We start from the raw sequence: 144,179 nt of genomic DNA on the forward strand, positions 1-144,179 counted from the left end.
TTGTTTGGCAGTCAGACTAGGTATGCTCCTGGGAAAGGTGGTGGTGGGGGTTTGCTGGCGTGTTCTTCTGCCTAGCTGAGGCCCTGTGTGCTGTGACTCAAATAGAGCAGGGTTATACTCCTGAATATTACAGATACTCTAATTATGTTTTTGCTGTCAATATGAACAGGGGGGAAATGTTGTTAACGATCAAGACGTAATGGTGCTAAATGATCTCCATCAGGAACTCTTGCTAAAAATAGAAACATTCAGTTTCTATTGAAACACTTAGAGAACAGCACTTAGAGAGAAACACTTAGAGAACAGCAGTTTAGGTATAACTGAGGATATCTTGAGAACTGAATATGTTTATTGAGAATACATGGACAACAGTGAAAAACTGGTATGATGCTCATCAACAATTTATGAAACTCTGAGTATAGATAATTATACAGAGATACAGATGCAAGACAGGATGTTATATCCTATATATGCCAATACAGGGCTTTCCCACATTTTATCTGTAATTCTCCAGTTAAAAGAAAAAAATACATCTATATACTAATAGCGATGTTAGCCAAATCTAAGGATACCTAAATCTGGTGACTGGAGCTATGAACAGGCAAGACAGATCTTTCTACTAACCTGAAAAACACCTCTAATTTGTAGAAAAATGTGAAATCTAAAAAACAACAACCACCATTCATTGGGGGGGGGGTGTTAAAAAACCAAAAAATAAATGATAAAAGGAGCACCTGTAGCTTTAAGCAATGGATTCCCTTAGTGGTTGTTGCTAGGCAACCACAGTATTCCAGTCTCCATTTTTCTGTGAGTAAAAATGTAGGAAAAGAGGGCAAGGTCCTTTACAGGCCCATTTCTGGCCTTTGAAGGAGGACTAGGGTTGCCAGCTCCAGGTTGGGAAATTCCTGGAGATTTTGTAGTATAGTCTGAGAAGGGCAGGGTTTGGGGAGGGGAGAGACTTGAGCCTCCAAAGCAGTCATTTTTCTCCAGGGTAACAGATCTCTGTCGTCTCTGTTGTAATTCTGGGAGATCTCCAGGTCCAGCACAGAGGCTAGAATCCCTAAGGATGAAAGCAACCTCTGGGTGACTTGATACCACTTGACTTGCATGACTCAACTAGGCCTGCTGCTTGCAACTGTTCAACAAGTGCCACCCTATGAAAGCCAGTGTGGTGTAGAAGTTAGAGCTTCAGAGTAGGGTCTGGGAGAACCAGGTTTGAATTCCCATCCTGCTGTGCAAGCTCACTGGGTGATTTTGGGCCAGTCACATACTTTCAGACTAACTTATCTCACAGGGTACCCGTTTCCTCCATAGAAACTAGGGTTGCCAGCCTTCAGGTAGAGGCTGGAGATCACCCAGAATTAAAACTGATCTCCAGATGACAGAGAGCAATTCCTCTGGGGGAAATTGCTGATTTGGAGGGTGGGCTCCATGGCATTATACTCTGCTGAGGTCACTTCCCTCCCCAAACTCTGCCCCCCAAGCCTCCACCCCCCCAATCTCCAGGAATATCCCAACCTGGAGCTGGCAACCCTAAGGGGGAACTGATCTCTGTAATTGGGAGATATGTTGAGATTCCAGGAGATTTCCATGACCCACCTGGAGGATGGCAATCCTAGAAGGAGAGAAGGAAGCAGGAAAAAGGGGTGAGGCTATGGGGCTTTCAGGAATGGGAAAGAGGAAATAGAGGGGGAGGGGGAAATGAGATGCCTCCCAGAAGTCCTTGCAGGTTCCCACTTGTTATTGTCAAAAAAAGAATGGGATGGATTTCTCCAAGAGATACACATATTTCAAGAAAAATACATAGAATGTATGAGACTGGGTCATTTTTATATGGCATCTAATGAAAGAGGGGGGAGTATAGAGCCAAATTCTAGACCAGCTGTAGTTTTTGGACACTTGTTAAAGGTAGTCCACTGAAGAACATATTTACAGTAGCCTAATGCAGATTAAGGAAAGATTAGGTAATTAACTCAAACCATCCTTTCTGCTCTGCCTCAGATTGAGAGAAAGAATTAGCAGGATTTCTCCCAACTAGGGCTGCCAACTCCTGGTTGGGAAACTTCTGGAAATTTGGGGATAGAGCCTGGGAAGGATGGAGTTTGGCGAGGAGGTGGAGTTCAACAGGGATGTAATGCCATAGACTCCACCCTCTGAAGTTTCCACTTTCTCCAGGGGAATTGATCTCTGTAATCTAGAGATCACTAGTAATTTTGGGACAATTCTGGGCCCCACATTGAGGTAGGAAAACGTATTCCCAGAGTTGGCTGTACAGTATCAGGCCTCATTTAAGAAACCAAATAAGCCAAAATGTGGAGAGCAGGGAGATGAGTTTTTTGTTTGTTTGTTGCAAAAACATTCTGTGATTAAGGTAAAACAGTAGATTGCTTTTGACAATTAGCTTTTCAATTTTTATTGATTCATCTATTTCTAATTCTAGAAGGCTTTTGAGAGAGTAGAGGGAAGTTGTTTAATAGTTTAGGATCCTTCAGGTTTGGTAACTACTTTTAAATTGACAGAATTAATCCATTCAGGTTCTCTCTCTCTCAAAAGTATCCATTGACGGCATATTATCAGACTTGCTTGAGATTAAGCATGGGGCAAGACAGGAATGCCCTCTGTCAACCATGCTTTTTGCCATCTCACTAGAACCTTTTGCAGTAATCGTTCAATAGGCTAAACAAGTTCAAGGGAAATTACTTGTTAACTATCATCACAAAATGAGCCTCTCCAACAGCGGTGCTCACTCCCAGGCTTATGGAAAGCTGCATTTGCAATTACCATCAACCAAAAGAGCCACACAGCTACTAATTGTCCTGTGTTTAAAAACGGGCACAATAATGTAAGATATGATTATTAATATTAAATATATAATTATATCCTTTTTCATTGCCAGATGACGTCTGAGCAAATAGCATTGTCCATCCCCATCATTATAGTCAGCCCTTACGTATATGTGCAGTCCGGGGAAGGGCTTCATTCTTCCTCTCTCCTCAGCATGACGAGTAGCAATGCAGATGACAGAGTGAGGCTGCCAAGGTTCCCAGAGGAGAGTGAGCTGCTCATGGAGAAATGGGGGGGGGGGAACTACCACCACCCCTCTGTAGCCAGCTTGCTGTTTTCTTGCATGGCTGCCACAGTGATAGTGAACATATGAAAATATGAAGCTGCCTTATACTGAATCAGACCATCGGTCCATCAAAGTCAGTATTGTCTACTCAGACCAGCAGTGGCTCTCCAGGGTCTCAGGCAGAGGTCTTTCACATCACCTACTTGCCTCATCCCTTTAACTGGAGATGCTGGGGATGGAACCTAGGACCTTCTGCACGCCAAGCAGATGCTCAACAAACTGAGCCACTGGTGGTATTCTTTCTTCTCCACAGCCAGATTTCTTTCCTCCTGGTAGCTGCCTGGCTACTGGGATGAGAGGGACGAGGCTGCCTCCCAGAAGTCGGTGAGAGGTTGTAGACTTCCATCCCTGATATGAGGCAGGTAGCTCAGGGAGACTTGCAGCTTACCTGTCCTCCGGTCCCTGCAATGGCAGCTGTTTCAGGGTGGGAGCCCCCTGCCAACCACAAGCCATACAGGGCAATGGCCTTGCTTACTTTCCTGGAACACGGTGCGGGTGTCGCTTAGGTGACAGGGCCCAGAACAGCAGCCACAGGCATCATGTCAAAGAGCCGTATGTGGCTCCTGAGACAATGAGTATAACTGCCCTACACAGAAAAATCATGACAATCCATGAGGATCTGCTCCTTCGATTCATCATTTTGTATCATGACACCACCACAAAGCAGTGAATCCATGTTTGTTTGTTTGTAGTTCAGTCCATGAACACTGATGTCATGTGTGATTTGACAGTGAATTTGGGGCAGAGGGTTCTAATTTTAAAAATATGATGATTCATGTTTTCTAATGTGTTTTTTATGCCATGAAGCACTATTTTTATTGTGCTGCCCTAGAGAAGGGTATAAACTGCAATATGATGGCAGTTTCATATTTTCATTGTAAAAATCAAATGAATTCAAGATAATACATTTAAAATAATCTATATCCCAGACTTACCTAGCACACACACACATTCTTTAAGTACTGGTAATATGACAACTACATTATTATAGAGAATCTTTGCGTTTAAATCCCATGAACTGATCCCAATGTGAAAGTTTTCTTCCTTGGTTGTTTAAACCGACCTGTCAGTATACGTCTTCTTATCCCACCTCCCCCCAGACCATCCTATCCCTACTGCCTAATGAATTTGAGTCGATATCATTTTAATACACATTAATCAGATCGATAAGATTACACATGCAAGTTTTTTTTTTCCTAAAGGAAATTTCTACAGTGAGTTTATTAACAGCCTATTTTAAAAGCCAGCACAGGTCAGGTTTTAAATCAATCATCTACTGGAGATAAAAAAAGACTCTTTTGAATAATGAATAATAGCGTATGTTACCACCTTGAACAGACAACGATCTTCAAATGTACTAATATTGGTACCGCCAGCACTTGAGCAAAGCTTTTTTCATGTGCAATTAAAAAAACGGGAGCATGTGATTCAGGCAAGGACTCGCAAGATCGGGCTCCTGATAGCCTCCTCTTAACACTAGAAAAGCTGCCCTCCCCAAAAAAGAGCCTACAATGACATCGCAAAGGTATCCCCCAGAGTCACTCCACCATTTATTTACCAGTCTATGTGACTCCCTCGCCGTGGACAGAATGGGGGCCTCGGCAGTGTGGGACCCCCCCCTTTTTGATCATCGGAACACCCCCCCCCCTTCCAGAAACAGGGGGAGGGGAGAGTAGGGGTTTAGTCCCTGACGTCATCCAGACTGCTTGACTCGAACCGGAGGAACCGAGATGAGGCCGGGCGTACGACAGACCCTGGGCGGGGGGCTGGCCGAGAGGGGACGGTCTTGATTCACCTGCGCCCAAATGCAAGGCAAGGCAAGGCAGGCGAGGACGGAGGGAGGCTTCGGGAGGAGGCGGTCCTTCCGAGGCAGCCAGGCACAGCTTGCTCGTGGCTCCTCGCCCCTCGGAGCACGACGGAAGGGCTCCTGTTTTGCAGCCGAGGCTGGATGCTGGACGGCCGGATTGGGAGTGTATTGGCGGCGCGAAGGAGCGGATCAGGACGACCACCTTGCGGTGGTCCCCAGAATGTCGTTTATTTATACCTGGTCATCTGGGCGTTCTGCCTGTTCCCCTCGGGCAACGTGCATGGGGGGCGCGGGGGAGGGTGTCATCTCTTCTTCTACTTGCATCCCAGTGAGGTTCATGGCTTACCTGGGATTTGAACGAGTGGGTTCCAAAATCAAACCTGGTTTTCCTGCTGCAAAATCTAGTTTCGTGCATGTGAACCTAACATTAACAACTCTAAGATAGAAGATATGTTTTAAAGGTTTCTTTGCTAATGCCCCTCTTTGATATTGCGTGCATAGCTGAATAATTATGGTTTTCAAAAACTGATCCTATCTGCACGTTATCGAATGTTTTGTTTTTTAATAGTAAAAATATTTAACCTGGTGTGGTAATTTTGATAGTGAAACATGTTACTTTTGATTTTTTTTGACCCAACTGGTATCAAGCTCAAATGAGTTCCATGCTCTTGAGGCCCAACATGTCATCTATTGATTATTAAGCTGTAAAATATCTCAAATCTATAGGCTAAATCACGGATTCAACTTCTTGTTGCCTCCTGTACCCTTATATATTGTTGCTCACTGCCTAACACATTTCTTTCTCATTCATGCCCTGTTTTTTGCATTGGTACTTAGAAGTTCAAAGTAGATTACAACTATAATGCAGAATACGTGTTGCCAACACTGAAGCAAAAACTATAGTGTCATTAACACACACACCATGTAACTATTTGCTCACACAAAACTTCACTTGTTCACACATGTGAATGCAGTTAGGTGATTCATTGGAGGACATGTTATATAATATCCTAATTATTTCTCTGGCAGTTAGCCATTATATATATATAGTATATACAGTGCAACCCTATGCTGTAAGTGTCTCACAGTTTTTATGGGATTTACTCCCAGGTAAGTGTGTTTAGGATTGTTACCTTTATGACCAAACTGGAAAAAAACATGTCAGGCTATATTCTCAAAGTCACTTAAAGTAGATGTGCTCTAGAACTTCCTCCCAGTTGTTACCCATGGGACATTTCGAGTCAAGACCTTTAAAAAAATTCATCCTGGCTTGGAACCTTTGTTAAATCTTGTGATAACTTTTGTTATACTGGTCAAAGACCGCAATAAATTTTATGATATGATTCATCCTGGCTCTCGGTTGAATTTAGGTGTGTGTTGAATATGGTGGCTTCAGTAACTTTTTCTTACCATTTGTTGTATTGGTATTGCTGCATTGCTGTGTTTATAATATTGTTTTAACTTGTTTTTTTTAAAAAAAAGGTTATTTAGAAGCCAGCCTGAACGATTTGGTATAGAAGTGGGGTACAGATTGTTTTCAATGTTAGTATTTCCTAATTACCTCTCATAGTAACAGCCAGGGTTATTAAGTAGAGAATCTTTTCCACTCTGTAAATGCATGAATATGGGCACTCTGTGACCTTAATCCCAGTGAAGCAATTAAAAGGCTGAAGAAGTGTTCTTAAATAGGAGATTGACCTTAGACATAGCAGATGACCCTCCAACCTCTTCTTGAGTAATGTCCGTCAAAACTAGCCAGAGACCTTCTTAATGGCTTCACTACTCATCCCAGATTAAATTGTCTGGGAACTCCATTTCCCCAGAATCTCCAGCAGCCACACCCAGTTCCTCCTGAAGCGGGTCAATGCTTTTTAGTGCCTATGCTCTTAGAATGGACCCCTTCCTGAGAAGAAGTATGTTATCTTATTCAGTTAGACACCTACTAAGCAGGACTCGCCCTGACCTGGATGGCCCAGCCTAGCCTGATCTCGTCAGATCTCAGAAGCTAAGCAGGGTCAGCCCTGGTTAGTATTTGGATGGGAGACCACCAAGGAATACCAGGGTTGCTGTGCAGAGGAAGGCACTGGCAAACCACCTCTGTTAGTCTCTTGCCATGAAAACCCCAAAAGGGGTCGCCATAAGTCGGCTGTGACTTGAAGGCACTTTACACACACACACAAGCAGGACTCAATGCTTCTTACCGAATTAAGTTTTCTCTTGAAGTGCTCCAATAAATTATGAAAAGGATGTGAATGTATATACAGTTTATTTTACATAATATATATGCATGTAAATGGTTACAAAGTTCTAAAATGTGATAAAGTTCAGAAATTATGAGTCTTAAACATGTTCATGTATGCAAGCAGTTTTTAAACAATCTCTATTCCTCTATATAAGAGTTCAAACCTTAAACCAGTAATAATATTTCATTCAGGAAATATAGAAGTTACAGAAATCTTGTAAAAAATGGTTAGTGCAATGAATAAGATCTGATTTAATTAAAAGCATCTTAATTCAAACTACCTAGAACATCACAGAACATAAGACATACTTCACCTAGTCATGTCATTTGCAAACCTCCCCAGCATGGCAGGGCCTAGAGAGATCTGAAAAGTTCCTAATTCATGTTAAGGATATTTGAACCTTTTTGGTCCTCTATGTGTTATTTTAGTATTTAAATGTCTTTGGTGTATGCAATGATTAGAGAAATCTCTGGTTCCATGAGTTCATGTAAGAGCTGAAGTCATGAGCCCTTAAAGCATATTTTTAGTCCATGCCAGGACTAAGTTCATGAAACCATAGAGAAATCTCTAAGTGTTTTTAGCCTATGAAAGGCCTCTGATCTACGTTAAGATCAGGGAGATTTATATATATGTGCATGCCATCTTTAGCTGCATCAGAACTAGAAAGCTATGTGAAGCTTAAAGCCATGCGAATGTCAGAGTTCTGTGTAAGAACTGAGTGCAGAGGTTTCCCTGTCAGCTAGAGAAACCTCTGACTCATGCTCAGAGAATGTTCAGAATTCTCTCTGTTAGCTAGAGAAACTCCTGACGCATGCTCAGAGAATAAGCTCCTATTGTCTTCAACTCTTTGAAGGGTTGAAGAGACCTGTATGAAGGAAGCTATAGGTTTTACAATCTCCATGTCTGTCAGGACTGGGAGGCCTATACAAGGCTAGATAGATCTTAGTGAGAACTCATCAATCCCTGTAGAACAAATGAGTTCTCAGTGTTTCCATATTAAATATGGCATGATCTAAACTCTTAGACTCCACACAAAGGTTGATGGATTCTAAGAGTCTCCATCTTATTCATAAGATGGAGAAATCTGCAGGCATTCAGTTCAGATATCCAGTCCTAGCAAGGGCTGGCTATCTTGAAAAGAACCCCCCTTTTAGGGAGTTCTCCAGTCTCACAGGAAGACTTGTAAATGTTGGAGAAATCTGTAAGTACCCAGTCCACACAAGGACTGAATACTTAGAGAGACCTCTTTAGGCAAAAAAGTCTTAACCCATATGGAAAGTCTGAGAGCCTCAATCCACACAAGAATCAAGGCTCAAAGTCTTTACCTCCCAGGTAAGGGATGGAGAGATCCATTCAAGTCAACGGGTATCAACTTGTTAGGAACTCTAACTCCTGGCTAGGAAGTTCCTCCTTATATTCCTTTCAAGATTAGTATTCTTCCCTACCCTTGACGGTGCTTGGTAGGATCTGATCTTGAGATTGTTCCAGTGCATCAGCACTTTTGGAACTTCGAGCAGCAGCGTTGTTGCTCTCACCTTGTAAGGATTACCAGTTAGGTCATTTGCTGACCTGGCCATGTACTAAACAGTCAGTTTATGGCTTTTTGATATTTCTTTAAATATAACTTTTCCCAGCATTCTCTTCTTGTTAAGAATATGGTTAATTTGACTCTCTTCTTACCTCTGAAATACCTTCTTAACTTTAAAAGGACTTAAAACTTCAAATAAAATCACATTGTGACATTTCATTACATCATTGCTCACAGTCAGCAAATGTTATCAGAGTACAGAGCAAAAGTCAGAAACACCTTGACTCTGCCTGCGTTTCAGTGGAGAACATTCTGGAAGCTTCCTCGCTGGCTTCAAGGTCACTGCGAATATCCTCAGAAACAAGTGCCTTTCTAAAAGGGCATTCAGTCAAGGACGGAACTGCTGCTCCTTGACTAAACATTTAAGCTGAGTCATTCAGGCTTCTGAAAAACCTGTTTTCTCCTTACATATGAAGTCTATATGGGCTTCAAATGGGAAAATTCTATATTCTTCCTTCATTTGTGCATTTGCCCATGACACTCCTAAAACTCTCCTAAGAAGCAGCAGCTTTGTCTCTTAGTAATGGAAGAAATCAAGGTAGTTTTCCTAAAATGCTGTTGCTGCTGACTGTTGGCTCATCCATCACCAGCCTCCCCTCTTTCATGTCCAAAACCACCTTCTCAGAACCTAAATAAAGTCCAAAATCTATTGATATGCATATCCATAATTTCTTATGCCCAGCCAGGAAAATATTTTTAAAAGTCCAATTTACAGCATTGCTAGGAAATGTTTGTCAACACTAGCTCAAAGAACAAGAAATCGAAAGTATTGTCAAAGCAGTTGATAAGAAAATGAAAAAGGCCCATATGCAATCAGTGGATATTATAAAATAAAAATTAAACATTGCAGTGATCTACAGGTGTTTATCAGTGTGGCAAGCTGTCCTGTATTCTGCAGTCCAGTTTTCCAAAGTATTTCAGGTGATCCTTCATACTTGCAGTCCAATCCTGAAGGGGGGGAAGTTATGAAGTGCCCAGAGACAGCGCCGCTGTGCTACCTCCTGTGCGGTTTGCAGTGGCGCAGGGGATAACAGAAAATATAATTCCCCCCATGCCCTGTGAAACTCTCCATAGAGTTGCACTGCCGTTTTGTATGTGTAACTCAGCGCCTGCATAAACGGCCATTTATGGCCTGAGAGGGTTTTAGAAGCTACCTGAAGGCAGCTCCATCCCCGGGAATGCCTGTTTCAGTGCCAGTGCAAGCCCTTGCGCTGGAGATATGCTGCCGGTAGGGCTGCATCATGATGCTGCAAAGCTCTGCAGCAACTGCATAAGTGTCCCTGCTCCAGCATCCATGCCAGTTTGGACGGAGTAAGTGGCACTTATGCTGCCATATGGGTCACACTGCCACCTCACCTGTTTCGCCCCCCTTCAGGATTGTATGGTTAGTCTACTTCCTTGCCCTAAAAAAATAGCATTTTTGGCACACAGTAACACTGATGGGTGCCAACTCAGAATATAGCTGACAAAAAAATAACGTGTGTTATTGTTTTATGAAGCAGGGAGTATTTGAGTGAATTAACTCAGGTGTTTTTGTAAAGATTAATGAATTTTAATTTTACTTATACAAAAATTGCAGGTAGCCATGTTGGTCTATTAAGAACAAACCTGAAAGCAGAAATATCATAAATACATGTATATTAGGTGTACTAAGGAGAATCAGCATGGTGTAGTGGTTAAGGTGTTGGACTAGGACCTGGTAAACCCAGGTTCAAGTCCCTACTTGTGCTGTGGAAGCTTTCTGGGTGACTGTGGTCCAGTCACACACTGACCCTGGCTAGTATTTGGATGGGAGTCCTCCAAGGAATACCAGAAGCGTGACCTGGAGGCAGGCGATGGCAAACCACCTCCAAGGGTCTCTTGCCTTGAAAACCCTATAGGGCAGTGATGGCGAACCTTTTAGAGACCAAGTGCCCAAACTGCAACCCAAAACCCACTTATTTATCGCCAAGTGCCAACACAGCAATTTAACCTGAATACTGAGGCTTTAGTTTAGAAAAAACAACTCATACATTAACATCTTTTGTCTTAAAAGAAAAACACAATAACAGAGCTTTATATGCTTTGCACACTCCTTTGCACACTTTTACCACATGCATTTGGAAAAGCAAACTTTTTTTGGGGGGAAGAGGGATAAAAAACAAATCTAAACAGACTTTGGGCCAAGGAAGCATCTTTAAAAGTCTCAGCAAACCCTTTTGCACACTTATACCACATGCCTTTGAAAAGCAAACCTTTTTTTTGGGGGGGGGGATAAAAACCAACACTAAACAGATATAAAAACCAACATTACACAGTTTTTGGGCCAAGGAGGCGTCCTTATGGGTCAGAGCAAACCCCTTTGCACACTCCTATCACATGTATTTCAAAAACCAAACTTGGGGTGCGTGTGGAAGAGATGAAAATCACCACTACTAAAAAAGGTGCGGGGAAGGCACCAGGCTCAGTGGGCTGGTTAACAGTGAGGTATTCTTCACGGAGTGAGAGTCATTAGGCAAGAATGCAAACAGGAGCAAGAATGCAAACAGGAGCAGCGTGCGCCCTAAGAGCAACCCAGGGATTTGAGATTGCCTTTTTGCCTCTCTCCTTTCTCTTGCTGCAGCCTGTTCAGCAGGCCCTTTAAGAGTGGGAAGGGCAGACAGACAGACCTCTCTCTGCTGCTGAAGCCACGACAAGCCGCCTGCGCTCTCCCCGCGTTTGCTGCCCAAGCAGGGGAGAAGAGAGCCAGAAGGGGTGGGGTGGGGTGGGAGGAGAGCTGCTTATTCAGCTGGCCCTTTAAGAGTGGGAAGGGCAGACAGACAGGAACCTCTCTCCTTTCTCCTACTGCAGCCGGGACAAGTCGCCTGCGCTCTTCCCACATTTGCAGAGCAGAACTCTGTGCTGGGGCGACGGCGCACGTGCCCACAGAGAGGGCTCTGAGTGTCCGATCTGGAACGCGTGCCATAGGTTCGCCATCATGGCTATAGGGTCTCCATAAGTCAGCTATGACTTGACGGCAAAAATAAAAGTGTACTAAAACATCCTCAAGCAGTGCGCAAGCTTTTGAGTTTCCAAGAATTCTTATTTAGGCTAACTGAACATCTGGCCTGGAAAAAGATCTTGAGAATTCAGAATCCTGCTCACTAATTGGTGATGTTTTAGGTGACTGTAATGCAAGGTATATCATGATTGCTGCAATTGAATTAACACTGTGATTGAAGGATAGAGAATTTAGAAAGCAACTAGCCAGATCCATTGGGAGAACTGGTGGTACGAACCACTGGGTGCCAAACAGATTGAATACATGTAGAAGACAGGAAAGGCACCGTCTGCAGAGGGACAGGCTGCAGGAGCAAGTAGAAGGAAAGTACTTCAAAGTCCCAGTGATAAGCTTGGGAAGGGGACACTGCTTGACCTTTGTGAGTGAATGAGAGGGAATGGGGTGAGTAGAAAGGAAGCAAATGATTTAGGAGTGTTAAGCAAAAAGAATTTTCTGAAATCATTCTGAATTTTTGCACGAAAGTGAAAAAATCCATCCCCCCAAGTTACATGAACACATATAAACACATGAAGCTGCCTTCTACTGAATCAGACCCTTGGTCCATCAAAGTCAGTATTGTCTACTCAGACCGGTAGTGGCTCTCCAGGGTCTCAGGCAGAGGTCTTTCACATCACCTCCTTGCCTAGTCCCTTTAACTAGTCCATTTTGTACATTTCATAAAAGTGTCTGAATGCAATCAACATATGCATTCAGAAAGATGTGTTAGACAGCTGCATTTGTTTATTTAAACCAGGGATGGGGAACGTCCGGCCTGGGGGCCGTATGTGGCCCCTGAGGACATTTTCAGTGGCCCTCGGGAGCTCCAGGGCCCAGCCGCGGAGGCGCAGCACAATGCGGCCCTCCCTGAGGGTGTTTCTGGGGCTGCGGCACCCTTTGGACCTCCTCTTCTCTACTGTTGGTCGGCGAGAGGAGGGGGAGGGACGCTTCCCCCAAGGCTGCCCCCTACAGTCATGGCATGCAGGAATGCCGCAGCACACTGTAAGCCCCTCTCGCCGCCTGTCAAGCGGCAAGAGGGGGGAGAGAGGCCAGTGGCTCCCGGTGGCGGAACATGCGCGCGGGAGCCAATCGGGCTTGGAGGGCCTTTTGTGGACTCGGGTTGGGAGGGCGTGGAGGCTGATGCCCGGTTGTGCGGGGCTGCATGTGCTGCCGTGTGTGTGTGTGTTAGGGGAGGTGGGGAGCCTGGGGCCCGGTTGCGTGGGGCCGGCGTGTGCAGGTGTGTGTGTGAGTGTGTGGGGAAGGCTTTTCTCTCTTCCTCTTTTTCTGTCACTCTTTCCCCTTTCTCCCCCTCTCTCCCTCGTCTCTTTCTTTGTCTGTCTCCTTCCGTCCTTTTCTCCCCCTACATTTCTCTGTTTTCCTTCCTTCCTTCCCTGAGGATCGGCTGCAGGCTGAGCCCCCCTGGCGCCTCGTTTGCTCGGGGCCCACTGCTGGCTGCCCTCCCGCCTGGGAGGGGAGAGGGAGGGGGAGTGGGGTGCCCTCCAGGCCTTCTCTGCGTGTCCTCCCCTGTGGTTGCCAACCTCCAGGTGATGGCTGGAGACCTGGCAACCCTAGCCTCTCCCCACCCCTGCCGGGAGATCTACACCTGGTTATGGCCCCCGAATGATGTTATAAATGAGCAAATGGCCCTTGGCAGGAAAAAGGTTCCCCAGCCCTGATTTAAAAGTTCCACCTTTCCTCGTGATTCAATATGGTTTTCAAATCACAAATTAAAAACATACAGAATAAAGCTCCAAATAACCCCATCTGCAAAGATATTTGCACTCTGTTCTCCATTAAAAGGCCTGGGAAATAGAATGGCCTTGCACTGTCTCCTAACCAAATTCTAGATGGCACCTCTCTCACTCTCTCACAAGGGGCCCATTCTGTAGCGATATGTTACAAATGCAGCTATGTGTTGAGTATACACTCGGTGACCTCTGCATGTGTGAAATTACTCTCATAGTAGATCTAGATTGTGTATCAGGTTTTGCGTTTGCGTTCCACTTGGTATTCCACATTTCAAAGACTTGTGCTTCACAGTGTTTATGGAGGAAGTGGGTTGTCATTGCTGGGACCAGGGACTGAGAAGGTTTGTGCAGGCTTCAGTATGAAGTGGTAGCAAAATGATATAGACGCTGGTCTAACCCCCAAGATAAACCCCCACTGATAAATATGTCACGGGAAGCACCTTGGTCGGGAAGCCTTTGGTGAACTCAGCCTATCAGGAATGTGTGTGTGTTAAGTGCCGTCAAGTCGCTTCCGACTCATGGCGACCCTATGAATGAAAGTCCTCCAAAATGTCCTATCTTTGACAGCCCTGCTCAGATCCTGCAAATTGAAGGCCGTGGCTTCCTTTATTGAGTCAATCCATCTCTTGTTGGGTCTTCCTCTTTTCCTGCTGCCCTCAACTTTTCCTATCATGACGGTCTTTTCCAGTGACTCTTGTCGTCTCATGACGTGACCAAATACGACAGCCTCAGTTTAGTCATTTTAGCTTCTAGGGTCAGTTCAGGCTTGATTTGATCTATAGCCCACTGATTTGTTTTTTTGGCAGTCCACGGAATCCGTAACACTCTCCTCCAACATCACATTTCAAAGGAATCTATTTTCTTCCTATCAGATTTCTTCACTGTCCAGCTTTCAGGAATAGCACTTTCAAAATATTAAGCCAACAGATTCACAAAATGCACCTCTTTGGCAATATAGGCAGTACCACTGGCTGGCTGTGTATCCTACAGCTAAACAGGTGGAAAAAAGGAGATTATGACTTTTTAAATGAATCAAGACTTAATTTATTCAATGCACATTATTTCCATGTAGAAGCAATCATAGCCTGGGCAAACAAAGACCAAACTTTAGTGGAACGTTGTACAAATAATATCCTGTTTCAAGGGGATGTATAAAGAACCTTATTATCTTTTAATATCCATTTGCAAGCAAAAGTGTCCCCCTGTCATTTCACCAAGGGGAGGAGAGCAAGATGGAGGAGAGAAGTAGAGCTGAGTTTATCAGACGGAAGCCCAATGAGGACATCAATTAAATCTCCACATTTGCTCAGATGTCCTGGCTCCATGGACAGGAAAAGACCCCAAATAACCTCATTTAAAGAAGTTTGGCCATTTCATTTTGCAATGTAGACAACCCCCCCTTTTTTTACACATCCTTTATTTCGCCCTTCTCATCACCAAAAATATATAGAGCTGATTTCCAGGGAATACGCCATATTAACAATACAGCAAATAAAGGACCAGACCTCACTCTTTTATTCACTTGATTATGGGCTACTCCTTTCATATATACCAATCCTCTTTAGTTGCTAGACAGAGCTTTGGATGCAAAGGTTTCTATTCCAGTAATGGAGGAGCCTTGCTCCAGCGGAAGAGGCACATTCTGGCCACTACCTTGAAAAAGCAGGTTCACTGTTTTTCTGATGCTACGACTGAAGTCCTGTAAAATACTTCCTTGCAAGTAAGTCTTATTGAGCTCAGTGGGAGTTACCACTGAGTAAACATGCATAGGATTAGCCTGCATGCCTGCAATCCTCTACACACTTACCTTGAAGTAAGTCCCATTGAGATCAGATGAACTTTTGTTTGAGTATTAGGGATATGAACACAAAAGATTTCTTTTCAGTGTTTATTTTTAACATCTTTATCCCACCAAGGGAGCTCATGGGGCACACATGGTATTGTGTTTGTTTCAGTAAACAAACACACACACACATAAATCTGGATCTCTACGGCCTTTTTAATTTCTCAGTAGAGGGGGTTGTTTCCAGAGGTTTCATTCCAGTAATGGTACAGTCCTGCACTGATGGGAGGAGTTTTCAGTGGTCAAAAGCTGCACCATTAGCAGAATGGAAACTTTGGATCCGCTACTTAATAGTACTGCTTAATAGAAGGAAAAGAGGAAGACCCAACAAGAGATGGATTGATTCAATAAAGGAAGCCACAGCCCTCAATTTGCAAGATCTGAACAAGGCTGTCAAAAATAGTACATTTTGGAGGACTTTCATTCATAGGGTCGCCATGAGTCGGAAGCGACTTGATGGCACTTAACACACACACACTTAATATTTAGTGCTCAGTGTACAGAAATGTGCAAGTTCACCCATATGATTGAAATGTGGATGTTAGGGATTATAGCTCTAAAAGTCCACGGATACGTGGTATATAGAAAAAATGATTCTGTGGAACAAAATGTGGCATTCCATTTCAAGAGCGCTCAACCAGTTCCACTGGGGGGTAGGCAGTTGCTGGGTCTCTCTCTCTTTGACATTTGGAACCACTTTAGGATTACCTGCAGATAATGGAAGTTATTTTTGAAATGTAAATGGACCAACAAATCCTCTATCAAAGTACCCTTTTTTTGCATGAGTTTTATTGAAGAACACAAACACTGTTCTGCGAATATGTAGAAAGTGCTTGCTGGGGTCTTAGAAATCCACAGGTCCCATTTATCCAGGAATGAGAGTTTGACAATCAGCAAAGCTCCCTGTACTTCTCTCAGGACACTTCAGTTTCCAGTCTTCTTACATAGAATAATAGAATAGAATCAAAGGATCATAGAGTTGGAAGGGGCCATGCAGGCCATCTAGCCCAACCCCCTCCTTAATGCAGGATCAGCCTAGACTAGAGCATCCCTGACAAGTGCTTGTCCAGCCTCTGCTTAAAGAGGGCCTGTGAGGGGGAGCTTACCACCTCCCTAGGCAGCTGATTCCAGCTGCTGTCCATTCATCCCTGGCAACAAAATGGTGGGAATGGGAATTATGTTGAATAAATGCATCATCTCAGAGAAGCTGATGCTTGATCCACAAGACAAATTCCCACATAACAGTGCAGCTTGCCGGAATGAAATCCAAAGGAATACATTGAGACATAAATCTTGAAAATACGTTATAACTTCTGCAAAGTTTTCCACGTACTTAGGTTAATCCTTGAGCCATTTGAAACCAGCTTTGGCCCTTGTGAGGAGCACACAGGAATGCTGCAGGTTTCCTTGACTCCCAGGCAAAAACCTTTTAAAAATTCTCCCTTTAAATTTAATAAACAGAAGCTTGCTGTCCCTTTCAGTCTCCTAAGGTGAAGTTTTCAAAGCAGTGCATGGGGATTTAGCTGTTTTACTAATATGCAAGTCAATGGGAGTTGCATGGCTGAAGTCTCAGTGTGATGCTTTGAAAATTTCCCTGTGAGTTTTTGACAGCATGGAACCAGAGTGCTGAGCCCCTGGCTTCCTCTGCTTACATGTCAATGATGCTAATACTGCCTCTGCCTACCAATGTGACAAGGCAAGGATGTGCTTCTATTGGTATCTTTTCTTTGAAGTGAAGGGAAATCCTAAAGCTTCCGTCCTGATAGTGAAAATCCTTGCTAACAGCTCTCCCCTCTCTGACCCCCACGTAGGACTCCGTAATCCAGCCTTGCAGCTGGAGGCACCACAAGTTCTGTGCTTGTACAGACCTCTTCAGCAAAGGTAGCACCGAACGCAAAATCAAAGCTGCCACTCAGCTCCAAAGCATCACAAGTACAGTCTCATTTACAGCATCTGTTTCTTTAGTGTATGCCCCAGATAGCTTTTTGTTCTGGGATAGCCCCATGCTGAAAGTGGTAAGCCAGCTGTGCATGTAAGGGGAGGGGCTGTGGCTCAGTGGTAGAGCATCTGGTTGGCATGCAGAAGGTCCCAGGTTCAGTCCCTGGCGTCTCCAGTTAAAGGGACTAGGCAGGTAGGTGATGTGAAAGACCTCTGCCTGAGACTCTGGAGAGCTGCTGCCAGCCTGAGTAGACAATACTGACTTTGATGGACCAAGGATCTGATTCAGTATAAGGCAGCTTCATGTGTTCATGCTGGGCCCACAATCATCTCTATCAGCCACGTGTTGGCTGTGGTTTGGGAGCTGCACTGTGCAAAATTTATCTGCTAGAGTAAGCTGCACAAAGAGGAGCCCTAAGTGTCACCTCTGTTATTGTCCTGCTGTGTTACCTACCTTCCGGTAGCCCCTTGTCCCAGATATTGTCCTGCTCTAGCAGCTAATTCCCCTGGCTCATTTGTCTGCGATGCTGCAGTGTTTTAAGTGAGTAATCACTGACTGTGCAAGCACTGCTGGGAGGGCAGCATCTCTCTTGAGAAACCTGTCCAGTGCTGCTGGAATTCCTGAGTTTTCCATGGTTCCTGGAAAGCTGCCAGAGCCATATGAGCTGCCAAGTCATGGATTTCCCTGCTGTAATCAGGGACTGGAGTGACTACAGCTCAGCTGCCTTTGGGCCTGACAGAGATAGAGTAAGGCAGTTAAGCACCACTGCACTGATCAGGACCCCTGTGTCTTCCTCTCCAGTCTTCCAGGCTGTTGCTAAATGTGTAATCTTGACATGTGACAGTCTGAGAAAGAGAGAGAGAGAGAGAGAGACCTATTTCATTGCCCCAGGTGAGAAAAGTGTGTTGCATTGACCTGTTTCATTTTCAAACTGGAAGCCAAGCACATGATAGTGGGAAGGTTCTGGGTAGAAATTTCAAGAAGTAGGACAAAGTTTCTTTAAAAGCAGGAGAACGTCTTGCATTTTAATTCAAGAGGCTATGAATTCTGTAGAAGAATAAAGCAAATTATTCCGAGGCTGGATTCAGACATCAGAGACAAACTGAAGTTTGCTTGTGATGAGTACAAACCTGGTTTATTGTTGAAATTCATGGTCCCTGCTGCTTCCTCCTTCCTTTGTGCAGCACTCCAGAACAGAAGGTGAAAGTTTTCTACCAGCTCCGCATATTCATGATGTCTGAATATGTGTGTTGTAATAAACTTGAAGTCAGTTTCTTTCCCAGTAACCAGGATTCTTAACCATAGTGCAATCCTTGTTAAGAGTCCCCCATTACTGGGAAAGAAACTTATTTCTGTTTATTGTGGTGCCTGGGTTGAAGAAAAGCCATGGCCTATTGGAGTTAGTGGAGGTCTTCCATTTTCAATCTCTGCCTGCAGCATGAGGGCAGATGGGAAGGAATACACAAGCCCAACAATTAACCAGGTCAGTTGAGGTGTGAACTAAATGTGACTACTGGGGCAATTTAAATTTTAAAAAGCATTATCTATTGCACAGCTAACAACAGTACAACCAAGTAACAATAAGACAGCATTAAGGCAGCAGTTGTCAACAGCAGAAATATAAGCTGATAGCACCCAGCTCTACTGATGACACTTAACCCCAAAGGTCTAGATTATTTCATTCAACAACCTGATATATGTATTAAAGTACATCGGTGACAAAATTACCTTTGCAGTAGTCCACAGGACATCTGACTCATCGTCTTTGATAGAAACTCTCTGTGACAAAAAGACTGAAACCATCCAAGGACCATCCCCTTAATACCAACTCCATATTTCTAATGGTGTAAAATAACGGAGTGATCAACTGTATCAAAGGCTGTCGATAAATTCTAGGATCAACATTAGATGAATTATTTTTATCAAGGTGTAAATGGAGGTTGCCCACCAAAGTAACCAAGATTGTTTCATTCCCAAAATGAATCCTGAAGCCAGGCTGAAAAAGGTCAAGGATAGATGTGTCATCCAGATATGCCTGAAATGCTTAAAAGTAAAGGTAGTCCCCTGTGAACTCCTAGTCCAATACTCTAACCACTATACCATGTTGGCTCTCAAAAGAAATCCTATTGGACCAAAGCTCTTCGATTTCAACAACGTAATCATGATTGCAGTCCCTTGAAGAAGAGTGGGGTGAAGTGGAAAATCCTTCTCATACATTATTACCAAATAATACACATTAATCTGCCTTAGACTGAATCAGACTATCAGTCCATCAAGGTCGGTATTGACTCCTCGGACTGGCAGCAAATCTCCAGGGACTCAGGGTTAGCAAGTACTGCCTGGTTCTTTTAACTGGAGATGCCTGGTTTTGAACCTGGCACCTTCTGCAGGCAAACCAGAGGCTCGTCCAACTAAACCACATCCCCTCCTCTCCTGCTCCTTCTTTCCACTGCCTGCTGTCTGCTTCAGATGAGACTACTTAAGTGTTGCCCAGTATTCCGTGAGTACTCAGCCCAGCCATAACAATACCCCTCCAGCCTGGACATATTTGCTACAAAGTTGTAAACTGACACCTTTACAAGAATGTCTCAGTAGAACCTCCAAACTAGCAAGTTCTTCCTTTGACGTAGAAAGTTCATAAACTGCTATGGGGAAGGGTGAATCCATACAGTGCTGGAACCAATATGGCTTCTGCAACTATCTATCAACACATGCAGGATTTATTCTAGATTTGGCTTTTTGCACAGCACTCCTAACTAACCCATATTTCAGGTGACTTGTGATGATGGCTAGTTAAAATCAAAATCTTTGCATCCCACCAGGTACTCACAATCCCATCACTTCACTGCACAGTCCTTATTCAGATGGTCAGCCTTTTTCCTTCCACTGCCACAGAATGAATGAGAAGGTTGTGAAAAGAGTCCTGTGAATATGAACGTGAGATTTGCCCCTAAACAATGATGTATTTAAAATAAACCATAAATGAAGCCTGATGTGTATCCTATTTAATCTTCCATCTCTCCCTCTCTCTCTGTCAAGAATTTTAGCCTGTTTTCTTCTTATTTTTTTTCCCTAGAGGCTGTTTAATACTGTGTATTGTTCATGTTTTATTTTATCTCTTTATTTATGTCCTCCTAATGCCAACCTCCTTTCATCTTTCTAAGACCTTTTCCTCTCTCCTGATTCTGACTCTTTAGCCTCTTATTGTATTTTTTAAGTACTCCTTTGCTTAGTTGGTATTGTACCAGATCATTGTAGGGCTTCATGGTTGTCACTCTGCCACACACATACCATTACTGTGTCTAAGGAAGGTTCCACAAAAAGAAGAAGCGACTTGCTCTGAAAGCCAAGTCTCAGCCCTTTGATCAACAGGAGACTCACCCTGGTTCCTTCCTGTCCAGGGATACCCAGATAAACAGCTCTGACTCCATCCAGCAGAGGGCGATTCTGCATCTACACAATGGCCAGCTCATTATAAGCATTGTTTTAGTAGATTATCTCTGTATGCCCAGCAAGTTCCTTACAAATTCCTCTTCTTTTTTTAACTTGTTCATCCAGAGATTTTCCCCACGCTTCTTTCTCGTAGCAGAACCCAGGTATAAGACTTAAATATGCATACATTATAATAAATTGACAAATGCAAATTTAGAAGCAATGAATGTGTAAAGTTATTCTGTTGCACTGTGCTTCACTGCATTTGCGTTCACATTGAGTTGTATGAGAGCGGATTCGCACACAGTACTTCGTGGCAGCATCAGAGCTGGCAGGTAGCCCGCTGGAGGCAACCTCTCCCACGTTCCTGTTGGCAGTAGCTTTGCGGCTGCTTTGAACACAGAATTGTCATGCCAGCTGCCCCTGTTTCCCTCCCCCCATCCATACACCACTCCTGAATAACTGGAATCACCTAGAAACTTGTCTCCCTTGCTTGTTATTTCTGACTCCAGATCCTTTATGAATATTAAATGTTTTATTATTGTTTTTATTAGATTTATATTCTGCCTTTGAGGTGGCTAACAACCAGTCTTTTAAAGTATCATTGTCATAAAAATATCAGTACCATAAAGTAAGAAGAAACCACTGTAACTATTACACACACTGGGAAGACCAATAACATCAGTCAACACTGACAAAAAGAATGTCCTCAAGACCCAAACTCCCTCATCAAAAAGAATCGCCCTGCAGCATTTCCAGAAAGAAATCTGGGAAGAGACTTTATGAACCTGCCCAGGAAGCCAGTTTGAAAGCACTGGGGACGCGCCTGAAAAGGGTGTAGATCTTACCCAGGAGATCTAATGGACCAAAGGAAACAGTGAAAAGATGCTACCTAGAGGACCCAAGCGTGCAAGTGAGTTCCTACAGGGCGTAAAATATGTTAAATACTTTGTTCCATGCAAAAACTCACAAACACTCATCCACTATAAAACCGCTTGCTGCCTTTTCAGTAACAATCAGTCCTCAAGGAAAGGCTGCAGTAAGATGAAGAAATGACACTTGACCAAAGTCTTGTGGATGGGAAAGAACTGAACTCTACGCAGTTGTAATGGATGGTATTGTTTTCCTGCATTCGGTGAAGTATCTGTAGGAAACTCTTTTCCCCTTTCATTGTCATCTCTTCGCTTTTACTCCTCTAAGCTAATTTTATGTTATGTAGTATCAATCCCTGAATTCCTTATATACCTCTTATTGGAGCAGCATGTATGTGTTCTAGCCCAAAGCTTCTTAAACTGTGGATTGCGACAGTTACCATACGGGGTCGCGTAACTGAATATGGGGGTTGCGAAAAATTTGGCAACAGTAAAAGGTTTCTGTATACCTGCTTTATATACCTATATACCTGGGGTCGTGTAAAGATTTCTCGGGTAAAAAGGGGTCACGAGTGGAAAAAGTTTAAGAAGCCCAGTTCTAGTACAAATAAGGCACTGCATAGTTTTTACTCTAGAGTTTTGTGTACTGCTCAGACTCAAAGTAGTGTAAATCAGCGTATAGTCTGCAATCCTCTGCATCATTAGGCATGTGCAAATACATGGAAATCAGTTGGTTTAGCCACACCAAGCTCTGCGTAGGACCAGGCTGCACATATCGGCTATGTGCTACCTCTGGTGCTGTTGCAGCAAGGTTATTGCTACAGCATGTCAGGCCTGACAAGCAAACCTGGATTCTTCCCCAACTCAGTCATCCCCATCAAGCAGACATTCTTCCATAGGCCAAATTAAGCTGTCAGTGACACCTATGCATGTTTCCCAATTAAGGCCCTTCGGTAAATTTGCACAGGGATTAGAATTTAATAAAGAGTTCTCTTGAGGCCAGAGATGGAATACCATCTGCACCTCTTCAGGACTTGGCTATCACAGCTGCATGAGTTCTGCATGACTAAAGAGGAAAGAGTACCAATGTTTGTTTTTGCCAAGATGGCTTGCACACAGTACGAAGAAAAGCCTGTTTTCCAGCCACTAAGTGACTCCTGTTAGACAACTTGTGGGGCTTAATGCTGAGTGGAAATCTGTCTCTATGTTTTGCAAGAGAGTTACCACAAAATGTCTTTTGTTGACAAGCTGAGATGCAGGGTACCTCTCTTTATAATGACATACCGCTTCTCAAGCCCTGCGTGGAAACTAAATTTCAAAGTTGCATGCAAAAAATTTGGATTTCAGAGTTTTTGATTGAAATTACAGTGAAGTGGCTCTCTTCGAAGAGTGCTTTGCAGATTTTCACGTGTCTCGGTGTAAGTTGGGATTCACATTTTGGTGTAAGGTCAGAGTGTCTGGGAGCTATTGGCCTGCCAGCTTAACCTGTGTCCTAGGTGAATGGGTAGAGTTTCTTTAAGGAAGCTCTAAAGCCATGGAAAGAGAGGTGTGTGCTTTTATGAAATGGAAACTGTTTTAGATGAAAACTCTAGGAACAAATGGTAAATAATGTGGTTCCACAAAGACCCATAAGGATATATATTAGGCTGGTGCCTCTAAATATATTTATGATGAATAGCAAGGCAAACAATGTAGTCTCACACTTGGTGAGGACATGACCTCCAATATATATAGCTCTTCTAGACCTAGAATACAATGTTAATCCTGGATCAGTCCCATAAAATGACTATTCAGGACAGTTCAAGAATATGAGTGTTGTCATCCAGGGACACATAAACACATGAAGTTGCCATATACTGAGTCAGGCCGCCGGTCTATCAAGATCAGTATTGTCTGCTCTGACTGACAATGGTTCTCCAGGGTCTCAGGTAGAGGCCTGACTAGAGATGTGAGGGCCTGGGAAAAACCCAGGAAATTTTAGGGGGATAACCTATTTCCCCACATTTTTTTAACAAGGTATTTGGGGAAACACTGGTGGCAGAGACATTTAGACCTTGAATTTACCACCTGCAGACTGAAATGGTGTAGTCCATTCCACCCCCTTTCCCATTTTAACCCCCTGCCTGTGTGAATCAGGCTTACATTCTTAGTGTACTATACTTGGCTGGGGAGTCATGCAGTGCTATTGCTGACCAATACTTGGTAGCAGATCATACAGTGATGCAATATTTGCCTAAGGGACTTCAAGCTGTCATTGCCTGGGGTAGAGGGAGAACTCAAGTGCTGATATAAAGTGAGAATGGGGTAGAGTAGGTCAGGGGCAGTGGAGGTAAGGAGAGGTGGGGGTGGCTCAGAATAGCTAAAGATGTATGCATTGAGAAGAGATCTGAAGGAAGGCAGAAAAGTAGAGGGGTGGAGGAATCCATTGCTCCACTAGAGTGTTAAAGGATGAACACAAGTATCAGGTTCAAAGGAGACCCACATCCGGCCTACCCTCTTTTTCTGGACCAAACTAGCATTGTTCTGTTAGAAAACTTGTGTTTGTGAAACCTCTCAGTGCAGAAAGGCTGGAAGCCAAAATCAAAGCACAGTCTTTTATTTGGAGTTTATCAGTGGCTATTGTCCTTATCAAACAAAGCCCTTTCATCAGGGCTTCTTTAACACACTTTATTTCTCTTTTATTTTGCTTTGAAATAAGCTGGGCAACAATTAATTTCAGAGAGAGAGAGAGAGAGAAAGAGAATTCAACAAGGATCTATTACTACTCTCGGCTTCTATTGCTGTAATGAAAATCTATTTCCTTTCCCTTTTGTGTCCCATATAATTTAATGCCCATTTTATTAATGGTCTGAAATAATTACGGAACCTTTTGTGATTCTCAAGTATGTTTCATTTAATTGTGCAATAAACGCCTAATCTCTTCCTCCATCTGAAGCTATTATGGCATTAAAATTAACAATTATGCAGCAGCGCGCCCGGGTCCATAGAAATCACTCCAGATAACTAGACATATATAAATCATTCATGAGAACAATTTCTGAAAAGAGACGAAGGGAGGGGGAAAAATTGTGTAGAGAATGACATTGGGAAGCCAAGGGCCTGCTCTGTAAGAAGATAGCAACACCTTACAAAAATCTTTTTTTCCACTTTCCTTTTTTTGTTATTATTATTTTACTAATTGTGTTATGTGCTTGTGCTCTCCTTCTCCCCCCCCCTTCTATTAGCCTGACAGATATTTTCAGAATTAATTAACCGTTAGCTGAGAGGATAAATTTTCATTATCAATTTTCTCCCCTTCTTCTTCTTCTTCCCTTTTATAGTTTGTCTTTCTCTTTCAGCCCGGCAATTACACTCTCCGCCTTTCACTGGCAGGTCCTGTTCTGTAGGAGGTAATCCAAATGGGGAATGTGCGTTTTCTTTTAGCCCCATTCACGTCCCTTCTTCTACCTTTTGTGGGATTTAATAACCATGGCTGATAGGCGTACCGTGGACAGAGAGGTTAAGTTTGTTGCCTCAGCACTTTGCTGACAGGAGGCAGCGCAGAAAATCCAGGAACATCCGGGCAGCCCTTTCAGGGTGAAAGTGCTTGCAAGTTACCAAAGCCAGACTCTACTCCACTGTATCCCTCTGGAGTAAGGCTTTACTTCTGAAACTCAACAAAATAAACTTTTCTGGGTTTTTGGACATTTGGATGAAGCAGAATCTATGAATGCCGCACCTTCTACATGACATCCTTGTCCAGCTTTTCACTTTTACTGCATCTGCTGTTCACAGTTTTATCATTTCTTCAGTGCAGCTGTATTTGGCAGGAACTGACTATTATCAAGTAGCTGGATCCGATACAGTTTGTTGGCTCTTTGCCTTTTGAACCTGCATTACCGAAGAGAAAATATTGAAGCCCCTCCTCCTTTCTTTAAAAGGATGTGCCCCATGCTGAAGCCCCTCCTTCTTCCCTTTAAAGGAATGTTTCCTGTGTTGAAAAACCCTCCTTTCTTTTAACAGGCTATGTCCAAACACTATCTTCACCACTTGTGTTCTAATGTAGTATAATCCTGGGAAGGCTGTCTCACAGAGAGGCTTCGGCAGTTTTGAATTTGGGATAAATTGTGACAAAAGGTAACTATTTCACATTTCCACTTCCCCCTGACTTCCTCACATCATAAATAAGCAGGCCAACCTCTACCTTACCAAACCCTTCTTTCCAAAATGTGAGTTCCCATACATGTCCATTGTGCATTGTGCTGAATGTTGGTCTCCCATCTCCTGCAGCAGAACTAGATCAGGACTGAAAGAAGCACAGAGGGCAAAGCTGCAATTCCCTATAGCTATGACCAAGATTGTTTAGTCCCTAACTTTCCAATTAAGCAAAATATCAATTCTTGTTGAATAATAGAGGTGATTTAAAAACCAAGAAAGTGGCTTCCTACTGCAGCCAAGCCATCATCTCCAAGTGCATCTCTTACATTTTGAAAATATACAAAGCTATAAATTTGTTTCAGCCTTCTTCCAGCTCCAGTTAAGGAAATGCTGGGGTCTAATGCCCTACTATGGAGAGTGTGGGGGTGACTCAAGGGGCAAGTGAGGGCTGAACTCTATGTCAAGAAAAATAGCATGGTACAGTCCTTCTGGGATTAAGCCACTTCAGACTGTAGTTAGGGAATCACCTGTGAATATTTCCCCAGGTCAAAAATCCTTTCCCATGGCCTGTAGGTATGTTCATTTTTTACCCTTTTCTTTAAAAATGGGGAAGCATTTAAACACATGATCCTCTCCACCTGCATTCTGAAATGGGATCATCCCAGGAGGGGATGTATCATGTGGATTTTCTGAATGTGTAAAGTGGTTCTAAGTTGCCTACAGTTTATTGTAAGGCTTCTGCCTATTGTTCATCTCAGCTCTCCCCTCCTCTGGCCTGCTGCTGCAGATTTAAAGAAATAGTGCATCTGTCACAACATAGAGAGCTTCTGTATAGTCATAAACACACAGGGTCTTGGCATTCTGCCACTGCACACAGTACACTGGAATGCTTGCGATGGTATCTGGCTGGGATGGCATTGATGTGGCAGTGTTTTTGGTGGGATACTGCAGCCACAAAGTACTGGCAGGAAGGCAGAGGGTGGCACTTGCTAGCCACACCATCGGTAGCATTGTTAGAAAGAAGGGCAACTGCACTGCAACACACAGAGGGATTTTACATCAGTTGTCTGTTGTCTTGTTATCAAATTCAGCAGTGGCTGAGAATACTGTTCATCTAGGGGAAATGACTAAGGGCCAAACTAGACATGACAGTGTCCATAGTATGGACCTACAGATACTGCTGCCATTTTAAAGGGATTTAAAAATACTGTGCAAGCCTGAACTGACCCTAGAAGCTAAAATGGCTAAACTGAGGCTATCGTATTTTGGTCTCATTATGAGAAGACAAGAGTCACTGGAAAAGACAGTCATGCTAGGAAAAGCTGAGAGCAGCAGGAAAAGAGGAAGACCCAACAAGAGATGGATTGACTTTATAAAGGAAGCCATGGCCCTCAATTTGCAAGATCTGAGCAAAGCTGTCAAAGATAGGACATTTTGGAGGACATTGATTCATAGGGTCATCATGAGTCGGAAGCGACTTGACGGCACTTCACACACACACAAAAATACTGTGCGGGCCCAATCCTAACTGGGTGTGCAGCATGGTGGGCTAAGGTACTCTTGTTATCCCCCCACTGCTGCCTTTTCGTGTGCCAGAACTGCCTTGAGGCAGGGGGGCGGCTGCCATTTTGGCCCTTGAAAAGGGGGTAACAAGATGCTTGCCATGCTGCAGGCCTGATCAGGATCAGCCCCTGACAGCCTTTTTAAATCCCTTTAAAATGGTGGGTAGCATTCATGGGTCAGAACTGTGGGCTCTGTAGTTTGGCCCAAATGGATGATTTCACGATCTTTGTAATGTCTGGCAGGTTTGTCAGTTAAATGAGAGACAGACGGTGGGGGGGTGGGGTGGGGGAGATAACTTTAGTGGAACTTTCAGATGAGATGTTTAAGGGTCAAGTGTGCTGTTTCAGTGCTCATAATGCTAATAACAGACCTCTTTTTGGCTGGAATGGAAGCAGAGAAATGTTTTAAATAAATAAATAAGCCGCACCAGGTTTCTACATATCCCACTAGTCTAAATGCTAAATAGGGGGTTTAGTAGAGCCCACAAAGGTGGAACACTTGAAATGAAAGATAGCCTAAATACAGTACATGAAACTCTGTTCAACTTTCTACACACACACACACACGTTTTCCTGATCGGCAACTGTGTTAGACTATTGCAGCAATGATGAACAGGAATCTTGTGGCATGTTAAAGACTATTGTGTTTCAATGCTAACACAATCTTTCATGGTCTAGAGAGCCACTTCATCAGATGGTGTTGTCCTTCTTGCTGCTCCCTGTGCTTCTTGTGGTGCTCATACAACCAGCAATGCAGGGTGTCGCTTTTGTGAACGGCAGCTGTTATACAAATATAAATTAAAAGATCAGTTTTAAATCCCTAGTTGTTATATCCCAATGGTAAGCATATTACTGAAATAACAAAATTCAGCCCTGTTTATTGTGAATGGCCCAGTATTCAAAAGCTGAAGGAAAGCCTCATATAGTTCTAATTAAGTTAAGGTATAGCTGTACCAGCCATGGCAAAATCATCTGGAATTCATGTAAGATTGCTGGATGTATTTTGATAACTCACCTGCAGTGTCTTTCTTGGCACTTTTCAGCGCCATCCTCTACAGAGTTACTTCAGTCTAAGCCCACTGAGGTGCCATCAGACTCATAACTAGCTTTTCTACTGCAGACCAACACAGCTAACCTCCTGATGCTATTTGCATAGTCTTGAGCTGTTGTTAGGAATCCTCATTTTGGGTTTCCCGTAAAACGAAAAAGGGTGTAATTCCGCTGAAGTCTTGGTGATGCTGCTGTTACGTTCCTATCTCCTGCCTTAGAGATAGGAACGTAACAGCAGCAGCATCACCAAGACTTCAGCGGAGTTCTTACATTTCATCATAATGAATCTCCTGGAAAAAAAGATCTATTCAACAAATGCAAAGTTCATTGGTACTTGGAAGATTCATATTTAAAGACCATTGATTTTAGTGGAACTTCAAGGACAGTTATAAAAGTCTGTTCTTGAAAGGATACTTATTTAGAACTTTAGATGTAACCTGGAAGGAAAACCAGAGTTAACTTTTAAAATTTTTATGTACGGGGCAGAGAAAGATGGTGAGTCTTTGCAACTTGTATGGTATCAGGAAGGCCCTTCAGGACTCCTGATACCTTTGCTTGTTAGCTTCACACATTAATTGCAATTTAAAATCCACTTTCAAAGTTTTACCTGATTTCTCACTCCAGCGGCAGCTAAGAGATACACAGTGCAATCCTAAGGAGAGTTACACCATTCTATGTCCGTTGAGGTAAAGCTGGCAAATCCCATTTGCTCTAGGTAAAATAAAGTGCCATCACTCTTAAACTGTGCTGAATGCCTCCAAGATTAAATTACAAGTGGTTGTAAAATATTATGTTAGCGGTAGCTTTGTACAGCATTTTCATTAATGGCTTTGGAACAGGCAGACATTTGTTGTTAGTTTCATTGCAGTAGCATCTGTCATTGGAAGGAATTTAGGTACAAGTAACACTAATATGACTGTGCTGAATATTCTCCAGTTTTATACTTTTGAGGCTGAAATTAGTGAGGGAGGAGAGGAGAGAGATGTACGCCTCTTTGGGTCCCCATTGGGGAGAAAGGTGTGGTATAAATGAAGTAAATAAATGCATTTCAAAGGTAGAAATCTCTTCTCCAGAGTATTTTGATTATATGAATATTCTGCTCTTTTCAACTGTATTGTGCTGTTGTTATATATCTCCCTTCCAGTTACAGAGAGCCAACGTCATGTGGTTAAGAGTGGGGACTCTAACCTGGAGAACCAAGTTCTATTCCCCATTCCTCCACATGAAGCCTGCTGGGTGACCTTGGGCTAGTCACAGTTCTCACAGCCCCACCTACCTCACAAGGTGTCTGGTTTTTTTTGGGGGGGTGGCAGGCAATTTTAAGCTGCTTAGAGACTCCTTAAAGGTACAGGAAAGAATGGTATAAAAACAAACTCTTCTTTTACTTTCTCCTGACTGGGTTGATCACATGGATGATCCCAGCCAATCAGAGATCATATTGTAATAGTATGACTTCACAATTATATATATACAAATTTGGCTGCATGATGATATCACTGCAGGAAAATTAATTCAATTGACAGGGAGAAAGAGAAAGCAAGAAAATATGTGTAAATAAACAAGTGAAAATTTTACAAAAGTGCCAAAAATGTACTTGAAAGGGAGGATGGGTATTTTTTGGCATTGCAGAAAACAAGCACCCTACCCTCCACATCGCCCGAGGACGATTCATTTCAGCTCAGCTGTATGAATAAAAAGCTTCATAGAAACTATATGAGATGTAGCAGTTGCTTTTTGCTTCTTTTTAGGAGAATGAGGCTAATAAATATCCTAAACAAGTAATACATATCATAAATTTTTGGGCAAAAAGAATTAAACATGGATAACTTGATACAAATCTGACCAGCTTCAATTAGACATCATCAGTAATACCATATCAGAAATAAAAATACCATCCAGGAGAAATATATAATTAGCAGAGACCAGGAGAGAATCAGCCTTCATCAAACATCACAATGAGCATAGTTCAAAAGCTATATATTCAAATTAAAATCCCAGATTCATTTAGTGACCTCCCTCTTTGCAGATCAATAGAAAGAGGGACACACATCTCCTTTGATACATTTCTGCTACGTAGAGTGTCCTTTAACTAAACAGGGTCAAAAACCATAAATGATTACTAGAGATGATTTGACAACTGCACAGCTACATTAATGTTAAAAAGGAATTAATCCATTTAATAGAGTTGGAAGGGAAAAACTAGATCATTATAAACTGAGACAGAAAAAATAAAGAGGAAAATTGCATTTACTGCTAAAGTTTAAGAAGTGAGCTTGAAGCATGGCTGATTGAGCAATGGACACCGAAGACTCTATCTGGAGTATGATCCTACAGTGCATAGGGAATCAAAGTTCAACTTTTAGTATGGAATACAGAGGCATGGAAGACATTTCAGAGGCAAAGGGGAATACTGTATGCAGAAAATGTTAATTAATCCCCCCTTTCCCTTCCCATCTTAGTTCTGTGAAGCCCTACAAAACTTTTAGGGGTGTGTTGCTATCGAACCCAAACCATGCACTTCTTGCAAATATAGGAAAAGCTCCCAATCTAAACAGAATGGTTTTGGATCTGAATTGGTGGAAACCTGGGGTACATGTTTTCTGAGGCTGAAAGTTTATGTGTTGTGCCTTCCAAACAAAATGGTAATTGTGTGTATCAGGAGGATGGTGTGTAGCTCATTTCTCCCTATATATGCAGTCAAATGTATCTCCTGAAAAGGGTTTATGTCTGGGGATAATAGCAAGATACACTGGGGCGGGGGGGGGGGTGGAGGATTGTTTGTGTTTTGGAAAAGGAACAATTACTTTCCCTGACCTGGATGGCCCAGGCTAGCTTGATTTCATCACATCTTGGAAGCTAAGCAGGGTCAGCCTGGTTAGTATTTGGATGGGAGACCACCAAGGAAGTCCAGGGTTGCTGTGCAGAGGAAGGCAATGGCAAATCACCTGTTAGTCTCTTGCCTTGAAAATCCCATAAGGAGTGTCTGTAAATTGGCCGTGACTTGACAGCACTTTACATACACATACAACTGCTTAGTGTGTTTATGTAAGATTTCACATTCTGAATTAGGAGTTTTCTTTCATATAGACAGGTTCCGATACTTCCTCACTACTGATCTCTTGATGTGAAGAAATATCAGTTCATTGGTTCTTGTAGGTTATCCGGGCTGTGTAACCGTGGTCTTGGAATTTTCTTTCCTGACGTTTCGCCAGCAACTGTGGCAGGCATCTTCAGAGTAGTAACACTGAAGGACAGTGTCTCTCAGTGTCAAGGGTGTAGGAAGAGTAATATATAGTCAGAAAGGGGTTGGGTTTGAGCTGAGTATTGTCCTGCAAAAGTATTGTCCTGTAAGTATCAAGATAATGTGCTAATGAGGGTATGGTATGTTAATATGGAACCATTGTATCCTGAAGTGATCTGTTAATGTGTGTAATCCAAAACTAATCTGTATGGCTATTGTTGAATGTTGTCTTTGTCTGGAGGTTTTTCAGGGCAGGAAGCCAAGCCTCCAGACAAAGACAACATTCAACAATAGCCATACAGATTAGTTTTGGATTACACACATTAACAGATCACTTCAGGATACAATGGTTCCATATTAACATACCATACCCTCATTAGCACATTATCTTGATACTTACAGGACAATACTTTTGCAGGACAATACTCAGCTCAAACCCAACCCCTTTCTGACTATATATTACTCTTCCTACACCCTTGACACTGAGAGACACTGTCCTTCAGTGTTACTACTCTGAAGATGCCTGCCACAGTTGCTGGCGAAACGTCAGGAAAGAAAATTCCAAGACCACGGTTACACAGCCCGGATAACCTACAAGAACCAATGAACTCTGACCGTGAAAGCCTTCGACAAAATATCAGTTCATTTCTATGACAATTATCTGACATGAATCTTTTAAATTTCTGAATGTTTTTACTGTTAGGGACCAAAAGGTCTGATTAACACATTATGGTCTACACAGGTTGTGTCTGGGTTCTCTGCTATGTTTTTTAGTCAGGCATGAGTTGCAGTTTCCCATCCCTTCTCATGCACAGGGTTCCTGTTTCAGCTTGAGGAGAAATAAAAGGGCCACACCAGTTGCAGGAGATTTAAAAAGGCCAAGGCCGATGGTGCAAAATAGGCGAAAATATATTTTATTACTCAGATAAAATTCCCTATGCATTTCGCCCAAGAGGCTTGCTCAGTAGGCTATTGAACTTTTCCTATTCTTTGAACAACCACTGCAAGACTAACAGATTCCCCGGAGGAATCCTCTTGGGCAAAATGCGTAGGGAATTCTATCTGAGTAGATTTTTTCCAATTTTGCACCATCGGCCTTGGCCTTTTTTAATCTCCTGATTTAGCTTGAGACCACAGCCGGTGGCAAGAATGGGCTTCAGCCTTCCCTGATGCACTGTTTTCCCAACCTGAAACAACTTTGGGAGGGTGGGTGCTGTCTTGTGTCTTCCTCACTGGAGAAACCCATGTGTACACCAGGTCAGAAAAACAACACAGAGGTGGGAACGCTGAGGCCCCTCATCCCCACAGGATGCAGTCCTGAACAGGGGAACTGCAGAGAACCTGCAACTCATATCTGAATGAAAGACAGAGTGGGGAACTGAGACACAGCCTCTGTAGACGGTCATCCTCCCATCTGCCTGAACTTTAAGAAGAGGCATCCCTCTTTTGCAGTGTCTTCCCAGTTAGGTCTGTGTGGGAAGCTGCATCCAGAACAGTGTTTTCCACTGAAACCAACAGAAGCCACTATTGGATTGGTTTCCTAATACATCTGTCTGTACTTCCAATATCAGAGTATCTGGCTCAAATGACTCTGAATCTGCCTTTTTAAAGCACACACCAATAAAATATTTCAGGTTCACCAGATGTTTTAAAAGGTAAAGGTAGTCCCCTGTGCAAGCACTGGGTCATTCCTGACCTATGAAGTGACGTCACATCTACGCAGACTATGTTCACGGGGTGGTTTATTTATTTGTTTGTTTGTTTGTTTGTTTTTCATTCTTATAACCCGCTCTACCCCAGCAAAGCCGGGCTCATTTGCCATTGCCTTCCCCAGTCATCTATACTTTACCCCCAGAGCAGATGTTTACTGTTAAAAATAACATTGTCTTATAAACTATTAATTGAAAAGAATGACATTAAACAAGAATATTTTGTCAGTGTAATGATAGTGCTCCTACTTATGAGTAATTTTGATTGTTAAGACTGTGACTATGCATTTAGTTAGAAGGCTGTCCCATGAGTGATGGGACATGTGTGGGGAGCGGTGTTGCATCTAAAAGTAACATTTATTTCATGTAGGTGCTGCTAACTGCTTCCTTAACTAATGCGCTTGAGAAAACTTCTAACCCAGCTATTGTAACCTGACATCTGCACGAGGGGAATCAGGACTAAATTAGATGTGATGGGGTATTATTTACATTTGATATGGGCAGTAGGAGGTCTGATATTAACAAGAAAAGGAATGCATGGGAGAAGGGTGCTATTTATTTCGTTAGACCTTACTTTTCTCCCTGGAGGAACTGCAAATAGCTTATAATACCATAAACAAGCCATTAGACAAGCAAAGAAGCCCAAGATGTAGTTGCTGGACTTACTGGCTGGCTTGTTTGAAGAGGGCTTGTAATCAGGCCATGCCCAAACTGTACAGGGTACCTGAAACAGGAGGGAAAAGACCTGTTTTCAGTAAGATATTGGTAAGATGTTCTTCCTACTCCTTCCCTCCCTGCTAAACTAAACCCTGCTCCCAGGCTGTGGCCCTTAGGCGCTTTGTTCCTTTCTTGTTTCTACTACCAGAAATAGAAAAAAGTTGTTGCTGCACATGGTTTAGCCTCTCTCTCCCACTTCACTATTAAAGCAGAACCTGCACACACCACACTTTATATATAAGTGGTGCATGAATAAACATGTGCATCACCGTCATGCCCAATTTGGCCTCTGCTCTATGGCCAGGCCATGGTTAAGATTTCATGTATCAAATTGCTTTTTACATTATTCACAAATACAGCCTAAACAGAAACTAATAGATAGCTAGAAACTAAGCTAGAAAACTAGGTGTTTTCACTACACCTTCGTTTACCATGTATTATACATGGGCTTCTTTAATGGCTTGTTTTGTTTTTATATTGATAATTTATTATAGGCTTACAATAGTATGGTATTGGTTTTACTTGTGAGCTGCCTTGAGCAGGATTCTGGAGAGGTGGCATATAAATTTCCTAAATAAATAAATAATATAGTACCAATTTGATGTTTATTATCTTCATTACATGTTGAAGTAAATGCCTTTTTAAAAAAGTGCTTTGTAAGGAACACCTTGAAGTGCTGCTCTTGGGGGATGGGGAACTCCCCCCCCCCAGAAATTGCCTGGTGGGGGAATCAGAAGTCTCCTGTATGAGGGGGTTAGTAAAAATCCCCCCCCCTCTTGCACCCATAGAAATCTAGGTGGGATCCAAATCATGGTCAATGGTATGGTTATCATTCCAATCACTGTCAGTTGTGACAGAAGGATTGATATGAGAGACACGTCTACCACTGAGACAAACAGGTGACATTTTCTCTGAACCATCACAACTTTCTCTGCACTTCCTGTTTGCTGCTTTTGATTCATGGGAGTAATGCTACTAGCTTTTAGTCTCTCTTTCCCCGGTGCCCATCCATTCACATACATACACATACATTGTGGTGTAAGGTAGGTAGCCAGCCTGACCATGATGACTAAGAGTTGCCAATAACCTGGAGAAAAAATGACCATTCCTTTACTAGAGATTTAATGGCCTGGTGAAGGTTTTCATGGCACTGAAGTAAGTAACACCACCAAGGAAATAACATCCCAGCAAGCCTCTGATAAAGGGACAGGATACCTTTTTGCCAGGCTGTTGGCGATCCTATGTAGATTTCACACAAAAATCACCAATCACTGGTATGTCCATGTTAAAAAGTTGTGCGAGTCACACAGCTTCCCTTTCAAAGCCCATTTCAGTCACATGCCTGCCCCCCCCCATCGGTGACTAGTATTTATTTACTTTATATTACATGTTTGAGCTTGTTGTGAAAAATGACCCAACCTCACCGCAAAGACTGTCCCATATGTAAAACTATTAAGATAAAGTCTTGCTTAAGTGGCCCTAATAAAAGGAATTTATCACCAGACATGGAGAGGAAGGCGTCTTTTATTCATAAAGTGAATAATACGAAGGATTGTCATTGCAAATTTTGAGAGCTAGAAATTATTATCATTCATTCTCTAAATTACCAGCTCCACAAAAATTACTAAATGGTGCGTTATCACTCGTTCTCAGTGTGCGAATATCTTTGTTATATGTTCGATTACAAATGGCTGCCCACATGATTATCATCAATAAATCAGAGGTAATCATACCACATGCTATGGGAAGGGCTGGCTGGGGAAGGCTCTGATTTGACTGGGATGTGAGAAACCTGCTGTAGCCAGGAGCATTGGCACTTCCCTGCTTCCTCCTCACTCCAGTCTACTCACAGTGCAATCCTAAACTGAGTTACACCCGTCTAAATTGAAGTCAGTGGGCTTAGAATGATATAACTCTGCTTAGGAGTGCACTGTCAGTGTGCTACAATGTACAACACTGGTCATGGATCCAAGGAGCCATTGATTAAATTCATATAGATCTGCAGTTACTTTTCCAGAATATTACTGGCATATAGATAGGACTCTTTCAGCGTATTCCTGACTGAGGATGAAAATCCTCAGGAGGCCTGGAAGGGGCTGCGCCGGCGTTGGTCCCCTCTACTTAAGCTGCCATAAGTGGCCCCAACGCTGGAGGGGAGGACCGGACGCTGGTCTCAGGGCACTGCCGACCTCCACGTCATCCCTGGCTGCCAGATAGGGTTGCCAGGTTCCTCTTCGCCACCGGCGGGAAATATTTGGGGCAGAGCCTGAGGAGGGCGGCGTTTGGGGAGGGGAGGGGTTTCAATGCCATAGAGTTCAATTGCCAAAGCGGCCATTTTTCTCCAGGTGATCTGATATCTATTGGCTAGACATCAGTTGAATTAGCAGGAGAACTACCTGGCAGTTGGCAACCCTACCGCCAGAGGCTCAGGAATGCACTTTTTGACTCTGTCATGGCTCAGGCCATGGCTCAGTAGTAGAGCATGTGCTCGACATGCAGAAGATTCCAGGTTTCATCCCTGCCATCTCTAGTTAAAGGGTTTCAGGTATCAGAGGGGAGGTACATCACAAGGAGAAGGAGACAGTTCTGTGTTCCTCTCCTACATGCCTCCTGCTAGCAACTAGTATCTCTGAACACTAGTTGCTAGCGGGCAAACAATGGGGTATGGCTGTTGTATTCTTACCTTATTATTACATCTGGCTAGCCACTTTTGGAAACAAGATACTGGACTAAATGGACCTATGCCTTGATCCAGCAGGCCTCTTTTTGCTGCCTCTATTATTTTGGAGGTTTTTATACCCATCCCCATGTCGTTTTGTGTATGTGTTAGATTTCAGATTTTTCTGTAAACCTAGGGGTTTTCTCAGGTTCATGCCTCCAGTCTCTGAATTTAAGTATCCCCTTAAATATGGCAACACTGCAGATTTAATATATTGATGATAAGAACTGGTCTGTAAATATGTTTGATTAAATACACACACAAAAATGTTTGATCATAGTCTACTGAGGCACCTGGAGAAGGCCGGAACTCCATTTTAAGACATTCTCCTCTGACCCACTTTCTTCCATTTACTAATCCTTCCCTGTTTATTTAATGCATGTTGTTGTAACCTTATTTTTATGTGCCATATTTAGTTAGGTTTAGGGGAAATAGGCTCAACAGCCTAATCTTTTTATCTTATTCATGTACCCCATAGTTTCCAAGAAAAAAAGAGTATGCATTTTATATCATATCACTTTATGCATTTTTTCTTCAGATTTTGTAAGGCATGAACCAGAAACACAAAAGTCAGGTTGATTTCAGTGAAAGAGTTAAAATTGGTCAAGGCCAAGCCTCTCGTCTGGACTTTTATGACCTGTTGTAATATAACATATAACATAATATCTCTGCACCAATCCAGTATTGTGCTGGGTTGCAAACTATCTCACTCGATTCTTTGAGTTCAATAAAATGGCACAGGCCTACTCCTTCCCACTTATGTTGGGGACTCACTCAGAATGGTCCTTCATGCAGCTGACAAAAATATTGGGAGCTCTGTTCCTGGAATTCCCAGTATACCATTGCCGCTTACCTGCTGCTGTTTAATCGTCCCTGGCTGCAACCCAGGAAGAAAGGCAGGGGAGCAGGGGAGGGAAACCACTTCAGTGTTATATGTGGCCAAAACCCAGAAGTTACATCACTGTGATGCAGTGTGATGCATCACTGTGATGCAGAACTGGCACTGCTGGTTTTCAGCCAGAAACGACATGGCACATTGTGCTATGCCTTTCGGCCTCTCTGCCATCCCAGGAAGCCTCCCACTGGTTGTCACGCAAGGGCTGGCAACCTTATCCCAGCCTCTTGTCTGGTTTGGCTCTGTACAGTCCCACGTGTTACTTGTTAATCGGCTGCAGCCAAATAGACCACTGGAAGCAAGCCTCATGGGAAAGCTAGGGACTTTGGACCAGAGGTCTATGCATATCTGGCAGAAGGTGTAGCTCTCCATGCTCCTCTGTGTTTGTCTGGTCAGACTTCTCTGCCCTTGGAATCCTGTCTATGTGAATTGCCTCCTCATTGGTTTACCTGCCCTGGAGAGCAAAAACTGTGTTGAGTAAACTTCCTGTAGTCTTGACTTTGTCCCACTTTGCCTGGGCACATAATTCTGCAAGAACTGTAGGATGTGTTGATGATTCCAGTTTGAAGTTGTTTGGGGCTTGGTTGCTGAGGCAAGGGGCCAACAAACATGTTATGTCAGAAACCTAATCAGATTTCGTAATGAAAGAGAGGAAGACTTGTTTTGCAGTTAGAAGCCCCCCCCCCCCACTTTGTCTGTTTCTGTTATATTTTTGTATTTTATTTTTGTATTATAAGTCACTTTGGGTCCCCACTGAGGACAAAAGTATGATATAAATGAATGAGTTCAGTGTATGAATGAATAAAAGAAATATTTTCTTTAAATTAAAAAAAAAAAAAACCGGTCATGTGGGATAATTAATAGGTTTGTGCTATTAACACCGGGGAAGGAAGTTTACTCTCCCTCGAGCTGTTTCCCTAATAGAAATTGCCCCCTAGAGCTTTTGGTCATAGCAAGGGATGATAAGAGTAGAGTGTAGCATGCAAAATGCTATTTGTGTATGTGAGATACTCAAAGGTAATTTAGGAAGGGTGCTTAATTCATGTTTGTTGTCTAAATTTTCAGTAAGCAGGTATAGGGACAAGGTGATTTTGAAAACTAGGCCCCCTTTAAATTGTTTCTGAGTGGGTTATACAAAAGTGTCAGTTATACACCTAAGAAAAGCACATTTTTATTTTTGCAAACACTTTCAGATGCATAAAACTGTTCTGCTGTTTTCGTTGCATGAATATTCCCTGACCTCCTTGGCATTTCTTTGGAAACTATAATAAAATGAATGGCTCTTTTAAAATCTCTTCCTCTCCCAAAGGAGGGCTATGTGCCTGTCTGCTGCCTAGGGAAGGGGGAAAAGCTTGCTGTTATGTGAAAGGGACACAGCGGGGGAGATTAAGATCTCTATCAGAGCTTGTGGCTGCAGCGATTAGAGTGCATTAGGGCTCCCTCAGTGTTGACAAACACTGCCCCAATTAGGAATTAGTTCGGCATGGCATCTGATAGCTCTGGCACTGTTGACCTGCTAAGTAGGCTGGCCTTTCCTTCCCTCCATTTGCCTTTCTGTGACAGAGGACAAAAGCTTTGGAAAAGCTACCCCCCACCAGCACCTAACCTCTTTCATAATGAGAATATGTTTATTTCCTACCAAGAAAAAAGAGAAACATGGGAGGGCCAAAAGGTGTACCTTTTCAGATCAAGTCGCTTGCTCCTATATGAGCCTTCTTGTTGATTATCGTTATGCTGCAGTCCGTGCTACCATCTTTAATCACTAGTACGGTGGGTGGCCACCAAAGACAGGGCCTTTTCTGTGATGGCACCTCTAGTCTTGAACTCCCTCCCCACTAGGCTTGTCAGGCCCAGCAGCCAGTGGGAGACTGGGAGGGGTGGGGACATGGAGATAGTCCAGTAAAACCCAGAATTGACATTGGTCAATTGGCTGAAACGCTATAGTTAAACCATATTCAGTGATTCCTAGAGAGATGTGATGGCATTTCGGTTTCACCAAAAGTGAATTCAGGCCGTCACCTGATGGCCATTTTTAATTGAATTTTTTCTCTAATTGCTACTCAGAGCAGTGGTGGAAAATGCCAGCTGGGGGGCTTGCTCTCTACTACCCACATCTGTTTGCCTGGTGCCAACCTTGTTGTGGTAGCTACTGACCACTTTTCTTTTTTCTCCAAGCCTGTAGTTGACTTTGGGTAGTGGTGATCTAATTCTAATTCTCCTCTTCCTTTTGAAGTTCTGTGTGCTTGGAATGTGCTAGAAAACATGACTTCTAGAAATGTTCTGTGTTATATTTATTTTTACTGTTCTGGGCTTTTAATTTTAAGGCGGCTGTTTTACCATTACTTTGCCCGTTCACTTGTCTTATTGTTTTTGGTGTTGAGTTTGAAAACCATCTAGGGAGCTAACATACTGAGAAGTGCAAGATATAAATATGCACCCATCTAGCAACGCCATCTCCTTTTCGCAGCTTTATTTAAGAATGTAAGAATCACACACACACACACACACAAAAAACACCCCTGCCCAAGGTGATGTACAACCAAGCCTAGAAAACAAATAGAACAAACCATCTAAAGTCATGGGTGGGAATCTCTGCTGCACCATATTTAACAGCTGTCACCTTCTCTAATTACTGATGGGCTTTCTCTAGAGTTCAGTTTAAAGACTTTTCATCAGTCCGGCTTAGTGGAAGATTCCAACGCTGGGCTATGGAGGCACGGTTATGCCCCTGCAGTACCAACGCAATCGAGTCAATTGCTCATATTTTACTGAATTGTGAATTCTATAGGGATGCCAGAAATCACCTAATCTCACCTCTGCTGTCCAGGTTCCCTGGATACACCAGCCACTCTAGTCATGTTAGTGTCTTCATGGTGGATTTTCTACTTGAAGATAACAATCCCACCATCTCACACACAGTGGCGAAGTTTTCTTATATTGCTACCAGAATATGTAGAGCATTGTTGCTATGTGAAACAGATCTCTAATTGTACTGTTGTATTATTGTGACTTTCTTTTTTTATTGTTATGCTGGTCAATGACTGTATTTAATAGAACAAACCTCATATCTAGATAATAAAGAACAGCGTATAAGAAGAAACCAGCTCAAGATCTGAAAGCCAGTGTATGGTGGAAAGTCTTTACTGGCCTTTGGCTATTAAAGCAGAAACTGGGTCAGGTGGAAGAGAGTTCCAAAGGACAGAAACTGCAATAGAAAAGCTTCAGCCTGGATCTCCGTTAACCTAATAAAAAAAAGTAGAGAACAGGAGTTGTTAGTGAGATTCATCAAACACAATTTCAGCAGAAAAAATTCAGCATGATATGGCTAATTATTAGTTAAATCCTTAGCTGCCACTTACCTCCTTTGCTATCAGGGGACTTTAGTATGCCAAGACTATGTGCAGTTTCCTTCCTTTTAAAGGGCAACCATAAGCTTCTTTCTGAAATTCTTATGAAATGGGTGATCTTTTAATTCTAAAGTGACTAGAATAAAATGTGCCTTCTTTAAATTTACTTTGGCTGCTTCCAAATGTTCCAGCTCTAACACAGAAACAGGACAGGAGATATTTTATTAAAAGAGATCCTTCCTGTTGCTGGGCTTTAGAGATACTGCTGCTGTTATAGCGTGTTGGAAGACTGTCTGTACGAGCACCTGTTGGCATGGGGAGTGCCCCTTTTAGAGTCTGGAGTGCCAAACATATGCAAAAAGTAACACATGGAAGCACTTTTACATGAACGCTGGTGTGAAAGCCATAATGCCTTCTTCTCTGGTACTCCCTTAAAGCACAGGGTTCTTGGCAAGCATTTGCGCTCAGCTTTCTGTACCCTCATGCATTTCCATTAGACTGTGGAGTGTTGGCCTTATGGGGGGGTTCACCCAGCTAGGTGCATCTTTTTGAGCCAGTGGAAATTGATACGGTTCATCTGCATACAAAAGGCTGAATGGCAAGGCAGTGGGGTGAAAGGGGTCATACACCCAGATGGATTTTTTAATTCCGAGAGGAAAATAACACCACGCTCTCAAGTGATAACTGAGCCTTTCTTCCTAAATCGGACCAAAATATGATTTTTTTTTCAATCGGGCAATGAGGGAGAAGCAAATTATACAGAACTGCATTCTGCAGAATAATAAGGTTTCATGCTGCATAAAGCTCCCATAAGCCAGTGTAATTACTGAAGAGCAGGAAATACAGTTTGGGTTTATATCTAATCACAATGCCATTTTGAGTACAATAAAAGAGGATCTTGGAGGCCAGGAGGCTTCTGGGGTGTGTGCTGGCCGTGGCTGCCAGCTTCTCTTCTCAGTAGGAACTTTCCTGCTTGCAGAGAGCTAGTAATGCTTTGCTACTGTGACTGTAAGTGGGCCTAGAAATCAACCCTAAATAACCAGTCTGTGTTTTCAAGTTCATCTCAAATAATCCTCATTCACCAGAACATTTTTCAGTTGTTTTTCTAAAGTTCCCTGACACTTTTGCTCTCTCACTTTTGCTCTGGAATAAATAACTCCATTTTTAAACAAATTAGAAATGTCTCAAAACAATCAGCTAACCAGAAGGTTGCCCAAAAAAGCTTTAGGACCTTGTTTTCCCTTCATTGGTAATGAACAGGAATTGGATGTGTGAACCAAGAAATTTGAGGTAGAAGATGAGTGAAGTTCAGGAGGCAAGGATGCCCCTCCCACAAGGTTTAATTGGCACCTCATGGACACAGAATAAATGCCTTTGTTAACCTCACTTGCAAGGATGTGTTCTGAAAAAGTTTCTTTGTTGGTATAGTCTTTAGGGAGAAGCAGATCCTCTGAAAGACCAACAGAATCACTATACTGAGTTGTCTTCTTGACATGTACTGAGATGGCCCTGTACACATGGGTCCATGAGATGAATATAGCTACATCTGCTGATATAGCTACACCTCTGTCTTTTAATTTGTCTGTTAGCTCAAGCACTTCATCTTTGTTTGACTCTGTTTTTCCAACACCTCTCCTGAACAGCTTCTGTGGCATGGGTAACCACATCACATTTTCACTGTAAAAAGTGCCGCGAACAATTAATTCGGTTTCTCGCTCTACAATCTCTCTGTCTTCCTTTAGCAATCCTTTCGCCACTTTTATTGTCCAAGGGCCCCATCAACTCCCTAGCTGGATTCTTGCTTCTCCTGTTGTTAAATAAATTATTATTGTTTGTTGTAGTGTTTTTAGCAATATAATTTTTATATTGTCTTTTTGTCCATCCTTGAGTATTTTTTTTTGGGGGGGGGGATTAAACCAGTGAATAGTCTTCCTTTTCTTACTAACTTGTATGGAGTGCCTGGTTGTCCCAGCTGCAGGATCAGAGTTGAGGCTCCTAGTGGGTCTTTTTATTTACAGACAGAAGTACCTGTAAGGTCCCTAAGAACTCAAGTCTTTGCCATTGTATCAAGAACACAACTGGCACACAAAGAAGAATTGTGGTAATAGGGAATTTTGATGAGTGGGCGCTTAACACAAACATGAACACCCAACCTTTTGTTGTTATTAGTCTTGGCTATTTGTATTTGTGCAAAGTGCCCACTCATCAAATCCCCCGCCCCCAGTTCCCTTTTTTTGCCCATAGTGTTCTATACTTGGGGGCAGAATGAAGTAACCCCATTTTTGCATGTCTTGACATAACAGCCAAGTTCCCTTGCTGGGGCTTATATGCGCCTGGCAGTGTGCTGTGATCAGTTCTTGCATTAGCTGGAATTGTAGCCTTTGATGTGGCTGAGGGAGCAGGCAAAAAGGCAGTTGTTGCAGGCTGTCACTGAGTCTAATGGGAGTGCTTTTACGTTGGCCTCCTCTTCTATTGGCATAATTTTGTGCCATCATTGGGACAGAGACTGACCTCGGAGTGTGACTACAGTTCTGATTTAAAATTATCGTCTTCCCTTGTGATGTCCCCAACCCTACCCAGTTTTGCCCCCTGTTTGTGTGGCAGTTATACTACACTGGTCTAAATCCATTACACCTGGTCCAGGCATTGCCAGCGCTATGGGGTTTCTTTCATGCACTCCAATGTTTCATAGGTGAAAACAGGTAACTGGTGCACAAGAGTATTCCAGTGCCATTTGTGAGGAGCTAATCATGACACACCGTTAGAAATAACAGACACCCCTATTCTTGAAGTATGACCAATCTGAACCGTTTCGACTGGGAACAGAAAAGTGCTGCTCATGTATAAAACTTATTTCTGTGCTGATGTTAAAGGAACTTTTCATTTAAACAAAAATTCTTATTGGAATGCTACTGCTAGGGCTTTATAGTCAAATGATACATGGTAATATGTAATTAATGAGCTACCAAGGGAACTATCCTGAATTTGGTATACTCGCTCCTTCTTGGAAGATGGCAGGGTGTTCAAACCAAGCTGAACAGAGAATGCCTCTTCCCTGTTTTACATGCAAATATATGTAATTAGTGAAATGAGAAATGCCTGGGAAGTACGCACTTCTTCTTTACCCTCCTCCTTTGTGACTGGAAATTATCCATTCCAGTGGTTCCTGCTTCTGGGCCATCTAGAGAGCCACATTTGCCTTTGTGAAATCCGCTGCTTGTGTTTGGTTTGCCTCTAGCTCTTATCCACTGTAAACTGAAGTGCCACTGTTTTGTACTAAGCAGTTAGCTGAGGGGATTCAGCCCGCCCAATCAGCACAACTAAAGCATGAAATGAGGACACAGACTGAGAGAGGGAAAGTGACAGCCCTCCTCCCCGCTTCTCAAAAGCTTCTGCATTCATATGTGCTCAGTTAGGACCACAAACACACTAAATTTATATCTATCTCCACAACTCTCTTCACCCCCCAGTTCCTCTCCTCCTCCTCCTCTAGACAAAGTTCTCGAATCAGCAGATTGTGAGCTCAGGAGAAGTAAAGAGCTATTGAGGGACAGACTCTGATAGCATTACAGCCATACATGGAGCCATTTTCTGTGGCGAATCGCTGAGTTCTACCTGGTTATCTCCTGCCTTGCACATCACTTCCAAATGACATGCTCTCAGTCTGGGCAAAAATGAGAGTTTTTTAAAAGAGCTGGGATTTCAATAATATGTGACGAAAGGATGAGATTACTTTCTGAGGTGGAAGAAGGAGAGAGAGAGAGAGAGTGAGAGAGAGAAGAGATGAAGAGTATGTCCTCTGTCCTTTATGGAGTTTCCTAGGCAAAGATTCTGTTACCGGCAGATTCTCTTAGTATCCAAAAGTGAACAGTGAGAAAGTTTGGGTATTCTTCCATCCCCCTTTTACATGTACTAAGTAAAGTGAGAAGAGCGGCCTGTTCTTTTAGGATTACTTCAGGGGAAGTGCATCATCCAAGCAGTTTTCAGCAGCACCACAACTGTGTGTGTGTTAAGTGCCATCAAGTTACTTCTGACTCATGGTGACCGTATGAATCAGTGTCCTTGCAAACTGAAGGCCGTGGCTTCCTGTATACAGTCAATCCATTTCATGCTGGGTCTTCCTCTTTTCCTGCTGCCTTCAACTTTTCCTAGCATTACTGTCTTTTCCAGTGACTCTTGTCTTCTCAAAATGTGACCAAAGTATGATAGCTTAGCCATTTTAGCTTCTAGGGAAAGTTCAGGATTGATCTTGATCAAGAATCCACTTTTTTCCCCTTTCTTTTGGCGGTCCACGGTATCTGTAACACTCTCTTCCAACACCACATTTCAAACTACCTAAGTACTAATTCTAACCCCAATGCTTTCTTCCATTTCTGATTCCAAAACCCAACATTAGACAGTCAGCATGACTGAGAAAGTTTTTACTCTTTGTACAGTTACTTTAGATACAGAAAACTTGGGTTAATATGTATTAGGGACTCAAACCAGGAACCTCATGGCCTGAGCGTAGCCTTGAATGATGGGTGTTCAGGCCTCAGATACCTCTTGGGTCACTTAAGTGAATAGTATGGATATTTACAGATTATTGTTCACTTAATATATACGTCATTCATATTCTTTATGGTTGGGATGAAGGGTATTTGTTTAATTGTTAATGTGCCTTGTGTTTATATCATTTTTCAATGGGAAAAATATTTCTGACTGCAAGTTGTCTCAGGGATTGTACCCCTCATCGGTGGGGTCCTCTTTGTCAAATTTCAGACAGACAGGAGAAAAGATCACTGTTTGATCAGCAATTAAAATTCTTCCTTGCAGAGCAGGATCTAGGAAGCAAGACATGACATTTCTGACATGTGAGTTTGTTCTTCCTTTCCTAGGTTCCTCAAGCAAACAAAATCAGAATTCACAGATGGTGGGGGATAAACTTTCCCTCACCCCTGGCACACCTTTCCTCGCTGTACATTTCACCAAAAAGAACAGATTCTAGCAACGAATCAATGTTTGTAACAACAAGTCCAAAAACATATAAAGAATATAATGGGAAACGTGGGCATAGAACAACACGGATACAAAAACATTTATCTCAGGAACCAAAAGATAACCTATTGAACTGCACTGGAATCTGCCATACCAAAAAAAAAAAAAAAGCCTTAAAAAAGCCTTCAAGCAATAGAAGCATCAGCACATGAATAGTTCCTATCACGTAGTCTCATTTCTAATAAGGCTTTATCATAAACTTGTTCAATCTGTGTAATACTGCAATAGAGCTAAATTTTTAAAATGCTAGGTACAAAAGACCCTCAGCAGTCACATAATAAAATTCAGTCCAATAACTGCCAGGATAATAAATAGATGGTTTCAGTAGCCCTGTTCACATGTTACAGTACGAACACGTACATCCTTCTTGAAAGAAAGATTCAACATGCACTCACTTTACTAATCAAACCAGGGACCAGTACATGGTTAAATATGCGGTTTCAATCTCATGTTGAATATAACATGAGAATCACTTAATAAAGAAAAACCAAGTGTACACTGAACACTGATGTGTTTGCTGTAACTTTTGAAGAAGGCTATAATCTTGTACCAAAAAGAAAACTGGGAACTGGTTCACTAACCTATTTCAAAAAAGGCATTTTAGATCATCTTAAGGACTCCAGTCACTCTAAGTACTACACAATGAAATATATAAGCAATGCAAAGTATAAATCATGAAATACTGAGTAAAACAAATGCTAATATCAGTACAGAAATTGTATAATCTATAATCTGATTTGATTTTAAAATGTATGTGTAATTAAAATTAGTAATACTGAATACAGCACTTACAAAAAAAAACATTTAGTTCCTTTGTAACTGCTCAAACATGTTCTCCCAAGTGTCTCAAAAGTTACTGCGTATTGCTGAACTGATTAGTGTGGTACTTGTTTATATATTTATTTATTTTTAATTTTTGTTTTATATCTAAGTGGTTGGCTCCCATTATAATTGTGAAAGCAACAAGAGGGGCCATATGCATCATGGTAGGGGTCTCTATTCACTTGGGGGGCTGTCCACATATGTACATACTAAGATACAATAAGTAAATTAACCAAAAGGAAGAACCCTCAAAGTAACTATACTGATGAGGACTTAATAAGTTCCAAGACAGACAGAATGATGAAAACAGTTGAGAGTCAAGGGGAAAATGTGGGGTAGGGAATTTAGCAGTGGGAGTTTGAAATTCCTCCCCCACCCCAAGATTCCTTGCTGGGCCTCATCTTATCTCAGTAATTAATCTTTGCAATAATCCTTAACGGTAGTTTAGTATCTCCATATTATACACTGAACTGAAAGGCAGAGGTTTGCCTAAGGCCTCCTGTTGCAATCTGTTGCTGATTTGAATAGGAAACTTCCCAGATCATAGCTCATACTCTTAGCCATAACCATTATATTCCACCTGCTCTCAAAGGGGTAGTACCAGCCATCTCAACTTTACTCCTGCTTAGCAAAACACAAGAACCATATTTTGAAAAGCAAGACACTTTTCCATTACATTTTGCTGATTGCCCTGGCCTCATTTGGGACCCATCTCCATAAGCTGTTTACTACAGGCCAGTGCTGATCTGAGGTATCTATAGCACCTACTTGCCCTGTATTAGATTTCCATAGCCTTTACCCTCAATCCATAGCCATCCATGTATTTTCCCATTCCAGAGGAACCAATTCAGGGTAGAAATGGGTCCGTTATTTTCTTTGGGTCCGCTTTTCTAGCAACACAGAATCACTTTTTTTTCCTCCTTCAAACCAGCAAGATGGAAAGGCTGCAATGCTAATTTTCACCCGGGCTCTTTTTGATGGCATGGCTAATAACATATTTGCTGCACCAACTATTTGTTCTGCTCTCTCCTCTAAGCAGCCAATATCTAGGGAAGCAGGAACAGAGACAGCGGGTGAGGGAGAATGAAAACAGCCCCTCTCCCGAGAGTCAGATGCAATCACCCATTTGTCACAGCGAGTTGCCCGCTGTCTGTGTCAGGGAACAATCTGACGAAGTGCGCTAGATGAAATTTTGCTGGCTTCTGTCTTTAGATAAGAACGCTATCACTGACTCAACATATTTTATGTATAACATACCAGCTGCAAAGAGCACTCAGGCATCAGGCTTGTTTAAATATAGTTGATGGTATCTGAAAAACCAGTTAACATGTCTCGGCTCAACACAGGACATTTTTACATCCAGTCATCATGCTATGGAGGCCACCGTGTATCTCCTCTGAATCCTTACCACACAAACTTACCCACTAACCAGGGGCATGAGTATTGAAAAAGGCCTAGGCAGGAATAAACCCTTTTAGAAGCATGAAGACGTAGATCATTTCCTAGAATTGAGCGGGAAGTATGGAAATGTACCTCACTCCATCCCTCACATCTTTGCTTTTTGGATTAACTGTATAAAACGGACAACTTGTGGGAAGCCTGTGTAATTTGCAACATTTCTGCTTTAAAAAACAACATAAACAAATGTATAAAGATGCCAGCTGAGACTTGAGACAAATTACACAGTGCCAAGAATAATTGAATAATAAATGTAGATAAAAGAATAAGGACTGAAATATCTGCCAATCTACAGATGGCAAATATAGTGAGCACTTTGCCAAAAGTAGCTTTTTCTTCTTCATGAAAACTCCTTTCTTCCTGCAGCATCTTTCCTGCCTCCTGAACTGGAGAACCTCTTTGTAAATGTTACATTTCAGACCAGTTTCTGTTATTACTGAATACCATGTGAGCAGTCTATTGCAATCACCAGGTTCTTACACAAACCATACCAGCGTGCTATATCATCAGTGTGATGTAGTTGACAGAAGATTGTTCCTGAGCCTGGAATCGTCAAATCTTTGCTGAGCCATGAAGCTCACTGGGTGATCTTGGGCAAGTGTGGTGGGCAACCCCCGCCCCCACTCCTGTTTCAATTTGGTTCTGCAAATTACAGGCCTCAACAGAGGGGAAATATTGTTTGAGGACATTCTTCTTATGAGTTTTGTGCTTGCCAAAGACAAGTTTGGTCAAACTGGACAATAGGTAAGGGGGTTGATATGAGCAAGCAGCACAGTAACCATATGTGGGAAGAAAAAAGTGAGAAGATGGTTAACACAAGAAATTAATTCAGGTTGAATACTTCATGAGTAGGGTTGCCAGGTCCCTCTTTGCTACCGGTGGGAGGTTTTTGGGGTGGAGCCTGTGAAGGGCAGGGTTTGGAGAGGGGAGGGACTTCAATGCCATAGAGCCCAATTGCCAAAGCGGCCATTTTCTCCAGGGGAACTGATCTCTATCAGCTGGAGATCAGTTGTAATAGCAGGAGATCTCCAGCTAGTACCTGGAGGTTGGCAACCCTATTCATGAGCGTAAAATATAAAAGCGCCTCAATGGTTATAATTTCAGCGGGATTGTGGAATATTTATTATGTAGGGTTCCTGGATATCTATAAAATGCATTCATTCTTTTTCTACCTTGTACTTTCATCACCAGATCACTGTAGAAGAATGTAGTCATGTCTCCATAGAATGACATACAAGTGTCATGATCTCTGTCAGGTTGTGGGGCAAGACTCGTCACCATCTTGCCTTCCCTTTTACTGTCACCACCACCACCACCTCAGGTAAAATCCAACGCATCTCTCTCTCTCCTAATGCCAACTACACAGGGGTGTATCACTGTTGCATGCCAAGAAGCCAAGGTAGGTGGAGAGCCAATGTGGTATAGTGGTTAGGAGCTGCCAACTCTAATCTGGAGAACCAGGTTTGATTCTCCGCTCCTACACATGAAGCCTTTTGGGTGACCTTTGGTCAGTCACAGTTCTCTCAGAACCCTCTCAGTCCCACCTACCTCACAAGGTATCTATTGTCTGCTAATAAAGGCTTGTGTTGTTGTGTCTGTTGTGGGGAGGGGAAGGCGATTGTAAGCCTCTTTGAGACTCTTAAAAGGTAGAGAAAAAGCATGGTATAAAAACCAACTCTTCTTCTTCTAAGGACTTGTGGAGACTCTCTCTAACTAAAAACTTTATTTCTACAAGTACAAAGTCTACGAGAAACAGATCTAGGTGAACTATGTAAAATAAAATGAAAGTTACTCACTAGGTTCTTACATGGTATATATGTTCTTTGTTAGTTGCAGGATACCCCCGTACCTGGTGTATCTGCGACCCTCTTTAGCATCATTCCCCTCTGCCATTCTTCATGGCAAAACACACAGGAGAGAAAGCTACCCTGATGATGACCAAAACCCAATTCCAATCTACCGTCAAAGGAACAGCTCCCCTTTTCAGACCCTACTCCACACCTGCCCCAGGGTCTTCAGCCAATCTGGATTCCAGGTCTTGGGGCTCATGCCCGCCAGACCCGGACCTTCCAGTCATCAAAGGGCTAGCGTGTTTCCCTCTCAGTTGGGAAAGGATGAGCTCTATTCAGCAAAGAGAACCTTCCTCTTCTCTTCCCAGCCACAGAGACACCAGGGTCCATCACCATAACTGTCACAGCATCTCTTCCCCCCCCCCGTGCCCCTCATTCATCAAAGCAAGCAGTAAAGAGTTTATCAAGGAGCATCCAATCTTGAATTTCTCAAAAAGACTGAGGAGAAGTTGAGACCTGAATTCTATTTAAACATAAGTGTAACGATTATCTCCCACACTCAGCAGAGTGTATTCAATGTACACATGGCAGCAGTTAAGACTGTAGCCATGATACTAGCACAGTTCAGCAGATATAACATTAGAACTTCTGCAGAGGAGTACCTGCCTCAATACCTGCTATCTGTGTCATATTATATGGCTGTTGGGAAGATCTGTTAATCTCAAGTCACCATCTGTAAAGTGGAAGTAAACTGTATGCTTTTTGCAAGAGCAAAGACCATGGGTTGGATTCTATGCTGCTGGGGAGTGCTAGCAGAGAAAGAACTTTACTGCTTCCCTTTCTCCCCAGCAGCTGCCTGTGAGCTTCCAAAATATGGGTGTGTGGGGGGTGGGGGAGGTAGTTATTTCCTGCATTGTGCAAGGGGTTGGACTAGATGACAATTATGGTCCCTTCCAACTCTATGATTCTATGATGCTGAGGAATGGAGGACCCATGTAGATAAAAAGCCACACAACACAGGTAGCTACACCGGGGAGGAAGAAGGTGGGGGGGGAGAATGCTCAAAACACAGTCCACCTATATTTTATCCTTTCTGTCTGTGTGATTTCTGCAAGCACTATACTCCTGCAAGCTCTAGTTCACTGATAACAAAGCAGAAGCCTACTATAAATGGGACAGGAGGAGAAGATGGCCTTTATGTAGGGTTAGGGATAACCAGTGCTGCAGTGCGTATCTTTTTAGACATGTGCCCTAGTGCATGAGAGGAGGAATGCACTGTTGGAAATCCAAAAACTCTGAGGGGTCTAATGCAGGGGCTCCCTGTAATGTGGAATTGATACAAGAAAACTCTGTTAAAAGCGAGTTAATACTGACTACAGACTTCTCCAGATCTCGCTGTCTCTAACTGCAGCTCTCTTGATTTTGTTTTCTGTTTTGCAGCAAATTCCTAGATTAGTCTGTGATTCCTCCCCCCCCCCCCCGGATGTGGTGGGCTGTGGCTCCTATTTATCTTTTTAAAGAAAAGCAGACAACAGCACATTCTTCTACCCATCAACGTGTGGGCCACTTCCAAAAGGTGCTGATTGCATTGCTGGTGGTTAGTTTCAGGTTTTCCCAGTTCTGAATAAAGAGCTGTGGTACCAGGAAAAAACAAAGATCACAGTGTGGCGGAATGCATGAAGGTGTGCACCGCACACAATGGTTTTACAGATTTGCCTCCAGAATTCTCAAATGGAATTTTGTGCACACAGTGTGCATATTCTACATAGCTATCTCAGTAGCAGCCAATGCGCCTTCTGAAGGGAAGAATTTAAAGTTCCTAGGAACAAATTATTGAGGTTGGAGCACTGGGAAAATATGATACTTCCAGCATAAAAGCCTTGAGAAATGGTTGCTGCGCTGCAAAAGAGAAAAAATGCACATCTAGTCTGTTCAACTGGAAGTAGGGTTGCCAACCTCCAGGTAGTAGCTGGAGATCTCCTGGTGTTACAACTGATCTCCAGCGGATAGAGATCAGTTCACCTGGAGAAAATGGCTGCTTTGGCAATTGGACTCTATGGCATTGAAGTCCCTCCATTCCCCAAACCCTGCCCTCCTCAGGATCCACCCATAAAATCTCCCACTGCTGGTGAAAAGGGACCTGGCAACCCTAACTGGAAGCCAGATCAGGAGAAAGAAGTCATGGTGCTCTATATATCTTCTAATGTGGCCAGACAAGTCCCTCCCAAATAGTGGGGCTTTTTCATCCCAGCCCAAGATTTCAAGCTGGAATCCCAGTTGCCTACTAGCTCTTCTTCCTTACCTCCTCTGCAAAGATAAACAATAGCTGCCTCCTGGACTGAGAATGAATGGCCTATAATCTATACCAGGGGTGTCCAATCTTTTGGCTTCCCTGGGCCACATTGGAAGAAGAAGAATGGTCTTGGGCCACACATATAATACACTAACACTAACTTGGGCCACACATAAAATACACTAACACTAATGATAGCTGATTCATAATGTTTTAAGTAAGTTTATGATTTTGTGTTGGGCCGCATTCATAGCCATGGCTGCAGTTTGGACAAGCCTGATCTATACAAAGGAAATGACTGTGTGGGAGGGGCTTGTCCTCTGACTGTGGTCCAAAGAGAAGAGACAACTGGAGTTACCAGGTTGGTTTCTTCAGATTCCTCCTCCTCCACACACCTGAGACTGGGCTGCTTGTAGTTGCACGGTGGTAACAAGTGAGGTGCTGCCTTTGCAGCTCAATTTGTGTTACCCAGCTTTCCTGTGGGTCTGTTTGAAGGACAGTAACTGTGCAATCCTAAACAGAGTTATACCTTTATAAAGCCATTGGATTTGACTGCACTTTGCTTTGCTATTACGCTAACGGATACCTTATTGCACCCTCTCCCCAAAACTGGAAGATGTTCTGTCTAATCCCAGACATAAAAAGTCTCGCTTAGTAGAGGAAAGAGGCACTTAGTAGCATACAGTCCACGGTTTTTACTTTACATTTCCGGGGCTGAGCCCTGGCACTGAAAATAGATTCTAAACCCTGGTGGGCCTCATCTTTGTCCATATGGATGAAATGATTGATTTCAGTTTTGTTTTGTTGTACCAAGCATACAGCCAAAAATAAAAAAGGTTGCTGACATTTAAAAACCTTTTGTTTATGTTGGTTTAGTTTTAGGCAATGAGGTGTAAAAATACATACCTTCAAGAACATGTGATATGGCTTAATTTTTTCCAATGAAAAGTATTGGGGCTCACCTCTAGGAGGCCGTGCTCCTGCCCTCTCACATGATCACCATTCCCCTGATCTATGAGCAGCTGGTGTTTCTCAGACCCTGGCAGCCTGCATATATCCAGAAGCACTCTCACTTTTGCAACTGTTGTGGGAAAGAGTCGAGGTGTGGGAAAGAGAGGAGGCTTAAAAATTGCAGGCTCAGTAACGGAAAAAAAATCAGCCCAATCCTGGGTGCATTCTGTGGCCATAATTTTCATTTGTTCAAATGAGTTTACTTCTGCCTTTTTGGATCTGGGTGCCAGCGTTAATAAGCTTGACAGCCTCATAAGCCTTTTCGTCTATGCTTGGATTCTTTCTTGTTTCCTTAAATAAACATACTATTTACAGCAATATCAATGCTAATATTTAAAGTGCGACTCTTTACTCTGCAGGAGCCAGCTGTGTTGTGCCAGGGAGGGAGGTGTGCGTGGAGGGGGGGTAGGAGATGGATCCTTTTGTAAAGATCAGCAGTTCTGCTCGCTTTTATCCCAGGCAAAGATTACATTTCACTCCCAGGGGCCGCTGCTGCCTCAGATCCTTTTCAGACTCAGTCGCTGTGGCACAGCAGATAGTTTTGGGTGTCCTTTCATTTTTTTTTTCTTGACAGTATTAAATATATACCCCAGTGAGTCATAAATCAGCGGTTTATCAGAGAATAAATCATATCTGTAATAAGGGACCACTTCTTTTTAATTGGACACTGCATTAAACAGATATACTTCCTCAAAGAATACAAAAATGTGTCAGCTAGACTTCTTTAATGAATTTTAATTTTAAACCACCATTTTCTTTGGAAGAAAGACTCCCCCCCCCCACCTCTGTCCAGCAAAAATTATATTCTAACTGGATGATTTGCTGACTTTTGTAGGTTATTGTATTCCCTCTGCTTTATCTCTTTCTTGTTCAGTAACATAGTTAGCCTTCCCTCTAGGTTTTGAATCAATTTCTGTGCAAATGGGTCTCTTTATGTGTAAATATTTCTATGACCAGGCATATGTTTATACAGAATGGAAGGATTTGGGGCTAGGTGTACATAGATGTGCATTGTGTAGTACATATGTAATGTATGGAAAAGGGAATTCTGTAAAAGCAGCCTTTTGTATCCATCTCAACTAAATTGTTGGTGGTCCCCAATTACATTCTATACATGTGTTATTATTTATCATTCATAATATATAAGCTTTTAACATGCAAAGTGCTCTGCAATCTTCATTCTTCTAACCCTAATACTTTCCCCCATTTTATCAATAGGGATGAGATATCTAAGGCTGTGAGCTCACCTGGCAAGGCATGGGCTGAGCAGGTATTTGAATTTGAATCGCTTTGCTCCAAGATAAGATTAGCCCATGGGCATTGTTTAAAGACTGGGGGTATAATTCACTGGGATGTTGTCCTGTACAGGCCCCATGGAAATTAATGGAAGATATGCAAGAGGGAAAATTCAGGTGGATTGCATCCTGCCTAAAAATCATTTCAAAAGCAGCACTGGCAGAAAAACGTGACATTCACCCCAAATTACCTTGACATTTTGAAATTAAAAAAAGGACAGGTTTACTACAGTATTGTTCACACACCTGTATTGCTCATTATTCTCCAACCCTTTTGCTGTTTTTTGTTTTGAAAAGTTAAAAAGGCACGATCAATTATTCTGAAAAAAATTAATGAATCTGTCCAAGGCTTGCTTCAGTGTTTATTCTCCCTGAAACATTACTGGAGTTGAGATTATTGGCAAAAAAAGAATAAAAATTGTGAATATGCATTTCATTTCTAGAAATGGAGACTTGTCTTCCTATTTCTCTATTTCTTTTCCTATCTGATCTTCAAAAACAAGTTGGAATGAGATTTTTCCTTCCTGAGCAGTCGTATCGCTTTCCTCCCACCACTCCCCCAGCGGCTCAGGGCTCAGCTACTGAGGGCTCCCCAACGGGGTGGCAGGTGGCACCTTTCCTGGCACCTGCCAAGTGTTTTCAAAGAGTGGGCAGGGCCAGGTAGTGCTTTTGATTGGTCATTGCAAATCTGATTGGCTGTGCAGATTCAAAAAAATTGCTTCGTCATGATTGAAAATGAGCTGTGTGTATGCAAGAAAATATTTTTACACAATATGTTCGTTTTAAAAGCCACGCTATTTAGCAGAGCTTCTGCCTGAAATGTTGAAGAGGTACAATTAGATTTATATATAACTTTACTCCCTGAAGTACTGTGGTAGGCTCTGCCTCTTGTAGCGTCCATTTTGTGGTTGGCTCCAACTTAGGGTTGCCAACTCTAGGTTGAAAATTCCTGGAGATTTGGGTGTGCAACCTGGGGGGAGGGGTTGGGGGAGGGGAAGGACCTCAGCGTAGAGTTGCCAGGTCTCTCTTCACAACCGGTGGGAGGTTTTTGGGGTGGAGCCTGAGGAGGGCGGGGTTTGGGGAGGGGAGGGACTTCAATGCCATAGAGTCCAATTGCCAAAGTGACCATTTTCTCCAGGTGAACTGATCTTTATCGACTGGAGATCAGTTGTAATAGCAGGAGATCTCCAGCTAGTACCTGGTGGTTGGCAACCCTACCTCGGTGTGGTATAATGCCATCAGGTCCACCCTTCAAAGCAGCCATTTTGTTTAGGGCAACTGATCTCTGTAATCTAGATGTCAGTTGTAATTCCAGGAGATCTCCAGGCCCCACCTGGAGGTAGGCAAATCTATTTCATCTCCTGCAGCAGCCACTTTGTCACTGTGCCCCCCACCCTGTGTCAGAATTCCAAAGGTGCCCGCAAGCTCAAAAAGATTGGGGACCCCTGGCCTAGCCCTTTGCCTGCTGTGCAAGTTTTCCTGAGAGCATTGAATGTCAGAAAACTTGGAAAAACATACTCTCTCATCTGCACATCTTCCATGTTGCCACCTCATTACCATTGTATTTTTGTGCATGTGCAGATCAGGCTTGAGTTTCAAGGGAAGGAGTAGAAGTTTGTCTGCTTAGTAAACGTCGGGATGTGACGTCACCCCATGGGTCAGGAATGACTTGGTGCTTGCACAGGGGACCTTTACATTTACCTTTTTTTTAGGGGGATGCAAACTGTAAATTCTAAAATGGGAATAAAATGAAGAGAGAACCACCCAAGAGCTCCTTGGAGAAAAGGTGAGATAAAAATGAACAAGATAGATAGCCACAAATCTTTTTTTTTCTAACACTTGTTATCACACAAATTTTTCAAACAAAACCGGGCAGCAGCTCCAAATGTTACACTTTCACCTGGTACAAAGCACAGATCTTTAACATGAGGCTCTACCATCTGAATGTCTGGATGCAGCTTCTTATGCAATATTTTAACCATCCAGACATAGTTGTCCAATTTGCAAAAGTTTTTAGAGATCATTGTACGTCTGATTTAAGATTAGCAATATATGCAGTTTGTGTTAGTTTGGGAGAAAGGTTTGCAATTGCTCAGCCATGTAAAAAAGCCTTTTCTGTGAGGTAAATTTATGCATTACTGTTTTGATATATTTGTGAACATTTTTAGTCGAGGCTAGGGGGACAACCCTTGAAAGGTCCCCTTGTGAGAGAATGTCAGAAATTGCATCAGTTCCTTTATCCTACTAATATGAAGTCCCTCTTTTTAGAATTTTCCGCTATAGTTGCCTGAAATCCCAAAATAACTTTCTAATAGAAAGTGTGTATTTATTCCTTTGCTTCTGCTTGTATCACAAATATGCCACAGACTTGCATTCCCATTTAAACATTTTGAATAGGTAACTGGGATTATATTGGAGCTATGTCACTTGGTAAATTCATTTGCCAACGTCACCCATGGGTCTCCTTTTCCATTAGAGTTTCCATCGTTTCCACCAACAGTAAATATATGTGTTTTGTGATTATTTCCTTCTGTGCAAAGTGGCATTTTTCCTAAGCAAAATCTCATTTGATTATGTTTCCGCTTCTAATCTTTTCTGTTCCCTGTGGATGATTTATCACGCTTGACTGGTACTGCCCTTGGTGACAGAGGCTGATAACTGTTGATTTGCTGGGAGTGGGTAGCATTTTGTATATCAATAATATTATTAATAATAATAACATTAACATTAACAATAATAACACACATTTTCATGTGTTTTGTTTTGTTGTGTTTTTTTTTCTGACTTTCCCTGCCGCCTTTCAGCTCTCACGGCGTCTAACAACTGATTACCATTTACAATGAACAAATGGGTTTAATGGAATTGGCTGTGTGCCTTGGCCTTAGTTGTTTTTCAGCTGAAGGGGCAGAATTAGTAGATGCAAAATAGAATTTATTCAACAAACAGGCATCCCAGTGCATTTCAAGTATATGCTCTTCAGCAGACAACTGAATTCTTTAAGCCTTTAAAAAGCATGGCCTCGAATGGCTCCTAGAAATGTGTTGCAGTTCCTGTGTTGTTAAATAGATTTTATTTTGCACCTATTCTATGCTTACTTATTTCCATTGACTATGTGCTATCCACCTATTTTTCTAGTTTTAAAATGGCATCACTTTTCTTGAACTATTGTAAACACTGGTTGTGTGTATTTAAATGTCTTAATTGAGTACTGTGTTGGTTTTTAAAAAAAAAAATCAACCCAGTGAGTGAAAGGATAATAACCACTAACATGTCTCCTGCAAATAGTGGTGTGCAATCGTTCCTCTGCTCAAATTGCAGTTTGATTCTTGACAATGGGGGGGGAATTGTTATGAGGGACCCCAAATTGTCTGAAGTTGCAATTCAAATGTTTTGTGTATGCATGTTCTCAAAACTTCTTTCCAGCAGCTCTCCATTCCACCCTCCATCTGCTGTCCACCATCTACTCAACCCACCTGATTGAGAATAAATTAATTTTCAGAAGAGGTGCTCTCATTGGTTGTGTTGATCCTGCTGGGGAGAGAGAAAAGCTTGTCTTCCTGGTATTCCTGTCCAGTGATGGAAAGAATTTATGAGCCCTGTGGGATCAGACCAATGGTTCACCCAGTTCTGCATCCTGCTTCCCACAAAGGACAAACCTCCTCCTGTGATTTACCCCAACAACGGGTGTTCTGAGAATACTCTTTAGACACAGAAGTACCATAGCACCATTATGGCTATTACCATCAATGGACCTATTCTCCATTGAGATGTAATCCTTTTTTATAACCACCTGTATTTGGGCCATCATGTGGCATTGAGTTCCACAAGTTAACCATGCATTGTGAGTGTCAGTTCTGGTATTTTGTGAGAGTGCAAAAAAGTTCTCTCTCCAGTTTTTTCCTCCTCATACATAATTGTATAAGCCTCTATCACTCCCCAACTCCAACTTATGAGGAGAGTGCCATGAAATGCACCAGTAGGAGGGGGTGTGCTTGCATTTCTATAGTCATGAACTTCCGGTGCAAAAACCCAATTTCCTAACATAGGAGGTTCCCCTGCCTAAGTAGCCCCTTACATTTACAGTGGGTACAATGTGGAAGCATGAGGCGGGGGGGGGGGGAGAGAGAAATTGTTGAGAAAGCAGATTATTGCTGTCAGGAAAAGTCTCACATTCTTCTTTTTTCTTAAAGGGCCAGCAGACATGATCAAGTATGGTAGGCAGTATTTGTGCTTTATTGAGTGGTAGGTTGGAATTGTTTCCAGCATTCATTATCCAAGAGTAGCCAATGATAGTTCTACAAAACACGGTATTTATTGAAGAATTTTGCATCAAGGGGACTTCTATATGAAATCCCCAGTTAAACAATTCAGTAGTCAGCAATAGAAGTAGCAATGGCAGGAATGCAAACAAGTCCACTAATAAAACTAGCAGATGGAAAGGAAAAGAGAGAGCCCAGGGGGGAAAGGCAAGCATATATTTATACAACCACCAACATCTACCAGAATCCTGGGTAAACAGAAAGTCTCTAGTAGTTGGTGCCTAAAACGGGAGGGGGGGAGTAATATCTGATGGGCAACTGTGAGGAAGGAGTTCCACGGCTGATGTGCTGCTGTGGGAAAAGTCCTATCCCTTTTAGGCATCTACCAACTCCCAAAGGGGCAATCTGAGAAGATCTTACCTCTTAGGCAGGCTCACATGGGAGCAAGCAGTCATTTCGGTACCTTGGTCCCAGACCATTTGGGGCTTTAAAGGTCACAGGCAGCATGCACGCATCTGTCACAGTCACGCTGATTGTATTTCTGTGAAGGAGGTTTTAGAATTGGGCAAACTGCTATAAATCCCATGAAAATCCAGTACTGGAAACCTCAGTGGCAGAAGTGCAGTAGAAACTGTGCAGGCACTTCCGTATTCCCAAAGGCTTCCTCGTTCGCCACAAAGTCAGGGACATAATTTCATGCACGGCAGAGATGAACACTTATGCATGTACGTGCGCATGAGTGCACATGTATGGTGCAATGGTCAGGGAAAGCTGAACATATGATGAAACGGATTTATTTATTTGTTTATTGGATTTTCAGGTCACCCTTTCCTGGCAAGATCAGGCTCAGAGCGGCTCAATACCATTTAAAACAACATAAAACCAAATCAACAATTTACAATTAATTGTACACATAATAAAATCCAGGCACCTACAGACCATAGCAGCAATAAATGTGGTAAATAAGGATAATATCAGTCCAACAGTATGGTCCATCAGACCTTCCACAGGTCCAAGGAGCCTCATGAATGGTATGGGATGTTTATCTTAAGATGATACCAAGTATGCTCAGTGTCCTGCTACCTCTTCTTCCTCACTCCTAACTGGAAGAAAAAAGAAAGAAAAGTTGGGAACTGACAGTCCAACTTGGCCACTGGCCAGGAATGGCCTTCTCATCTTCAATATACTCTTAGAATTTATTTAAAGCAGTAAGACGAGGGGACAGTTCAGAGTACTGGATTAATTCCACTTTCTCCTTTTCCTTCCTTCCTTCCTCTCTCTCTCTCTTTTTTTTTATTAGGAAAATAAAAGAGACTTTGAAATATTAAGAGATAGTGGGATTAGAGCCCTCTCCTGCTAGCCCCAGTATTTCCTCCCCTATTAATTTCCACTTGATTAGAATTCTTTTTGAAGTATTTAAATATGGACAATAGGAAAAGGGGAGGGTGAAGTTACTGAATATCAGTTAAACTGTATTAATATAAGCTCAGTTCCTGCTTTTATATAGATACTTCATATATATGTATAGTTTCCTCTAGGAGTAAAGTATGCCTAACCCTCCTCCCCTACCTCAAGTAATTATGATTTTAAAAAAAAAACCTATAATGAAACTCTTAAACTTTAATAGCCCATTTATAAATCCCTGGCTTAAAATTCAAATGCTTTTTAAAAAAAAGTTTTAGAACTGTGGAAATTTGATTTTTTCTTTCTCTCTCTCTCTCTTTTTACATAAGAGGCACATTTATAATGTTAAACTGATGAAGCCGTGAGTGTTACATGAATGCCTCACCCATTGCCTGGATGGAAACTTTGAAGCCAAGAGGTTATCGATGAGTTTTAATGGGCCTCTGTTTGTACAAGGGGTGTGTGTGTGCATGCTCCCATGTCTTGTTGGTCAGCTAAATCAGTTCAGCATCCCTTCCCAGCAGCTACATGATACAGGGCCAAGAAGCTTTTCCCTATTAATGAAGGCTAAAGCTGTTGCAGGGTACTGAAGCTAAATCTCACCCCCCTTTTTTATTTTTGAGAGACAGCAGGGGGCCTCTATGTCATGGCTATTTTGCCTGTTCTGACTCATCGTCTGCTGTGAGCCAAGCCATTCTTTGGGGAGCTTTATTTATAAATCAGCCCTTTTAATAAACCAGATTTAGATATCTCTGTTTAGATTCATAAATCATTTTTAAGGCAGCTGAGAACTGCATTTTGATTTATCAGCCATGACTTTTAGCATCAGACTTAACTACCTGACTGACTTCTGAAACATTCGATTGGCTTATGAGTCAAGAAATAGATTTACAAATCCTGCAACATAATCACAAGTCATGCCAAAAAAATAAAAATAAAAAGGTGTTCATTTACAAATCTCTTCTTTGCATTTGGAATACAACAGACCGATTTACACACAGGAACTCCGAGGCCCTGTCACTGTTATGACTGGCTTTTATAGATCCAGCACTCACATTTTAATGCCACATTCTGATCTATAAATCTTGATCGGCTTTTCTGTATCTGATTTTTCACTAATGTTCTGATTTACCAATGAGCTCTGTAGATGTTCTTTCTGACTCATTCCAGTTTGCTGAAACTACCATTGAAACTATTCCTTTGTTAGCCAGGAATTGCACCTTTGTGGGACTGGTAATATAGTGGAAATCAGGACCAGTCACCTGGGAGATGCAGACCCTAATAAAGGCTCCTTCCCACCAAGTTAGCTGATCAGTTGCCCCACAGATGACAATATTTTGGCCCTCCTGCTATGGAATAAAAAACAGCACAGTTTCTTTTTCATTTTGATGGTAGAAATCTTACGTTGACAGATCATTACAACCTAATCCTATATAAAAAGTCCTCCCCCAGGTGCCTTCAGAGGCTAGGTAAGTGGGCAGCAGAGACGGGGCCTTCTCTATTGTGGCACCCTGTTTTTGGAGTATTATTCCCAGGGATATTCAGTTGCTACCTTCCTTGACAGTTTATAAGCAACAGAGGTAATTTTATTCTCCCAAATTTTTAATGCTTGATATATTTTTGCCAGCTGTTGCTTTCTTTCTATTGGTCCAGGGCTGATTTTGCAGTTTTATTGTGGCGCAGAGTGGTAAGCTGCAGTACTGCAGTCCAAGCTCTGCTCACGACCTGAGTTCAATCCCGACAGAAGTTGGTTTCAGGTAGCCGGCTCAAGGTTGACCTCTGCCTTTTCCAAAGCACTGGGAATTAGTGATTATAGTACTGTAATACATAGCTACAGTTTTTGTGCCCTGTCCTGTTTGAATGGTTTTATGTTTGATTGTTTTATGTTGTTTTGATTATAGTATTGTGGGGGGTTTTGTTTTGCTTTTTTACTTTGTGAGCTGCCTCAAGAAGGGATCTGGAGAGGTGGCACAGAAATTTTCTAAGTATAAAAATCACCACGATGGTGATGAACAGGCACTCTAAAACAAGAGTTTGCAGAGGGTAGGTCCCTGTGTGCTAGTAGACCACCTAGTACCTACTAGTTGCTAGGTGGGCTTCAGCCTGATCCACCAAGACACTCCTTATGTTCTTAAGCAAGAGTCTGAACTGAGGATCAATTAACAGCAATGAATTATGCCTGAACTGTAAATATACCCTGAGTATACACTGTAAATGAAAAACACACCACAGGAATTCTAGTAAAAAAAAAAAAAAATAGGCTGTGCACACTGATGGAAGTCAGCCCAAGCTGATCCAAAAAGGCTGGTGGTAAATAAAAACCCTTCCCATTTATCTTTGTGTGTGTGTGTGTGTGTGTGTGTGTGTGTGTGTGTGTGTGTGTGTGTGAGAGAGAGAGAGAGAGAGAGAGAGAGAGAGAGAGAGAGAGAGAGAGAGAGAGAGAGAGAGTAAGCTATTAAGGATCCCACATAGCCACAGGCAAACTCTCTGCTCGCCTCCTTTTGGAAGCCTATTTTTTAAGCAGAGATTGCTCTGGCGGTTCAAGGTGCTATCGAGCTCTAACCAGGAGACAATTACAAGGCTCCAGTTGGAGTGGCTGAGGCGATGCTTGCATCTGATAAGGTTGAAGGGGAATAATGGGAAGGAGGGAAATGATAATGGGCTGCTGAATGGATGGGATGAGGTATCATTGCCGTAGTGCCTGGAGACAGAAGCAGCTGCTAATGCAAGCTGGGATTTTTTTCCCCTCCCACTTCTTTTCCATTTTCCTTGCATAAGAAAAAATATATATCTACACGTACACTTCAAAAAAAATTATTCTTTTCCTAGCTCCGAGCTATGGTAGTAATAGTGCTTGCGAACAAGTCTGATAGCAGGAGAGTGCCTTCAGGAAGACCGTCCCTCCCTTAGCACTCTCCAAACAGGTGGATAACAGACCTTTTTTGCCTCCCTGCCTTCCCGTCGTATTATTATTATCATTATCATTTTAAAATTTCAGAAAAGAATTATATGGTACAAGTGGGGACCTAAGGCAGAAAGTGTGTGGAGGGGGAAGGGGAGTAGGAGACTTTGCCCAAATTATCTCAGCTGTGGCTGAGGCTAAGACCCAAAGTTCGATGTGCAGGATTTTATAGTAAACATGCGACAGGAAATGTACGAGGAGAACATCAGTTTTGAGGGGTGGTTTTTGAGTGCAAAAATGGTTGGCAGAGAAAGGATTAAACACCCACTTTCTTCCACCGTTCCTCCACTCTGGGGTACATTTAAGTATTTTTAAACTCCTGTCTTATGCTCTTCCTCCCCCCCCCACCTCGTAGATGGTGATGTATACTTTACATGCACAGTTACAGTCTGCTTGTGAGGCCCTCCTGCCAAGCATGGGGACCTGGACTTCCACCCCCAAAGCCTGGCTCTGATAGCACACTGCCTCCCCTTCAAAGCCATTTCCGTCCACAAGGTTGACTTTTTGTTACAACCCCCACCTACATCAGAACTTTGTTATGCTTATTTCTTTGTAACATGTAGATATCCCAGTGACAAAAGTATGGAGGAGATGTGTATGTTCTGTAGGGTGGACAGGTGTTCATCCAGAGCTTTAAAGCCTCCAAAGAACAGAGAGAAAGTACAACATAGTTGTTTTTTTCACTCATCCTCCTCACCATTTATACTGGGGCAAAATTAGAGTCCCACTGCCTACTGCAAGTAGAAGAGAATGGTAACCAAGACAACCTGTGGATGAACAAAGTCGTTGAACATAGAGTGGTTGCATTCTCTCTCAGACCATATAAAGGTATCATCTTAATGTCACAGACCATATAAAGGTATAACCTCTATCTGTGAGAAAGGACCTGGCAGCCCTGATTATACGCACTGCATTCCAGGGGACACACGCTCAGCGGGCCCTTCGTGGTTCAGGATCTCTAACGTTTCTTACCATGGTGGTTTAGCCACTTGAATTGGTGGGTGAGCAGAAAACATCTTATTCTGTTGAGGCTCTGGCCGCTCTCTGGGATAGGGAGATGGCCAAGGCTGTTGACACAATTGCCCAAAGTGCCCTCTCCCTACAGACGAAGCCAAGCAATCTCACTGGGGAGCTGATGACAATGAAACAGGAGGGACGATGGATAGAGTGTCGCTGCCAGAAAACATGGAGCAAGACTGATCGCACATGGCACAGGGCCCATATTAGAGCCTATTCTGTGGCCGTGATGATGGCGAAAAGGCAATATTTCTCTGACTTTATATCATAGCCCCAAGGATTTGGACTCTTACCATGTGATGGCCTGTTATGATTAGTTTTCCACTTACTTTACAGGCAAAATGGCTCAGATTTGCTCTGGTTTAGATGCCAGCATGGATGCATGTCCAGATGATATACCCTTGGCATCTGCTTTGCTTGGATACCTTTTGGCTTGTGGATCCCAAGGATGTGGACAAGATCTTTGGACAGGTGAGACCTACCACCTGTGTTTTCAACCCTTGCCCCTCTTAGCTAATAAAAGCTGCCAGAAGAAGGCTGACTGAGTGGGAGAGAGGGAGTTGTGCTGCCCACGCTCAAGGAGGCAGAGATTAGAACTGTTGGGGGGGGGTGAATCCCTGACCCCAACTATGTTAGAATTTTTTTCAGCTAGTCTCCAATCTTCCATTCTTGGGCAAGGCACTAGAGTGGGGTTTTGCTTTTCAGCTCCAGGGGTTCTTGGAAAAGACTGATTTTCTGGACCCATTTCAATCTGACTTCAGGCCAGGAATTGGAACAAAGCCTGCTTTGGACATCTTGGTTGATTACCTCTATGAACAACTAGACAGGAGGCATGTGACCATGCTAGTTCTGCTGGATCTCTCAGCAGCCTTTGATGCTATTGACCATAGTATCCTACTGAGCTACCTCTCAGCACTGGGACTAAGGTGCACCATATTACAGTGGTTTGAGACCTATCTTGGGGGGTTGGTCTCAGAAGGTAGTGTTGGGGGATTTCTGCTCTGCCCCATGGCGGTTGACCTGTGGGATGCCACAGGGTTCCATATGATTCCCCGTGTTATTTAAGGTCTATATGAAACCACTGGGAGAGGTCATCAGGAGGTGTGGGCTCTGAGGTCACCAAATGGCAGATGATATCCAGCTCTACATTTCTTTACCACCTAATTCCAAGGATGCCATTGATGTTCTGAACCGGTGCTTGGAGTCAGTAATGGGCTGGATGATGGTGAACAAGCTGAAACCTAATCCTGTCAAGGTTTTCTAGGTTAGTAGAAAGACAGACCAGGGACTTCAGATGTCCCCTGTCTTGGATGGGGTTATACTTCTCTTGAAAAGCCAGGTTCACATCTTGAGAGTACTGCTTGACACAGTGGTCACCTTAGAAAACCTGGTGGTGCTTTAGCTTGGAATGTGTTTGCCCAGCTCCAGCTGGTGCATCAACTGCATCCGTTCCTGTGTCAGTAAGATCTAGCCACGATGATCCATGCCTTAGTTACGGTACATCTAGACTGGTCTATTGCAATGCGCTCTACTTGGGACTACCCTTGAAGAGTATTTGGAAGCTACAGCTAGTGCAGAATGCTGCAGCTAGACTGCTGGTCAGGGTCTATATCCCCAGTACTACAGCAATTACCCTGGCTACCAGTCTGCTTCTAAGCCTAGTTCAAGGTATTGGCTTTGTTCTTTGAAGCCCTTCATGGTTTGGGACCAGGATATCTGAAGGATTATGTTCTCCCATATATTCCTGCCCAGGAATTAAGATCATGGTAGCTGCCCTCCTGACTGTCCCACCAATTAAAGATACTTGTTTGGTGGGTACATGAGAGAGGGCCTTTTCCATGGTAGCCCCACAATTACAAAACAACCTCCCCATAGAGGTGCCCCTGGCTTCCTCATTGTCAATCTTCAGGGGGCAGTTGAAAACAGTTTTCATAGAATCAAAGAATCATAGAGTTGGAAGGGACCACCAGGGCCATCAAGTCCAACCCCCTGCACAATGCAGGAAATTCACAATTACCTCCCCCCTCCACACCCCTAGTGACCCGAAGATGGCCAAGATGCCCTCCCTCTCATCATCTGCCTAAGGTCACAGAATCAGCATTGCTGACAGATGGCCATCTAACCTCTTCTTAAAAACCTCCAGGGAAGGAGAGCTTATCACCTCCCGAGGAAGTGGTATTTTTATTGAGGATTGCTTTTTCATTGATTTAGCTTTTATTATTGTCAGCTTTAATTGGAGTTTTTAAACTGTGACTTGTATGGATTTTTGTTGTTTTTATTGTATTTTTCATAATGTTTTGTTTTTATTGTAAACTGCCTTGAGTTCTTCAAGGGAGAAAGGCAGCTAACAAATGTTTAAAATAAATAAATAAATAATATGTAAGGCATCTTTTTGCATGATTCACACGGACTAATATCAGTATCCCCACGCACATTCTTCTTCAAAGAATGGGAAAAATCTGGAATGGAAATGCTTTTTTTCCTGTTTGTTGCAATGAAACAAATTAAAATACAAGGCTGTTGGCAGCTGCAGTGGATAAAGTCTAACAGATTCAACTCAAGAGTCCAAATGCATTTCAACCGAGATCAGTAGCTTTAAAGAAAAAAGTGGATTCCCCCCCCCCTCCAAGCACTGAAAGTGAATCTATTTGGTATAAGGCTGAAAGAAGACAGCTTGTAAGTAACAGGAGAAAGTGTTTACTCAGTGAATTAGTTCAGCTTCCATTGTGTGCAGCGGATTAGGGCCGCAGCAGTGGATCAAGCTCCATTTCAAGCTGGAGTGGCTCACTATGAGCTACCTCCAGGGCAGGACTAATTATCATAGGGTTTAGGCCATTAAAGGCCTTTAACTAGCAATGCTGTCTTCCCAGGCCTGGATTAACACTTTGCCCAAGGCATACTTCCTAGATAACCATTCTTCCTAATGGTCTGCTTTGATTTCTTTGCCTCTCCCTTTGCCTTTAGACTTGGCCTTATTCTTGGATCTCAAGTTATCAATCAGAGCTTCACTCCTGCACTGGGCAAAAAAAAAAAAAAAAAGGAAGTTTTTGGGACATTTGTTCCCTCCCATTACTAATAACACCCACATAGCAGATGTGTGGGACTGTTGTTGACAAAGCAGTGGCTGCACACATATCAGCATCCTGTTGTCATGGTTGAAGGGAAAGTGCAGATTCCAACAGAACCTCTGTGTTGTTGTTTTTTTGCTGGGTGATCTCTCTCCAGACCCCCAGCTAAGAGTCTCTGATCCAGAGAATGCATAGATGAAAGGAAAGGGTAATGAATCACATACGCTCCAAAAGCATGGTTTTCTTATGCTAAATGCCACACATGAACACAGCAGGAACAGTAGAATAAGACAAGCAACATCCTAGGGGCCTCGTTTTTTAGATGAGGAACTGTCCTCCGGAGAGATTGATTAAGAAGAAGGGTTGGTTTTTATATGCCGATTTTCTCTGCCTTTTAAAGAGAATCAAACTGGCTTACAATCTCCTTCCCTTCCTCTTCCCACAACAGACACCTTGTGAGGTAGGTGGGGCTGAGAGAGTTCAGAGAGAACTGTGACTAGCCTAAGGTCACCCAGCTGGTTTCATGTGCAGGAGTGGGGAAACCAACCCGGTTCAACAGGTTAGAGTCCACCACTCCTAACCACTACACTACCCCAATCAGTGCCAGATTTACGTATAAGCTAAACAAGCTATAGCTTAGGACCCCACTCTCTTGGGGCCCCCCCAAAATATTTAAAGGGAAAAAAATGGATGTACATTTCACTATTAATATACTTCTTCTTAATTGTATTTCAGTTCAACAATTACTTTGATAAAATACATATTTTGTTATGTGCAAATGGCTTTAGATACCTATTAGGTCCATAAATTACCATATAGCATATATTCAACACAAAAAACAGCGACAATTTGTTGTTGACAAAGGACAGCTGGACATATAAAGAGCCCCATTACCTTCAATAGCTTAGGGCCTCATCAAACCTAAATCCAGCCCTGACGCCAATGTATATATCCAAAAATGCTTTACTTTGTTAACTTGCTAGTAGTGATCCTGGCTAGGGCTGTCAAAAAAAAAAAATTCGGTACAGTTCGGATTCGGCCGAATTTGGCCCTTGTGGGTTCGGTACGTGCCGAAGTCCGAACTCCCCCACTTCGGATCCGTTCAATTCGGCGGGAATTCAAAGTTCGGGAAAAAAATTCGGCCGAATAAAGCCATTAAAAACACAACCGCGCCTTTCCGCGGCTCTGGGGGGGGCATTTTTGGGCTTAGAGGTCCCAAACTTTCAGCAGAGCTTCAAAGGACGTATATTGAAAGACTCCCCAAGTTTTGTAAAGATTGGGTCAGGGGGGGCTGAGATATGGGCCCTGAAAGGGGTCCCCCCCACCCTTAATGTGGATCTCTCCGCAGAGCTTGCCGCCCACGCACAAAGCTCCCGGCCCGACAAACAGCTGATGAGAGCAAGGGCGGGGCAGGTGCTAAGAACTTTGCAAAGCAACACAACTGCAGAGCAACCCCTTTGCAAATATGCAAAGGGCGGGGCAGGTGTGAAGAATTTTGCAAAACAATACAACTGCAAAGCAACACAAGCACGCAATGCAAAACCTTTGCAACAGTGCATAGCAACACCTGACACCTGGGAGTTTGCATACCATGGAAAGGGACAGAGGCAGCTAGCTATGCATAATGAGCAGGAGGGGGTGGAATTTCTCCTTTTGCATTGGACTTGGGACCAGGCAGATGCATTCTTTAAGTCACCATTTGAAAACCAGTTTTGAGCAAGCATCAATAACCTAACTGATCTTATGAATGAGGAAAAACCTGAAGAATAAAAATGAAGCCCCCCCTCAAACCAGGGAGAGAGAGACTGGAGGGGGAACACACACCCCAGGCAGAACCGGCAAAAGCCCCCTTTGGCTTCCCCCCCCACCCACAGAAACTGCTCCCTCCCCACACACACACACAGACTCTGCTTTCCCCCCCACACACACACACAGAAAAGAAAAAATATAGATTAAAGCCCCCAAAGGGGTCTTACTGTGGCTGTCTTCTGTTCCAGCAGGAGCGGCTGGGAGGCTGGGTAATCCAATATGATTCCATTTGTATCCAATATAAGATCCATATGTATGCATCTCTCGAGGGTGATCCATTCATCCCAATAGGGGAAAGGGGAAAGCCCATATCTCGGGGGGCCCTGACCCAATGTTTACAAAACTTGGGTGGTCTCTTAAAAAGCCTTGACTGAAGCTCCACCGAAAGTCTGGGATCGGCACACCCAAAAATGCGCCCCCTGCAGCCATGGAAAGAGAAAAAGGGGGGGAGCCAATATTTCAGCCCCCACTGAACCCATCTTTACAAAACTTGGGTGGTCTCTTAACAGGGATTCTCTGAAGCTATGACAAAAGTTTGGCGGCTGCACCCCCAAAAAAGCGCCCCCTGCAGCCACGAAAATGGAAAAGGGGGAGAGGAAAAAGGGGTGGAGCCCATATCTCGGGGGCCCCTGACCCAATGTTTACAAAACTTGGGGGGTATCTTAAGAAGCCTAGTCTGATGCTCCGCTGAAATTTTGAGGTCGGCACACCCAAAAATGCGCCCTCTGCAGCCATGGAAAGAAAAAAGGGGGGGAGCCCATATCTCGGGACCCCCTGACCCAATGTTTACAAAACTTGGGTGGTCTCTTAAAAAAACCTGTCTGAATATCCCCTGAAAGTTTGGGGTCGGTACCCCAAAAAATGCGCCCCCTGCAGCCACGGAAAGGAGCGAATGTGCACAAGCACCCCCTCACACACACATGAGGATTTCCCTCTCTCTCTCTCTTTCCCCGGCCGGCCGCACATCAGCTGATTCCTCCAGCACTCAATCCTGACTGATTGGCCAGAAGAAGACCCAGCTTGGCCACCGATTGGCCGGGGGAGGAGAATGCTGCTTACTGACGGCCGAATTGGCCGAATTTATTCGCCGAACTCCCGAACTCGCTGAATTCGGCCCCCCCCCCGTTGCCCGCCAGTTTTGAGTTCGGATCCGTCCGAACTAAAAACCGCCGAATCAAGGGAAATTCGGCTGATTTTCAGTTCGGGCCGAACCGAATTGACAGCCCTAATCCTGGCACTCAGCTTCTAACATGCCAGAAAGAGTTGCATTCAAGAGACTATAGTGACTTGCCCAAAGATCAACAGGGAGTTTGTGGTAAAAGATGGAATCTTTTTCTTGGACCTTAGTGTGGCGACTGAAGTCCCTGTCAGACGCAATCATAAAACATGGTATAAAAAATATGAAACACATGTTCATCTCAAGTTGTCTGAAATCCCACCTTCTCCTCTTTTAGGTTTCCACTGCTACTGTCTACTTCAGAGACAAGCTGATAGGCCACAGGTAGACCTGATAGGTTACCAATAAAGTTGATTTGAGGCAACTTGCAATACGTTGTTCTGACTGAGGGAAGAAAGTAGCTTTACAAGGTTAGCTCCTGACTGGCCTTCAGCATATCTTGGTTTCATTATATTGTCACTACACTGATTTAATTGAAATTACAAGGATTCATCCTTTGCAGGAAGCTATCCAGTCCTTCCATACATATTTGAGGAAATTGCATTAGAATATTATGTTTCAGGTTATGTCTTTACTATGTAGTTTTTACTGTAATCTGGTATAGTACGTAGTGGCAAAAAACTTGCACAGCCTAATCCTCACTCTACCATGGTTACTGACTGAGTGACTTCAGGCAGGTCACACACAGCCCAATCTACCCCACAGGGTTGTTGTGTGGACAAAACGGAAGCAAGGAGAATGATGTAAGCCACTTTGGGTCCCCATTAGGAATACAGGCAGGGTACAAATGAAGTCAATAATAAATAAAATTTTAAAATAGAAGATCGTGGCCTTGCCCAAAAAGAGCTCTGCTTTTTGGAGTCCAGTGTGAATCTTGGCAGCAAATCGCCGTGTCATGTTTTGATCAGGAGCCCTCAGCCACCCCTTCCCATCCCTTTGCGCTTCAGACTCACATGAACATTCCTGTGCCAGATTTAAACTGCAGGTTTTTTTGCTGGGCATAAATATGTGTAATATTGGATGGGCCACTAGAGGGACCAAAACGTGCAAAATAGAGCCCCCCCCCCAAGAAACAGTGAGGAAAATGAAAATGTAGCAAAGTCCCTGATCAAGATTAACTGTGGTTTAGCACAGTGATTCTCAATGGGAGCCAAATATCTTCCCAGGGGTGATCTACAAAACTTGGGGAGCATTCAGAACTTGCGGGGGGGGGGGAATAAAGATATATCCTCTCCTCATTTGTGGTAGTTTTAGACAGCCAGTGATGGAGAACTGTTTTATACTGCTCAGATTGCCCTTTCCTAAGGAAGAAATACCAGATCCTGGATTTTCCCCCAGCCCTTAAAAAGTAGCACTCAGCACATAGGATCAAGTTAACATTAAGGAGTTGGCTGATGGCTCTGGGGCACAAACATTAGGTAATAAGATTGTATGATTAGTGGGTAGTAGTAGGTTACAAGGTTAGGAACTACTAGTTTAACATTGTGAAACTTACCAGGGCTAGAAGCAAGTTTCCGCTTGTGGTTTAAAGGCTAACTGTGGGTGCTGTCTTCATGAAGGTTATTTCACTGACCAGGTTGTGATGCTAAATTTAGTGCTAAACCATAGTTATCGCTTAACCTGGGAAGGGAGGGGGAAATATGTGTGTATGGGGGTTGACTGAAGGATCCCCATTGCCAAACTGCAGTTTGTTTTTTACAATAAAGTTGGTACATATTTCTCTTATCTTTTTGTATTGCCCTTTGCCATATGAACAGATGTTTAAACAAGCATTTCACAATCCTTTCCTCTAGCCATTGCATCTTTATCTTTCTAAAACATTTACTGAGGTTTTCTTCTTACCTATTTTAATGAAATTGTATACGATACCACTTATTTTCTATTTTCTACCTCTTTTCCTTTTTTAAAAAAAACCCCACCATTTACATTAAACAGGATTTGTTCGTTCAAACCATGTACTGTAATAAAAACAAGAATAATATACAGAGTGTCAGAATTTACACATGGGCAAAGAAAGAGGAGACGTGTACAATACTGTAAAGAGAAATAAAGTCAACCCCTTTGGATTTTTTTTCAGTCTCCCGCACGCCCACCCTACACTTTTTGGGGGTAAAAGTATAAAAATAATGACAGGTTCACATATGTCAGCACATGAACTCACCAATGAAAAAAATTCTACTCATGAGAGGAGGAAGCAGGTGTGGACAATGGTCATACAATGGGCTTCACATTAATAAATGAAAAACACACTAAGGTGAAAAGAATAGAAAAAGATGCCTGATTGACTCTCTCTCTCTCTCTCTCTCTCTCTCAAAAGATGGATTATATATCTTAAACAGTATTAGAGTCTTCAGTAGCTTACTTTCGTCTGGCCAAAGAAGGACAAGCAAGGAGACTGCCCTGTGTATGGGCAGATTTTGCATTTCATTCCCGAATTTCATTCTTACATTCCTTGCAACCGGTTTCCCATCTCTTTTCAACATTTGCTGTTTCTAAGCATTTATTACACAGTTTTCCTGAATCTTTGTGACATTGGAGGGACCTGGATCAGACCCAGCTTTGCTCAAAGTTGGCCTGCCATTTATGGAAACACTAGGAGGTTCCCATCTATTGCATCCTCACTTCCACAGAGAATTAATTGTCCTTCGAAGGATGCAAAGGAAACCCCTGTGTTTAATAACGTCTGCACCGGGCTTAAATGCAAGTGTGCTCTTTGGCCATTCTAAAGTGACCTAATTTTATCTCATCCAGCGTATGCTCTGAAATCAGGCACTTTCTTCTCTTGGCCTGGCTTCTTCCTCCTCTAACATGTGGAACAAATGTCTCCTTTGGACCATGATGAGGCAACTCAACAGAGCTTGGCAGAAATGCTGCCGTTGGTCCCTGGGCTAGTTTTATTTTCTATTGAATCTTGATGGAAACGCATACACAGCAAGTCGGGCCCTGTCCCCTTTCCCGTGCGCCTTCTCTCTCTCTCTCTCTTTTTTTATTTCTTCCAGGAGTGCTGATGATAAGGAAAGCAATGTCTAAATCTTCTTAATGGTGTTTATGCAAGCAGTTTTGCTTAGCTGCAGTCTTTGCCACCCCCTCCCTCATCCACCCTCCCCTCCCATCTCCCCGCTAATATCGCTGCTTCATTCCTTTCCCTGTTGGCTATTACTATGGACTACAGCGAATCTAAAACTAAATAATCCCCTTAGTGTCAAGTTTTCTGGGCTGAGCAAATAAATCTAACCAAATGCATTATCTAGGTAGAGGAGGCTGTTGTAAGGGAGGGGGGAGGAAGATAAAGCTATTTTACTTTAAGGCAAAAGAGTGACACCATCATTTTCCTCTTCATTCTCATTGTAGTTTTTAAAGTTTTTTTTTTTTAATGTTTTAACTTTGCTGGTCAATCCATTCTCATTTTCTACCCAGTCTAATTAAAGCAATGTATGGACCCCTCCCCCAGTTTCTTGCACTGGAAAGAGACCCCAGATAAGGTGCTATTCAAATCCATGTTCCAGACAGGTAATTCTGATCAGACACTAAAGCAGTCTAAATAAATAAAGACTCCCCACTTCCTCTCTCCAGGGGGCTGGAAAGCAGGGAGTAGGGAGAGCAAAGGATATTAGAAAATTCATTTACAAGGACAGAGCAAACAACAGATCTGCATGTTGGATAGCCTGACTGAAGGCTCTGCAGTGTTTAACAGCACCTGAAATTTGTGAGTCGTCAGTTCAAAAGAAGGTGGTTGCCCATTCTTGGGGCTCATGATTCCATTGTGACTTAGGTCACAATGAAAGGAGACATTGGAAATCCATAATCAGATCTCCCGATCTCTTTCATTTTATTTAAATGTAGCCTTCCTCCAGTGGGCATGGGGGGCATCTGCTTTCATAAAATTAAAGATAGTAGGAGATTCATTCATGGATCTCTTAGCATCTTTAGACTTAAGCCACATGAATGTCCTTATCCTAATTATCTGTGGCACATATATAATAGCAACATCAGCTGAGCACTTTCACATATGCCGAATAATGCACTTTCAATCCACTTTCAATCCACTTTGCAGCTGGATTTTACTGTGTGAAATGGCCAAATCCACTTGCAAACAATCATTAAGATGCATTGAAAGAGGATCGAATGTGCATTCTTCAGCATGTGTAAAAGTGCCCTCGGAGTCACTCTGAATTGGTAGTAAACTAGCATGATGTGTGATGCTGTAATGGTACAATAGTGGGTGGCAGCTGATAGGAAGTACCTCATGGTAGTGTTTGCTAAATGTTTGATACTTGGAGCACAGAGTTTTTCTAGATTAAAATGAGAAGCTTGCTTCACTTGACATGCAAAAAAATATGTTTACTTTCTCAATCAGCACCCAGAACATAGACCGGTTTTCCTCTTGCAACTATGGGATAGCCCTGGTTGATATGGCCTCCTGACATTTTACCCTCCCGTTTGCCCAGTGAGTCAGGAATGGGCTTTCTTATTAATTAATTAATTCATTCATTCATTCATTCATTCATTCATTTATTCATTCATTCAAATTTATAGCCCACCCTCATCCCCAGCAAGACAGACTCAGGGTGGGTAACAATAATGGTATTTCCGAGGTGCTTCCCTGTGCATCAGTTGTAGGCTGGGCTGTGTCAAACAATCCTGATCCCTCTTCTCTCCCTTGGCTTGCTATCATTTCCTCAGACAGAGGGTATCACTGCTATGTGGGACATCCTTGCTCTCTTGGGCATAGAGTAATAGATGCATCCAACAGGGTGGCTTAATTTTTGAAAGCATATATCCTTCTTATGGCATGACAGCACACCTTGGTATTCAATATGTGATTCACCGACTTATAGGACACCAAGACATAGGTTCTGGCCATGAAGTTAGACCAAAGATTTTCCCCTTAAGCTAAAGAGTTTTTCTTTGTAGTATTAAGTACAATATTTTTGTTTTATTTCCCGAAAAGGCACAATGAAATCTGTCCAAATATTCATGTGCTGTTTTGGACTACAAACCTAGGAATAAATACTCAGCCAAAGTATATCACATAGATATGATTTAAGCCTGATGCGGGGATCTGGCCGTAGAATTCTCCGTATGTACATATTTGGGTTGGTGAAATATCTGCCTTCCCTGCCAAGCTAAGCTTCAAGTGATAGCTATAGTTACGGGCTTGTCTCACAATTTTACTTTTGTTAATACAAACACCTTTCACATATCTTCTTTTTGAATTCAGGCTATGCCAAAATGCAAGAGAAAAAAAGAGTGAGCGTCACAACCAACACATCAAGCCAGAAACATTTCGTTTCAGGTTGACAAAAAAGGAAATTTGTAGGATGCCATAAAAAATTGTTGGAGAACTGACCTGCTTCATCTAGTCTTTTTTTTCCTTATTTAAATGTGTGTTTTTTCAGTTTTGCATCATAATATAAGAAACTGGTGGAATGAAGGAGAGAAACAAAATGTGTAAAGGTTTGTCTCTTTTTGGTACTGTAATATGTTACACCTATGAAATCATGCATTTTGTACCATACAAAATTGCATAGTCTAAAAGAATAAGGCAGAGAAGTGAGACAAAAATATGAACGGACTCTGTGTTCCTTTTAAATTTAATTGTTCACATTGGAGCTCAAATTCTGGCAGGCTGGCCCAGAAAAAAAAAATTGGTTGAAAACATTATTAAGACTTGGGATTAGTACACAGATTTTGCACTATTTCTGTGGGTTAGATCCAGTACAAAAATTCCACTTGTACTAGAACTTTGTAGAAGCAAAAATGCAAGAAACAGACCACAATAACTGCTTGGCTAAATCAGACATTGTATCCCACTTGTGCACTGAAATTCTGGGCACTAAAATATATGGACAGGAAAGAGCTACATGTTGCAAAATAAGATGTGCCAGCAAATCTGAAATAAGTCTTGTAGGTTATCCGGGCTGTGTGACCGTGGTCTTGGTATTTTCTTTCCTGACGTTTCGCCAGCAGCTGTGGCAGGCATCTTCAGAGGAGTAACACTGAAGGACAGTGTCTCTCAGTGTCAAGTGTGTAGGAAGAGTACTATATAGTCAGAAAGGGGTTGGGTTTGAGCTGAATCATTGTCCTGCAAAAAGTATCAAAGGTAATGTGCTAATCATTGTCCTGTAAGTATCAAGATAATGTGCTAATGAGGGTGTGGTATGTTAATATGGAACCATTGTATCCTGAAGTGATCTGTTAATGTGTGAAATCCGCATGGCTAATGTGGACTGTAGTCTTTGTTAGTCTGGAGGTTTTCAGGACAGGAAGCCAAGCCTTATTCATTCTTAAACTCTCTTCTTTTCTGTTAAAGTTGTGCTGATGTTTATGAATTTCAATGGCTTCTCTGTGTAATCTGGCAAAATAGTTGGTAGAATTGTCCAGTCTTTCAGTGTCTTGGAACAAGACCCTGTGTCCTGTTTGTGTCAGTCCATGTTCAGCCACTGCTGATTTCTCAGGTTGGCCAAGTCTGCAGTATCTTTCATGTTCTTTTATCCTTGTTTGTATGCTGCATTTTGTGGTCCCGATGTAAACTTGTCCACAACTGCAAGGTATACGATATACTCCTGCTGTCACACAGCCCGGATAACCTACAAGAACCAATGAACTCTGACCGTGAAGGCCTTCGACAATATTTTGAAATAAGTCTGTTTATATTTCTGATTGTGCATTGCTGTATCCAACCCGGTATGGGATCGCCTTTAGTGGCTGGTTCCTGTCATGGCCTGGGGCCATGTCTGTAGAAGAAGAAGAAGAAGAAGAAGAAGAAGAAGAAGAAGAAGAAGAAGAAGAAGAAGAAGAAGAAGAAGAAGAAGAAGAAGAAGAAGAAGAGGAGGAGGAGGAGGAGGAGGAGGAGGAGGAGGAGGAGGAGGAGGAGGAGGAGGAGGAGGAGGAGGAGGAGTTGGTTTTTATATGCCGACTTTCTCCGCCACTTAAGGGAGAATCAAACTGGCTTACAATCACCTTCCCTTCCCCTCCCCACAACAGACACCCTGTGAGGTAGGTGAGGCTGAGAGAGAATGACTTGCCCAAGGTCACCCAGCTGGCTTTGTGCGTAGGAGTGGGGAAACAAATCCAGTTCACCAGATTAGCCTCCGCCGCTCATGTGGAGGAGTGGGGAACCAAACCCGATTCTCCAGATCAGACTCCACTGCTGGCAGGATTTGAGGATCTAAAAAGTCTTCACTTTCACAGAAGGCTTCAGCATTGGGAAGAGCTCACTGAGAAAGTATGCCTCTTAAGGTAGACTAGCACCTATCAGTCCTGAGGTTAGCATTTACTTGCAGAAGGAATATAGGTACTTCTGGCTAAATGCAGTTCATTCCCTAGGTTACATGGGATTACATTATTTATTTGTACATTTGAGAGCACTACTTAAGCCACACACCAATCATGTGAGGCAGGCTAAGCTGAGAAGAGTGATTTTTGCAAGGTGGATTCACAGTATTCACTGGTGTTTGCAGCTATACATTCCACAATGTGTATAAAAGAGAGGTTGTGTGTTAATGATTACACATTGGACATACATACTGGGGAGCTCTTCTATATGTGTTCAGAAACACATTTTCCCCCACTCACACATGTACCTTCTCGTTTCATGACGAGTGAACTTTATACTGAATGGAGATTTGAATCTGTGTTTCTCCAGCTACATTGCTGTTATAGATGTAGTGCACTTTGCATACCTTCAGTATGATAAAAGTACAGTACCCCTAAGAATGTAGTGATGTACCAGATGTCATCAACCAGATAATCTAAAACATATGGCTGCCACCAAACTGCATTTCTTCCTTGCATCAACCAGTACTGTCTAGTTGAAGCAGGCACATGACATCACACACAGCATTTCCATGTTCTTGCACCACTTCATTGGCCACCACGTGTATATACGTTATGTTAATATTGTATTTTGCAAAAACATTTTTACATGGGAGTGGGGGGACATGAACAACGTGACTCTCCCCGCCTGCAGTCTAAAATGGTACAGCCCATTTTTTATCACCTCAGAACTCTATCGCCTGGTTGTGCTTGATGTTCAGACCAGGCTTTGTGATGTCAAAAAAAGAATACAAAGCTGACAGGCTACTACAGGGGAGGGGCCATGGCTCAGTGGTAAAGCATCTGCTTGGCATGCAGAAGGTCCTAGGTTCAATCCCTGGCATCTCCAATTAAAGGGACTCGGCAAGTAGGTGATGTGAAAGACCTCTGCCTGAGACCCTGGAGAGCCGCTGGCAGCCATAGTAGACAATACTGACTTTGATGGACCAAGGGTCTGATTCAGTATAAGGCAGCTTCATGTGTTCATGTGTCCCTTTGTGCCTCGACAGCCTTGAGCGCTGGTGGTCAGTACAAAAAAATGGTGTATCCAACAAGACCAGCAGATGCAATTAGGGTTGTCGATTCGGTTCGTTCCGAACTGAAAAACAGCTGAATTTCCCCCGATTCGGCGGTTTTTAGTTCGGGACGAACTGAACTTTAAAAAAGGCAAGAAACGGGGTAGCCGAATTCGCCAACTTCAGGGTGTTTGGTGAATAAATTTGGCAGATTCGGGGTTTCCCACGCATGCCTTCACCTTCCATGAAGGTGCGCGAGGGGCTCTTTAAACAGATCTGCACCTCCCATCCGGGAGGCGGAAATCTTCCCCCCCCCCACGCGCCTTCATGGGGCTTCCATGAAGGCGCGTGGGGGGCTCTTTAAACAGATCTGCGCCTTTCAGCTGGGAGGCGCAGATCTGTTTAAAGAGCCCCCCCCCCCGCGCGCCTTCATGGAAGTCTCGTGAAGGTGCGCGAGGCCGAATTTTCCCCCGAACTCCGGATCTCGCACCGAATTTCGTGGATCCGAAGCGGGGGAGTTCAGACTTCGGCACGTCCCGAATTAAAAAGGGCCGAATTTTGCCAAAGCCGAACTTTACCGAATTTTTTTTCAACAGCCCTAGATTCAATGGAGACTAATCCAGGTTGGCTTCAGGACCCATAGCTATATAACTGAGCCATCCATACCTGATGGACATTGCCCCAGCAATGTTTCTCCATAATGATAAAAGTACAGGGGATCGGTGGTGAAGGGAATTAATTTGTTTGGATGACTAAGGCAAGCCGCACTCTCTTAATGAGAGTGTGCACTTTCTTATAATACATATAGCTAATATGTATTTATATGTGATGTTAACTATCAGCCATATGACTGTGAACAAGATAGAATCTTTGTCGGGTCTGACCTCACAAGTTCCTGTGATAAAGAATGAATCATATGTAAGAACATGTGAGTATGAATACTTAACTTTATTGTAAATAACTTATATTTGTTTATTATGAATTTCCAATTAATAATGCTGGCGTTGTAATCAACAGCTAAAGCATATCTGAGGTATATATACAAACCCAGATGATGAATTGAATTGAATAAGGCTTCCGTGAATTATTGGGGTGGCTGAAGAAGATTTGAAACAGGCATTTACCGGCATCCTGTACCACTACCAAATGGACAACAGCCTATAACACTTAAATTCAAGAAGAAGACTTTGCTATATTTATATTTATTTTTGTTGACGCCTGCTTTGCAGCATTTTTGTTGTTGATGTGTACTTATGTTACATTATGGAAATAATAATGTACATATAACAAAAACTACTTGTTCTTTTCATGCCACATGTTATATGCTTTAAATTTAACACAGTTGGTTTATTTATATAGCCTACAACTGTGCTTTTGATTGCACTCTCTTAATGAAGCATGCATTGTGAGAACTCTTTATTTTGGGATAAGGGGGATAAAAATGACAACAACATTTTAGCAATTGGGGGGCATACTCTTTTTAGTTTGCCCTCCTTTCCCACTCAAAATATCTACACTTGATATTTAGATTGTGAGACCTTTAGGCATAGAGATTGAGAGCATGTGCTTTCAGCTGCTTTGAGCCCACAGGAAAGGGCAGGGTATAAGTCAATAAAAGCATCCTAAAGCCCGACCTAAAGCCTGAGCTTGTGGGCACTTCCCAGTCCAGGTGCTGGATAGAAAAGGATAGACATACCTCTGAGGTGTGTTATAGTTCGTCCGTCCCCCCGTTCCCCCCCCCCATCATTCAGCCAAGTGCCTGTTGGGAAGGGCTTTATGCTACTGGTGCATAGGAGACAAAAACAGGCCGGAGGATGCACTAGGGAAAGCAATAAGAGAGGTTTGGCGGAGCAAACTAGATTGAGGAAGGAAAAGGTGGTATTTTTTAGGATGCTGATTTAGAGGACTATTAAAAATGCTGCCCACATACCCTTTTAACCCTCAAAGATATCAGATAACTTTTTTTTCCCCTACTGTGAGATGAAGTGGCTGTCATTATCTGAGAAGGTCTGTATCATATTGGAATCTGTCAGCGCAGGTCAGGGAGTCCATGGTGCTCTGGTCCCGGCTCCACCACTGAATTACATTTCCGAGGCACAATGGCTGCAGAATGGGTGGGTGCTTTGTCATTTAAACTGCATAAAGAGGCAGAAATTGATTTTTATTGTGGATCTTCATATCTAATAAAGCTCTGAGGGGCTCTTTTCTTCTCCGATTGAATGGCCATTGAATGCTTTCAATCTAGTTCTGTGTTTCATGCCTAAACTGAATAGTGGCAGGAAGAAAATAGATGGCGGGAGAAGAGGCCAAGTCACTTTTCCAGATTGAAAAGGATACAGCAGAGAAAGAAATAAATAAAAAAAATAAAGTAAAATGAATCAGAAAAGCATTTAAGTGGAAAGGGGAACTTTCTTGATGCTGAGGAAAAATTGCTTTTTGAGGTTGCTGCGAGCAAAGTGTGTTATGTGGCTGCGTCAGCAAGGGCACATGTGCATTAGTGCCTCCATGTGCCTGTGTGCTGATGGGAAAAGATGCACTGCATTTTGAAATGTGACCACGGGAACCTTCTATGGTCCGGCCACCTCTCACTGTGCTTCAATTTTTAAGTTCTCTTTTGCAGTGAAAAAGAGGAGTAGTAATAGCTGACATGAAACCTGTATTACCTATATAACAATTTTCCAAAGGCTGGATATTTCCTTAGATTAACTAAGTATTAAGTCATTCTTCATTTAAATTAATACCCAACTAATATTAGGCAGCTTTACTTTTAAGTGAGAGGACTGGAGGGATGATACGACTATCTCAAATAACTGGGTAATGGAGGGACGAGTTTCTGGATTTGTTATTTGCAGGCGCTCAAAATTGCCATTGGTCAAGAAACTTAATAGATTCTTGTTCTGCACAATTTGCATAGGTTGAATTAATGTGGCTCAATAGTCAGACATGACCCATTCATAAACATTAAGCTGACATGGAATCCCACCTGCTCATCTTAACAATAAACACATCACCATGGAAAAAACAGTAATCTGAACCCACCCTTAGAAGATGTTTATGTCAAAAAAAGTTCCAGTTAATAAGAAATCCAAGCCCTCCAGAAAAATATTACACAGCCATGCAGCCCAATACCATGGATAGTTACTTGGAAGCATGTCTCACTAATTTCAAAGGTACTTACTCTTTGGGGGCTGTTTTCAATAGTCCTCCTATCTGATTCATCCTGTGCATATCAACCTGGGTAGCATTTTCCACACAAGAATGTAGCACTAATTTGGGGGAAGTGAATGGAAAGGTACTTCTGCCAACTAGGTAGGAGTGAGGATAGCCACACTATACTGATGTGTCTTGGTTATCTATACTGATTCTGTGAGGCTTTGGTTGTGTTTGGGGAATTTGGGACTTCCTGCAATCAGCACAATCCATCTTTAGCTTGTGAATATTAGGACACCTTCAATTCACAGAACACTCTATCCGGAAATGTTGTAAGGAGATCAAGCACAATTAATCAGAATGAGTTCTGTTTCCTTCAGGTAGAACAACGGGGTTCAAAAAACCATGATCTTGGTTCTTTTATGTGTTGGTATATACTGCAAATTTTACTATGCCAATAAAGGTATTTGAAATTTATGTGTTGGATTTTTTAAAAAATGAAGAGCTTAGGAATTCCTGAATATATTGCTTAGTTTCTAGTGGATGGCATAAATATAATTCCGGTTTGAGGATATGTGGCATTCGCTCACCAAAACTGGCCCATCTGACAACACTGAATCTGTTATGTGAAAAAAGAAGAGAAAGTTTTGAGTGACCTTTCTCTCAGGTGTAGGATGCTCTACACATCTAACACATTTGCTCTCTGTTCATGGGGAACAGGTGAGCTGTTTGAGCCGAAATTGCTAGCTTGCCAGCCTATATCAATGTAGTGTGTGGGCAGAACAACAACAACACAGAAGACCACAAGCTGCATGGCAGTTGTGGGAATCAGGCCATACTAGGTCCACATTCTTCCAGGCTGAGCATCCTGACTTCCTTCCATTCCTGTCTACATATTTGCTTGTAAACTTCTTGGGGAGTCAAAAGACCTTGCTCTGTGTCTCAACCTGAGTTTCAAATTCATTTTGGCTGGTCTGGGCATAAAATCCTTTTCAACAAATGCGATGCCAAGCAATCTGGGCTGTTTCTCTAACTGTCAAGCTCTTTTGTTTCACGAAGTGTTAGACAAGAGAGAACATGGAAAGTAATAACGGGATTAAAGATCACTTCAAGCACCTTATTACATTGCTGAGCAAGGATGGAGAAGGTCAACAAGGCAGCTTTAGCTTTCATTTGTTTAAATTTTATTTTAAAAATTGTATACCAGTTTTCTGTTACACACTTAAAGTGGTTACTGCTTGGCTGTTTTGTTTGTCTCTAATTTCTTCAAATCATGACTTGAAAAGTCCAAGATGAAGGCTGCTGTATAGGAGTTTTCTATAGCTGTCCAGCCTTGGCCTACTTCAGGTAATCCTGTAGCCAAACCATTCTACCTATTTTTAAAACATCAAGTCTTGCATCTAAGTAATTAGCTGTGCAATCCTAAACAGAGTTATAACCTTCTACTGGGATGGAGACTTCTTCCATCCACATGCATGCATTTGCATGTATTTATTTATATCCCACTTTTCTCCCCAGTTGGAACTCAGAGTGACTTAGAACATTGTTCTCCCCTCCTCCATTTTCTTACAACAACCACCCTGTAAGGTAGACTAGGCCAACAGTTTATGACAGGTCCAAGGCCACCCAGTGAGCTTCCATGGTAGAAATGGGGATTCCCAAACTGGGTCTCCCAGGATCCTAGTCCAGCACCCTATCCACTTCACCACACCGGCTTCTTCCAATGGAAGAGGCACTTACATTGTAAGAAGGGTCCTTAGGTAGAAGGAAGGCTTCCAACTTTTCTCAGTGGAGTGGTAAGATAGCTGTAGGATCTGCTCCAATCCTTGAACGTCAGTGGGCTTAGAGATGTGCCCTTCTGCATAGGACCTACACAGAAGCTGGCTGACCGCATGTATTCCAGGTAACAATGGCTATTAACATTTTAATTACGACCCAAGGAGAAACAGATAAGAAGGCACAAAATCACTGTCCATGGTTCTCTAAGCCAGAAAAATATCCAGCTACAGATATCCTAGAAATCTTGTTAGTCTGTAAGATGCTACTGGTTACCAACCTCCAGGTGGTGACTGGAGATCTCCCGCTCTAATAACTAATCTCCAGGTGACAGAAATCAGTTCACCTGGAGAAAATGGCCACTTTGGCAGGTGGACTCTATGGCATTATACCCCACTGAAGTCCCTCCCCTCACCAAACCCCACCCTCCTCAGGCTCCATCCCTAAAATCTCCAAGTATTTCCCAACCCAGAGCTGGCAACCCTAGCTACTGGACTCGATTCTAGCTGTTCAGCTATTTACTGTTTTGTATTTATAGGTCACAGACTTTGCAGGGCCAGGCTGAAATCTAGAACAGAGTTTTACATGCTTAAGACCACTGGAATCAATAGGCTTAAATTAATATAGAACTGTGGTCTTTCTGTATTCCAAATGAAGTTTTGTACTGCTTCCAATTGCACCAGGCCATGACAGCATCACCAGTTCCTCTGATATTAGGTAATCTAACATCACTACACATGGTCCATGATTCAAGTCTTTCAAGGAATGCAATGCTGCAAGATAAACGCTGTATCTGGGCTGCAAACTGCACAAAACCATTTCCTCTCTGTCAATACATTTGCATGCATGCCAACCCCACTAACATCAAATTGCTGAAGTTAAAAAAAACACCAACGGTTCATTCATGTAAAGTGTGTTTATCAGCACTGGATATAAACTGATATATATATATACACACACGGAGTGAACATGAAACTAACAGCACAAAATGCAATAACCACAAAGAATCTATCCTAAGTATTAACATTCTAGCCCCTGTAAACATACACACTCCAGCATGTTTCAAAACGGCTGAATTGTTTGTTCCAAAATGATTCATTGTGCAAAGATGAATGTGTTATTGTAAATTAGAAATTAAATACTCGTGGAATCAAGGCTGAATGCTTGTATTCAGCCTTGATTCAGTTCGTGATTATCATTTGTATTTTTTAATGTCATGTTTGCACTATTGTAAGCTACTGAGAGATATTTCTGAATAAAGGCATTCAGAAGAACTGACAGGAGTTCCACAGAAAGAGGAGTATATAATAGATGGAAGATATATAGTGATGTTAATTACAAGGCTGGTAAGCTAGGTGGCACTAAAGCATACTTGCATGTTTGTATGTGACTGGAGTAGAATCCCTCTTGTTTAACAATTCTCAGAATAGCGGTGCTGTGTAACTCTTCAGTGCTTCAAGTTATGTTATGTACAAGTGACAACAAATGTCTTTGTCTATTCCAATGAGGAATGAAAAACTAAGCGGGATTTTGGAGATGATCAAAGTCAGCTGATTTTTTTTTTTAATCTGTATAGCACCTAGTACAATGGTAGGCCCCTAATAAAATAAAGTAAATATCCTTGGAGCTAAGATGGGGCTCTCCTTGGCGGCTCCTTCTGTTGTGTAACTATATGTGATGCTTTCAATTACTGCTCCTTTCAGATCAATACTTCCTTCCAATCTGCAGGAGACAGAATGTTATCCCTTTGAGAGGGAAGAAGAATGTGGAAAGCAAAACCAAACTGGCTTCGAGCTTCATGATATTTTTGATAGGGCCAAATGCTTCATTGCTCAGCACCTGCAATCGGCAAACAGTCTCTAAGCCCCGTGTACCAAGCTCATTTTCTGCCAGAATAAGAGCTGTAGCTGGGGAAGCCGCACTTCCCCTTTTCTGCCTCGGTAGGAGTGAGTTTAAAGCCCCCCCTCCCCTTTGCATGTTTACCTAGCGGCAGCACCCACCTCCTTCCAAAGCAAGCTTGGAATAGAATGGAGATGGCTAGATGTAGTCACCCGTGCTTTGACAGGCAGCAATCCCTGTTTAAAACAGAGCTGGAGAGTGAACTAGACAGGTGGTACAGGTGCGTTAAAGGCACCCAAAGAGAGGTTAAGAGTATGCAGATCTCAGCAATAGGTATCCAAAGAGAGATGGAGCCGAAGGATGAGAGGGGGTTGGCCCAGAGATAGAGACATGCCATGGCTGATTAATTTTGTCAGGTTGGATTTTCTCTGTCTTGCTCTAAACTGCACGACTTTTTGGGGGGAACGTTATAGATATGTGTCACTCAGGATGGATGGATTAGTCGGGCTTCCTGTCAAACAGGTTTTTTTTCCTACATAGAAATCTATTTTGCTAAAGTAAACTGTGGCATTTCCTCCATGTGGATTTGACTAAATTGTTGTCAAGTCACTGATTAGGGCTGTCCTTTTCTCCTTTGCTGGTTTAGAATTAACACCATTAAGTGCAGGACTCCCAATACATAGGCAGGCAAGGCAATTTACACTTTGCAAAGGATACCTAACAACGTATTGGTGATGATGTGAAACCAGCAGATGACTGAAGAAACGGGTCCACAGTGCCACTGTTAATACTAGCTGATCTTTGTGCTGGGCACTGCCAGAGCAAATTCAAAGTGCTCCTTTTGATCCATAAAGCTCTACAGCTCTTCATTACCTGGGGCCCACATGCTTGAAGAACCATCTCTGTGTGTTCCTGTGTGGCAGCTCCAATCTTCCTACCAAGGTCTATTTTTGGTTCCTCTATTGTCAGATCTTGCAAGCATCAGATCTCAGAAGCTAAGCAGGGTCAGTCCTTGGAAGGGAGACCACCAAGGACGACTCTACAGAGGAAGGCAATGGCAAACCACCTCTGCTTCTCACTTGCTTTTAAAACCCTAAGGGTTGATGTAAGTCAGCTGCAACTTGATGGAACTTTACACACACACACACACACACACATACACACATGCATTTCCTAAAGCACATTCTGCCACAGTCTAGGCTCGGGCTTTTTCAGTAGCTGCTCCATGCCTCTGAAGCAGCCTCCCAGAAGAGGTGTGTGTGTGGGGGATGGGGGTCATTTCCTTCTGGCTTTCCAATGACGCTGCAAAACAGTTGTTCTGGAAAGTTTGGGGGAAGCCTGAACTTGGGCAAAGGGGGGATAGACTGCTGGTTGGGGCATATATTGTTTTAAATGTTTTATTAAATTGTTTTGCATTGTTGTTATGCACCTTTGGTCCTAGGATGTCTAAGAGAAAGGTGGACATATAAATATTTTAAAACAATTCATGGCATATAGACCAAAACACCTCAGGGTGGAGAAGATGTGAGGGATGCTATGGGTAATGGTCACCCCAAAGTCAGCCCAGTCTATAAGTTTCACATAGTTTCATGCACGCTTTTGTACCTCTTCCGACAGCCACCAGGAGACTCATTACATGATAAAAGAGTTCAAAGCAGTAAGTATTTCTATGTGCTTCGAAAAGGTCTGGTAGTTCCTCACCTCAGAGAGAGTTTTCAACAGTGACCCCCTGGCAAAACGCAATATGTGCTCAAGATTTTAGCTGTATCCCCTACGTTGCACAGTCACTGAGATCAACTGAAGGCAGCACCTGCCCAGACATCCTGCAGTTGCAAACAGCAAAAGCATACAAGGGCAATCTCAGTGGCTGCCCTCCCTCTGTTTATGGAGCACTATCCTTTTGGAGGGAGGGAAGGCAGCATGGCATAGCCCAATCTCATCAGATCTTGGAAGTCAACCCAGGTTAGTATTTGGATGGGAGACCACCAAGGATACCAGAGTTGCTATCCAGAGGAAGGCACTGGCAAAACCACCTCTGTTAATCTCATGCCTTGAAAACCCCATAAGGAGTCGCCATGGGTCAGCTGCAGCTTGATGGCACTTTACACACACACAGCCTTCTGGAGACTTGACAAAGTCTGAGCCTGAACATTTCTCAGAAACATGGGGAGATTTAGGTTGGCGTTATACACTTATAAATAATCTGGAGCCATCCGTGGTCGGTGTGTTTGCAGATAGCACCAAATGGTTCCAAGGTGGTAAAATCCCAAAATAGGCCTTGAAGCTGTCTTTCCAAATTGGGTGGATGGGCAACAGATAACAGATAAAATCCATAGGCGTAGTGTTAGTAGTACACAGCAGTTTCTCTGCACTATCTAGTTTACACAGGACTCCAACGACCATGGCTGGCCCTACTCAACTTTGTACCATTTTGGAGTTTTGTGCTGCTAGGACCAAGGCCAGCTCCATACAGCAGGCAAATCAGGCAGAGAGCAATTTCTCAGCTGAAACTGGAAAGAAGAGTATGTGTCGCTCAAGCATTTCTATATCTGGGAACATCCCCATCTTCTACATCCGGACCCTGTCCTACACCTCCAAATTTTTTGTCATCAGCAGTAGGCAAGTCAGTAGGCACAGATGCTCCTAAGGACCGATGAATCTATGTTTTGTTTTTGTGGGGAGCAACAATTCAGCATAAGGCTACACCCAAGATGAAATTCAGTAAAAATAAGAGCAAAATAATATACATTGGATTTTGGGGTGGGGGGCGAACCCTAAATTACTATATATGCTAATAGGGTCTAAATAGGCTATAGCTACTGTGGAAGAACATCTTAGCTTTCTAATAGATTTAACTCCAGTAGCACCTTTGAAACCAATATGATTTTTGTGGTATGAGCTTTCAAGAGTCAAAGCTTTCTTATGGAATGAAGGGAGCTTTGACTCTAAAGCTTATACCCTGAAAATCTTGCTGGTCTCAATGGTGCTACTGGACTTGAATCTAACTGTTCTACTGCAGCCACCCTCTGAAAGTGAAATTAAAATGTCACCTCAGTGTGCTGCAGCACGGGGAAAATGCAAATTCAGTTTTAGGGATTATTAGAAAAGACACTAAAACATAAAGTATCATGATATATCTATGGTGCACCAGCCCTACATTTGAAATACCTGATATTATTCTGAAACAGTAGCTCAAGTTAAATCCCTGAAACAATACGCTTCAGGATTATCCAGTGAGCATATCTAGCAATAGCTTCAGGTCAAAGAAAAAGAAATACGTTTTCATGCAATACACAACTGACCTATGGAAGTCATCACTATAGGAAGTTACAATGGTTCGCATCATAGGGCTTTAAAAAAGGATTAGTCAAATGCAAACATGGTCAATCAATGGGTATTAACCATAGCAGTCTAAATAGTGGATCTCCCAGGTTCAAAGGCAGTATAATATACAATGGATTACTAGATGCTGGGGGCGTGGGCAGGAGAAGACAACAAGGCATTGGCAAAGCTATCCCTCATATGCTGTTGGTGACCTTTGCAGGGGTATTTGGCTGGCCATTGAATGGGATGGATGGATGCTTCTATGTACACACCTCATTCACACACGGTGATTGCTTATGTTGCTCTGCCTTCCCCTCATTCCAGTGAGAGTTCCATGGGGTGGCATAAGGATTAAGCAGGATGTTGAGTGGGATAGCTGAGTATTGTGCTCCGCATGTCTCCGTGCCTATAAAAGACTTTAGATCAGAGGAGCATCTTAGAAGAAATCCCATGTATGCAAAGCATGATCCCTTAATGCCGTTGAGCAGGTAGCAACATTAATGCTGTAATTCTAAACCTACTGTAGTGGGTACGATAAGTAGTTTTCATATTGTTCTCATTATATTTGCCTGTGACAATGCTTTGCCTGTTGGTACACGCTCTTTGAAATAAACTGCCATATCCATTTGGGATTATGCTCTACTGATATCAAAGAGCACTCCTCAAAGCCCCTAAAAGGCAGCGCGGTCATTATTCCTTTGCTATCCTCGTAGAGCTGTTGCTACAGCCAGCTCAGCCGAACAGACGCCGATCCCGACAGTCTCATCTCTGTGCTTGTAGCAGGCCTGGGCAGCGTCTCGAGGCATCCCTCCTTTCTATTTAGAAACGTTCAAAAAGTAGGGAGAGGAGTAGAAGTCTGAGTTAATTACAATTTATTCTCAATCTCACTAGCATTTTTAGAAACAAATCCACATTAATCCACTATTAAAGCAGGGTGGGATTATAGGATTTCTATCATCGGGAGCTCGGAGCACAGGAATGTATATAATTCAGCCTCCCTATTCACTTGACACAAAGCTCTTCTATCAAATCCACCGTGCCCATGTAGCGCCCCCTCCACTTGCCCCCTCTTGTGACATGCATATGCAATCACACACAACAGAGCCTGCAGTCATGACCAAACGCACAGGAATGTGGATGCCCGTTAAAGGTCTGTGATGAAGTCGCAGGCCCAGATCGTCTGCATCCTAAGGCTATTGTTACCGCCGCCGAATATACGCCAAAACCAGCAGTTTCAGCAGTGTGTATCTAGAGACGCTAACCAAGTGTAAGTTTCAGTCAGCTGGAAATCTGGACCTACCATCTCTTATTCGGAATAGACGTTTTAAAAACGTTTTAACTTGATACTTATTATTCCAATGCATAATCTGAAACCATTTTTTTTTCAAAGAACAAAAGGTCAGAACAGAAGAAGAGAAAGTAGTTACACGTAGCGAGATAAGCTTGGAGAAGCACAGTATTTTTCCCTATAATGTGGGTTTCAAGGGAAGAAATTTGCCACTGTGTTCTTCTAGCGGAAGGTGCAAAAGTGTCAGGTATTAGGAAAAGAACCTCCTATTACTATCAGTGTTATGTGGGAACGCTTTGCTTTTCTGTCCAAATTTACCATAGTTTGGATTCTGCAGTAAATTTCCATTAATGGAAGGGGGCCAGTTTTTGTTGATTCCCCCCTCCTTCTGCAGTCCTCTGACTCATCCCACACGCTATTCCTGGGGGACCCTTATCCCCAGAAGCTGCATTTTGGGGCACATTTTGGGCTGCAGCACATGAACACATGAAGCTGCCTTATACTGAATCAGACCCTTGGTCCATCAAAGTCAGTATTGTCTACTCAGTCGGGCAGCGGCTATCCAGGGTCTCAGGGAGGGGTCTTACACATCACTTACCTGCCTAGTCCCTTTAACTGGAGATGCCGGGGATTGAACCTGGGACCTTCTGCATGCCAAGCAGATGCTCTACCACTGAGCCACGGACCCTCCCCAAGTGGGAAGGTAAGGAAGTCCTGTTCCACTGATGAAAATATCTTCCATTAGCAAAGATCTACCACAAGATCCTGTGATTACCAGTTTGATTAAATGTAGCCATATGCTCCATGCTGCCATATCTCAAGCCTCTTTCAGATGTCTTTCTCTCGGGAAATCCAACTGAATTTGACGTTTTAAAAAATACTCACCTTTCATTTACCACCATGCACCATATTCCCACATATGCGCTTCTGGCACCTGTTAATCCATGCATATAGTTCCTCTATGTCAGCGTGGTGTAGTGGTTAAGAGCGGTGGTTTGGAGCGGTGGACTCGGATCTGGAGAACCAGGTTTGGTTTCCCACTCCTCCACAAGAGTGGCGGAAGCTAATCTGGTGCACTTGATTTATTTCCCCACTCTTACACATGAAGCCAGCTGGGTGACCTTGGGCTAGTCACAGCTCTCTTAGAGCTCTCTCAGTCCCACCTACCTCTCAGGGTGTCTGTTGTGGAGAGGGGAAGGGAAGGTGATTGTAAGCCAGTTTGATTCTTCATTAAGTGGTAGAGAAAGTGGGCATATAAAAACCAACAGTTTGGTCCCCCTTCGATGAATACTGGAACAAAGTTAAACCAGAAGAAGCAGAAAAAATGGAAATACTGAATCTGGTTTAGATTTTTCCCCTCCCCCGTTTATGAATGGTTTATTGGCTGCTGATCTCACTGAATTTAGATGAGATAAGGTATATATTGTTTGTAATCGGCCGGACTGAGGTTTTGTTAATGTATATTTACTATGTATTGTAGTGTTTAATATACTATGTCTATGTAAAAACTAATAAAATTTAATTTTAAAACATCTATTTCTTCTGTAGCCATTTCAGGGTTTTTTGGGAGTTGAAATTCTATTTGTGGCACTTGGCTTGCTCACTAGACTGGATCAAATTAATTGCTTGGTATCCACCACAGCTTGTTTTTGTTCTCAAGAACAAAAGTGACCAAGTGATCAACAGACCGAAATGCAGATGAGAGTGTATTCCATCTCTATGATCAATCTCATATTTCATTTTTATTCTGGAAACCCATGCCTGCAGAGGAATCTTGTGTGGTTCAAAAGCTTGAAATATTTATTACATAAATATTACATGCACCACAATTAGGTGGTCCAGTAAAGGCATTTGTTTCATCAGCAGAATATTTGGTTGTATTCAACCCATTCTCTCTGACACATACCGGTAACACAAATTTAGTTATCAAATCCCAATAAATAAGTTACTGTAAGGAGTGGCCTTTCAAGAAATCAGAAGCTGGATTCAAATGTCAGTGCTCATGATCCCTAAGCAATTGTCATTATGAAAACTGGCACATTATTTTGAACATACAATGTCAGAAAGTCAAATGTCACAGTCTTTGGTCACTGAGGAAAGAATCTGTCCTCTGCTTTACTGTTTTAGAATCTGTCTTTTGACATTGATTCCCCAGCTGGGTACAATTTCTATCTTCCTTTCCAGGCCAAGCTTCTTTAGCAAGTAATTACTTTGTATCCCAAGTGTATCTAAATCCATGCCAGTCCAGCTTCTCTCAAAGTTTCATCATAGACAATGGTCTTGTCTCCCTCACCTTAGAATCAGCAGTAGGTCTACCTATTGATAACCAAGAAGTTTCCTGAAATTTAGGGTGCCCTTTTGTCTACATGGTAGACAAAGCAGTGGAATGTTGCCCTAAGACTTCCATGCCTTCAGCCAACAGTTGGTTTAATGTTAGAGGGATTAACCTATCACAAGCAAGAATGGGCCAGGCCATGGTATATTTCATGCTTTACCTCAGATGCTTCCAAACTTTACACTATATCCAATCACTGAGCCTCCTTCTAAAAAGTAATGAATGCCACCTGCTCTGAATAGTTTCACAGCAAGAGCATTAACAGATGGATGGGTGACTAGAAATTTCAGCAACAGTTTAAACCTTTCCTATGATGCAAGGGCCAGTTCCTAAGTTCCTTGTCACTTCTACCCAGCTCCTATCTAAGCAAGTTGCTATCCAATAAGGCTACTACCCCCAACTGGCCATGTAGTTAGGGAGCTGCAGTGATCCAAGAATCAATGGGTCTGTTTAAAAGGTGATATTACTTAAATTATTTCTTTAAGGGCAGGAATTTTCTTCTTTATGAATATATACTCTATAACAACGTCTATTTTGTCCATAAATCTTAGCCTGAGGGAACTTTCTCTGTGGGGAATTGGGTGAGGGGGAGATCTCTTTTAAACAAGGTGATCTGGAAACCAGAATGAACCTCTCTGTTGCCCTCCCCATCCCACCCACAGTTTATGTCACTTTCGTTTTCGTCTACACAGAACTCCCTATGGTTGATGGCAGAAAGGATCTCTACGGCTCTCTGTAATGACTGGTAATTCAAAATAAACAGCCCTTTTGTGCTGGTTACTTAAGGAGCCCCCTGATAAACAGGGCCGCTGATGAATGCTGACGTAAATAGATGAGACTCCTTATGTCTACAGCCAGTGCCAACACGCTGGGCAAAATGTGCCATCTGCAGCAGGGTGCTATTAAGCAAATTAATGTTGTGGAATTTTTTTTTTGTAAATAATTATTGTGGAAAATAAACAAGGAATCCATTTTCCATTCAGTGAAGACTGGCAAGAAAAATGGCGGCAATCAACTAGAGTCCCATCCATATATCACCTAGGCCATTTGTATCAGCAAGTTTCCTTTTTCCCCATTTCTACCTAAAGAGCAGTGTGCACTGAGTGAGATACTGCTGTTTGTGAATGGCACTTTATGGCCTGATTGAATCCCATGCTCCTTGCCTAGAGGAAAGTACAAGAGTGGCCACAGTGTGCCGGCCTGAGACTTCCTATGGTTGTTTACTACTTTCCTGTAGGCTTCCCTTGCCTCTGTAAACTCTTTTCCTGTCGGAGACCCCAGAAGCAACTAGAATTAGACCCCTTTCTGATATATGTCCAAGATGGGCATTGCTTTAAAAGACCCCTCACCTCAGCAACTTTCAGATTCCTGGATCCCAGCAACATGCTTTCTCCCATGCTGTTGCTGATGTACAAACTCGACAAACAACACATTCATGCCAGGGGCCAACCAGTAAGAATTAAGTGGGGAAAGAAGCTCCTAGAAACAAATGCTTCATCAGACCTCCAACAGCTGAATCTCCATCTTCCTGTCCTGACAAAGCAGCCACTCACAATTACCACCACCCCCATCTCCACAAAGGGGGAAAGAAAGTAGCGGATATTCGTTGTGCTGTATAGCATTTTTCAGCACCTTGAGCTAGCATGATACACACTGCTTGCCACACACTTTCTGAAACTGCAGTGAGTGTTTTCATTGTTTAATTGCACCGATGTACATTTTGCCTTGCAATTTCCAGGTATATTTTAAATAAATAGTTCCTGGGAGGGACGCAGGAATTTTTGTTTGCCACAATATAATAATTTCTCAGATTTTTGTTTGCCACAATATAATAATTACTACAGCCTTGCTTAGCATTAAATTTATTGGACAGCAATAAGAAGAACTTATCTTGAGTGAGCATTTAATGCACAGGATGTCAGATGACACATCATGGTTTTATGGCCACTGCTGGGATCACATATTGGACTTCATAATGAGAATGACCTGGTGCCTGATCTCCCCTTCTATCCAGTTAGCAAACAGTGCCTGCCTCCCAAGCCAGTGTGCTCAAGCAGTGATATCCCACAAACATTTAACACTACCATCTGTTGTGTTCAGCTAAACATTCCTAAACAAAATATTGTCGAAGGCTTTCACGGTCAGAGTTCATTGGTTCTTGTAGGTTATCCGGGCTGTGTAACCGTGGTCTTGGAATTTTCTTTCCTGACGTTTCGCCAGCAACTGTGGCAGGCATCTTCAGAGTAGTAACACTGAAGGACAGTGTCTCTCAGTGTCAAGGGTGTAGGAAGAGTAATATATAGTCAGAAAGGGTTGGGTTTGAGCTGAGTATTGTCCTGCAAAAGTATTGTCCTGTAAGTATCAAGATAATGTGCTAATGAGGGTATGGTATGTTAATATGGAACCATTGTATCCTGAAGTGATCTGTTAATGTGTGTAATCCAAAGCTAATCTGTATGGCTATTGTTGAATGTTGTCTTTGTCTGGAGGTTTTTCAGGGCAGGAAGCCAAGCCTTATTCATTCTTAAACTCTCCTCTTTTCTGTTAAAGTTGTGCTGATGTTTATGAATTTCAATGGCTTCTCTGTGCAATCTGACAAAATAGTTGGTAGAATTGTCCAGTCTTTCAGTGTCTTGGAATAAGACCCTGTGTCCTGTTTGTGTCAGTCCATGTTCAGCCACTGCTGATTTCTCAGGTTGGCCAAGTCTGCAGTATCTTTCATGTTCTTTTATCCTTGTTTGTATGCTGCGTTTTGTGGTCCCGATGTAAACTTCTCCACAGCTGCAAGGTATACGATATACTCCTGCAGAGGTGAGGGGGTCTCTTTTGTCTTTTGCTGATCGTAGCATTTGTTGTATTTTCTTGGTGGGTTTAAACACTGTTTGTAGGTTATGTTTTTTCAAAAGTTTCTCCATCCTATCAGTGACTCCTTTAATAAATGGCAAGAATACCTTTCCTATGGGAGACTGTTTTTCTTGAGTTTTCTGATTTTTGTTTGGTTTAATGGCCCTTCTGATTTCATTCTTGGAGTAGCCGTTTGCTAGCAGTGCGTGATTTAGATGATTAGTTTCTTCCTTGAGAAACTGTGGTTCACAGATCCGTCTTGCACGGTCCATTAATGTTTTGATTATTCCTCTTTTCTGTCGGGGGTGGTGGTTGGAGTTTTTGTGTAAGTAGCGATCTGTGTGAGTTGGTTTCTGGTAGACCTTGTGACCTAACTGAAGGTTTGATTTACGGATGACAAGGGTATCAAGAAATGGGAGTTTACCCTCAATTTCCTTTTCCATGGTAAACTGAATGTTTGGATGGATATTATTAAGATGGTTTAGAAAGTCCATTAATTTTTCTTCACCATGGCTCCAAATGGTAAATGTATCATCTACGAACCTGAACCAGACTGTAGGTTTGTAAGGTGATACATTTACCATTTGGAGCCATGGTGAAGAAAAATTAATGGACTTTCTAAACCATCTTAATAATATCCATCCAAACATTCAGTTTACCATGGAAAAGGAAATTGAGGGTAAACTCCCATTTCTTGATACCCTTGTCATCCGTAAATCAAACCTTCAGTTAGGTCACAAGGTCTACCGGAAACCAACTCACACAGATCGCTACTTACACAAAAACTCCAACCACCACCCCCGACAGAAAAGAGGAATAATCAAAACATTAATGGACCGTGCAAGACGGATCTGTGAACCACAGTTTCTCAAGGAAGAAACTAATCATCTAAATCACGCACTGCTAGCAAACGGCTACTCCAAGAATGAAATCAGAAGGGCCATTAAACCAAACAAAAATCAGAAAACTCAAGAAAAACAGTCTCCCATAGGAAAGGTATTCTTGCCATTTATTAAAGGAGTCACTGATAGGATGGAGAAACTTTTGAAAAAACATAACCTACAAACAGTGTTTAAACCCACCAAGAAAATACAACAAATGCTACGATCAGCAAAAGACAAAAGAGACCCCCTCACCTCTGCAGGAGTATATCGTATACCTTGCAGCTGTGGAGAAGTTTACATCGGGACCACAAAACGCAGCATACAAACAAGGATAAAAGAACATGAAAGATACTGCAGACTTGGCCAACCTGAGAAATCAGCAGTGGCTGAACATGGACTGACACAAACAGGACACAGGGTCTTATTCCAAGACACTGAAAGACTGGACAATTCTACCAACTATTTTGTCAGATTGCACAGAGAAGCCATTGAAATTCATAAACATCAGCACAACTTTAACAGAAAAGAGGAGAGTTTAAGAATGAATAAGGCTTGGCTTCCTGCCCTGAAAAACCTCCAGACAAAGACAACATTCAACAATAGCCATACAGATTAGCTTTGGATTACACACATTAACAGATCACTTCAGGATACAATGGTTCCATATTAACATACCATACCCTCATTAGCACATTATCTTGATACTTACAGGACAATACTTTTGCAGGACAATACTCAGCTCAAACCCAACCCTTTCTGACTATATATTACTCTTCCTACACCCTTGACACTGAGAGACACTGTCCTTCAGTGTTACTACTCTGAAGATGCCTGCCACAGTTGCTGGCGAAACGTCAGGAAAGAAAATTCCAAGACCACGGTTACACAGCCCGGATAACCTACAAGAACCAATTCCTAAACAACTTGCAAATAGTTTTTAAAGGCAGGCCCCAATCAATCAGAGACCCTGAATGCTGAGTTGTGTGCCCAGTGCTGTACATGATAATGTCTTTGTTCCCCCACTCAATAGAGAGTTCAGGTTATGACAATATCAATTACGTGTTGAGGACAGGGTATACTTGGATTCAGCCCCATTCCCTTCTCTGGAAATCAGTGCTGGTTTTTGATCTTTCATTCCACAGAGAAGGAATGCATGCTGACCCCTGGATACAATATGCAGGTCCCATTCACTGTATGTGCGTGTAAAGTGCCATCAAGTCACAGCCAACTAATGGCAACCCCGTAGGGTTTTCAAGGCAAGAGATGTTCAGAGGTGGTTTGCCATTGCCTTCCTTTGCATAGCAACCCTGGTATTCCTTGGTGGTCTCCCATCCAATTACTAGCAAGGGCTGACCCTGCTTAGCTTCTAATATCTGATGACATTAGTCTAGCCTGGCCATCTAGGTCAGGGCCCATTCTCTCTACCGCCATATTTATTTTTATTGATTAAAAGGCACTGGCAAATCACCTCTGTTAGTCTCTTGCCATGAAACCCCCCAAAAAAGGTCGCCATAAGTCAGCTGCGACTTGACAGCACTTTACACACACACAAAATATATATATGCCACTTTTCCTTGTGGCTAAAGGCAGGCTACAAATCACAATTAAAACATTACAGTTTGAAACCCACAAAATAAACCCCCAAATAACTCTCTGTTAGTACAAGAACCTCTGTTTGCGCAGAGACAAAAGCAGTGCTCCATAATCTGTGAATGCATGTGGGTTGTGTTTGCAGGATCAAGGCAGCGGTCTCCAAAAGGACTTGTGCTAATGCATGGTGCAGGCAAACCCTCAGAGCAGCACAGAAGCAGCCACCCTTCAAATTTAAACACTTTATCACAGAATATTCCCTTTTTGAAGTGTGTTGATTTTATTTTTATCATATTTTAGCACAAACCCTTTTCATGTTATAAATTAAGTAACTGCAACAGAAGGGCTATGGGGGCTTTCTCCTTGATGCATTTCCTTTAAAGAGATTTTTAAAGTTTACAGTAAAAAAAAATTGTGAAAAGCTGTGTTGAATTATATGATGCAGTGAAATTAAAATGAAATCCCAAATTATCATGCAGTCATGGGTTGATGTGGACTGAGTGATAATAAATAAAGGTTAAAAGGACAGTGGCAAGTCTTTTTTCTTGGTTTTCCTTTTTTTTCCCTCCTTGCTTGTAAAAAAAAATCACTTAGAAGATTAAAAATAATATTTCTTTCCCTATTGATTTTTCTTTTCCACATTGGAAAAGAAATATTAATTTATTTTCTGTGTTTACAATGATAGTAGAATAGATACAGTGGGGCTTCCTCCTTCATTTTTCCTTTTGCATCAGTATTGATGGGGAGCATGTGCCCCATCATGAGGTTCTTCTTGGGATTGGAGCTGCAGGCCTTTTAAACCCAGGGTCCCATCACTGATTTTTGGTGCCTGATCAAGGTTGCGAAATCCTCAGCATCCCCAGCCCTGAAAATGACACGACAGGATGTGGCGTAGTTATTATTTATTTCAGTTACTTCATTTATACCCCACCTTTCTCTGAGACTCAAAGCAGATTATAAAATAAAACAATCAGATTGCAGGAAACTATAATGAACAGCACAGGAGGGCCAGGATTACAGAACTGGACCACAAGGCAAGCAAAAAAAAAGGAGAGATATCTGAGCCATGACATACCATAATACAGAAAGTGGGTAACAAAGGTGGAAGACAATGCAGTGAAAAGAAAATGATACGTACAAAAACACTGCAATAGCCTGTGACATGGATACTGTTCCTTTTTCAAAGGAACAGAGCTAGTCAGTACTCAGGCATCTTCTTCCAGCTTGGCTAGGGCAACCCATGAGACTGCCCCACGAAGCATCATTCTCAATCTAATTTATTTTCATTTGGCTCAACAATGCCTGTAGGACTAGGCTTTGCAGTGCTGCAGCATCATCTTATTCACGACATGATCCCTGATTGGTTGGGATCCCCTAGTGAAGGAAGAAAAAGTCCTGAGCAAGAGCGAATAACCTGATAAAAGCTGCAGCAAATTGCAAAAAAAAGGGGGGGGCAAAGTTCCCAGCTACTGGTGAATTTATATTTCTGAGATCTCAAAGCTGTGTCTGTGATCCAAAAACTGGAATGGATTGCCATTCCACACAACCAGAACTTGGAAAAAGCGTATTTATGTGGGGAAAGAGGATAGATTATGTTAGATATGGATGATGTGTTTTTTATTATGAGTTGATGCCATGATTTTCAGGTGCAAGGATTGCAGGGTTGTCCCTCCCTCCTGAGCCCTTTCCAGACTGAGGGAAGTAATTGCAAACCCCCATTGTCAGAGATGCACATTAAGGGTGGGGAAGAAGACCCAGCTTGGCCACAGGAGAATGCTGCTTACTAACTGACGGTTATGCTGCTGCACCGAGCCCCGAATTAGTCGAATTTATTTTCCGAACACCCCGAACTCGCTGAATTCGGCTCCCCGTTTTCCCGCCTTTTTTGAGTTCGGTTCCATCCGAACTAAAAACCGCCGAATCAGGGGAAATTTGGTTGTTTTTCGGTTTGGGACGAACCGAATCGACAGCCCTAGTCCAAATAATACAATTCATTCATTCATTCATTCATTCATTTTTGTGCATTTTCTCAGACAGCAAAAACAGAGGACTTGGTTCCTATACATTTTTTTCTGCTTGTACTTTTCTTTGTCCATTGTGAAAGTGAAGTGGCCCTCCAACTCCTTGAAAGACATGGTCTTGCATTAGAAGTCCAGAGGAATGTGGGCACTGAGGTGAAAGATAATCTCTGCAATGAACAAAGAGGAATTCAAGTAGAAACAAGGCATCAGATCCAGGTCTAAGATACATATGCTATGGTAGCATACAGTAGCAACTTGTGTCTCTCTCTTTCTCAAATATTGGGTATATTTGCAATTTTATTTGTAGAAAACTAACAGTGCAATCTTAAGGGACAGGTAGTTGCAGCAGGCTTGGGGATGGCACAGCCATGCCGCCTAGGGTTGCCAGGTCCCTCTTTGCCACTGGCGGGAGGGCTTTGGGGCGGAGCCTGAGGAGAGTGGGGTTTGGGGAGGGGGAGGGACTTTGATGCCATAGAGTCCAATTGCCAAAGCGGCCATTTTCCCCAGGTGAACTGATCTCTGTCAGCTGAAGATCAGTTGTAACAGCAGGAGATCTTCAGCTAGTTCCTGGAGGTTGGCAACCCTAGCGTCGCCTCCAGAGTGGCTTGCTGCCAGTTTCACGGGGCTGCGCCACCACTTTTGCAGGCACAAGTTTGCACTGGCAAAAGGGCTCAAGGAGATGACTAAAGTCAGCCCTGTCCCTGGGAACTCACCCTTTGGCACCGATGTGAGCTCGTGTTGGAGAAACACTGCCGCCAAGGTTGCACAGCACCCATGCATGGTGCTGCTGTACAGCTTCCCAGCACAGGCATAAGTGGCCCTCTGCTGGCGTTAGTGCCAATTTAGCTGGTGCAAGTGGCACTAACACCAGCACAGAGGTCACGCCAGCTCTAATTCCCTTTCGCCGCCCCCCCCCCCAGGATTTCTCTGTAAGGCATTTATACTTTTAAATTTTATACATATACCAAATGGTATAATTTTACATACTATGTTATAAATAATGTATTTTATGTTGTTAAAGTAGTAAAATAAGTTTAGATTTGATAAGAAATTAAGTACTGCATATATTTCAGTTTCCCTCAAAATTTCCCCCCACAAAAACTAATGAGTTCAAAATTTCCAATAGTTATGCATCTCTGTTCCATACTAAATTAACACAATTTTCTCATAATATTAATATTAAAATAGATGCCTGTTTTTTCATATAAAAAAAGCAAAAATAGTTAAAAATGCATAAAAGATACAAATGCAAACTGGCAAAGAAAATAGGTGGGACATAAATGGTCTTAACAAATAATGTGAAAAATAAAGGGAATGAAACATGATATATTTGCACATCCCTGCTCTTTCTTAGATCATCCCTCAGGATGTCTGGTCAGACACTCTGACAAATATTGCCTGTTCCCTGAGTTGGGTTGCTGCGTCCCCCCAGGCCACCAGCAGGGGATGGGGGTGGGATTGCCTACTCCAGGTTGGAAAACTCCTGGATATTTGAGGGTGGAGCCTGGGGAGGACAGGTTCCTTAATGGGATATAATGTCATTGAGTCCTCCCTCCTAAGCATCCATTTTTTCCCAGGGAACTGATCTCTGTAGCCTGGAGATGAGCTATAATTCAGGGAGATCCCCAGACCTCATCTGGAAGCTGGCATCCCTACCCCTGAGCTTCAAAGAACTACTCACAACTAAATTTACCAACGAGTTAAACATGATAGTCTCTTATTTCAAGGGGCAAGTGAGATACACCTACCCATGAATAGGTTTGCTGCTTCACTGAGTAAATTTCCTGTCATTCCCCATTAAAGGCAGATGACTTCCTTTCATTGCATTCAAAAAGCTTTCAAGCCCTTTTTTGAGCTGTGTCACCAACCCATCTAGTGTCTACCTTCTTTCCTGTAGAAATGGCCTTTCTTGTGTGTTTATCATGGACAGCAGAGTTCTGTGCCACTCTTGCAAGATCCAGAATGCTTTATAGCTACACATATGTAAATGTCCTCATATATAAACCTGTTTAAAACTGCAGTCAGCATGCATAATCTTTTTTTATGGCTACATCACATTTACGGTGGTTATCAAATATTGTGTTCTTTTTATATAACTATAATGAGTAATTAAAAAGTACTTTCATTGTTTTTGGTTTTTTTGCAAGAATAACAAAGTCACGTGCATCTAAATCCTCAGCCTGAATGTTTCATCTTGAAAAATCAAGGGGGCAATCCAACTAAAGCGAAGTCTCTTATGATGCCATTAATGTCAATGGGAAACAGTCCCCATTCATTTCAGTGGGGCTGTGGCAAGAGAAATTTCCTCTGGATTGTACCTTTATAGTGCAATCATTAGTAGAGTTATACCCGTCTAAACCCATTGATATCAGTGGACTTAGAAGGGTTAACTCTGCTTAGGGTTTAAGTGTCAATATCCTACTGAAATCAGTGCATGTCAAATATAATTTACCATGGCTGGATCATCATCAAATGACTTACTTTACAAACTAATGGGGCTAGGAATATTTGGCAATCTAGAAAGGATCATGTGTTTATATATTATTTTTTTAAAATCCAACTTAGATAGGGTTTGTGGGGTGCAGCCTCAGTTTGGCAATTCTATTTGGACATCCAGATTTAGCCAGAATCATGCAACCAATGTTTCTCCTGACAACAGCTATTTTATAAGATAATAATTTGACTACATTTCTAACATCTGACAATTTTATTCAAGCAGAATTTGCTAGCTGAAAACTGTGAGCATTAGAATAGGAAGCTGAAGGTAAGAAAAGTCTCTCTTTTTTAACATAAAAAAGCTCTCCATAACCCACATTTCACATTTCAGAATTTTCCTCCATATATATAAAATTTACCATCATAATAGCCAAGGTAGCATCCTATATTGTGGAACGGAAGAAAATTTGGGTCTTATAGCTGAGCAGTTCCCTGTAAATGAGGGCTAGTCAAGAGCAACATCTGCCTGAATGTGTGTATGATGAGCTTATTGGTGACTCATAGAGCTCCTGAGAAGACCAGCGCATGAGAGGTTCTATTGTAGGATTTGGAAAGAAACTGAATCAAAAATAAAACATTAGGATCTTTCAGATTCATAGTGGGAAACGGGTGAGCAACAAGTATATGCCTGGATTGCTTGAAAACTTCAAAGTTTCTTCCAAAGAGACTTTCTTATCTCTCTGCCTACACAATATATGCAATACTTTATTAGCATCTTCCACAGTAATCCCAGCAAAACTGAAGGGGGTGGGGAGAGGAAGTGTCAGATCAAACAGGGGAGTTTGAAAGAAGGCGGTTAAGCAGGTTGCTGGGATTCTAATGATTGCTTCCTTCATTCTTTGGGTGTCACACACAACATCTCTAAGCCCAACGGAGAGCATAAGCCACACAAATAGCCATATTTGTTAACATTCATATGACTCTTTCGTCTGAGCTGTGTTTCCTTGAGTACATCACAATGAAGAGTTTCTTTTAATGGGGATCAACGGGGGAAAAACAACTGTGAGGATTTCTCTCTCTCTCTCTCTCTCTCTCTCTCTCTTTCTCACTCTCTCTCTCTCACTCACTCTTCCCTCCACCACCACCCCCCACTCTAAACCTTTTACACTGCAGTTGAACAAGCCTCTGGATAAAGACTTTATCCAAAAAACCCCTCTTTAAAGTTATTTCAAATTTCTCTGCAAGGCTTTCAGAAATCTGTTTGTTTGAGGGCAGAATTAGATGTGACCGGCGTTTTATTGTGACATAAAACCATATTTCTTCTCCGGAAGATTAAAAAATAAAATCGGTTAATAAGAAAAGCTGTCAGCAACAGAAAATGGCTGACATAATCCGTTTATCCTCCGAGCAATAAAGATATTGGTCCTTGGGAGTCTATCCTCTCTCTCATGTTATTTCGCCCAAAACATTATCTTCCCAGCATTCTGATGGATTAAGAAGTCATATGGGAGATAGCAGGGAAATGACAGATACAAAAAAATAATATCCTTTCATTTCCCCTCCTCCCTGCTCTCTCTTTCTCTCTCCAACCCCTCCTTTTCCTCACCTCTCTCTCTCTCTCTCTCTCTCTCTCTCTCTTTCTCTCTCTTTCTTTCTCTCTCTCTCTCTGTCCCCTTGGAAAAGTGGTAGATTTGTTTATTCCCAGAATTCCAAAGCTCTGTGATAATCCTTATAGTTTAAACCCAAACTGGTGGTTCTAAGCAGCATAGCAACTGCTGGTGCCTTGTACACAGACCCACACAATAGAGACAGAAATATGAACAATTCCTGTAAACACAATGGCATAATTAAAAACTGCATATTTTGAACATTCCATTTTATACAGAGTTTGCTAAGAGACCACCATATGAGTGTCGATAAACAGGGTACAAGTACTAACATATTTTTCTTTTAAATGATCTTTTCTTCCCAGCCAGAAGAATGTGTAGTCTGAGTAGTATGCACAACTTGTTCAGCATTAGATGTATTTGCACCCAGGGAGAAGGCAAAGTCAAAAGTGGGAGTTTTGCCTTTTATGCTGAGAACAGTGAGGTTCATTGTAATGTAGTTTATTTGTGCAGATGAGCTGGGGTTCCTGAGCTAGGGTTGCTTGCCTCCAGGTGGGGGCTAGAGATCTCCTGGAATAACAGCTGATCTCAAGTCTACATAGTTTATTTATTGTTTGTTTAAAACATTTATCCCACTTCTGGAGAAAATGGCCACTTTGGAAGGTGGACTGTATGGCATTATACCCTACTGAGGTCCCTCCCCTCCCTAAAGCCCACCCTCCCAGGCTCCACCCTCAAATCTCCAGGTATTTCTGAATCTGTAGTTGGCAACTCTATCCTGAGCCAATGCCTAGTTCCTAGAAATGATTCCACTTGCAAGCCACCTCAGCTTCATTGTGATTTGGTTCATGTGGGAGGTGATGGTTCTGTAGAAAGAGACCATTTTCTCACTTGGGTTTAATAAAAAGGAAGCCAACAAAGGGAATAAACTAAAAGTATGGATTTTAAAATAGACTGTCTGTTTAGGATATACATATGACAATTACCAAAGAAGAGGAGTAGGTAGACTTTCTGTTGACGTACCAGCAAGAGCTTGGTCTCCATCATAAATCATACTGTATTTAGGAAGCACCTAACTGCATTGTGCAACCATAATTTGAAAGTCATTTGGAGGCTTTGGTTTGGCATCATAACTGTCCGAAACCCAGGCAGATTGTGAAGAGCTTCAGGAGGATCTCTCTAAATTGGATAAGCGGGCAACAACATGGCAAATGAAGTTCATTGCTGTTAAGCGTAAGGTGAGGTGCATTGAAACAGAAGATCCTACATTTAAATATATGCTGATGGGATCAGAATTAGCTGAAACTGTGAGGGAAAGAGACCTTGGATAGCTCAATGAAAGTGTCGGTTAAGTGTGCAACAGTGGTAAAAAAGTGAAACTCCATGCTAGGAACTATTAGAAAAGGGACTGAAAATAAAACACTCAATATTGTAATGTCTTTGTATAGACCTATGGTGTGACCTCATTTGGAATGTTGTGTGCAGGTCTTGTTACCAAGTCTCAAAAAGCATCTTGCAGAGATGGAAAAAGCACAGTAGAGGGCAACCAAGGTGATTAAGGGACTGGAGCAGCTTTCCTATGAGGAAAGGCTGGAGAGTCTGTGACTTTTCAGTCTAGAAAAAAGATGGCCGAGGGAAGACATGATAGAGGTTTGTGAAATTATGCATGGGGTGGAGAAAGTGAATAGGGGGAGCTTTTTCTCACTCTCCTATAATCCTAGAGCTTGGGGGATATCCAATGAGATTGTTAGCAAACAGGTTCAGGACAAACAAAAAGAAATACTTCTTTAGTCATTGAGTAATTAAACTGTGGAATTCACTGCCAGTGGACATAATGATGGCCATGAGCACAGATAGCTTTAAAAGGGTGTTAGACAAATTCATTCAGGATAGGTCCATCAATGGCTACTAGCCATAGTGAGTAAAGGGAACCTTCATACATCGAGGCAGCAAACCTGTGAATACTAGTGCTAGGAGGAAGCATCAGGGGAAGGCCTTGGTCTCTGTGCCACAAACTGTTACCCTTCCAGGGTAACTTGTTGGCCGCCATGTGAAACAAGTTGCTGGACTAGATGGATCACTGGTCTGACCCAACAAGGCTCTTCTTATGTTCTTTGGTTATTTGTGGTAATAAGAGAGCTGAATTTAGTCGGCTTTCTCCCGAAGCCGGCCCAGTTCGGGATTGACCGAATCGACAGCCCTATATTTAATAGCTTTTCACAAAGAACTGAAATAATATTATGCCAACAAAGGGCCTTTCCATAGGATCGTCCTTGTGGAGGGGGGGGGGAAGTAGAGGCATAGTTCCTATTTTTTACTCCATGCAGACTTTAGGGATGCTCTTCTGTCATAAAGAAATTGGAGAAGTCAAAGTACCAGGTTTATTTACACTGGAAATGCAGTACATTCCCCCAGATAGTATTGTTAACAAGTTCTTCTGATTACCTTGACCAGTGATTACAGTTCCAACACCCCTTTAAATCTTGTCCGCACCCCACACACTAGCAACAGCTGAGCCTGAGAGAGAACAATTTGACCACGGAAGATAAAGACTGATCACCAGACCCTGGAGCAGGGGTTTAATGATGTTAACCTTCCGCTTACCAACCACTCAAGATCACTCCAGTCCAAAGAGTCCTGTGCCTGAGGCAATTTAAAAAGCACCAGAAAGTGAGTATCACCAATGTGCAAATGTGCAGGATTACAAGCTTTCAGCTAGGGGCAGCACTAGCGCTCACCTCAAGCACCACAGCAACATTTAAGAGCTTAGAATCAGTATCTAGCCTGCTCCAAGCCCATTCCATGTCTTTCCTGGCCAGTTAGGTGCTGTCCAGAAAAGATATGAGGGACTGGGGGAACACCCAAAACCACAGAAAAATTCAGTGGGGAGTGTTTCCCAATTCTCCCCCTCCCCCCGGCCATTTTTAAACTTTTCCAATAGAAATTTTTTTAAAAACTGGGGGTAGGGGGAGAAAAGAAACTCCAGTGAAATATTTTGTTTCTTTTAGAATGAGTTAAATGAGTCTTAAGACAAAGCTTTTCACGTTCAAAACTGACAGCAGGAAGACTTTTGAGGAGTGTCTCAGTGGGTGGCACTGGGAGGAAAAAAAACTACAAAATATTTTTTCTTTTTGAGTGAAAAAAAAACCCTGTTTTAGAAAGCATTTCACTAATTTCACTAATTCCAAATGTACAGCATGAAAAAAGTCTTCAGGACCTCCTCAGCTTTTCCAATGGAATTTCCACCATTTTTTCCGATGGAAAAATTGGGAATTTTTGGAGAGCACTGAAAAACGTTCTTATATTGTAGACAAACCAATAGTTCAAGATATTTTTGTTAAAACATAAATCGTTTTGCCAACAATTAATATGCTATAATGTTTAATGATAATATATTATTAAAGAATTCAGCGTTTTCAGTGTTATAAGCTTAATATCCAAATATGCTGGCACTTCTACTATCTATTGTGACCCTATGAGAGTTTCTGTCCAAATGATACTGTCTTTTGTTTACTATAGAATTTGGTTTCAACCTTCAGCTTTTATTTTTTCCTTCCCTTCAGGTGGCGCAAATTAAAGATACATATGCTATGGTAGCACAGGGTGCAGCAGTTTGCAACTGGTTCTCAAGTACTAGGTATACTTGCAAAATGAAACTATTTATACCTTTAAATTCCATAAATATGCCAAATAGTACAATTTTATGTGCTCACCAAGTTATAAATAATGCATTTCATGTTGTTACACCAGTAAAAAGTTTTGGTTTGATAGGAAAATAAGAATTGCATATACCGTATATACCCCCAAAAATGGGGAAAAATTAGGCACCCGCGTATAAGCCGAGGGTCGGCTTATAACCCCTCCCCCCCCCCACAGGCTTACCTGGGCTCCCGGCAGCAAGCGTCGTGGGCCTAGCGGCGGCGGCGGCACAACCGGGCGAGGGCCGGGGCAGCCTCCCTGCAGCTGCAGAAGGCCGCCCCAGGCCGCTCTCGGCCGCGAGAAGCGGCGGCGCAGCCGGGCGAGGGCCGGGGCAGCCGTCCCAGGCCGCCCCAGGCCGCCCTCGGCCGCCAAAAGCGGCGGCGCGGCCGGGCGAGGGCCGGGGCAGCCTCCCTGCAACTGCAGGAGGCTGCCCCAGGCCGCTCTTGGCAGCAGGAAGCGGCGTGGGCCCGGCGGCGGCAGTAAGTTCCCCCCTCCCTCCTCCCCCCTCCCCCCTACCCTACCCTACCCTACCGTATCGACCCGTGTATAAGCCGAGTTCGGCTTTTTCAGCCCTTTTTGGGGGCTGAAAAACTCGGCTTATACGCGAGTATATACGGTATTCAAATTTTTCCCAACATTTCTATTTTTTTCCTGGGGGGAGAAGGCCTCCCCCCCCTTGTGGCTTCAAAATTTCTAGGAATTTTACATCATTACTGTTCAGTTGTTTCCCAGTGAAGACTGACTGCAGTAGTTGTCAAATTTTCACTTCCTCGCTCCTTCACAACTATTCAAATTCCACTGCATCTCACATACCACTTCAGCCTTCCCAGTGCCAGATTCACGTATAAGCTAAACAAACTATAGCTTAGGGCCCCACTCTCTTGGGCCCCCCAAAAAAATTTAAAGGAAAAAAACTGGATGTACATTTCCAGAATGTAAGATAAAAAACAAATAAAATAAAACCTACAAACAGCAACAGTGTTTTGTGTTGTGTAGGCTCCTCTGATGTAAGTAAGCCTGCTAGCCTGCTCCCTAAAATATCACTGGTTTGCTCATTTATATATATAGGGTGCCTACATTCTGCATGGACTGGTTGCATGGCAACATGTAGCATGCAGCTGCAGATTGCAGTGCAGCACAGTTGAATGTAGGTCAAGCTGCTGTACCTGTTATCTGAACATATAAAGGGCCCCATTACCTTCAATAGTTTAGGGCCTTATCAAACCTAAATCCAGCCCTAAACCCTCCACTATCAGCCCCCCTAAGCCTACAGCAGGTGTAAGCTCCTATTGCTTGTCATTCATGAGCCTGGAGTGGCTACACAGTGCATCTACCATGTTGCTTATACCGAAATAGCCTCTAAGGCAAGATGCCTTATGAAGAGGGAAATAAGGCAACTAGTTCTTTGTATTCTATGATCTTGGGATATGTTCAGAGATTTCAGAAGCCCTGATGGAAGCTTCCATTTCTTAGCGCTGATATATGCAATGTATTCAGCACAGAGATACTGTTGAAATATAGCAATGTCCTTCCGTACAAAGAAGAAGATCCTGCAGGGGCAGCAAGCTCTAGCTAGGCAGGACTGTAGGGGAAGTACCATCTTTCCAAAGGGGCTTAGTCCTTGTCTTTCTGCAGAATGGGAGGGGCTATGGCTCAGTTGTAGAGCATCTGCTTGGCATGCAGAAGGCCCCAGGTTCCATCCACGGCATATCCAGTTAACGGGACTAGGCAAGTAGGTGATGTGAAAGACCTCTGCCTGCCTGAGACCCTGGAGAGCCGCTGCCAGTCAGAGTAGACAATACTGACTTTGATGGACCAATGGTCTGATTCAGTATAAGGCAGTTTCATAAGTTCATATATGTTCAATGCTATTCTTAGGCTTTTCTTCTAGAACAGTCTATAACTCTCTTCTCTCTCTCTCTCTCTCTCTCTCTCTCAGCTAGCAAGGCAGCTAGTTTTATCTCTTCTCTTTTTTTTATAAATTTTTATTGGTTTTTTAAAACTATAAATTCTTCATAATTTTAACAACAATGTAAAAATAATATCACAATCACAATTACATTAATTGTTGTCTTGATTACCATTAAACATAAAAAATAAATCGACTTCCCCATCACCTCCATCTACCTCTTAATGAAGTGTTATTATCCTTCGTTAGCATATTCTGATCCTAGTATTAATCTCATTCTAAAGTTTCATGTTATATAAAATTTTACATTCTGGATCAGAGTAAAAAGTAACCTTCTATTTTTCCCAGATCTTATACATTATCGCAATGATTCCTTCAATTCTCCCCTTTTCCCTTCTCCAACTCCACCAGTTCTAACATTTAAATGATTTATTCCCTTTATTCTGAAACCTTTGTCCCTTTCCATTTGGTTGCATAAGATAATCTTGCAGCCATTATAACATAAATTTAATCATACTAAACAACATCCTCTCCAATATTTTAGGGATATTTCCTGTTTAATCAATCTTATTTCATTGTAATTCATATCCCAAATCCATATCACAAGTCCACCCCTTATAAAAAAGAAGGAGAAAAAACCAATATCCTTAGTACATTCCAACATTTTCCTTAAAGTAATAATCACATTAATTCCATTATATCTTTATATCACATTGATAGTCTATATAAGGAGGACTTGTTTAATCCCAAAATGATGTCTAAATCTTAATTCCACTACATCGTTAATAGCCATGCCACCCATCCACACTGTCAAAGCCTTCCAATCCAGTAATCATATTTAAATCAGTCCTTTAACCATGGTCTAATACTTCCTTCTGCAACTGAAATAAGTCAGTCAGGTATGGGAACAGGATTTCTTTATTCTCTCTCATTTCCTCAGGCAGGATGCATATCCAGGAATAATTCTTTCTGGGCTTCATCTCCATCATGGCTTCAATCTGTTTTCCTTGACCTGCTCTCTTCTTCCTTATATCCACACGTCCTTCCATGACTTTTTTAGATGAAAAGTCCATTTCTTGTATGTCTGATCTCTTTGTCACCAGCTGGTTACCTTCTTGGACTTCTGTCTTCTTCTTTGTATCCTTGTATTCTTCCATGATTTTTTGGACAGAAGAATCCATTACTTGTATGTCTGTATTTGTAGCCATCATTTGAATTTTCATGACTTTTATGTCTTCTGTAACCAGATCCAACTTCTGATTACATGCCTGTGATGATTGGTCAAAAGTCATCATCATTGAAATCAGTTGAGCCATCTGTGTTGATATCTGTTTTAATTGTTTAATTGTTGCCTCAGAATGTTTAGCAAGCATGTCCTGTACTTTTTTTTCCATGGTTAAATTCTGTAAAGTTTCCTTTATTTTCATAAAGGCAGGGCTGTGAATTTAGCCAGATCAGGGAGAGGTTCCAGACATTTACATATGTAACTTAGTTAAGAAATTGATGGTCATCTAGCAGGAGTCTATTACATGTAGTTCATAGAGAATATTTCATTGACCAGCTTAATATCTTTTTCGGGTTGAAGAAATGAGTAGTTAGGCTTAAAATAACTTTTTAAAGTTGAAAATACCAACGAGTTTTACCAGACGCTCTAGATCGGCAGAACCAGGAAGTATTCCAGGAGTTGCCTCATCGCGGACCTTCTATCGTCTCTTCTCTATGGTTGTTACCTTCAGGAGTGGTTTTGGTGTAACACGAGTAAGACGAATTTCCGGTCCTACGACCTTCTTCCTGTTGATTTGCTTGTAGAACAATAGAGAGGGATATTGAATGAAGCACAGAGTCTTCCGGTCAAGAAATCCTCTTTGTTGTAAAACGTGGCTGGAGGACCTTTTTTACCCCGAGCAAATTCTCAAAGGTTTCTCCCTCCCCTTCCTTTAAGAACGCGTCGGATTGGCAGATCTTACGTCAATCATTCAAGCTCGTTGTTTTAGTTTAAGTTGATCAGTTTGATAAGGCTCCTGCTGCTTTGTCTGATGGATCTCATGTAGCAAAATCATCCAGTTCAATTAAGGGAGGAAAACGGTTACCAGGAATGTTTTCTTCAACCCCCTGTTATTCGATAACGCCAGTGAAAAGCGAAGGATTCTTATCTACTCACTTGGGCGTCTGGAGGTGAGGTTTTAATCTTGATGTAGTCCTTATGATGTTTATAAGGTGCTGGAGGGTAGAGTCTAATGCCGAAGTTGCGCGCTGGCGATTTCAATCCCTTCGTGCCCACGGGATCAAACGTCTGAAACTCCGGGGGACTTAATAAAGCTCCCTCGGAGTATTCAGGAGATCAAACCGCATATATGGCTGCAGGGAATTCCTGCTTCCCAGGCCACTTGCAAGGGCTGGATTGGGGTGCGGTAAAACACCCCAGATTACACGCAAACTTGGATTCCCCCCAGGGGCCCCTGGGAGGACGTGGCACTCAGCCCAGCGTCAGCACCGGAAGTCTCTAGTTTTATCTCTTCTCTTTCCTATCCAGTTGAGTTCCTAAATAAAGCTTGGTTACTCTTAATCAGCTCAGTATAGGCTTGCCAGGCCCCGTAGCTCCACCGGTGGGAGATTTGTGGGGCTGCGGCCGAGGTGCGCGATCTGCGAGCCTGTCACAGCACGCGCGCACACCCGTGCAATGCGCCTACATCACATCTGGGTTTACCCGGAAGTGACGTGGATGCTTTAGCAATCTCAGCAGAAACTTTATGGTTTCCATAGAGTTTTAGCCAAGGTTGCCAGAGAATCCACATCACTTCTGGTTAACCCAAAAGTGACGCGCGCACAGCATGAGCACGCGCGTGCATGCAGTACCCACCGGCCCTCAGCTGGTCGGCGGGCAGCCTGGTGGATTGGCGGGATTTTACCCACCACCACTGGGCACTTGGCAACCCTATTTCAGTATCCTGACTGCTGCACAGCCACTCTGACAACAGACACAACCCAAAGTCTCCCTGTCATAAGTGATGCCAGGGCAGAGATTACACACACTGGCCTAGAGAACAGTCTTCTGGTGGTTTTCTCATGGCAATAATATAACGTGTGCATAGGCCATATCAATAAGAGGTGCCAGTAGGGTGCTGAAATCCATGGCAATATCCCAGATAATTGTGAGCCCCCAGCCGCCGCGTCCTCCAGCTCCAGCATCTTGGAGACTAGTAGCACATTTTGTGCCTGTGTAGCTGAAAGTAAGCCTCACTGCATTCAGTGAGACTTCAGAATAAACCCGCATACTATTACAGTTTAACTGGTTGTTTGTGGTATTAGCTACCCTACATCACTGGAGACTATAATAGGGTTGCCAACTCTGGGTTGGAAAATTCCTGGAGATTTGAGGGAGGGGCCTGAGGAGGGCAGGGTTTGAGAAAGGGAGGACCTCAGCTGAGTATAATACAATAGTCTACCCTCCAAAGCAGCCCTTCTCCCCAGGGGAGCTGATCTCTGTAGTCTAGAGATCAGCTTCAGAGGGTAGCCGTTTTGGTCTGCCAGTAAAACAGTTATATTTGAATCTAGTAGAACCTTAGAGACCAGAGTTTCAGCTTTCAAGAGTCAAAGCTCCCTTCCTCAGACATGAGTAGAAATGGAGATCAGCTGTAATTCCCAGAGAACTTTTAGTTCCCACCTAGAGCTTAGCAACCCTATGTTATAACCATGCTGCTGGTGAAATGCCTTATCTTTAAAGTGTTCATTTGTCTTAGTGTGTTATTTTCTTCTGTGGTGTGTGCATACAGTTCTAGGTAGTTCTTATTTGAGATTAGGGTTGCCAACCTCCAGATACTAGCTGGAGATCTCCTGCTGTTACAACTGATCTCCAGCTGATAGAGATCAGTTCCCCTGAAGAAAATGGCCGCTTTGGCAATTGGACTCTATGGCATTGAAGTCCCTCCCCTCACCAATCCCTGCCCTCCTCAGCCTCCGTCTTAAAAACCTCCTGCCGATGGCAAAGAGGGACCTGGCAACCCTATTAGAGATTTAAATTGACAGTGGTCGTGCCTCAATGTTCCATGGTTTTAAAAGTGAAATATAATAATACAATACAATACAATACCTTTATTGGCATCTTAAAGTGAAATATGTAGCTCATTACCTGATTGTCATGACCAGCCAGTACTTTTAATGATGATCATATTCCTTCTAAGTGTTAGATGTGTTGCAAGTTCCATGAGAGAAAACAAAGATGTATATCAGAGATCTATAAAATTATGCATGGTTTGGAGAGAGTGGACAGGGAGAAGTTTTTCTCCCTCTCCCATAATACTAGAACATGGGGTCATCTGCTGAAGCTGGAGGGTGAGAGATTCAAAACAGATAAAAGGAAGTATTTTTTCACACAACGCATAGTTAAATTGTGGAACTCCCTGCCTCAAAATGTGGTGATGGCTGCCAACTTGGAAAGCTTTAAGAGAGGAGTGGACATGTTCGTGGAGGAGAGGGGTATTCATGGCTACTAGTTAAAATGGATACTAGTCATGATGCATCCCTATTCTCTCCAGGATCAGAGGAGCATGACTATTTTCTTGGGTGCTGTGGAACACAGGCAGGATGGTGCTGCTGCAGTCATCTTGTTTGTGGCTTCCTAGAGCCACCTGGTTGGCCACTGTGTGAACAGACTGCTGGACTTGATGGGCCTTGGTCTGATCCAGCAGGCTTTTCTTATGTTCATATGACTAATTGCTGACTTAATATTGCAAAACGTTTAGATATACTGAGTGCATCCTTCGAGAGAAAGTGTTGCATGGAATTGCAACCAGTTAGTACAAGTCTGCACAACTCACAGCTGCTGGACTGACTGTGGCCACTTCCCTGACTGTATTCATGGAAATCAATTTGTTTGCTTTTCTTCTCCCCTCATTATGGGAATGCCTCAGAACTGCCCACACCCCTCAAAAAGAGGGGGAAGGGACGGGGGAAATGCCTGAGCTGCACTAAACAACAGCAGTGTCATTTCTTTTTATCAGGACCAACCAAACTATCACAGAACAGTGAGCGCACTGTCAAGATCCTCAGAGTCCCAGTTGGATTTTTCAAGGCATGATCGAAGAATTCTGACGAAGAATTATGGGAAACTCAAAAGCTTGCTCACTCTTTTATGACTGTTCCTTCGATATTGATAACAAAGTATTGCACCACTTTTGATTGTGGAGATTTTTCTAGTGAACCTCCATGGTAGCTACCTACACGTTTCTTTGGACCACCCCCAGGATGCAAGAGGAAGAGTACTGGAGAATTCCTGAATGTGGCTGCATAACAGCATCACTACTGGTGTGTTGAAGCTGCTATGCCTACAGTAAAAAAGGGACATGTTCAGAGCAGCTAATGGGGCAGTGGGAGTAATAATCCCCTGAAGTCTTCAATACACAATACACAGATACTCAAAAATTCTCATAGAATTCCCAGTGGCATTGAAACTCATAATTTACATAGTGCCTGTTCAGTTGCCTTGGGTTTTTTAACTATAGAACGAAGGGTCTGCTTTCTTTCAGTCTTCCTGTTCTATGTTATTTATTTAATCCTTTTCCTAACCTGAAGCACTCAAGCTGACTTTTTATTCTTGTGTTAATGCTTGGAATATGGGGCATATTATTTTCTTTTCACGTACTTACCAACAGTGGACTTACCTCCTTGTGGACTGGATACAGGCAGTCACAGAAACAATCTGGCATCACATTCTGGTTTGTCTAATAAACAGGGTTGCCAGGTCCCTCTTCGCAACCGGCGGGAGATTTTGGGGGCGGAGCCTGAAGAGAGCGGGGTTTGGGGAGGGGAGGGACATCAATGCCATAGAGTTCAATTGCCAAAGCGGCCATTTTTCTCCAGGTGAATTAGCGGGAGATCTCCTGCTACTACCTGGCAGTTGGCAACCCTACTAACAAAGTTATTCTCCCCTTGAAATTTGCAGCAGTTAATTTGCAACAGAATGTGTAACCTCTGTCTTCTTTAAGTGCCTGAATTTCTTTCATGCAGGGCCACATTAAGTCAACAGCTATGCAAGGACAACTCTCACTATAGTGTTGCCCAGCTCCCAGCTGGGAAATTCCTGGAGATTTTGCGGTAGAGGGTGGGGAGGGTGGGGTTTAGGGACAGGAGGGACCTCATCAAGAAATAATGTCATAGAGACCAGCCTCCAAAGCAGCTATTTTCTCGGAACGTAAGGGTTACTCATTGATCTAATCCGCTTTTTACTGTGATTAAGGATGTTCTTTTCGTGATTAATATATATACAGGTAGTTACTATAATTAAGTTGATTTGAAGAAAGGTAATAATTATATATGGTTTGAAATGATAAGAAAATATATTTTATTTGATTTTTGGATAAAGAATTATAACTATATATATGTCACAATATTAGGATTAGAATTTAATACAAAAAAGTATACAAATTTATAATGAGATAGAAGAAGATGAAGGGGAAGTCTTCATATTTTAATTTAGTATATTTGTATTTTCAACAATAATTCATTGCTTTTTACCTTTTTTGATGATCTTCATTAATTGTTGAACTGTTTGTTTATATATTTGAAAAAATAATAAAAATATTAAAAAAACAAAACAAAACAAACCAGTTATTTTCTCCAGAGGAACTGATCTCTGTTCTGGAGAGCAGTTGTAATTCCAGGAGATCTTCACATGCCCCACCTGGAAGTTGGCAACATGACCTCACAACCCTGCAGCTTTCTAGCCCCTGTCTAGTACTGCTATGTATATCCCCAAGAATATCCAGAATCAGTCTGAATGGAGTAGAAATGGAGTTTGAACTAGTAAGATATTGCTCTTATATTATGAATACATAATCCACAAGTACACAGTCATGTAATGGATGGTTATTTTTTTAAAAATACAGCTCAGCTAATGCCCTATGAAATCACCAGTCTTTGTCTTACATATCTGACTGCAAGAAGGCCCTGGACTCAAAATTCTGGATTATTGCCTTCATGTCATAATTGCATGTTTGAATATGACACATTCATAGACATTGATAAAGCATCAGATGAAGGAATAAAATGTAAATTTAGAGGACATAATTCTGATTTTTTAGGGATCTTAAATCCTTGTTCTCTCTTGTTCTTGTTCTAAATTTATTCTTTTAATTAATAGACAATGCACAATGATGTAAACCATCTTAACTTCCATGTTAAATTAACAAATCTAGGCTGACGATCATTCTTTTCCCATATTTTCACAAAGGATTTTCAGGCCCAAGATGTATTGTCCAAACCGATATTCTAATTCATGAAAACAGCAATATATTTATTTTTAGGAATTCATTTCAGCCCAGGCTCAGGGCAGGTAACAGTACCTTTATAGATTTAAATATGAAATGTCAGCTATCTAAAATTAAAATAAGACATGCTGCTTAAAAATTCCCCTGCTCATACTTGGCCTCTGGGAGGGGGGTGGGCTATGCTCATGACCTTATGAAGCATGTGGGGGTCATGGGGAAAAGCTAACTGTAACCATATTAACTTTCACTGACCCAAGAATGTGCTCAACTGGTCATGTTGCACCTTCCAGCATGCACTAAACCTGGCTTTTGGTATACCACTGCAAACCAGACTAGAAGGTAACAATACTTAGCTATATATTCCACAGGTTTAAATGTGAAATGTTAGGTATTTGTAATTAAAAGAAAACATACTGCTTAAAAATTCCCCTCCTCAAATATTTAAAAGTTAGCAGTGAGGTGCCAAAAGTTGAACCTGGAGTATGTTAATTGCACATGACAGGATGTGAGTCAGCAGCGGCTATGGCCACCATGTATTGAATTGTCACATGAACGCTTTCTGGATGATAAGTTCTTGCATTCACTTCTTGAAAATGGGTTTTAGCAAATCTTCAGAGTAAAGGAGTTCAACATCCGAGAAGCAGCCTCCAAGAAACACCCACTGTTATTCGTTCATTCAATATAGAGCCCATGTCCAATAGGTCTCTAGCATGGTGCAGTGGTTAAGAGCCACAGACTCTAATCTGTAGAAATGGGTTTGATTCCTCGCTCTTCCACATGCATCATGCTGGGGAGTCACAGTTCTCTCAGAACTCTCTCTGCAAGGGAAGGTGATTGTAAGCTGCTTTGAGACTCCTTTTAGTAGAGAAAAGTGGGGTACAAAAACCAACTCTTTTTTCTTATTCTTAGTTGAAAGCAAAAGTTGCAGTAGGGTCATAGGAAAGGGGGCAGGTTCCAACATGCACAAGACCCAAGCTAATGAGGAGGCACAACGCTTGGAGACAGGCATGCTTTTTTTGTTGGTAGAGAATGCAGGAAAAGAGTTCTCCATGACATAACCTTAAATGTGGGTCTCTTGTTGTCAACTGTATATATGCTGCAAAGTGTGTTTACATTCTAAACCCAGCCATCTTGCCCTTCAAACATATCAGTCTATGTTCCTCTTTCTTTCAGCCTTCTTAGTCTAGCTATCTATTGCCCAGTAATCTTCTATACAAGCTATTGTCCAGGCTTTGTGTAAACATAAAGAAAGGGGGAATGATGAGAAAAAGAAACAAACACAGAGACAGAGACGAAGGGATAAAAAGGCTAACAGGATCCATTAAAATATGCCAACCGCTGCTGTTGTTGGCCTAAATGCAGATAAGTATTGTACAGAAAACAAAGATAGCATGTACTTTGTAGATAGAGACATGTTTTGTTACAAAATGCTTTGTATGGAATTGGGTCACAGTAGAATATGAGCCAACTCCTCCTCCCTTCGCTCCCCGCCTGTCTGTCCTTTGAATCTCGAGCCAGATCTCAAGAGTAACTGAGAAGAAATTGCTATAGCTTTGCCGGTTTCCCTGGATGGTTTCCACTCTTCATCACTGAGGTGACCCTCACATCTCTCCTGGGGTTCTTCTATCAATTAACTGGATGGGTTATTAACAATTCCCTTCCAATACAGTGCATTAATTCTGGTGCATGCTGAAGAAGGAGATGTCTCCACGTGGGCACACCTTTTGGATGTCATGTCTGGAGGCTGTCTTCTGGGCCACAGGCAGGACTCCAGCTTTATGCTGCTTTTGTGTTACTGTCAGCTTTTGAGGCTGTTATGCTGTGGGCCTTACAATGACACCTATCATTTAGGGGCCAGCATGGTATTAACCTGAACAGAAGGGTTCTGCTCATTTTTTCCCTGTGAATGGAAAGCTATGTGGGCAGGCCTTGGCCTTGGGGAAAGAAAATAACAGCAATAGCTGCAGAGAACCTGATTTGCTCCATAATTGCTGCTTATAAACGTACACTATAGAAAGACAAGAGTGTCTGTGTGTCATACATATACACACACACAACAGACAGACAGATGGATAAATAGCTAGATACACCAACACACATACACACACCATACAGTGCAGAGAGAGAGAGAGAGACCCAACATAATGTTTGAAAGGACAGAGCGGGATTGAAAGGACACAATGAAACTTCTCTCCCACATAAACGCCTCAGCACACTGCCATAGTTGTTGACATATAAAAGCACATGAGCTGTTGAAGGTTATTTATAAGACTTTGGCTGCTGTGTTTTCAAAGTATGTCTTTGCATTACTTTGACAGTCTAACAGTGCAACCCTATGCAGAGTTACTCCAGTCTAAGCCCACTAATTTCACTTCATAGGATTGCAATGTAAGAGACCAATAGGGCCATGTTTATGAAGGAGTTGCACTGCAGTCCCTTCACTGCCCAGTCAATATCTGGCTCACGAAGAAGTTCTGGGTGAACTATTGGTCAGGGAGATGGACCCAAATGGTCAGAAAAAATGAAACTCCTGCAGAACAATTATGATAAGCAGGTCACCTATAAAGTGGTTAGGATCCCAATAGCTATGCAAAAAAAAAAAAAAAAACTATCAGATGCCTTTCTCCAAGTAAATTGCCAGGGTGAGACACTGATTTTATGTATCCTTGGAAGATCTTTGTTATATGAGTTTTTCCCTCTTTGAAATGAATTTCTGCTTGTTGTTTTAATTGCATGACGATGGGATTGGGCTGATTTGTGATTTGATTAATAAGTGATTTGATTAAATGATGATTGACAGCTTGTCCTTCCTGAACTGTATGTATATTTGGACTGCCATATTCTTAGGGAGCAGAAATCTGCTAGAACATGTGAACAGGAAAACCCGTTATGTGAAGTATAGGCAGTGCCGGATTTACGTATAAGCTAAACAAGCTATAGCTTAGGGCCTCACTCTCTTGCCCCCCCCAAAAAAAAATTAAAGGAAAAAAAACTGGATGTACATTTCCAAAATATAAGATAAAAAACAAATAAAATAAAACCTACATACAGCAACAGTGTTTTGTGTTGTGTAGGCTCCTATGATGTAAGTAAGGGGCCCAGCCTGTTAGCCTGCTCCCTAAAATATCACTGGTTTGCTCATTTCGATATATAGGGTGCCTACATTCTGCATGGACTGGTTGCATGGCAACTATTAATATACTTCTTCTTAATTGTATTTCAGTTCAACAATTACTTTGATAAAATACATATTTTGTTATGTGCAAATGGCTTTAGATACCTATTAGGTCCATAAATTACCATATAGCATATATTCAACACAAAAAACAGCAGCAATTTGTTGTTGACAAAGGACAGTTGGACATATAAAGGGCCCCATTACCTTCAATAGCTTAGGGCCTCATCAAACCTAAATCCGGCCCTGAGTATAGGGTTGCCGACCTCCAGTTGGGGCTTGGTGTTCTCCCAGAATTACGATGGATATCCAGACTACACAGATCAGTTCCCCAGGAGAAAATGGCAGATTTAGAGAACAGATTCTTTGGCTTCACATCTCTGCTGAGTTCCCTCCCATCCCCAAACTTTCCTTCCCATCCCCAGACTTCATCCTACCCAGGCTCCATTCCCAAATTTCCAGGAGTTTCTCCAGAAATTTCCCGTCAGAGTTGGCAACTCTAACTATGTGACCTAAACAAACAATTACATTTGAAAAATGAACAGCAGATCTAGCAGCTGTTTTAATGACAACGGTTTTCATTCCTTAAAAGCCTGGCAAAACAACAGACTCACCTAAATGGCCCCTTCTTAATAAAATGTCCAACTTTTATTCATGTAGGACTCCTGTGTCTTTAAAAGCTGCATAATTGACAGAAATGACAGCTGCACATTTTCCAAGCACAGGAGGAAGTGGTGGAAATTACTGTTTTAGCTGCATTGTCACCTGTCATGCAGCTTTTAAAGGCAGAAGAGCCCTGCCCGAAAAAAGTTGGCATCACTTACAAAATATAAAATACACAGAAGTGTATCTACTGTACAGAGCTTGCTAGTGTGGTGAGGGATGTAGAGAGTGCAGTTAACTCACTTCTTCAGACAGAATGTTATCTTGACTACCCAGCTGTGGGGTTTAACTCATGTGTGTTGGTCACTTCTGCTTCTTGTTTAGACCATCCTTGGCCCAGCACATTTCTTTTGACCACAGTGGGACCCAGCATTAAAAATATTAGTATTAAAAATTAATGCACGCTGCCATAAACTCTGATTAAAATCACAATTTCAGTTATACATCTTGGGGTGGGGGGGGTGTTGTTGTGGTTCTTGCCAACAAGTCACAGTTGACTTATGGCGACCCCGTAGGGTTTTCAAGGCAAGAGACATTCAGAGGGGGTTTGCCACTGCCTGCCTCGATGTCACGCCCCTGGTATTCCTTGGAGGTCTCCCAACCAAATATTTGCCATGGTCTAAGGTGAGAGTGTGTGACTGGCCCAAGGTCACCCAGCAAGCTTCCATGGTGCAAGTGGGTATTCAAACCTAGCTTTCCCAGATCCTAGTCCAACACCTTAACCACTACACCACGTTGGCTCTCATATGGGTCTTAGCCAATCTAAATAGCATTTTGTGTGAGAGAAAACACCCCTCCCCAGACCATGATTTCATCTCTCCTGTACCCCACTCTCCTTTGTCTTTTCTATAGGTTGCCTTTCCCTTCCTTCTTATCACAAAATATATATGGTTGTTAATACTTGTCACTAATTACCTTTTTCTGATTTTTTGGCTTCTAGGAGTGACTCTGTAGGGTTGCCAGGTTCCCCAGGACACTAGCGGGGAATGGGGGGGGGAGGGGAGGGGTGCCAGATCCAGGTTGGGAAACTCCTGGAGATTTGTGGATGGAGGCTGGGGAGGACAGGGACCTTAGTAGGGTACAATGCCACCCTCCAAAGCATCCATTTTCTACAGGGGAACTGATATTTGTAGTTTGGAGATGAGCTGTCCCATCTGGAGGCTGGTGTCCCTAAGTGGTTGTGTATGTGGACTATACCCACAAAAAGATTTGTCACACCACCAAATACTATTGGGCAGGGGGACAAGCTTCTTACCTTCAGACCCATAATTTAAAGTTAATATTTAACCCGAGAGAGAGAGAGAGAGAGAGAGAGAGAGAGAGAGAGAGAGAGAGAGAGTAACATATGTAGGTTTGATTTTAATATGTAATCCAGAGTGCTGGCATACCCCAGCTAGGGTTGCCAACCTCCATGTGGGGCCTGGAGATCTCCCAGAAATACAATTGATCTCCAGACTACAGGAATCAGTTATTCTGGATCAAATGCCTGGTTTGGAGGGTAGTCTCTAATGCATTATACGCCACTGAGGTCCCTCCCTTCCCAACCCCCAGGCTCCACCCCCAGATCTCCAGAAATTTCCTCTACATTAATAATTCCCTGTAAGCAGGATGTTTACATAGCACAAGGAAGGCTAGGCTACAATCTCCTCCCCATCAAATTCTCTCTCTCTGAAGTGCTCATTTTTTATTTGCAAAGTGTTTTTATATATGGAAGCATTAAAAAATGTAACTCCTATTGCAGTCTCTGGCAAAGCCAATTCTACCACCTCGTTGTACTGCATTTGTTGACCAGGCCTCAGACATGGTCTCAAGAGGCACAAGAAAGCTCCCAAGGGAAATGAAAGGAAAGAATGGCTTCCATCTGGAAGAAGACCCATAGTCAAAGCTGGACCCTGGATTCAATAATGCTGAGTAAATAAGAAGTGTAAGTAAAGGAAAAGCGCCCTGCGTTTCCTTTTACTGCAATACTGCACAACTTTGGCTCTCAAAAACATTGGCTCAGGCTTCAGCCTAGCTAGCAAAATTTAATATCAATCCTTTGAGGGCTAGAAACAAAGGCTAGCCCCAGCAAATGCATTTCAAAGCAAAGTTGGTTTCTGTTTGAAGACTGTGAGAGCGGGGGAAGGAGCTCATCCACAGTTACCTTTCCTCTGAAGCTCCTTCACTGATTGTAGGCCATAACCGCCCAATTGTTCCAAGGTGACACATCTGTCACACCTTAGCCTCTGACTCTGAGAACTTCCTGGTGATTTGAATTCACTGCAGAGATGCAGATTACCTCATGTCTTCAAAGAGCTAGCGGCGACATGACCAATATTAATGTGTCCTTCAGTGTTACTACTCTGAAGATGCCTGCCACAGTTGCTGGCGAAACGTCAGGAAAGAAAATTCCAAGACCACGGTTACACAGCCCGGATAACCTACAAGAACCAATGAACTCTGACCGTGAAAGCCTTCGACAATATAATATTAATGTGGTTTATTGTTTTCCTGACGACCACATTGGCTAACTGATCACCAGCTGATGAATTCGGAAGGTATAAGAATGAACCTCTTCTGATATAGAACTATGGAGTTTTGGGGACGCTCTGGCGTGCCCTCATTCTGCATCACTTTGCCCCAGGGGGACCCCCTGTGGGACTGACACTCTGCAAGATGGAAACAAGACTTGCGTTTGGAAATCTGGTAATAGCTTTGAAGCAAATCCTTTTGTCGTTGTAACCTCTTGCAAAGCCTCGCCTATTGCTTAAGAATTAATGTGTAGTTAGCAATTGTTAGACTTTCTTGTTTTCATGCTACCGTATTTTGCTTCCACGAATATTTTACTTTCTGTAATGAGCACATTTCTTTAGAATAAATCTTTGACTTTACTTTGGAGTCTGTGAAACCTTTTTGGGGCTCAGGGCTAAATCTAAGTGCCTAAGTGTGGGAAAACCTTTTGTAACGTTTTTTGACAGCTACCCTCCCCTGACAGAATCTCTACTCTGCAGGACTAGCGTGGTCTTTTTGGTCTTTTGGGAACTAGCTGGGGAAGAGTTGCTCTCAGCTCCTCCCTGTTAAGAATAAACCTTTTGGAACTGAGAGCTGGTGGCAGAACTACCTACATTGCGTGGGTGATTTGGGTTTTCTTAGGAAAACATTTGGTGACTTTTGACCCAAAGAGGCACCTGCTTGCTGGAGAGTAGGCCGGACCTCCTCTGCAGTAAGGTCTTCAGGGAATCTACTCACCAACTGCTCAAGATTCCAAATTACCTAATAAATCATTGTCTAAGGTGCCAACATCTGAAATCAGCATTGGGCATCACAGCATGGAACCTAGTTGTGACCCTCGAAAAAACACTGACTTTGGTTCTTCTTTTTGTCATCATTGCTTGTTCATCCACTGTTTCCAAGTAAGCAAGCACAAAACTGAGGCAAGAAAAAACAGCAGCAGCCATCATGGCCTCTGGGTGGAGGTGGACCCAGACGGATTCAGTGAGATAAATGTGCAGTGGCTTCTCCTGATCCTCATTGCCATTGCCTCTCCCTCTCTTTGGCCAAGAGAATAAGTGGAGGAGGCTGTCAGTAGGAGAATCAGCCACCACCATCTACTTCTCACTTGTCTGATCTCTCTCTTGGGGTCAAGAAGCCGTGAATGAGTGACTAATTTCACTACTCCTCAGACAGATGGTCAGCAGTGATCATGGTGAGGAGCAGCATTTATTGCTACTTTTTGCTTTGGATTGCCACCCTCCAGGTGAGAACTTCCAAGTTCTCTCAGAATTACAACTGATTTCCAGAGAACAGAGATCAGTTCCCCTGGAGGAAATGGCAGCCTTGGAAGGAAAATCTATGGAATCACATCCCCACTGAGATCCCTTCCCTTCCCAAACTCTGCCTTTCCCAGGGTCCTCCACCAAATCTCTAGGAAATTCCCAACCATAGCTGGCAAGTGCTGGATCACTCATCTCCTTTCTCTCATTCTGGAATAGGGCAAAGGAACTGGTGGGAAAGCATGCAGCAAATGGGAGCTGTTACTGCATCTTTCCACTGCCATTGCTACTCCCTTGTTAGGTTTTCCAGCTCTCCTTTCCCCACCACTGCTCAGTAGGGTGGCAAGAGAAGAAGGGGGGAAGGTGAAAACCCAGAAGTTTCAGCAGTACATTAGCATGAATCTGTAGGATCCCCACATAACTCTATTGTTTTACCATAGTGTTTTGGGGATCCTAGAGCATTGCACTGATTACATCAGGTTTTCACTGGAAGTGATATCGTTCTGTTGGCACGACATCATTCCCCTAATCCCTGCCCCCCTCCTTCTCCCACTGGTTGCCATCCAATGGCTGGTTACCCTATCCTTTGCCCACAAATGCTGATGATGACAAATCTGCGATATATAAAAATAAACACAAACACGGCTTGTTAACTGAAATGCTGAGCTAACTCAAGAGGACCTTCAGTCACTGCAAGATCATAAGAGTTACAAGACTTCTTAAGAGAGTTAACATCAATCTGTGGGAAGCTAGAAGCCCTTTTCAAACACTCCGAGTGTGTAGACTCAATGCATGGAGAAAGGATCAGCATTGCACCTGCTAGCCCTGCCTTCCTCTGACCTCTATGTGTTAATGTGATGTTTGTGCACAGACCCATCCACTCTTATTGAAGCACTGTGTGCCTCCTGTGGGTCAGCGGGTGCGAAGGAACAGTCTGCAGCAGGAGGGAGGAATCGGCAGAAGTCTTCCCTCCACTGCAGATGGAAAATCGGTTCTGTGGAGGAGCTGCTGCTGCAGTGAAGGAATGGCGCCTTAGGGTCCAGGCTGATGTGCATGGGATGTATACTCTGCATTTCTCATGGAAATGTCTACGCACATAGGGCTAAACAACATGTGGAGGTCTGGGCAGACCCTGCCACTGTGTTCCCTCCACTCACTGAATTTTCCTGCTTTGGAATGTCCGAAAAGGGACAATGCTTTTCTCAAAGAGCAAAATAAGCGGGAGCATGGTGTGAGTTCCATGCCAAATATGTATCCCAGCTATTACTGTTCAGAGCAAGTTATCACCACACTTTTCCATTTATAGATGGAAAGCTCCGCTCAGATGTGTATGTTTCTTGTCTCATGAATCAGGTTGTTTCTTTTTAACCCACCAAAAATATTTTGACTATATGTCAAATTAGGCAATGACTTAAGGATAAGCCAACCTGAGGAAAAAAAGGAGGGTGGATGCCATGTAGGGATTGATTAACACCTATCAAGGAATGTCTGGAGAAGATGTCTGCTTAACAATGGCATCGAATGGATGTGGAATCAATACAATACACACACAAGGTTGGGGAGGTAGTACTAGCAGACTGAAAAAAATATCCCTGTACTTTGATCAAGAAGAATCTGAAAATTAATATACTAAACAGACGTCTCTCTCTCTCTCTCTCTCTCTCCCACAAGGTTGCAAGACTTGATTACAACAGAGCAGGTACTAGCAGTTTTCCCTATCAGAGAAACAAGGTAGAAATGAGCGCTGTCACAACCTCTCTCTCCCCTTCTTATATACACACACACGGACAGTCACGTGCTGTTCTGCCTGTGCTTTCTGAAAAACGTAGGGAGCCCGCTCTATCGATATTCTGTACAAGGTTTTGACTTGGGTGGGGGAGACACACCAAGCGAGCGGCATAATTTTAAAATCAAAGAAATTCATTTCAGTAGTAAAAGGTTAACAGCCTTTAGGAGGAACACTTTTTAATCACTCTCGTCTAGACTCTATCACTCGAATCACCCGCAGCAGGAGTGAAATATGGCTAAACCCCCATCACCAAACAGCACCTAAAGACTGTTGTATTTAATCATGTCTGTGCACTAGTTATGGATTTTCATTATGATTCCCGATGCTGTTGCGCTGCGTAAAATATTAATATCCATAGTAATGATGCATGAAGCTTGGAGTGTAATTTCTTCACTCTTCTTGTCTGATATTAAATTGTTACCACTTTATCATTTGTGTAGAACTGCACGTTTCAATTAATCTTTCTGTATCAGCAGCCCTGATTAATATAGATCATGATTCATAAGCTTATCGTCACTATAGTTTTAACAGATCATTTATAAAGATCTTAAATTTCAGGGCCTGGGAGGCAAAGCCATTCTGTCCAAGGTTTTTTTCTTCCTTCCTGTTCCAGCAGGTTGCTCTATTCTCTTTCTTTCATACAATTAATTTTGATGGGGAGGGGGATTAGCCAGATAAAAATGGGACTCTGGCTTTGTATAGCTTCATTCAGGTCTGCCTGAAGTTTTATCCCATCTGCACTACAGGAATCCGTGTTTTAGGGGACAGCAAAGAACCGTCATTAGGGATGATGTGAGTTCTTCTAACCATTTAACCAGTGGCAGGTTAGACATTTGTTGAATTTTCAGGTTCGATGTTTTCTTCTGGATACTGTTTAGTCATTCCTGGATTAAGCACATAATTGCTCATTGATTAAAACATCAGTTTTAGGGGTGGGTGGGGAACACCCATCCCTGATTTATAAATTCTGATGACCCCACATCTGCTTGCAAATTCCAGTAGTTAATTTCCTCATCAATTAAAACTTTACACCTTCTTTCCAACTCAATCTTAAACAGATTTGCAAAGAGGTACCTCTGAGTTCAATCAAACTGACTTCAGGTAGGATTAAGGTGCCTGGATGTGAGACCTCCTAGGAACCACACATACACCACATAGAGTTGCATGGCAGAAGAAAGACAGGATATGTAAATGTAATGATTAAAATATTACACAATAATTACATTCAAACTTATTAGCATATGTATATCTACACTGTACCAGCAACCTTCAGGAGAAGTATCAATCACTGTTATCTTCAAGGCAATCCTCCTTCTCCACCTAGTGGTAACCTAAGGTTAGGTCTCCTACCTCTTCTATCTTCCCCTACCCTCAATAAGGTGCAGGGCAAGTAACTTGAAAGCAGCACCCAACGAAAATGCTTCCCCAGATACGCACCACCAAAATACTGAAGTTAAAATTAAATCCACATACCCAAATAATCTTATTTGAATTGTCACTTTAATTGCCACCTATTTACTACTGGGTAACAGACTACTGGGAAATACACAGTAGCCTTTTATTCGTTTATCACATCATGCAGCTGTATCTGCATGGAGAGATTACCATCTGTTACCTTCAACCAGATAACAAATCCAGCATTACCATGCCCACTTCTTTGGGTTTCCAAGAGGTTATAAGCCATTATGCTGCAGTGGTTAGAGCGTCAGACAAGCATCAAGGAGGCCCAGGTTGGAATCCCCACTCTGCTATGGAAACTTGCTAGGTGACCCTGAGTATATCACATACTCTCAACCTTACCTACCTCCCAGGGTTGTTGTGAGGATAAATGGAAAAAGACGAGAACAATGTACCACACTTTTCATCCCCATTGGGGAAAGGCAAGGTATAAATGAAGTACATAAATAAATAACTCGTGGGAAGGGGGGAGCCGGGGTTTGCCAGGTGGCTGGGTCAATGCTCCATGAAGTTACCCCTCCTCCCTGCAGCTATAACAACCAGATAGCATGCTTGCAAGCCACTGTCTGTTTCCACCTTCTCTATTTTAAGAGCAAAGGCTGATTCACACTAACAGTCCAGCTGGATCAGACCAACCAAGATCCATGTATACCAGCATCCTTTTCCCCACAGTATCTACTCAAAAGCTTGGAGGACTTGACAGCAACAACCCTCTCCTATTGTTCCCCCCACCCCTGCAAAAGTATTCAGATGCATACTCCCTCTGAGCCGAGCCTAGCAAATATCTAACCTCTCTGAATATGTTTAAGAACATATATTGATGGAACCTGGCTAACATATAAAGGGAGTCTAGATCTCAGAAATTTAAGTATAAGCATGATATAAATAAATGTGAGTTCTTTATGCAAACTGGAAACAAGATCATACTAATCATTTAGTACATACAGTAACAATTTAAAATTATAGTGAATACTTTGGTTCTTGTAGGTTATCCGGGCTGTGTAACCGTGGTCTTGGTATTTTCTTTCCTGACGTTTCGCCAGCAGCTGTGGCAGGCATCTTCAGAGGAGTAACACAGTGTTACTCCTCTGAAGATGCCTGCCACAGCTGCTGGCGAAACGTCAGGAAAGAAAATACCAAGACCACGGTTACAAAGCCCGGATAACCTACAAGAACCAATGAACTCTGACCGTGAAAGCCTTCGACAATATAGTGAATACTGTTCCATTTTTCTTTTTACCACATTGCCAGCTCAAATTGCAGGGAAGTACACCAGCCCCTCCACAACAGGTTTTTGATCAGTTCACAGTAAGGGCCTGCCGTTGGCATAGTATTGCCTGATGGGATCTGGAGATCCCCTGGAATTACAACTGATCTCCAGATTATAGAGATCAGTTTCCCCATAGAAAATGGCTGCTTTAGAGGCTGGACTCTATGGCATTATACCCGGAGCTCCCCAACACTCCCCCTCCCCAGGATCCACCCCCAAAATCTCCAGGAATTTCCCGACCTGTAGCTGGCAACCCTATGGATCAGCACCATCTCAGCAGTTAGAGGTTGCCAAGTCCCCCCCGGCCACTAGCAGGAAATGGGAGAAGGGTAGGGTTGCCAGATCCAGGTTGAGAAACTCCTAGAGATTTGTGGATGGAGCCTGGGGAGGACAGAGATCTCAGTGGGGTACAATGCCATAGAGTCCACCCTCCAAAGCATCCATTTTCTCCAGGGGAACTGATCTCTGTAGTCTGGAGGAGCTGTAATTCTGGGGGGTCCCTGGGTCCCACCTGGAGGCTGGCATCCCTATCAGCAGTAGCTTTGGGTGTTATTATTGTTTTGGGGAACTTGTTGGAAAAGAAAGTCTAATAGGGTATTTGGATGAGGTGTCAAATTAAACCTTCACAAATAATGTACTCTTTTTTATGGACTGGCATTAAGTAACCTTCCCCTGTTAAGTGCAAAGAAGTAATTTGCAATGAACTGAAACATGATGGTGTAGTTTTTGGCACTAGTGACAATGATTTGCCAATATTCAGGCTGCTCGATCATTTTTGAGGTGACTGGTATGAGGGGCAGGCTGTATGAGAATCCTCCTCTTCAATCAAAGCCAGATCAAGCCATGCTGAGGTCCTAAACTGCGTCCAGTCTAAGAGGCTACATAGCATTACCCAAAAAATGGTAATTTAGTAATTTTTAGTAATTTTTTTATATTTAGAGGCTTCTCATAATCTGGGACCCTAAACTATAGTTTACTTAGTTTGTACATAAATCCAGCTCTGTTTTCACTTTCACCCTTCTTAGAGAGACAACAGAGATTTCATTCAGGCTTCAGGAGGTGCTAAGCCAAGTCTGTGTAACCTTCATGACACCTTGCAAGTGGGGAAAAGCATTTCAGAAACGTGAAGTCATAAGATGCAGAATGTCCCCAAATGCAGGAGCATGGCCTCTCTTTGCACTATTCTATTAATCTTTCCCCACTTCCTGTTGCAATCATGTCCAAAGACCCAGCTAACAGCTGGATCTACTTGTGCTTGGTGTTTAGAAACAAATTACATGTCCAAAACAATTATCCAGGCGACTTCATTCCCCTGTAGTGTATTGCTTTAAGTAACCTGTCCTCTATTCTATAGTTTTCTGAGGTTTGGATTGTGTGGGAAAATCTGTGAGGTGTGGATGCCCTGGGTCAGATAGCCTGCTGTACCCTTCCAGATTTTTTGGTATGATCTCATAAAAAAAGACAATGCTAGGGAACCTCCAACTTGCGGCATCCTGCTTTATTGATAGAATACCAATTGTCATCATAAATTAGGAATCAGCTATATATAGGAAAGCATGTTGGGTCTGTTCCTCCATTTCAGCCGTTGCTTTTTTGAATAAGTCATGTTGAGTAATGTTTTGGAAGGGCATAAATATTTTCCCCATCATCCTTTAATTGTGAGAATGTTCACATTTTCCTCCATTCTATTCCTAACTAGGACTGCACTTTTGAAACAACTACTGGGGGGGGATTGAAGCGGGGGTACATTTTTCAGGGTTGTTGAACGTTCACATAAAAGCAACCTGTAATTTTGGCTCCATTCTATGAAAGATCAGCTCAAGTAGCCACTTCAGGTTTATTAAGGAAGAAGCATTTTCAGAAGTCATAACATTGGCTATGGACAGCTCCATGACTATCACAGCGGACAATTTTTACGATAACTGTAAGTACCCATGATTTGCAAGGTTTTATCTATGTCCTCATCACACCCCAGTGAGACCTGCAATGAGTTCAGTGTAGGGCAGCCTTTGAAGGCCCAGTTGGCCCAGAATGGCCTGGCGTGGTGTCTGACTGAAGCAGATTAGTGGGAACATGTGTCACCAGTTCTGGAAGAACTTCACTGGCTTCTATTTTTTCTGGTTACAGTTCAAAGTGCTGGTTCTTACCTTTAAAATCCTAGATATTCAGGGATCAGAGTATCTGAATACCTTCCTGCTCCCATATGAACCTGTAAAGATCTTCAAAACCTATGCTCTGCTCTGGGTGCCCGTCTGAAGTGAGCTCGATTGGTACCTACCAGGGACAGGGCTTTCTCAGTTGTGATGCTCCATATATGGAACTCCCTCCCTTCATAAGTTGCCCTGGTGCTTTAGCTGTTGAAGTTCATGTGTCGAGTGAAGACATTTTTATTCTCCCAGGCATCTGGCGAGAGGTAGATTAAGGTTATCTTTTCTATTTTTTATGGATTTGTCTTAACTGCTGCTCTTTTTAGAGGTGATTTTATTTGCCATTGTTGCTATTCCCTACTAATTGTATTGTATCATTGGTTTTAATGTCTTTTCTAGCAAGCTACCTAGGGAACCTTGCATGGGGGGTATCTAATATATTACATAAATAAGTATCACAGAGCTCTTGCACAAGCATGAGGGAGTTGCTGTGATGATCTTCTTGAAATAGCTTTGAAGCAGATTATTGAATCAGGACAAATGTCAGAGCAAAAATCACCCAGCCATACCCGGAAGGCACACTGAAGAGCTAACAATTAATGTGTGTGACCCCTATAATCTTGTTCACACACACACACACACACACACACACACACCATCCCTATTATAGGTTGGCTTGGCTCTGCTCTGCAAACAGCACAGGTATTTGTCAGTTGCTTGCTTTCCCCAGTAAGTGTAGAGCTACGTCTGAAATCTGTATAGTAAGGAAAAGCAGCCATTAGGCCGTAGACCCACACATATTACCGAGCAGCAGTGAAATACAGCCTAGAATTTGTCTTCAAAGATGAGATAACGTAGCTGCCTTAACAGCTGCACCTGTCATTTCCGAGTGACATATGGGGCATTGTGTTGGGTACATTTGCAGGGCAATTTTCCAGTTGGAATAAAAGACTTTCTGGGTTGAATATTCCTTGGTTTTTATCCCTCTCTCTAAGATTATTTATACATATACATTCTGCAAATATTGACTGTCAGCATATGCAATAGCAAAAAAATATATTGGACAAGGGAAGAAGAGCTTTCCTTGCCACTACAGGTTGCCCTTGGTTATAGGCTGGATGTTACAGAATGGACACCCGAGAAGGGAAGCTGGTTTTCCCCTTATGACCCAGAATTTAACTCTGTTTGCTGCATCGTAGGCATGTTTACTGTCAATTTGTCCCTACTGCATTCAGCATTGTTTGTTTCCAAGTACGGGTGCATCAGTTTGCAGCAAGGCTGTGGTTACCTCACTTAGAAAAGTAATAGGAAAAGTGGGGAGGAGAAAAAGCAGGATGAGAGCAGAATGGTAATGAATTATGCTTGGCATAGGAAACTCAGTAGGGCTCTTTTGGAAGCAGAGACAGAAGGGGGGCACACACCCAGATCTTTTTCCTTCAGTGCACAAAAATCCAGAGCCCAAACTTTTAAAAAAGGCACTGAATCTCTTTCATTCTGTCATTTTACTGGATCAGCCTTTTAGATCTTTCAAGTAAGTCCTCGTTCCATGTGTTTATTAGTGCTGTAGAAGTTGACAAGTATTTGGAATGCTGCAAGATGTTTCTTGTCACCTCACAGCAGCTGACTAAGCTCTGACGTTCACACGCATCATACAGATTTCCAGGACAAGAGCGATGTATCATATGGAAATTATGGCACAAGGGACCTAAAAGGTTTGGACTGTTCCCCTGAATTAAGCACAAATTTACCTGAACCATGTTACCAGCCTGCTGTTTCTTGGCCTTTTGGCTAAGATCAAGTATAAGAGTCATGTTACTCTCCTATTCAACAGCAGGGAGAGCAGGACGGGAAATCGTGCATCAAGCAAATGCTTAACAGAGGAAGGTAAACCTAATCTTATGGTCTTGCCTGGCAGACTTTCAAATCCCATATTGACAGCCTTGTCACTTGCAAAATTCTCCCTGAAGCCACTGCTTTATTTATTTATCCCAGTGCATACAATCAAATCTGAAAGATGCCTATCCATGGTTCTAGGCACCTTTGACATGCATTATAAAATATAACTCCATCCGAGACTCCCCATAAATCCATCTGCCATGCCTTGATGCCCTAGCATGACTGACCTTAAAGATGATAAATGCACAACCTGCTGCTGTTTGTTGACTCAGCTGAGGGTTAGGTGGAGCTCCTTAAAGGTGGTAGCAGCAAATGATGTGTGCAGGCATCATGGAAGAGGTGGGCCAGGACATTGCTATGCTACTGCACTGTGCATTTAGAATGTTTAGAATGTTGGATTAAGATCTGGAAGACCTAGGTTCAAATCTCAACTCTGCCATGAAGCTCACTGGACATGCTCGGGCTAGTCACTCTCCTTCAATTAACCTACGTCACAGGGATGCTGTGAGGATAAAATGGGAAAATGAGAAGCAGGCATAGTGTCCTGAGCTCCATGGGGCAAAGGGCAGGATTTTTTAAAGAAATGTTCTAGATAGATAGTACCATGGTAGTCTACAGTACTGGTTACTGAAGGAAGAATGGCATGCTTTGCATTGCCTTGCTTGTAGGTACTGAAATTGTTCCCATTGTTCTTCTATCTATTTCATTGCTTCACTGAGTTTTGTGTAAGCTCAGCACAGCAATTATACCATATGTTGTTAAATGGAGAGGCAAATGCTATCTCAAGTTCTATAATGTCTACAAATGACCGCCGCAAAAAAGCTACAAAGTTAAAAACAATGAAAGGCGTCCTGTGGAGCTATCAACTTTATTGTAGCATGAGCTAACACCAGCAACTTCATCAGATGTTTAGTTGAGAGGGGATATCTGATGTAGTGTTGCCATTTGGGAGGGAGAGTTGGCTACTTAGCTAAAGGACTGCTAACACTGTGTAGTCACCTGTGACTAGAAGGGCTGGATCAGCATTCATTTACAACAGTGCAAATCATTAAAAGCCCTCAATCCCAAAGACATTACTCATGAATAAAACTCTACTGAAATCAGCAGTGAGTAACTTTAGGATGACGGTCTTTGTCAATAGAGTGGTGCAGCCACAGAATCATAGAGTTGGAAGGGGCCATCTAGGCCAGCCCCCTGCTTAATGAAGGATAAGCAAAGCATAATCAAGGGCAAGAGAGGTCAAGGAATCTCAAATAGTAATGGACCTCTATGATGAATTTCAGAGCTATTGGCTTGGACCCTCTAGGTACAGCAGCAGCTCCTCCAAGAGAACAGCTTTTCGGTCTATAGAGGAGGGGAAGGAGATTTTTGCTGATTCCTTCTTCCTGCTGCAGATTCCAAGTCTGCTCCCCACACTGTTTCTTCAGGTCCACTGGCCCACAGGAGCACAATTTCAGGGAGCACAGAAGGCTGCAGAGAGAGTAGGAAGGTAGGGAAGTTGCCTTCCTCTAGTGCAAATCCACTCACACTGCTTAGGATCCAAGCCATAACCAGCACTTAAAGGTTATCATACACAGCATCTTCAGAAATCAGAGGCCAAAGATGCACCTCCAGAGGCGCAAAGCCAGAGGTCAGTCTAGCTGCTAGACTGACCTCTGGCTTTGAGCCTCTGGAGGTGTACCTTTGGCCTTTGATTCTCTAGCCCATCTGAAAGGCTCAGTCTCTATCTAGCCCTTCCTCCAAAGAGTAGATAGTTCTCCCTTCCTGCATTTGATCCTCATAACAATCCCCTAAGGTAGATTAGCCTGAAACAGAGTAACTGGTCCAAGGTAACCAACTAAGCTTTCTGAGAAGGGATTTGAACCCAGGTCTTCCTTGGTCTTAGTATGACATTCTAACCATCACACCATATTGACTTCTCACAATCTGATGAGCTTCTCATCTTAATAGTTATCTGTTTGTTAAATTAATTGCTAAGCCATCTCTCCCAAAGGCTCATAGTATACAATGCTGTTTAAAATGTATGTGTGACAAATGCAATGAAAAACTTACCTTAGACTATTAGTGTTGATCATTTTTTGCTTAGATAGATAGATAGATAGATAGATAGATAGATAGATAGATAGATAGATAGATAGATAGATAGATAGATAGATAGATAGATAGATAGATAGATAGATAGATAGATGGAGGGAGGGAGGGAGGGAGGGAGGGAGGGAGGGAGGGATATGTTGAGTTAGCCTTGATATGGAGCTTGCCAGCCAAATCCATGAGGAACACACTAACATGGCCTAAGCAGAGTTACACCATTTTACACTGTTCTGGATCCACTGACATCAGTGGGCTCAGAAGGGTGTAACTCTGCTTAGGATGGCACTGCAAATGAAACCGCCCGCAGTCCATTGAAGCTGAATCCTTCATTGGCTGTCTCAGCTCTTGCTACTCGGTGCCAAAGGGGGAGGTCGAGAGAGTGGGGAAACCTCTATTCAGTGCTTTCTTGCTTTAATCTTCTCTGCATTGGTGTCTGACTTATGGTGATAGGTAAATGGTGACAGTAGCAGGATAATACTTTAAGCTGCTAGCTATGGATCTACACAGGTGCTGTTCCAATAAAATGTTCAGTTGTGAATATGTTCGCTTTCCTCTTTCCATCTGGCATGACTGAGCAGCACCTCCTCATGATAACCTGCTTATCCCAAATAGGGAGAAGCCTGAGAAGGAGGGCCTTAACAAAACCAGGTCCCTTTCAATCTGCTATAATTGGTTGGTCTCCTCTGTACAGACGACCTCAAAACATACATTTAGCCAATCCTCTTTGGGCTGGATCAAATGGTTGAAAATGACTTGATAACACCCTGGGTCAACTTCTGCACTACACTGTCCCTGAACTGACATGATATGGCATTGACTTTGTGGTGACCTGTGAAAATGCATTTGTCTGTTGATAGCAGACTCATGGTACCCACTCTTGGAAGAAAAGCAGTCTTACTCATGAAGCCTGCCAACATCCTGATAGGCTGTCCAGTGCGGCCAGTGACTGTAAATCCAGCTATCCCTGGTGAATAACTTGTTTTAGACATTTGATTGAATCTATTTCCACATGCAGGTCTTTTATCTTGGTTGCACCGAAGTCTGTTGTCCACAGCATGCAGCTGTGCTCTAATGCACTAGACATTATGCATTCATAGCAATATAGTTTCTATGACTGCCACTGCATTGAGGTGACTGTTTAATGTTCAATCATTGCCCAACCCTTGAAAATCGAAGAACAATACTAGAAACAGGAAGGGATCAACACATCATTGGATATTGTGCTACCATAATCATTCACTTTCTGGATTTTTCTGTATGGACAGGAAAATCCTGGAGGTGAATGATTCCAGAAGAAGAAGAAGAAGAAGAAGAAGAAGAAGAAGAAGAAGAAGAAGAAGAAGAAGAACAACAACAACAACAACAACAACAACAACAACAACAACAACAGTTGGTTTTTGTATGCCAACTTTCTCTACCACTTAAGGAAGAATCAATCCGGCTTACAATCTCCTTCCCCTCCCCACAACCAACACCCTGTGAGGTTGGTGAGGCTGAGAGAGTGTGACTAGCCCAAGGTCTCCCAGCTGGCTTCATGTGTAGGAGTGGGGAAACAAATCCAGTTCACCAGATTAGCATCCACCACTCATGTGGAGGAGTGGGGAATCAAACCCGGTTCTCCAGATCAGAGTCCACCACTCCAAACCACCACTCTTAACCACTGCACCATGCTGGCTCTCAAAGTGGCCTTCAATATGTGTGCCTATATAAAGAGCATGGATGTCATGTCTCCTATGACAATTCCAGAAGGGTAGCCATGTTTGTCTTTTGTAGCAAATAAAACAGAAGTCCAGTGGCACCTAAAGGCTAATAGCTTTTATTCCAGCATGAGCTGGAGCATAGCCTATTATAAACTAGCTCCCAAAAGACTAATTCCTAACCAAAGTTTTTGGCATATGATCATGTCAGGTATATATACACATGTATCACTCTTGGTAGTGGCAGCATTAATCTCAAGGCAAGACTTTTCAGCCCCATCCTTCTAGAATCTGCACCAGCCCTGAAAAGCTAGCTTCCACCAGGTGCAGCAAAATGGGGGAATAAGCCAAATACCTTCACTACCACATCCTTCTACCAGTCGCCACCACCAGCGATCATCTGATGACAAGCAATCAACATGTGCAGCCACTCTAGGTGCAGGCTCAGCTTTTTAGTTGCTTAGTTGACCTGTATGTTGACCAGGGAATTTAAATCATGGTGTTAAATGCTTCAGCTTTACTAAGAGTTATCAGTGTAAGGAACACTAAAGAACTGGAGTCCATCTTGTAAAAGTACTGGGCGAGCAGCCTCAGGACTTCAGGTTTTTTAAATATAGCACTAGGTTCGTATCTAGATGCTAAATCCAGTTAGAGTTTGGAGAACGTTTCTGCATCTAGGCTACAGAAAATTGTAAGAGCCCCTGAGAGTGTCAGTCTGTTCCAATGGGACCAGTTATATCATAATTTCTATGCTTTGTGGAATAGATGTGTTCCCTTCCCTGTGTTTGGATATTGCAGGGGATTGTTAGCGTGCTCCTTCTCCTTGAATTCACAACAGTTGGCACGCTCTGAACCCCAAAGCATTCCTGCCTCTTATACCCAGCAATGCTGTTTCCTTACATCTTTATTAAACTCTATAGCCATTTTGATAGGGAAATTGAAAAGCAGAAGATATGAGGGACAACAAAAAGCCATAATTATGAAGATTCAATTTATTTTTAAAGGTTGCAGAAGGAGGAAAAAAATGAAGCAGGAGAAGAAGAAACCAAATTAATTTAGCAAGGAAGCATTGCATGAAATATTGTTGGCGCTTAATAACCATGCAAAGACAGATGATATGTGTGGAAAAATTAGTTGTAGGACCTCATAATAGTCTATTAATATTTTCTACAGGCACAGAAATCCTTTGCTGAATTATTGTGACAAAGTAATTTTTTTAAAGAGAGTTTAAAAATCTTCAAAAGGAAAGGACAGCAAGGATGTAAGCAAAGTGAGAGAATCCTATTCAGACGTGAGGCTCTGAGCCAGCCTTAATGGTGTTTTATCACCGCCTTCAGTTTTCCAGAGAAGTTGCAGACTATTTGAGACTTTGCACTCAAGGCTAACCGTTACACCTAAAAGATTTCAGGCAAACACAAAAGATTTTTAAGCATACATTTGGAACTGTGGTATGTGAGTGAGACAAACGTATGTTTGGAAGTGTAGGTATCTTGCAGGTGTATTAACAAGAAAGCCAGAATCTCCTGCAGTTCTCTGTTGAGTGTACATTTCATAGAATGAGTTAAAGATGCTCTTGGCCAGACTGCTTCTACAGTTTGGTGTTTAGCACACAGACACTGGGAAACCTGGCTCTGGTCCCTGATGTTTCAGAGTAGGCTCAGGCAAGTTACTTCGCTATGCCTTTATTCCTGTGCTTCTTTCTGCCATGGATCTCCAGTCTACTGACCATTTTTTTTGCTATGTACCAGTCTCTGAAGGGGTGGAAGCAGAGAAGAAGGTGGCTGCTGACATCAGTCTGTGTGGGCCAGAAGCAACTTCATCAGTTCCATCCAGAAGATGCCATGGAATCTCCTTTGATGGGAGGTTTGTGAAATCTTTTCTATTTCGGTATCAGCCAAAGGCAAAGTACAAGACTATATTTAAAACTAAATAAAGTATATTGGCTGTTTTCACCTGCCTGGGCCCTGGGCCCAATGAGTTTGTGATTAATAGGCCCTGGGAATCTGATACCATTGTCAACCAGAAGCCAAAGATGCCAGCCACTCTAAGATGAGCCTGGATGCTCATTCACTCACCATTTGGTTCACATTCAACTGGCTTGCCAGTTGTGATTATCACAGCTGAACGTTCAGCAAACCATTGGCCTGTGTTTGAACAGTTCGAACATAGTCAAGTACTTAAAAGTTAACTGCACATAAATGAACTCATACGGCTTTCTTGCAGGGCTCTCCCATGACAGCCACTGCATCTCCACTGACTGTGTCCCTTACGGCTTCCTAGCTCAGCATTCATTAATGCCACAGCCAAGCAAACTGTTCTGGTGTGGATGAATTCATACATGCATGTTCTCACACTGCCTCATGGGAATTGTAGCCCTGCCCTCCCCACAATCCACCAAATTTTTATTCTTAAAAGTTTGATCCATTAACCAGAAAGGGTATCGAAGGGCTGTGTTCTTTACCCATCAAACCAGCATGGCCCAATGTTGTTTTTTTTAAATATGAAAGGCAAGTGAATTGGGAGCCAGTGTGGTGTAGTGGTTAAGAACGGTGGTTTGGAGCGATGGAATCTGATCTGGAGAAACGAGTTTGATTCCCCGTTCCTCCACATGAGTGGCGGACTCTAATCTGGCGAACTGGGTTGGTTTCCCCACTCCTACACAGGAAGCCAGCTAGGTGACCTTGGGCTAGTCACAGCTCTCTTAGAGCGCTCTCAGCCACACCTACCTCACAGGGTGTCTGTTGTGGGGAGGGAAGGGAAGGTGATTGTAAGACGGTTTGATTCTTCCTTAAGTGGTAGAGAAAGTCAGCATATAAAAACCAACTCTTCTTCTTCAGTCTGGGGATATTCCAGGGATGCACATTCTCACACTGTCTCAAGGGAGCTTAGGAAACTGTATGATTCTTGACATGCATCATGACAAGAGCTGCTCTGGCTGGCTGCCTTCACATGCTCATGATTATGTAGCATATGAAATAACTCATGCAGGAAAGCCTATAGACATGTCTGTTGCTCAGGCACAAAGCTGTTCAATACAGTATTCAATCTGAACTTGCAGCTAAAACACTGAATCCATTTCAGCATCCTTGATGATGAACCTGGTTGGAAGCATATAACAAACACTACCAACATCAGAGTAACTAGGGTTGCTAGGTCCCTCTTTGCCATTGGCGGGAGGTTTTTGGGGTGGAGCCTGAGGAGGGTGGGGTTAGGGGAGGGGAGGGACTTCAATGCTATATCCATTTGCTAAAGCGGCCATTTTCTCCAGGCGAACTGATCTCTATTGGCTGGAGATCAGTTGTAATAGCAGGAGATCTCCCGCTAGTACCTGGAGGCTGGCAACCCTAGTAGTAACCTCTCACTGTCTTCTGTGGCAAAGTTATTCCCAGTTTGTGTCCAATGTAAGTTCCGTGTCCTCATGGAGGAGCTAAAGTGACTGACCTCACCTGAAGGGCTACACAGAGTTACATGGAAGGATGGTAGAATAATTGTTACCACTGGCCTATAAAGTCCTGGTCTAAACCACTGATCACAACATCTTTTTTTAATGAGAGAGGCAATGTGTGCCACGTATACTTTCTGCAACCAGCGACATTTGATTCACTGTAGAAAACTTCTATGGAAGTGAAGTGCTTTGGCACAGGGAAGACAAATCCCGTTCCCGGGCAGGGGATGAAGACAAGAAAGTACTAACACACTGAGATTTTCATTCAATTTGCAATTTGCTTTGCCTGATTTAAATCTACCATCTGACATCCAAATAGAATATGATAAAAAATGTTATTCCTCATCAATGTCCAAAAACATACATTGGTCTTTCAGTTTAAATAAAGTACATGACAATAAAATCAGCCAGAGCAAAACAAGCCCCAAACTGTCCATTTCACTCTTCCTCTCCCCATTTTAATCTTGGCTGCACCATCCATTCCCAGCCCCCTCCCTTCCCCTTTCTTTTTTCTTTCTTTAAATACAGTCTAATCCCGAGTGTGAACTGATGTAGTTTGTCTATTGGGGGGGGGGTGAAATCGCTCTCTCTCTCTTTCTGCCTTTTTTCCTTCTTCTTTCCTTGGCCCAGTTCATTATTTTTCTTTCTTGTCACTCAGTGTGATAGGTTGAACAGAAGTGCAGAGATGAGCACTGAAAACGGTGTCACAAGGCCTTAATCTAGTCTTTAATGCCTGACTTCAGAGATGTCATTTATCTTCTAACTGCAGCAGGCATCCACCAACTTTATCTCTAATAATATATTGATGGATTAAAAGGGTCGGGCAGGAGACCAGGCTGGAAAAATTGCTTATTGACATCAAAATACAGTGCCCTCAACCTGATAAACATGGAGGGGCTCGTGTATCTCCCAGAATAGTTGGTGTTGCTATAATTTTTTTTTCTTTCACGTGTTTCTTGCAGGTTCATGGGGTGGTCCAGCAAAATAAACAAATAGAACAAATAAAAAGGAAATACAGGTTCCCCCACCCCCTGCACTGACATAAGCAAGCATAGGCACAGATATTTCACTCAAGGTTCCCCCCCCCCATATTACTGTGCACCCGTCATTAGTGTTTATTTATCATATTATGTGTCAGATTTCATAGCAGTGTAAAAAAAGGAAACAGCTACCCTGTTTTAGTAGGCTGGAAAAATAGGATATTAGAACTTGCCATAAGATATATGGCAGCCTCCCTTAATAGTGACTCATTATGCTTTTACAGACTATTCTTTCTCAAAGGCTATAAAAGCCTGGAGCTGTCTAGTAATCTCAAAGGCTGAAATTCATCCCACAGTACACACTACTCAAGCAAGGGCTTTCTTTGGAGAATTAAGCGGGGAGGAAAGAGAATTCAATAGAGGACTTTAGCAGGAAGAATAGTCCTGCCTCTTTTCTCAGTAAGCTACCACAGTTCTGCGCTACCAGAAACTAGAAGTTCTGAAAGCACACATCTCCTTCGATGGTGTTCGATGTTCACAGATGGTGCAAAGTTCTTCAGTGATCCCCGCAGGTCAAAAAGCAACCCAACAAACACTGAAACCCCTAGATATGTCCTATATTAGAATGACATCTTGGGTTGGGCAAGCACCATGACCTGTAAGTTCAGTTCTTAGATCTGATCTGTTCCTTGCGAAGTAAATGCTTCATCCGGTAGGGCTGTCAAAAAAAAAAAATTCGGTACAGTTCGGATTCGGCCGAATTTGGCCCTTGTGGGTTCGGTACGTGCCGAAGTCCGAACTCCCCCACTTCTGATCCGTTCAATTCGGCGGGAATTCAAAGTTCGGAAAAAAATTCGGCCAAATAAAGCCATTAAAAACACAACCGCGCCTTTCCGCGGCTCTGGGGGGGCATTTTTGGGCTTAGAGGTCCCAAACTTTTGGCAGAGCTTCAAAGGACGTTTACTGAAAGACTCCCCAAGTTTTGTAAAGATTGGGTCAGGGGGGGGCTGAGATATGGGCCCTGAAAGGGGTCCCCCCCACCCTTAATGTTGTGCATCTCTCAGCAGAGCGTGCCTCCCACGCACAAAGCTCCCAGCCCGACAACAGCGGAGAAATTAGCAAAACAACTGCAAACACAACCTTGTTAAACAACACCTTTGCAACACACAACTGAAACCTCCCCCCTCAAACCAGGGAGCGAGAGACTCGAGGGGGAACACACACCCCAGGCAGAACCGACGAAAGCCCCCTTTGGCTTCCCCCCCACCCACAGAAACTGCTCCCTCCCCACACACACACAGACTCTGCTTTCCCCCACACACACGCACATACACAGGAGAAAAATTATAGATTAAAGCCCCCAAAGGGGTCTTACTGTGGCTGTCTTCTGTTCCATCAGGACGGGCTGTAATCCAAGATGATTCCAATTAGGCACGGAACGTTTTGCTCTGGAGAGGAGATGCACACAGGATCGGATCGGCTGCCCCATTCATCCCAATAGGGGAAAGGGGAAAGGGGAAAGCCCATATCTCGGGACCCCCTGACCCAATGTTCACAAAACTTGGGGGGTTCCTTAAGAAGCTTAATCTAAAGTTCCAGTGAAAGTTTTGTGTCTGCACCCCCAAAAATGCGCCCCCTGCAGCCATGGAAAGAGAAAAGGGGGGGAGGTGATATTTCTGCCCCCACTGAACCCATCTTTACAAAACTTGGGTAGTATCTTAAGAATAATTCACTGAAGCTATGCTAAAAGTTTGGGGGCTATATCCCAAAAAAAGCGCTCCCTGAAGCCACATAAATGGAAAAGGGGGGAGGGAAAAGGGGGAGAGCCCATATCTCGAGACCCCCTGACCCAATGTTTACAAAACTTGGGGGGTATCTTAAGAACACTGGTCTGAAACTCCGCTCAAAGTTTGGGATTTGTACCCCCAAAAATGCGCCCCCTGCAGCCATGGAAAGAAAAAGGGGGGAGCCCATATCTCGGGACCCCCTGACCCAATGTTTACAAAACTTGGGGGGTACCTTAAGAAGCTTCATCTGAAGTTCCAGTGAAAGTTTTGTGTGTGCACCCCAAAAAATGCGCCCCCTGCAGCCACAGAAAGGAGCGAATGTGCACAAGCACCCCACACACACACACGAGGATTTCGCTCTCTCTCTCTCTCTCCCTGGCCGGGCCGCACATCAGCTGATTCCTCCAGTACTCAATCCTGACTGATTGGCCAGAAGAAGACCCAGCTTGCCCACCGATTGGCCGGGGGAGGAGAATGCTGCTTACTGACGGTTATGCTGCTTACTGACGGCCGAATTGGCCGAATTTATTCGCGAACTCCCGAACTCGCTGAATTCGCCCCCCCCCCCGGTTGCCCGCCAGTTTTGAGTTCGGATCCGTCCGAACAGAAAAGCACCGAATCAGGGGAAATTCGGTTGATTTTCAGTTCGGACCGAACCGAATTGACAGCCCTATCATCCGGCATGGATTCTTTAGTTCAGAAACTCCAAAGCTTCTTTTCAATTTTTTAAAATACTGTCTTTCTGCCTTCCCGCACACCCTCCCCAGCATCTTTAGTTTGACCAGGTAAGAGCATTTTCAGTATAGAAAAGAGATGAGACATTACCAAATTTCACTAGATTAGAGTCCACCGCTCATGTGGAGGAGTTGGTTTTGATATGCAGATTTTCTCCATCTTTTAAGGAGAATCAAACTATCTTACAATCTCCTTCCCTTTAGGAAAACCAACCCAGTTCTCCAGATTAGAGTCCACCACTCTTAACCACTACACCATGCTGGCTCCCATCGGAACAACCATAATGCACAGTTCTCTAAGCGTCTAGGGATGCATGCAGAGAAAACTGCTTCTACATTCATAGGGCCATAGCAGGATCATAGCATTTGCGTTTGGGGTGAGTCAACATAACTGTGTAACCCATGGACTATCAGAGATATCTGATCAAGTTGACCATCCACCTACTGGATTTAATGATGTCAAACTCAAATCCTCCCTTCCTCCTGCTGGTGTTAACAGTGCTGCTGTTGATGAAGAGGTGCCTGCGAAATTGTCACTAATACCAATCAGACACCATTTATGATGAAAGATCAACTCTGGAAACGGGGCGGGGGGGGG

Source organism: Euleptes europaea, chromosome 5 (genome assembly GCF_029931775.1).
Source record: "Euleptes europaea isolate rEulEur1 chromosome 5, rEulEur1.hap1, whole genome shotgun sequence".
Classification (NCBI taxonomy): Eukaryota; Metazoa; Chordata; class Lepidosauria; order Squamata; family Sphaerodactylidae; genus Euleptes; species Euleptes europaea.